We start from the raw sequence: 121,896 nt of genomic DNA on the forward strand, positions 1-121,896 counted from the left end.
AGGCCTGTGAAGGCTGTTTCGTCATGAGCTGGGGATCCGGCCGTAGATTTCTGCCTTTTAATAAGGCAGTTTTTTCTTACCACTGTAACTTTTGCTGCTTTGCTAAAGTGCTCATGATGGAAAGGCTGGATCTTTGTAACATAGCAATAAGTAAGGTCTTTTACCTGCTTTTTGTAACATAACAAAGAGTAAGGTCTTTTACCTGCTTTTTGTAAAGTGTCTTGAGATAACACTTGTTATGAGTTGACGCTATACAAATAAAAATTGATTGATTGATTGATTGATTGATTGATTGATTGATTGATTGATTGATTCTGCAAGCTTCCTGAAGCTTTTTTTGGCACAACTTTCAGTTGCATTCTGTGCTACATAAAATTTATTTTAAGAGAATATGCTCTCACTGTCCATCTTTCGCTGTAGGGTAAGAGAAAGAAGAGGGGTAGTGTTATCAGGTACAAGTTATCAGAAACTGAAGAAACTAGAAGAATCTCAAACTGTATTCCTGGTACGAGAAAGTCATTTGCGACGGTTCTTCACAAACCAGATGAGAAAAACATTTTCTATTAAGATGCTTTGTTGCAAATGTCCTCTAGAAAGTAATTTAATGGGTCTGTTTTGATGGGAAGCATTTGATGCGAAACCTGCTCTAGTACATTTTTAATAAAGACTCTGCACCATCTACTGGAACTCTGTTATTACAAAATATAACAATCCAATTTTCCCTTTAAAAAACCCATGTCCCTTTTCTTTTATACAGATGCAATGCAGGAAAGGTTTAATTAAAGGCTTTGACTCTAACCATTGAAAAAATTATTTACAGAGTTTTGTGTTTTATTACATATCAAGTAAGATGCAAAAGTATATTAAAGTCCCGCTGGTGAATGGAAATGTGTTAAAAGGTCTATAAACGGGTTGAGAGGGATGAACCACAATAAACATTCAACTTTTCCACTTACAAAATAGTTTGTCCTAGAATATGGTTGGTAAAAAGTGACCAAATATTAAAATAATAGTAATATGAAACACTGATGAGTAACATGTCAAAATCAATCTTGTGGATATATTGTGTTTATCTCTGCAGGTGTTCAGCGTAGCATTGAGCTGAGAAACTTTGCATATGTGCTCAAGTGCTGTGATAAGAGACTAAAGGCCCATCCTACTGACAAAAACACTGCTGGCAACTCTCTGAAGCTACGTGTATGTGTTTTGTGACAAGATCTCGCTCATCAACATGATAAGAGGAAATGATACAAGTTGATAAAAATTCAAATCAACGAGTCAGGTGACCAGTACAGAAAATCTAAATCTATTTTCTCTTTCTAATAGAGATGGGGGTTGTTCAAAAATGTCAATACTATTGGCCTTACATTGATACCAGTAACTTTTTATTCATCACACCTACCTAATTAAGACTGCTTAAAAAAATCAGACAAAGAACATGGAGAGGTTTTTTTTATTGACGATTCTTGAAATAAATCAAACTTGCACCCGTCTCATTTGATTTCAATGATACCACTATTACATGTTCTGAAAAAGATTTTCTGCACATTTTTTATTCAAGGTTTATTTGGAGGCTTTTTTGCCTTTATTCTATAAGAAAGTTGATAGAGTTGTAAACTGGGGAGAGAGGTCTGACTTGATCCCAGGGTGCCTGCTTGGAGGACTAATTGCCTTTGTACATGGGGCGCCATGATTAAGACCAAAATTAAATCATTTGATTTTATAGTCATGAAAATTGAGGGCTGATATCCAATCTGTGTTTATGTTAGCGTTGGCCCCATTGTTATTAGCAGAAGAAAAAACCCCTGATGTGGTCTGAGTCACTGTTATGATAATGCATTAGGAGGATTCACTTCAGGGTCTTTAGCGGTAGGCGTGGTTGGTAGGAGGAGAAGCAGGGTCAGTACTGATGACACACCTGAGGGGGGGTGTGGTGGCTCTGTCTCTGTAATCTTCATTAGCAGCACCTACCAAAAAATTGGTTTTCGAGACGAAGAGACGCCACAAAGAAGACGCGAGGACGCAGACACCTGAGAGACTGAATCTGAAGTAACGTTAATTTTTGTTTCAACACTTCACGGGTGCTTTTTACACATGAACTAAACTGATATGAAGGAGAGAGCTGGCGGAGGAGATCGTACCCCAAGTGGCTCCGCGGATCGGGCTGTCCGAGTGAACGACCTGAGTGAAACAGACCGTTTGTAGAGACTATGTTTGCCATGCATGCTTGGTGTGTCATTTGATGGGTGTGGCTTAGCGAAGTGATGAAAGCTATTATAGGAAAAAGGAGGAACAACATCCTGTGGGTTACTGCGACTTTATCTCAAACTGAACTGTTGCCAAGCAACTCAAAGATGTTCAGCCCTCTTGCTACTTTGTTTGTGTCCATGGTTACAGCAGATCAGCTACTTTGTATAATTTACATGTATTTGTATGATTTCATTCATCGTGCAACCAGGTAAAAAAGTGTTTTGTGTGAATCGGAGATACAGCTTTATATAACAGGAAAGCCTCTGTTTGCTGTTTTCAGTCTACAGTTTATCAGCACACATTGAATATCTTTATCTAATCAAATTACTTGGTTGTTACTAACTGTTGGGTAAACTGATAAAGTCACACTTAAATTTAGCTTACAGTTCTGTTTGCGTAACAACACAAACAACACACAGCAGAAGATAAATGAGAAGCCATGAAGCTTATTGAGAAGAAATGACGACCCCTTGCTGGGTCACAAAACCTTGGGGCTGCATCATCATCACTGGAGCAGGCTGTGTGGCAAAAACGGTTGTATTCTGCACATTGACAACAACAGGTTTTTTTTTACGATGTTTAAGCTCTCGATGCATTTGACACCAGGAGCAACATTCGCAGCAACTGGCAATTGCGATGTCCTTACAGATGGAACCCTGCAGGAAAAACAATGTGACAAAATATAAACCAGTGTAAATTCAATATTGCTTTACTGTTGCTCAACTTGTGCCATGAAAGTCTGATGACATCAGCTCTGCATGCATCATACCTTGATACCATATCTGCTTCGCATTGCAACCCTCATTGACAGACCTGCAGGAGGACACATAGGAATCCCACAGGCTGACAATATGGAGGGACTGCAGATGTCACATAATGGGAGACAAGTGTTCTCTCCAAATCTCCCTGAGACAGTGCAGGCAAGGCAAGGAAAGCACCAGAAACCATAGCAACCTGAAACGGAGCAATACAAACTCAATTATGCCGTTTTATACAATCAGAAATGACCTTTAATTGAAGAAAATCCAAATTTGGCTTATGTTATGAAAATTGATTCTTACAGGTGCTGACTTCCTCAAAGCAGTCCAAGAGACCAGTTTCCCACTCCACCAGGGGTTGTGTTGACATCTCTAACCACAGATAGTTTACAGTGAAACTGTGAACACAGGTTAAAGAAACATTTAAAGAAAGTTTCCGGGGACAATTCAGTCAGCACAACACAACATCTAAATTGTCTAGCAATCAAAGGATGTACAGTTTATAGTTTATTCAACACTTACTAGATAACAGTTGTTCATACATTTTTATTTATGTATCTATTTCTATTTTATTTGTTATTGCAAACTTTTATTCGTCATTGTACTGCTGCAACACTTGAATTTCCCCTCTAGAGACCAATAAAGGCGTATCTGATCTGATCTTAACATGAAATGTTGACAGGAAATGTTTATTTCCTTTATTGTAAGTGACAATGTTTAAACATAAACAATAATAATAATAAAAAATTATAACAAAAAAAAGGAAATGTTCTTTTCTATCTTGTATGTTTCCATTTTTTTTTACTTATCTTTTATTGAGTACACAGATAAAACATACAACTTCAGGAGATGCTTTTCAGTTACACTTGTCCATTTTCTCATGAAATCCTAACATGCCATTTTACCAAACAACTACACATCCATATTCATACATGTATACACGCACCCTTTCCTTCATACCTACATTAGATAGACATAAAATTACATACATGCATATAACCGCACATATGACAGCCTTCATGTATGTTTCCATTTAAAGCCACTCACAGGAATACTAATGAGTTTTTTATTTTCACTGCTGCTGAGGCTGTGTTATAAACGAAAAAAAAATATTTCATTTACGTCCACAGGAATCTCATCGGTCTTTATTTCACAAGTTAACTTTTTTGGCAATATCAGAAAAACGTTTTATTAAATGTTGGATTAAAAATCTTATTATAGAAGATAAAAGGTCTTACCTGAGTGAACCGTACACCTTGTTTAAACCTTGAAGCAAATGAAATTCAAGGGATGTGCCTCTGATATGGAGTGAGTCTTTTGCATGTTGCACAACCCGGATAAGTCATGTAAAACATTTAGAATAGCTCACAATAGAGTAGTGTGACGTATTTTGATTTCTACAAAAAAATACAGGCTTTATATGCGATTTTTTGATCCAGCAGATGTCGCCCTTGAGCACCAGCATGAAACCAAAACAACTAGCAGTGCATTGTTGTGATAGCATGCTAATGCTAGCAATCTTTATTATGCTCGTATCTTCACATTGTCATTCTTGACAATTAAATATCTGAAGTGCAGCAAAAGGACTCAGCAGTGTTCAATACTTGACTTTGTCTGAAATATTTACCTGTACTTTTTTTTTTTTTTTTTTTACATTATGCATTAAGTTTACCAAATCTGTCATTTGCTAGCCAATCATGTACATATCCCTTAAAGGCTTTATATGTGATTTTTTTCATCCAGCAGATGTCGCCGTTGAGCACCAGCATGAAACCAAAACAACAGCATTGAGATGAGATGAGATGAGATTCAACTTTATTGTCATTACACATATACAAGTATAGAGTAACGAAATGAGGTTTGGCATCTCACCAGAAGTGCAAATAAGCAGAAAGTGCAATAGTCTGTGCTATGTACAGTAATTCTGTGCTATGTACAGTAATTGAGTGCAAGAGTCTGTGCTATGTACAGTAATTCTGTGCTATGTACAGTAATTACAAAATTTACAGATGTAGACAAAAAAGTGAATTATTAGGTAAATCTGGATGGCTGGATTAATGGGATGCAATAAATATAAATAAATGCTATAAATAAGTAATGCTACAAAATAAGTGTATTTTTAGGATTATAATGTACAGATTAAGGTGCAGTGAGCATGCTATACTAATAATATACAGATTAAGATGCAGTGAGCATGTTATACTAATAATATACAGATTAAGGTGCAGTGAGCATGTTATACTAATAATGTACAGATTAAGGTGCAGTGAGCATGCTATACTAATAATATACAGATTAAGATGCAGTGAGCATGCTATACTAATAATATACAGATTAAGATGCAGTGAGCATGCTATACTAGTTTACAGATAATATAAAGAATATGGACATAATATGAACATACTATAATACAATAATACAGATGGATGAGAGATGTGTGTGTGTGACCAGGAGGAGTGGTGGGGGGATGATGGGTGTGAGGTGATATGCAGGGGAAAGGGGGGTCAGCAGGGGGCGGAGAGAGAGAGGGAGAGAGAGAGAGAGAGACAGAGTTCAGAGTTCGGGGGGTAGAGTTCAGTAGAGAAACAGCTCTGGGGAAAAAGCTGTTCCTCAGTCTGCTGGTTCTGGTCCGGAGGCTTCTGAAGCGCCTGCCGGAGGGCAGGAGGGTAAACAGTCTGTGGGCAGGGTGGGAGGAGTCTTTAAGGATGCCATGAGCTCGCCGCAGACAGCGTTTCCTTTGGACATCCTCAATGGCAGGAAGTGGACACCTTGTGATGCGCTGGGCGGTTTTTACCACCCGCTGTAGCGCCTTACGGTCTGCGACAGAGCAGTTTCCGTACCAGACTGAGACACTGCTGGTCAGGATGCTCTCGATCACACAGTGGTAGAAGTTCATCAGTACAGCTGAAGACAGGTGGTGTCTCTTCAGTGTCCTCAGGAAAAAGAGGCGTTGATGAGCCTTCTTAACCAGACTGGAGGTGTTAGTGGACCAGGAGATGTCCTCTGTGATGTGGGTCCCCAGGAACTTGAAGCTGGAGACACGTTCAACAGCCATCCCGTTGATGGGAATGGGGTTGTGCGTGCTTCCTCTTTCTCTCCTGAAGTCCACGATGATCTCCTTCGTCTTACTGGTGTTGAGGAGCAGGTTGTTGTCAGCACACCAGGCGGCCAGATGCTGTACCTCCTCCCTGTAGGCCGTGTCATCGTTGTTGCTGATGAGGCCAATCACCGCTGTATCGTCCGCAAACTTGATGATGGTGTTGGATCCATGTACAGGTCTGCAGTCGTGGGTGAAGAGGGAGTAGAGGAATGGGCTCAGCACACAGCCCTGTGGTACGCCTGTGTTGAGTGTGATGGTGGTGGAGCAGGTGTGTCCTGACCTAACATACTGGGGTCTGTTGGTCAGAAAGTCCATTATCCAGTGACGGAGGGAGGTGTTGAAGCCCAGGTCTCCGGGATGTGTTTAACTTGGAGGGGATGACAGAGTTGAATGCTGAGCTAAAATCAACAAACAGCATTTGTTTAAGTGTGAAAAATCACATATAAAGCCTTTAATTGACCATATTAGGTTGATTTCAGGTTGAAATTACAGTCACGGTGAGCTAAGGAGTGGATGAACGCTAACATTAGCATTTAATAGTTTACAGGGTTTTTTTTGTTGATATTTTAAAGGTAGAGTCAGTAGCATTTTTTGTTGCAGCTTGTACACACAACATTCAAACTGGGCCCCTCCTCCTGGGCTCATCGCCCTCAGAAGCATACACCTACTGTTTGCCGTAGTCTGTATGGTAACTGCTTGTACCTACACTTCAAGCTTGCACAAGCAAACCACCATTGTTCAACACCTTCCTGTCCCAACAGAAAGCAGGTCAACTCTGTGTCCAAGGTTCACCCTAGCTATGCAACGAGCTTTACCCTCTTGCATTTCACCAGATGATGTTGCTGAAATGTTGCTGAATGAAGAGGCAGGAACACAATTTTACCAACAAATAATTTTTTGCAAATGGATTTCTTAGTGTGGAAGTCAAAGGGTTAAAAGAGTCTCTGTTGTTATTTTCCGCTAGACTAGCAATTAAAAGGTATAATTGGAAAGGACTTGTTCGTGTGTAATACATGTGTACTTTAATATGTTTTCATCGAGAATTTGTCGCCATCTTCTGTCACTTCTTGTTACTACAAAGTATAACTCGGGCCAACATGCTGGACAGGACTTCATTTCCCTTTCTTTTAACAGTAGGCAGACATCAGCTACATGATCTAAGGGTTAGGTACAATACACCAAAGACGTTATTAGGAATCCAAAATTATGCAATACTGGTAACTGACTGTAACTGTAAAAGGAAAATTATTGATTTAATATTGAGTCTTAATTAATTTTGATAGCAGTGCACTTTTTCCAAAGATGTAAAAGAAGCAGATTTTTATATCCAATACAGTGTTTATTGATTTAACCCTCACCCACACACAGGCAACAACAAGTATTTGTATAATAAAAACTATGAAGGCACATAATATCAAACTGCAACAAGTTTAACTCCAGGATTTCTAGGCCATTGGATTGACATAAATTAATTTGATTTTGAAATCTTTCCAAGATTCATGAAGAAACATGATGATTCCTGAGTATGAAATCATTTATTGTCTTGATTATTATTGTCGTTAAAGAAAGGGGAAGTAGCTAATCACGTGACCCAACTGTAATGAAAATAGCTTTAAAGAACCCAGTCTGTCCTGATTCCAAGGCAATCAACATCTTTGTAATTCCTTCACAGGTCAGAGCAGACCAAAGAAGGTCACAAAGCTCAGTATGAATTCAAGACGATTTCAGGATGACCCATGAAACCAGCAGGGGGAGGGTTTCCAGGAGCCATCATCACTGGTTGAGGCTGCACATTGACGATGACAGTCTGGTTGTTTTTACGGTATTTCAGCTCACGATGCATCTGGCACCAGGTGCACCACACACAGACACAGGAGGTGGCGATGTCGTTACAGAGACTTCCCTGTGCAGAACCAAGTGTATGGATTACGATCACTTTACGGTATTTCTCAGGTATCATATCATTTCACTAAATTGATTAAATTAGGGTTTTAAAATGATGTCAGTCATATGTCAGAATCACATTTTTGTATGACTTCAAGAAGAGTATCTTCTAACTTCAAATATAAAATCTCTTGAATCAGATAACATTTTTGTAGAGTCACTTTACTTTTCTGCCAACTTGCATTTTGCATAATCATGATAAACAGCACCTTGTGTAAGTTTTAAACCTACACTTGAATATTTCCTGTATCTTGTGCAAAGTTGATATTATTTGGCTTGATTGTTATGGACCAACACAAAAAAAGTTTTAAGTCAAAAATGGTTTAGAAACAACAATATAAAAAAATCTTGGAGAGCCTTTATGTCAATGTGCATCATTGTTGTTACATCATGTTTTACCTTGATACCATATGCGTGTCTTATGCCGACCCTCAGAGACAGGAGAGCAGGAGGCACACACAGAGGTACCCCAATGGCTGATGTTATAGCTGGACTGCAGATGTCACATAACGGGAGACAACGGCTCTCTCCAAAGTTGCTTGAAACCGTGCAGGCCAGGCAAGGACAGCAAAAGAAACCATAGCAGCCTGAAAAATAGAAAGTGTGAAGATGTACTAGAGTGGTGATGAATCATTAAAGTCTTTATATGTGATTTTTCACACTTAAATATAATATAAATCAAGTATATCCTCTGAAAATAACTCTGTGAGTCATGACTGTCTACAATGGGTGTAACACCCGAGTCCCATTGTCTGTGATGCTTTCAGAGTTTTCAGATCAACAAATCACATATAGCCTTTAAAAAGTGGCTTTATTTGGACTTAACAGGCAAATGCAGCGTTACACCCAAAATACTGATATGAATAAAAGTTGTGGTGCGGAGTCTTACATGAGCTTACGTCCTCACAACAGTCAAAGAGACCAGTTTTCCACTCTGTCTGGGGGCGTGTGTTTGACATGTTCATTTCAAATGCTTTCCACAGACACAAAACTTAACCTGTTAACAAAAAGATAAGAGATTAAAGCAGGACAAACCTTAGATAACATGCATTTAAGAATTAATTTTAACAACAGAGATGATGATCTGGATTAGATTTTGAACAATGAACAATATGTTATCCGCAGATATCAAATCACAGATCAATCACAGATATGAAAATATGTTTCCACATCTTTCTTATAACTTTTTTTTCATAGAATATCAAATGCAAAAAAAATGTGTTGATGTGATTTGGTATTAATGAGATATTGTATATATGTATAAAAAGATCGAACATTCTTTAATGAAAGTATTTGTGTCAGAGAGCGATCGACTAAGTGTCTTGACGATCAAGCTTTTGTGTTTGGAAATTCCATTTACAAGCCATCGAATCAACTCATGCTGATGAAGCAGCAGGAGCAATTTGGGTTGATAGACTTCTGCTTCTACCACAGAGCCACAGCCACCCCAAATCCTATGGCCTATGTTTTCTGTAATGTGTTAAAAAAGGAGTCTGTAGGCTCTGTAGCCAGAATGAGCAGCAGCAATGCCTACTCAACTTTTCACACCTTCTGTTTTTGTAAACATCTTTATAGACACACTTTCTGTTATATCAGAGAAATCTCTTAAAAATAACAGCCATCATGGCAAAAATGTCAGTCAATTATCTTTAATCTGTTGCCACTGCAAATACAGACGTCAACAACAGTGGAAGACGCTGCAGCGACAGACAAAACTGTCAACCCTTGTTACCTGGTGAGTGACCCAATTGGCCTTTAAAGGCCATTGACAACATTAGAACCACCATGATGTTAAAAAAAAAAAAAAACATACATTCCTGTAAGATTGCAACTATTTGAATGTTGTAGAAACTTTTCAATTTGTTTTAAAATGCAAAAATTGAAGTGTAGTCTTCAGAATTACCAATGGTAGTATGACCTGATAGATACTTGAACATAACCAACAATTTCATTCTTTTTGCCAGCATCATTTTTCTGTATTTTTTCAAAGCAAATCTTAAAATCTTACCTGACTAAAGTGTAAAGCCTTGTTGTCACCTTGGAAAGCTGTGAGAGACTATTGAATGTAGGAGGAGTGGCATGACATGAGTGTTAAGTGAGTAAGAAAAAAACAATGCTGCAGAACCTGAACCAAACGAGGTGGACACAACGGTCAACATTGAGGGTAGTGTTACCAGCGAAACACATATAAAAGTGACATTCTTTTGCTGGAGAGAGCTGTCTCCTCCCGTCCCCTCCTCTCTGGAGCCGTCACACACGGCGAAGCTTCAGTGTTTAGCCAGCTCTGCATCGGTCTTGAAACCATTCTGCGTTCTATGTTTATTTGAAAAATGCAGAGGCGTTTTAGGTCAGGTAGAATCAGTTATATCAGAACCAGTTTGCTTGCCTGCTTCCTTCGCTGCAACACCTTGTTTGTTTTCCATTTGCCAGGCAAAACCGAGGGGTGTCTAAAACGGATGTTTTGGTGTGCCTTAAAACCGCCTACATTCTCTGGTTAAAACAAAAACAAACCATTCCAGACCGCAATCGAACCTTAGGAGGAGGCGTACTGCCTGCTGCATTGTTGTCAGAGAAGCCAGTGTTGCAGCCAGAAACTCAGGCGAACGCTGAAAGGTCGTTTCACTTGTCTTCACTTTATTGAAGTTTTAACAAAGACTCAGTACCTTCATTCACTCTGCCTATGAGTCTCTGCTGAATCATAACTAAAACTTTCCTGCTAACTCTGGAGCATCGCAACAACAACAACTCTTCTTCTTCGAACCCCTGCATGTCACTGTTTCTCACTCACAGACTCCACCTAGTGGTGTAGATTATGCAGCGCATTTAATTAATAACATGTCAACATGAACTGCTTGAATAATGTTGCAGTTCAGAAAAATACATTAACATTCGCAACTTTGAAGATGAATTCAAAAACGTTATAAACTAAAGAATTTCAAAATGACAAGTACAACAAAAATTAGTCTGTGGGGTCCCCGATAACCAAACAACAATCAAGGTTCTTAATTGACCTGTCACACCAGCACTCTTTTATTGTATAAATAAAATGAATACCAACAGTAGTTTCGGTGCTACCTGTTTGACAGCTATGAATTTCCACATTGGCACAGTTCATTGTAACCTGCATGGGGAAAGGCAAGACATCAAACATACTGAAGACAGCAACTTTCACGTCAAGCCAAATGACCTCTGGTGATGAATATGTACAAGCTGCATTGACATTTACATACTCCTGTCAGCACAGTCATCCTTCAGATTGTGCTGAAGATCAACAAGGTTGTCCTAAAAGTCCTAAAAGGTTGTGACGTTTTGTTAAATGTAAATAAAAACTGAATATGATGATTTGCGAAACATAGACCCCCCTAGGGAATGAAACAGCACGCTATCATCAGACCCTCTGCTTTTTGTACTTGCTATCATATCTCCCAGTGAAATGTGAGAATCAAACACTTTGCCATGATTACACATTTTTAAAACTCTCCAAGAGTTCTGGGTGTAAATACGGTGTCAATGATGGCTACAGAAACCAGGACTAAAATAACATTCCCCCCTCCCTCATTTGTAATTGTCACAGTAAAATGTTAATAACTGTTTCAGTATTTTGTGTTTTACAACATGAAGAGTGATCCCTTTCACTCTGCTGCACTAAGAGTCAGGGAGGAGTCAACCCGGGATTCCAGTTGAATAGTCGAGATTCTTAACTAAGTGACGAGTTAGCGTCAGTGAGTGAGTTAGTGCTAAGAACTGGTTTGACTCCCTAAACGCTAAGCTAATGTGCTTTAGTATTCTCTTTCTCGTCTCCTGTAGTATAGTATGAGATCACTAGACCAAACACTGTGTGATTCTCATCTCATTTTTACCAAGTGCAATTAATATGTTAATCCAAATAGGTATTTGTTGCTCTTTTTGCACTTGAATTGCACATTTGCACACCTCCACTTTGCACTTTAAAGGGGGTCATATTATGCTTTTTCTGGTTTTATATGCTCTTTAGTGTGTTTTCCAAGTGTCCTGTGCATGTTTAGGCACATCTATGTACAAAATTTCGAAGTCCGCAGAAACACGGCTTCTCCTACGTCCTCCTGTTAGCTGTAGCATTAGCTGCATGTAACGCTCGGTTCTAGCCCCTCTCGATAAAAATTTGCCAGTGTGACGTCTTGTCAGTGTGAGATCACTGATCTAAGCCCATTGGCTCGTTGTGGCAAGCCCAGCAGCTCATGTTGCACGCAAGTTAACTTCTGTAGCACGCCCACGATATGCTGTAGCCTGCGGTAGCACAGTAGTGCTAAGGTGCTGAGCGACTGACCAATTACGGCAGAGCTGACAGGCCGACCAATCAGATCAGACTTGGCACACGTGGGGACTCTGAACGTGGGCACTTCAGAGCCTTAGAGAGAGAGTCAGAAGAGAGCCGGTGCATGGAGCGGCAGTTCATCAAAACAGACACTTTTTTATAACTTTAGTTATTGTGAACATACTTTAGTACATAGATTAAATATATGAACCCCAAAATGGGCAGAATATGACCTCTTTAATAACTTGAATTTTCATTCTGGTACGGGCTCTTGACTGATTTTATTGCGCTGTTTTTATTTGGTTTTATATTTTGCTGTGTTGTCTGATTTTTTTTTATCTGTTTTGGTTTATGTTTTATGTTGGTGTTGTCTTTGTGTTTCTTGTCTTCAGTGTGTTCCTGTTACAAACGCAAATTTCCTCTTTTGGGACAATAAAAAAATCTGAATCTGAATTCTCTTAGCACCTTGGTCCTAATCCTCATGAATTCTTATCACATTTCTTGCCGTAAAAGCACCATTACTGATAGTTTCACAGAAAGGAGCATTTGATGAACAAGTGCCACTGATTGTGGCTTTGAGAATAAGTGTCATCTCCATAGATAATTCACACCATGACGTTTATCTTTTTGGATTGTTTTATTCAAACTTGAACAGATAAACTCTCACAATCTGCTCCACAACAGTCCAAAATGTTCTCAACGTTTTTTGAAGCTCTACTGAAGGAGAGCAGACTCTCACCCCCTCCCTTCCCCCACCCCCCCCCCCTCCCCCTCCCCCATAAAGACATTTCCCTTTTTTTTGCATCATGATTATTATACTGGTGAAGTGAAGAGCTCTTAAATCCAAAGTCTCTACAGGTGGGTGTTTCGGTGGGTTGAGATCTGGCTACTGCCAAGGCTGAAGTTTACACACACACACACACACACACACACACACACACACACACACACACACACACACACACACACACACAGACACACACACACACACACACACACAACTATTTAATCACTGAATTGCCTCAACTCAATTATTCAAACATTACATCCAAGCTGTCACACGGCCACTTAAAGGCTCTTGAAGGCAGTTTAAAGCATGAAATGTCTCACTTAAAGTGGAATAAAGTCTGTGTTGGAAATTACTTATTTCAGGGTATCCTGGCATCGGCCCTTTTATGATAATATCTGTCTCTCCATAGTGTAATCTGTTCTGCACATGTTAAATTTACAAATTATCCCTGCACTCAAGTTCACTTCATTTGTCTGTCTACTCACTGTTATATTGAATATTTTCTACTGATAACATGTCTACACTCCTGCACTTTAACTTATGTATCACTGATTGCACAGCTCCCTATGTCAATACTGTTCATTTACAACATTTACATCTACATCCAGCAAAGTATGTTGTATTTAATCTTTTCATATTTAAGACTAGAAGTAATGCTTAGTTAAATCCTGGTTGTATATATTCCCATTCTTAGTTTTGATATTTTTTAGTGCTTATTTACTTTGTATTTAATATTATATTGTGTTTATTTGCTAATATTGTGTGTTTGGATAACCTGCTGCTGTAACGCCACAATTTCCCAGTTTGGGATCAATAAAGTAATTCTATTCTATTCTATTCTATTCTGATAACTTCCACTTTCTCTTTTCAGCTGGACATTTCCCTTAAAGGCTTTATATGTGATTTGTTGATCCAACAGATGTCGCCCTTGAGCACCAGCATGAAACCAAAACAGCTCGTGCTGCATTGTTGTGTTAGCATGCTAATGCTAGCGATCTTTATTATGCTGGTATCTTCACACTGCATGTAAATTTACCTGAAATGAGCGTGATCTAGAAACACAGTTAAGCAGTGAGTACAGTATGTTATTCTTCTTTTCTCTAGTTCCTCAATTAAACAACTTTTATACACGAGGGGAGGAGTCAGCCGGCCGTCCTGGCGATGTAAACAAAGTGAAGATAGGACTCTGAAAACTCTGAAAACATCACAGACAGTGGGACTCGGGTGTTACACCCATTGTAGACAGTCATGACTCACAGAGTTATTTTCAGAGGATATACTTGATTTATATTATATTTAAGTGTGAAAAATCACATATAAAGCCTTTAATAAATATTTCCGTGTCTCCTTCTTTCTCCCCTGCAGGCTCACTTGCGCTCTGTAGACATAAAGATCTTACAGCAGTTGCTTGCGCACCATGAAGGCATCGAGGCCGTGAAATGGCTGATGGAAGAGCGTGGTGGTAATAAGTGGTGGTTATCATTTTTATTGTAGAATGTTACACTGTCAATATCCATCATAAAGAAAAGCTGAAAGGATATTTAAGTTTGTTCATTAACACTGTAACTGCAGGTTACTATGAAGATCCAATCCTTCCAAAAGATGTGTCAAAAACATCAAAACACACAGAGCTGCAGTAAAGAAAGCTTCAGCTCAGTATAATGTATCTGTAACTTTGCTGATAAATAACTAACTCTGCTCTGGTTTCGTCATGTACCTGTTTCCTGTAAAAGTCTTATTTAGCTTTATGCAATTGTAAAAGATCTGGATATTGGTCTCTTCTTTTTAACCAGCTGTTTGGGCACCACCGTGTCCAGCAGCCTCCTCACCAGGCTCAGTCTGCCCGTCCTGATCAGAGCCCGCGACAACTCCGTAACCTCGTCCGTGTGAGTCCTGTACAGGCACCTCAGCTCGGCCTTCACCACGTCCGCGGGGTACCTCTCCTCCGCTTTCTGCACGCACAGCTCCAGCTGTGTGGTGGCGAGGGTGGGGTCCGGGCCTCCTTGCATGAACAGGGCGAGGAGGGCCTGCAGGAGGCAGCGCAGGGCCGTGGTGTCCTTGCTCCCGGGTCTGTCCAGCTCCATGGCCTGCTTGAAGCAGTCTGCGGCGTTCTGCTCCTCGCCCTTCAGCAGGAGGCAGCGTCCTCGGAGCAAGTGGAGGTCCGGCAGGCTGTCGCTCAGCTCAAACTGGAGAGCGTGAGACAGACTCACCAGAGCACAGTTCACCGCCCCTTCATCCACCAAAAGACTCTCCTGGAGGGCGTCTACACCCATGTAGTAATACACCTATAGGAAAAAGAAATCAATCTTTATAGCTAGTCCCTGTAGAACATCTGTCTGTACTGCTCATTATTAGAGGTTTGTGTGTTTACCTGTGCCATCTGCAGGTGAGTCCGCAGACATGGACGCACATTCAGGACCTTGTCCAGGTCTTTCCTGGCTTCAGTTAGCTTCTGTCGGTCTGGGATACCACCATGGCCCTGTTTGGCAATCTCCAGATCTCTGATGTAGAGCATCATATTGATCTAAAATGATAATAATAATAACTTTATTTAGATAACACCTTTTAAAAACACAGGTTTACAAAGTGCTTTGACAAACAGCAAAAACAAGAACAAACTAAACCAAACACAGAAGAACATAAACAACAGCAAGAACATAACAAATGCAAAATACTAAAAATAATTAAATACAATTCAACAGAAAAGAACCCAAAGTGCACAATACCCAACAGACATATAGAACCCGACCATCACAAGAACCATCATAAGAACCATCATAAGAACCATCACAAGAACCATCATAAGAACCATCAAAAGAACCATCATAAGAACCATCACAAGAACCATCATAAGAACCATCACAAGAACCATCATAAGAACCATCACAAGAACCATCACAAGAACCATCACAAGAACCATCATAAGAACCATCATAAGAACCATCACAAGAACCATCACAAGAACCATCACAAGAACCATCATAACAACCATCACAAGAACCATCACAAGAACCATCATAAGAACCATCACAAGAACCATCATAAGAACCATCATAAGAACCATCATAAGAACGCAGGCAACACAAGAACCCAACAACACGAGCTGAGACCAAGAGGAACCAAAGATGTAAGAAACTAAAAGAGATAAAAGCAAATAAAAAGATAACAGCAATAAGAAGGTAAGAGCAGAAAAAGAAATAGAAACAAGTGAATAAATTATATTAAAAAAACAATAATATTAATAAAAATAAAAAGTATATATAGATATAAAACATAAATAGACAAAGTAAGTTAAAACATAAGAGGAGTTAAGATAAGAGCATAAATAAAAGGACAGTAAGAAGTAAAAGAAGATACAAATAGTAAAACCAGTAAGAAAAGAGATTAAGAAGACGACATCACATAAAAGAAAGTCTGTAAAAGTACATTTTAAGAAGGGATTTAAAAGAATTGAGGGAATCTGCGAGTCTCCTCAGGGAGGTCGTTCCAAAATAAAAACCTTCATAAGTATTTCTATTGAACGCCATTTATTTAAGTGAGAGATATGTGCAAAATATGTGAGTTCTTGCATCTTTAAACCATTGTCAATGCATGGATATTTTCAAATCAAAGGATTCCACATGATAATTGAGACCATTTTTGTCCAGCTTTGTCTTTGCATTGTCTTGATCTTTTTTTCGGCTGCGGTACCTTTGCTCGTGTGCAGTAGGCCTGCCAGTTGAGCTCTGGGTCTGGGAGCACGTTCAAGGCCATGTTGCAGATCCCTGTGGACATCTCATGTTTGCCCAGCAGAAAGAAGACCTTTGCCAGAAGGTTCAGAGTGAATGCATCATCACTGGCCAGTTTTATGGCCTGAGGACACAAGACAGTCACATGAAATGTTATTTAAAGATTTTTCTAAAGTAATGTCAGTTGATCTGCTAAAGAAATGTGCCTGGCTGCCAGAAGCCATCAAGACAAATGACACAAGGCTACAGGTTTTGGGATAAGAACGTTTTTCAGTTTTTAGACATTTAGACCTGAAGCTGTACTTCTATAGAGTCGGATATAGCCGGGCTTTCTTTCTTTAACCGTCCCAATTTAGAGTCGTCCAATACAAGGAGGCGTTTAATGCATCATTTGACTCTCTCTGACAAGGGAACAGTTACAAACCTTTTTACAACAAAGTGAAATCCAAAAATCTTAAATTAACTTCCTTCTGAGCAGGTTAGATATACAGCAGAAGTTTCCATGGACTCTAGGCTCAACATACCCTGCTAACTCATGAATCATTCTCTGTAGTATACCCTTCAGGTCCAGGGTAGATAACTGCGTTATGTTTAAAACTTGATATGTAGACGTGTGGGTTAACTCACAGTTCCATAGCAGGACAGAGGATCAGAGGCGGAGAAGCCACAGTCGTGTATAGCCATGGGAACAGTGCTGAACTCTTCCTTCCTCTCCAGCATGAGGCCAACATAACACCAGGCGAGAGCTGAGCAGAGACGTCAGAATCCAAACTTTAAAACAGTTTCTACCCAATGGCCTTTTCTTCAGATTACACATGGAGAGTTGTCACTCTTATTTCACATTTTTGATTTCATACTAAAACAAAGGTTTTGTACAGTTTTAAGCACTTTAAATCAAATACTTTTAGCATGAGCACTGTACCTGCAACAAGATGTCTCTATGGGTGAACAACCAAGGAGATAAATCCAAAAGGTAACATACCGTGTTGACCCTTGTTTTGTGTTTTCTCAGATTCTAGGGATTCTTTCAGGAGTTTCAGGCCCTTATTGTAGTGAGAGAGTCTGGAGTACTCAGAGTCGTCTTCGGTCTTTACGATGTCGTCAAGTCTGCAGTGAGAAAATGGGATTTTCAGGTCATTTTCATGTAACACTTAAATCCTGGCTCAAAGCAAGTCAGAGCTGTACCCACTTTTCATTAGTATCTTAAAACTTTATTTCAAACTAGTTTACAGCATTTGTATTGTTGTATATGTACTTAAATGTATCCTCATAAAGTGTTATGGGGTTTTATGTAACCGAATGTTGTACATTTTGATCTGTTTGTTTACACAAAGGCCCAACTGGGAACACGAGTTGGAAATTAGCAATAGCTATAAACTCTTTATGCAGCACATCAGTTTCATGCTTTGTATTGAAAATATGTTAAATTGCATTGTCCCTATTAAAGGCTTTATATGTGATTTTTTGATCCAGCAGATGTCGCCCTTGAGCACCAGCATGAAACCAAAACAACTCGCGCTGCATTGTTGTGTTAGCATGCTAATGCTAGCGATCTTTATTATGCTGGTATCTTCACACTGCATGTAAATTTACCTGAAATGAGCGTGATCTAGAAACACAGTTAAGCAGTGAGTACAGTATGTTATTCTTCTTTTCTCTAGTCCCTCAATTAAACAACTTTTATACACGAGGGGAGGAGTCAGCCGGCCGTCCCGGCGATGTAAACAAAGTGAAGATAGGACTCTGAAAACTCTGAAAGCATCACAGACAGTGGGACTCGGGTGTTACACCCATTGTAGACAGTCATGACTCACAGAGTTATTTTCAGAGGATATACTTGATTTCTACATTTAAGTGTGAATAATCACATAGAAAGCCTTTAAAATAAACAAATTCTAATTCAACTTCACTGGTGTAGAGGTAAAGTTTGTATTGCACTTTTTTGTACCTGATGTAGATGGTCGCCATTTTAAAATACCAGCTTTGTTTTTCCTCTATTGGTATCTGAAAAAAAATATATATATTATTTATGAGTAGCCATTTATGTGGAATACAATGAAGTTTACTGGCTGGAATAGTCTGTTATCTCTTTATGTTAATGTACAGCATCATTGTTTGATTGCCACCCATAAACACAACGTTGCACTTGTTTGGAATAAAAACGAGCAACATGGAGTTTGTGATCTTACCAGATTCCCTCCATAGTACAGCGCTCTGTTGTAGAGTGTCAACGCCGCCGTCAGCCTCTCCCTCAGGTCTTCCTCGCTGTCCAGCTCCACATCGTAGGGGTACACGTAGGCCTGTTCAGCGAGGCATCGAGCAGCCAGGACCCGCGCCTCCTCCTGAGAGGCCTCTCCTGCATCTAATCCCATGAGGTGGGACACTTTCTCCACGCACTCCGCGGCATCCAGCTCTCTCTTCAGCTTGTCGTACACGTAGCCCAGGTTGGCCCAGGCGTTGAGGTTACCGGGGTCTTCTTTACAAATGCTTCTGAAAAGGCCAACAGACATTGACAATGTTTTTTTTTCTGAGATTTATTCTTGGGCTTTTGGAGTCAGAAACAAGGGCGAGAGAGAGAGAGAGAGAGAGAGAGAGAGAGAGAGGATGAAGAGAGGGAGAGAGAGAGAGAGAGGATGAAGAGATGGAGAGAGAGAGAGAGAGAGAGGATGAAGAGATGGAGAGAGGATGAAGAGATGGAGAGAGAGAGATGGAGAGAGGATGAAGAGATGGAGAGAGAGAGAGAGACAGAGAGGATGAAGAGAGGGAGAGAGAGAGAGATGGAGAGAGGATGCAGAGATGGAGAGAGAGAGGATGAAGAGATGGAGGGAGAGAGAGAGAGAGACAGAGAGAGAGAGAGGATGAAGAGATGGAGAGAGAGAGAGGATGAAGAGATGGAGAGAGAGAGAGAGAGAGAGAGAGAGAGGATGAAGAGATGGAGAGAGAGAGAGAGAGAGAGAGAGAGAGAGAAAATTGTGAAGAGTCAAACTTGCATTGCCTGCTTCAAAGACCTCTGTACATGAGGTGCATGAACTGACTGCTGGACAAACTGGCCTCCACTCAGAAAGAGATTTTTTTTCTTTTACTTAGAAATGAAATCAATTAGATGTTTTTAAGTTGTTCATGGTCTCAAGAGGAGGATGAATCCTTCTTGTTTTTAGTGATTGCTATCCCCTGACTTTTCCTTAAATGCCACAATCAGGTCGATATTTTAAGCTTTCGTTCAGTTTAATGTTAATCTAATGCTATCTTCAGGTCAAGATCCTGATGTCAAGTGTTTCGTTTAATTAACCTTAGCAAAATAGTGAGATTAGATCAACCTGAGCTGCCCTATTTATTCAGAATGAATTAGCGAATAGCTAATGCTAATACTTTCTAACATGCCAATCTGAAATGGTCAACATGGTGAGCGTTATATGCTAAAACATTATCATGTAGCAACGTCATTGATTGCATGTTAGCATATGGGCATTAGCATTTAGCTCATAGCACTGCTGTGTCTAACAAATCTCACAGATCTGCTAGAATTGATTATTTTTGTTATTTCACCATAGCATTCAGTGAAAAACACATATCACTATTATAAATAGTAAAACTTTCATAGCAGCAAAAAACAAATAATGAGATGCTTAGTTTGAAAGATGATGGAACTAAGATATTTCAAATATTTAGATTACATTATAATTGTTGTATCATATGTACTTTATGAGCATTTATACAATAAAAACAGTTGAGTTGATCAAAATAAGTATTACTTACAATCTTTAACAAAAGTTGATTGTAACCATTGATCCTAGGGTATTAAAGGTACAATAATTACAAAAATAAAAAGACTATTTAATAAAAAATGTAACTTATAATAAATGTAAACTGGTAGAAGATATTCATGTGCTCGTCTCACTGGAGCAACACATAATTATGTTCACTTGATATGATGATATGTTTATATTCATAATTGTTTCTTTGAGCCAGTCAAGCCACTTGTTACCAAGCTAGAATATGTTAATCATGTTTGTTATGCAGAATCATGCATTTAAAATTATTCTTAATTAATGCCTTTGCATTTAAGGTTTTTACTTTCAATGATGTTCATAATAATTGCTCAAAGGTCATTTTTATATTTTCAGCTGGCTGAACAGTTAATGTGGTCACACAGCTAAAGCAAGACAACCTGTGTGGTGTTCCCTCTTCAAGATCTCTTCTAAAATCAGCAATCACCTTCTTCTTAAAACGGCTCCTCTTGCTCGCTGGACTCTTATCTCAAGAGTGAAACCTCACCTGAATATTTCCTCTGCCGATTCCAGCTGTTCCAGGTGAAAGGCCAGCAAACCCAACAGATTTCTGACGGCGTACTGAAGACACCCGGCCTCGGCCTCCAGCTCTCCTCGCAGGCTCTCCTGTTTCAGGTAAGTGTCCCTGAGTCTCAGCTTCAACGGCCCGGCGGGATCACAGTTCAGGTTGAGCTCCAGGTGGAAGTGTCCAGGGATATAGTCCAAGTTCTCAATCAGAGACTCGATGTCCTCTGTGCTGTCTCCCTCCATGATCAACCTCCTCCCCCTGATAGAAAAAAAAGAAACTTTATCTGCAAAAAAAAAAATCTGCTTGTAGTTATATTTTTGTCTTCATTTCTTTCTTCCTGCTGAGCCGACAGTTGAATCTGTTGTGAAATAATTTAACCACCCACTTGTGTCCTCACGTTGCAGACAGGTTGAGCAGGTTAGACCTGGGAGTGGCTAGGGAGTGGATTTGCATCGAAGGGGGACATGGTGTATCGATATGGATGAATATTTCCAACGTTTTTTCTCATGAAGAATAATTATCAAATCTGATTATTGTGCATAAATTGATAGCCTTCATCAATATAAACTTTGTTTTTCTGAAGAAAGGCGACTGCATTGCTTCAAAGTTATCTTGGTCTGGCCTTTTCTCTTTAGCACAAGTACCAGCTGACATTTCTTGAAGTCCATTTTGACAGGATGCTAATATTCATGTCTTGAGTTGAGTAAAAATAGTTTAAAGCTTTGTTTTTGTCCCTGCCTGAATCAGCTCTAACAGAAGAATGTGAACCATCAGGATCAGTTTGACGGACACTCTGAAGTGGACCAAATGAAAAAAAAATGTTTTCTACTTCATGTTACTTCTTTAAAAGGAACAAATATTCAATTTCAGAATTCAAAAAAATGTAGGAAAATAGAAAAACATGTTTAGCATGATGCACTCTTGGTGTGTAAATAGCTTGAGGTGAAATGCAGATAGTCTGCAAAGAGAGCAACAAAAGCAAACTTTGACTTTGTATGCTAATGATACTGCAAGCACAAGAGAAGCATTTTTTTGTGTTTCTGATTACGTTATCATACAAATCCATTTTCTTCCAGCTGAGAAAAAACTTGCCCAATGATAAACCAGACAGGGTGGAACAAAAAGAAGAGGGTGTTTAGTGTTGTAAGTGGATTATAAAATGCAATATTTCAAAAGGCCCACATCAAACAGTTTCCAACAAGAGCAAGCTTTCAAAATACAACATGAAAAATGCATGAAGCCTCAGTTCAAAGAGACCTTTAGGAGAGATATTTTTAAAAGAGATCAGCTGACAAGTCTGAGTCCACATTCATCTAAATCAACTTTGAAGAAGTCCAATAGGACTGCGCTTAACATCACACCAATGTAAGGCAAACGTTCAAGGATGCAACAATGAAAACTGGTTTCTTAATAGTATAAACACAGTTGTCAGTCATAATATCATACACCTCGTTACACACATGCAGGTAATGAAACCAATCAGTGGAGGAAACATGCTTTCTAAGGGCAGTTTTAAAGTCTTTCTACGTGATGTTTCACACTTAAATATAATATAAATCAAGTATATCCTCTGAAAATAACTCTGTGAGTCATGACTGTCTACAATGGGTGTAACACCCGAGTCCCACTGTCTGTGATGTTTTCAGAGTTTTCAGAGTCCTATCTTCAGTTTGTTTACATCGCCAGGACGGCCGGCTGACTCCTCCCCTCGTGTATAAAAGTTGTTTAATTGAGGGACTAGCCAGTTTTCTCCACTAGAAGGCAGCCTAGGGAGTAATCAGCCATGCATGAGCTACTAGGGATGCAAAAAGGGCCACATTTGTCTTGTTTTATTCATACAGAAATGGCCCCAAAGATCCCCCTGAAGACATTAAGAAGTCAAAACAGTAACAGTAAGTTATGACTCAGTTCAGAGGAGAACATCACCTTGTAAACTTTGCAGGAGAGAAGAGTGAGTCCTGCAGGAAAAAGCAAAGAGTGGGCAGGAAAAGAGCCCAGCTGGCAGCAGTGAACCCACATCTCACAGATCTCTCAGCGGGTCAGCGAGAGGGCATGCGCTCACAAACATCACACTTTTTAAAAATGTGGCTAGAAACTGCATCACCTGAAGCGAACATGCAAAAACCCACACACACAAATGCCTCGGTGAGCAGTGCTAAACCACCTCAGCTGCCTCTGATACACACGAGATAGACCTACACTCAGAGTGTGTTTCGTAATGTGTGTTCAGCTACAAAATTTGCCTCCTCGTGGGCAGCTTTTTCAATTTCTAACCATGATGTGGGTGTACAGAAAATTCTCTGCTCTCTCTCGAAAACTGTTGCCATGGCGGCGATGCTGGATGGCAAGTTGATTGCGTGGTAACACAATGATTACAGATGTTTGTTTGGATGACTCTGCAGCCTCGAAGCTAAAATACAGAATTTCAGAAGCATTTTGATCATTCAGATGATAGGTTTTTCATCTCAGCCACCAAATGTCAACAACAAAAGGTTTTACGGGGAAGACGGTGACCTCTAATAATCCCTGTGGCCTTTACAGCCCCCCCTGTAAAGCAGGATTAGGATAAGTGTCCCACATTATGAAAATGGTCCTTTTTTGCTTCAAGCTAACCCCTTTTTGACCTATTTCAACATAGCGGGGTCCGTCTTCATTTCTGGTTGGATGAGAGCAAAGATGGCCCACCTGGCAGCATCAAAGATGTCTGAAATGTTTCTCCACAGAAATGTTACATTTACATTGACAGGCGCATGGCTGGGAAATATCAGGGCCCCTCACAAGATGTGACACTGAACACAAAAGATCATAGGATCACAGTAAAGCTCATTAATCCAGACTTTATACCTTCCTATCTACTCTCGCTCGGCTTAACTCGCCTCAGTTGTTAATGCCTTTTGTTAAATGTTCAATATCTGGTTGTAAAAGTGGCTCAAAGCGTTATTAAAAAGAGGATTTAATGATTATTATTAAACTGTGAGGTCGAGAACTGAAGGGAAAGAAGCCTCTCTCTGGCTCAGTGGCTCTCATGCCTTACCGAAAAAAAGGTGAGACCTCCCTAATCCACTTCAGATCCTGAATCATGCTTTCAACAAATTGGTATTTAATGCTGATGTCCATCCCCCTTTTTTTTTGGTTACACACCCCCCTCTTTATCCTTTACTCCACTGAGACACACTTGTGCATTTGATTAGTGCTCACACTGGACCTTTCTAAGCCACTTCATCACCGGTGACTACGACTGTCTTTTCATTCTTAGTCAGCTTCTCTCGGAGTGAGTGCTCGCATGAAAAGCAACTCTTCAGCTCTGCAGAGTCTCTCTCTCTGACTGCAGATTACACTCATCAATGTCTCTTTGTTCAGTCTCTGCGTGTAATTAACATATTATGTTAAGTGCACAACATTTTCTGGAAGTCTTAACAGAGCACATTTTAAAAATCACGACTAACTGTATGGGTTATTAATCATTTAAAAAACATTGGGTCTACATCATCTTGGGTTAAAAAAAAGACCTTCTTACAGGGCTGCAAGTGTTTGTTATTCCATTATCCACTTATCAGCCAAATACTTTTATTATCAATTAACCCTTTAGTGTCAAAAAATGATAAAAGAAATCATCACAACTATCCAGAGCCCTATGTCATGTCTTCAATTATCTTAATTTGTCCAACAAAATGTTTGCTCTTTATTCACTTTTAATCGGCTCTAGCTTGCAGTTGAGAGACGATGACTCTACCAACTTAGCCGCCTGAAGACAGACTTTAAAATACTTTTACGAGAGACAACTTTTTATTCAATATTAAATAAATACAGAAATAAATAAATATGCTCTGAAATAAATACATGAATGAATACATTTTCCTACGAAATTAATTAATATGGCTATGAAATAAACCCTGAAATAAATAAATGAGGCAATGAATATATAATTACATTAATTATTTAATATAATTAAAAACAAATAGGCTATATAAATGACTCAATATAGTCAATAAATGATTAAAAATGGTTCTATTTTGAAAGGAGTAGGCCTACATTTATTTATTTCCAGGGACTTTTAATTGTATTATTATATATGTATGTATTTAATAATAATAATCCCTCTAATCCCTCCATTCCCCCTCAAACCCCCATACAGGACTACCTCACTGGACTGTAAAATACAATATAACGTGCAATATATTTATCTGTATAGTAATTTTACTCATAGTTTTTCTTTTTATATCTATTTATATCTGCACCTTATTTTTATTTTTATATGTAAATACATGCTGCTGTTTTTATCCTGCACTACAACGAGCCAAATGCAATGAAATTTCGTTCTTATCTGCACTGTAAAGTACAAGTTTGAATGACAATAAAGAAAGTCTAAGTCTAAGTCTATTTATTTATTTCATAGGCATATTTATTTAATATTGGAAAAAAATATTTAAAAAATGTATTTAATATTGGAAAAAGAACTTCAAAATGTATTCTGCTAAGGCTTAAACAATTACCTAGTTTAATTATTATAAAATAAAAATAAATTTCTTGTAGTCTGCAATACTAAACCCATGGTGTTCCTGTCGGTTTATTTTATTTTGAAAGTCTTACCGGAAGCTGTATGACTTTACTGTATTGTACTTCACGGTCTGAGGTCTCCTCTCTCACTCTGCGGCTGCTGCTGCTCGCTGTCATCATGCAGGTGGAATCTGCGCAATGTAGCTCCGTGTAGAGATCACCGAGCAGACACAGCAGCCTTCCCCGGCCTGCAGCGACCACACGGCGGACACTGGACTCTGGACACCAGGCTGTGAGCTGCGGGGGAAAAGCCACGCCAATTAAAAAATATATATATTTTTTAAACAGTTTTGAGTTGGTTTTAGATTTCAAAACAGATGTCAATCCAGCTAGAAACAAAACAATAATGTAACATTATCCTGCTGGAGGAACAACACGTTGTTGTGTTGATGCTGTCAGATTTGTTTTGCTCTCTCAGCTGAAGTCACAGAGGATGCTACACCAGCCTATAGGAAGTCACAGTTCACAACAAACAAGGAGGACGTAATCGTGTGTCCTGCGGATTTTTTTTTTTTCAAGGAATATACAATCAAAGCGCGATGGATGAAGGCACGGCCACAGAGACCATCCCGGATCTGAAAGACATAGAGGTGAAAATTGGCCGGAAGACCCCCGAGGGTTTGCTCAGGTGGATGCGGGAGGAGGCGTCCACTCTCCGGGGAGAAGCCAAGCTGACCGCCGCGCATGAAACCAGTAAGGAGACGGGGAAGAAGAGTCTGGATGAAAAGATCAGGAAACTGAAGATGGAGATGGTAAGAGTGCGTTTTGTCGCCCTGCATGAATGAATCCCTAATCCTTCAAAACAAGAGTAATCAGTGGGAGAGATTCTCTGAACAGAATGCAACACAATCTGTCATGCTGACCACTTGTGCTCCTTTAAATATTCAATTATTTAGTCTATCAGATCACTTTTTAAACTCTTCTGGTTAAATGTATGCACACAGCTCGACATTATGATACATTACTCCAGGATATATATTATTTAACAACACACAATATGAAATAAAATAAAACATAGGCTAGTTATTGGCTGTTTTAAGATGTATGTAGGCTAGTTTCACAAAATTGTTGAACCTCTAAGAAAGATATAGAGATAGATCAAATGTATTTAATTCAACATCTACATTAACCATGACCAGCAAGTGTAAGTGAAGAAAAATAAGAATATTATCAATATTTAAGCCTATCCAAAGTTGTACTTTGTGGCGCCATGTTTTTTTCTTTATTTGAATAGTTTAGAGTATTTCCTATGGTTAGTTCAGTCCATTCAACAAATACCCCTCTTTGTTTTTTGTTTACAAGAACCCTGCCTCCTCCAAACTGTAGAGGTTTGTAACAACAATAATGAAACACCCCACAGTTTGTTTGTTTCCCTCTCTGGGATCATTGATGTCATACATTCTCTCTGGTTGTGACATATACACAGCTCACTGCAGAAATCCCCAAAACAAGAGAGTCTAAAAACACATTATCAGACAGTTCGCGGGTTAAGAAATGTTTGGGTGTGTTGGTGCAGATGTATGGAGGCTGTAGTCCTTCAGGCGGGCGTCCCGGGTTCGAATCCGACCTGTGGCTCATTTCCGACTCTATCCACTGTCCTATCTCTCCGATTAAGGCACAAAAAGAACAAAAAATAAATCTAAATGAATGAGTCACTCATGATTATAGAAGCATGGGCAGTTTAAGCAAACTAACAACATTAAGCAGCTGCTCCTGCTCCAGCTTCTTGCCTCTTCAAAATGATGTTTTCTTTTTCTGGCCACTGTTGCCAAATGTTGCAAAGTGCTCGATCATTGTTGATTTAAGTTGGGTCTCTATAAATAATATAACAGGGTACGTTCTGGACCTGCTCTTTTTTTTTTAAACTATCCTGAGACACGTTTAGTTATGGTGTGGAACTACATGACTAAAGAATGAACTGATTGCTTCATATCACTTCTGCAAAGAATTTTCTTCGACAAACCGCTTTCCCACTAAAGCTCGGCTCACTCTGCAGGATCATCGGGCTGATTTGAGCTCCGATTCTTCCCGACAATCGCAGCGTCGCTCCCGACTCGAGGCTGCTCGGACCGATTCTCTGCTCAGATTATCTCGTAGAGTGAGCGGTCCAAAAATCCAATCTTAACGTCCCCGATTTATTTCAAACATGTTTGATATTTAGAATTTAAAATCCTGACGATTACGTCATGACAGGGTCCGGCAGAAGTTGTGTGTGACTACAACATAATCATGAGAGACAAGGGAGGACTGTAGTCATGGCGACCAGCGGCAGGACGCAACCCGGAGTTTTTTTGTTTTTTTTTTACTTTTCAGTACAGATCATCAGAGCAGCACTTTTCTGAAACTTGTCTCCATATATCTACGATTGTATCACCTTTTCTATATCCTACAACAACTTCCACTTCCTTCTCTTTCACCACCCGTCGTCCTTTGAAGTTTTAAAATGAAACTTTATTAACAATTGTCAACGCTCTGTCCCGATTTCACTCGTACAGTGTGAGCACGTCGATCTCAAGGTCTGGTCGGCCGTCGTAAACGATTCAGTCGTACAGTGTGAGCTGACATGACACCCCGACTTTTATACAATCGGGGAAAAATGGCACAGTGTGAGCCAGACTTTACACTTTGCATGTATGTTAGAGTCTCTGAAACCTCAAATCCACACTAGACTTCTAATCTTTTTTCATTTGTTGCCTTAAAAAATGGTTAGTAATCATATAAAATGTAAATCTAATTTAATTGTTATTCATATTTCTGTAAACTTCTTGTTATTGGGTTTTCACTATGGGTGTGGGTTTCCATTATGAAGATGTTTAATGTGTTTTGCGACCCAACAAGGTCAGCAGCTATCTGGCAGTTTACAACCAGCATTAGCCTCGTCCACCTGTGACTGTTATAACCCCGGGTGTGGCTGCAGAAGTTTAGTTTGGACTGCTGTTTATCTATTTTCAGAGGCCTGTTGGTGGCTGTAGTTTAACTCCAGAGTGATGCTGCGTTCCATTTGATCTCAGAAGCCTGAAATTCTGAGTTTCCGGTCTGATACGTCATCAGGAACGCCCCCTGAAGTCAGAATTCTGACCTCAGTAGCCCGAGGTCAGATTCCAATACGGCTGCTGCGTGCATCGCTGTCACCGTTGAGTTTATTAGCAGCTTAGTCGTCTTTTTGTGTAATTAAATCAACCACACCGATGGTAACGTGCAAGATATTTAAAAAAAAGATGGCTTAGTAAATTAAATACCAGGTTAAATATTTTCTCCTATTTTTTAAAAAATTTTAACTGAAAGAATGTTATTGGAAAAAGTGCTGCAATAATGTGCAGACATGTCTAATCTCCTTAGTGTGAGGTTGACCAAAGTATCCGGTTTGCATTCAGAAAACGATCAGAGAGTTTCTCTACATGTGGAGAGCAGAGGGCCAGACTGATTCCCTTTAACAGCTTTAATCAGGTCTGCTGCAAAGAAAGGAGGACTGAGAGTGAAGTGATGAAGAGCCACTTCCTAACCAGAGGGAGACTGTCTCTATGTGTGTGTGTGTGTGTGTGTGTGTGTGTGTGTGTGTGTGTGTGTGTGTGTGTGTGTGTGTGTGTGTGTGTTTTCCATTCATCTGTGAGAGTGGGAGGCTGTAATGGGAGTGCAGAAGAAGAGCTCTGAGCACTGCACTCTCATCAGAAATCTGCTTAGTAAGATGTGCAGTTACACATGTTTGCTCAGTAAAAAGGAAAGGCTCACATGTACAATTGCACACACACACACACACACACACACACACACACACATACACACACACACACACACACACACATTTCATCTGACAGCGTCTTTGAATCTTTTTTCTTATTATTGGATTCTTAGTATTTTTGAGGCTCTTTATCCACACACACTTCATTTGAAGGAAAGGTCTGATATCTGCTTCTTTTATCACTTGTTCTGTGTATTTTCTTGTCTGTGTGTATTTGTGTTGCACAGTCATCTGTTAATCTTCTGTGTCTGTAACTGCACAGCATGGTGATGGTGAGCGATAGCATCTGTCTACTGTAAGATCTATGGTGTGTGTGTGTGTCATGTTGACACTGTGTCACCAGCAACAGTAATGAAATGTGGATCTGCTTCTTGTTAACTGTCAGGAAAAACAGGATGTCAGTCTGCATCTCTTTACAGTATAGGTTAAACTGAAACAAAAAAAACACAGCCTGTAAGTCTGACGTTCATTTAACACACATAAAACAGAATCATCTGTCCCAATGACACTGCTATACAATGTTTTTCCTTTTGCATATAGTTTAACCCTCAGGCATCAGTTTAATTTATTAACCTCTTAAGTCACTAAGGACAAAAATGTCCACTTCCAAAAAACTACTATAAAAATAAAACAGATTGATATTTATTTCTGCATAAATCTCTTAAACAACTTCAGCCCTGCTCAAAACTACCAAACATTCAATCATTTTCAGGAATTTAACCCTTTAAATGCCAGTTTGATTACTTGATGTCACTGTTGTTATTTATGAAAAAAAACCCACAAAAATTAGTTATTTTCCATGAAACAAATATTTGGTGGCTGGGGGATTTTATTAAAATCAGTCTTGGATATGTCAAAGATTATCCAAAATATTGACTTTGATGCATTGTTAGTTTTTGTGTAGCATCAGATTTAAAATGTAGTTCCCTGTTTGGACATTGGAGGGTGAAAATGTCCACTTTACAAAAACTGCTATAAAAATAGAACAGATTCATATTTCTTTCTACTTTTTTTTGCATAAATCTCTTAAACAACTCCAGCCCTGCTCAAATCAAAATGTTGAGTAATTATCAGGAATTTAACCCTTTAAATGCCAGCTTGATTACATGATTCTGGCATTTAAAGGGTTAAATTCCTGATAATTACTCAATATTTGATATTTTTTATGCATGAGGGTTAAGTGAAAGTCTGGAGGTTTTTTAACATTAGCCATGCCTTGAAGCAAATAATGCCTTTTCTTTTGGGCATTTGGTGATAGGAAAAACGTTTTTCACAATGGTTCAAATCTATTTCATTAAATAAGCAGCTGATGGTAAAGCCGGGAGTTAGGGGAAGTTATTTCTTGGGGTATGCTTTTGTCCATGTCTTTTTGAGTTTTTCCCTGGCGCTCCGGTTCCCCTTCGTCCACCTCTGGGCTGACCGGTGACATTGCAAAGTCAGCTTTTGAGGGCAGAGCTGAGCAGGGATTCAAAATCTTCTCCGTTTAATCTCAGTGATCGATCACTGTCTGTCCTCACAGTCAGTGCAGGAGTGTGTCTAACTGAATCATTGCCAAATGACTTAGGCTGCATATTCAGTAATTGTGTTTTTGTTTTTACAGCATACATGATGTAAAGAGGGTGTAGTTGAATATGGGTATACTGAGCACAAAGTAAATGTGGTTTTGGTTGAGCATTTATATGTTGGTCCAGTCTTGTGCTTCAAGTGACTTTTGCAATAATTAACCAAAGCCTTAATCTTTACCAAATGCTGAAGTGGGAACTACAAAATACAATGAATAATGCTGAAGAGCCTACAAGCACACATTGAAGGAAATAGATTTAATCCAGAGGGTGATACGGTTCTTAATGAACGTATTGTTGTTTCAAATATTGAAGACATTTCTTGGAAAAAGGATTGTTTCTTTTTTTAGCACTTTAAATTTCCCCTTTGGTCTCATTTGGATGCATTTAAATTTCATAACACCTGAAGAATAGGATTATTTATTTCCACTGCTGGAAAACATTAACAATATGAGCATGACATTTTTTCTTCATTATAATATGTTGTCACTTATGTGTTAAAACTACTGTCCAAAGAATAGATGGACAAATAGAGATCCCCCTTCTTTTTTTTTTTTACCCCTAATTGGTGCCAAGTTGAAAGCTGGAAATTGAATCGGTTTTTTTTGTTTTGAATTTGCAATTGCAGGTCGTCTTTATATATAATGCAAAAACTGTTTCATTTGGTCTTACTTGCACTGTGCAGTAAAATCCAAAATAAGAATACAAAAATACAGCTTCAGAGGGAAGAAAAATAGATGCAACAATGCTTTGATTAGCCAGATACAAAAAAGATAGAGAGACTACAAAGAGGGCTGATATTGAAGCGAGCATTCAAAGGAGAACAGAGACAGATGGAGCTGTTGGAGGTTCATGGAGAGACATGGGCGACCTTCTGCTGTGTATCCAGTCTGTAGGGCCTCTGCAAGGACGCCGTATGTTTGCACAGGGCCAGAGCTCGATGGGAAGGTGAAACGACAGACAGTGACACCAGGGGACATGAGGGAGGGAGAGAGAAAGAGAGAGAGAGAGAGAGGGAGAGAGAGTTCGCAGATAAACAGGGGGTTTATTTAGCTGCTGCAGGAGAGATTGAGTGTGTGTTTGAGCTGTCCCTGCTGGCAGTGATTCAGCAGTCTGTTCAGTTGCTGTGTGACATTGAGAGGCAGTTTTTACCACATGGGAGACGAGTCTGTCTGCGTCACCAAGCACGCGCCAGCTGAGCAGAAAACATCACAATGTACTGTATCTGTGAAGTATTGTGTCAGTTTGTCAGCATTTGATTGGAAATGCAGAGACAAGATGATTCTGCTGCTTAATTTAGCAGGTCCTTATAGATCCTCTGTACCATCTAAACTTTAAGAAAGATTCTAAATGTAGGCTATCAAATGCTAGATTTTCCTGTTGCAGTCATTTAAGGCCATGATAGTTGAGTTAAGTGCCCCAACAAAGACAGCTGGGGAAAGATGCAAGAGTGGTCAGCCATGATTGGTTTCAAACAAGCTAATGGTATTATTGTTGTAGAGCTAAACTTCAATGACTAATGATTAACGCATAAGTATTGTGTTATGTTTTATGTTCAAAATGGGGTGTGATCGCAAAGTAATCTTTCATAGAATTTGTATAAATTTGCAAGCAAAAACAGAAGAAGTGCTTTTGAATCTGGTAATCTCTCCATCCTCTCTCTTCCACTGATCAGGGATTGGGTGTTGGTGGTAGCGTTCAGAGCAAAGTATTCCAGAAGTCCTTCCCAGCTATATGTTTCTGTTCCTCTGAGAGTAATCTTGAGGTGTTCCTATGACAAACTTAGGTATAAATGCCTAAATGAGTTCAGTGTCAACCCAAGTTGGACATGCTGAAAAAGAATTCCAAATTAGGCTGCCCTGGAGACTTCCTAAATAGATTTCCAAATTACCTTAACTGGCTCCTTCTGATGTGCATGAGCAACACTTGAATCCAGGCTCCCTCTGGATATCTGAGCTGCTTGGCCTCTATCTACAGCTGAGCCTGGCCAACCTCAGGAGGAAACCTTCTTACTGTTGCATGAGCATGGACATGGGTTGATTAGTAGATTTAGAAGTAAACCCAAGCTCCCTCTTCACCACGAAAGGTTGAACACATTGCAGCTAACAATGCACCAATTGGACAGCACATCTCTTTCTCCAATTAGAATTTGTTATTTATTTGCAATTTATTTTCATGGTTTTAATTGGAATGCAGATCAATAACAGTGCATGTTTAAAAACCAACAATTACTTTAGAGTTTTTAACTAAAATTAGTAAGAAATGTGCAACAAATGTAACCCAAGCTGCCTGGATCAAACAGAGATTTTAGGTCCAAACATTCAATCCAAAACACCAAGAATGAGTTTTGCTTTGCCAAAAGTTTGGCATGAATAATGTTCCAGAAAAAATGTCCCAGAAAAACATATTCAACAGAAAACTAAATATAGTAAACTTTCCAACAATGAGCTCTTGTTTTTCCAGTTTGAAGCTGTCTAAGGTACTGCCTGTGGTTGGGAGTTGTGGCACGTTCTCTGTCTTGCTTGTCTCTTCTGCAATCAAAGAAGTAGAAATAGGTCAGTCAGAATCAGGGGTTTAAAACACCCTCAGTTTAATTCCCAGATTTAGAGGAGCTCACTGAAGTGTTGTCTGGATTCAGCGCAATACTTTTCTTAAATCCCAGCTACACTCAAACACACAGAAAATGACAACGACTCATGTTTCTTTCTATGGCCATTTTTTAAAATTACAGTAATAAATTGTTTGCTTTATGGAATTCCAAAACAAAGTGGTTAAAGACGCAGAGAAAGATAGAGAAAACTTTTTTAAGCAGATGATCCACTGTTATATATTCCATCTCATCTGATTTGGTTACTGATAAACAGATTGATTTGTGAGACTTAAATGTGTTTTTTATTTTGTTTTATTTACATTAATAACATTACATTGGTATGCTATGTAAAAATAGAAAGGCTGCTATAGATAAGGAAGTGATTTACTGTATGTAGGAAAATCCTGAACCAAGCAAATACTAACTAAGCCAGAAGGTTTGCTTTACATAAAGCATGATATTAAGGCTGTATATTGTTTGCAGTGCATGCACAAGCTGTACTAAACCAAATATAACAGGCAGAAAATTAGATTTCCAGGATCCTATGGATCAGCCAGGAGTTGCTTGGCGTCAAGCCTGAGCAGCAAAAAATCTGTTTGGCTGTGTACTAACGGCACAAAAATGAGTCAAACATGATTGATGGTGTTTCGGTTCCCAAGGCTTCAGAGTCCACTTCCTGCCCTCATACTGAAGGATGACAGATAAAAACCTTTGACCCTTTAAATTTGGATGCTCTCTATTGCAAGTATTCTAAAAGCTGTTATCGGAAGAAAAGGCAATAGTGGAGATGAAAGAAAGATAGCAGACACATAATGCATTTGGTGTGCATGCCAAGTGTTGGCACAAGGATTAGCATTCTTAATTCAATGCCAAAAACTATGAAGCACAATTTGCATTTCGATTTGATGATGATTTGTAACATGCACTAGCTTTACGCCAGGATACATTTTTGCAGTATCTGCATTATCTACTACTTATCAGTCAGTCAAATATTTGTCAATTATTTCATTAATGATATGGTTACTGAAAAGTCCAGGGAGAATTCTTCAAGCTGCATATTACTTCCGACTAATACCCAAAACATGTGACATTTTGTTATATCAGTGTATCTAGTTAAACTAATTTAATTTCCAGAAGTATTTAAGTTCATTTATATTTCTAAGATATTTAGTAAAAGAAAACAGTTATACATAGTAAATACTGTGTGTTTTATCTACCTTTTAAGATTAAGACACTGGCCCTTTAAGGGAGGCTCAGTGAAGAAGACAGAGAGGTGTGTGTTGGCTGAAAAATGAAGCTTGTCTAAAGCTGTGGGCATTTCTTTAATAAAAGTTGCTAAAAGTGAAGATTGACAAAGTTCTGACAGGTTTATTTCAAGGGTGCAACATACAGTGAGGACAAGACCAAATGGTTAAAGCGTTTGATGGTCTCTTTGCCCATCAATTGCTTTGATGGGCTTCACCACCACTCTTAAACAAACATTGGTCGAGGTCACTGAGACTAGGTCCTTACTGTATACAGTCTATGAGGGAGATGTACAGAACAGCTAAGTTTTCCTTGTCAGTAAAAAAAAGTATTTTTCATATTTATTCCCCCAGTTAAAATAAAAGTAAGAGACCTGAGTACTGTAACGTGATAAAGACTTCAGCTCATAAACATGATGTCAAAATATCTGTTTCTACAGGAGGCCTGTTGCTTTGTTTCTTTAAAAGAGAACATGAAGACAAATACAGCCTTTCCACAAAATCCATAAAACACTGAGGTGTGAGAGGTACCATGACTTTAGTGGATCTAATCTTGTCAGAGGGGCCCAGCTCAGCAGCAGAGCGAGCACAGAGCGGTGAAACGCTCAGCTTCGTTAGCATTGTGCCACCTCAGCGCTGACAGGCATGGAGCTACTTTTACTGTCACCCTCATTAGTTCACCCAGTCCTCTGCCAGCCAGAAACCTCAAAACCTCAAACCTGAACCCCACCCCACATGTCTGACTGTGCTCTAGGATGTCAGTGGGTTTACAGCCAAATGAAAGTTGTGGTTGTTGGATCTTGGGTTTCCTCCTCTTTGTCTGGTTTTGCCTTCCTGTTACCCCATGATGTGTGCATTCATGTATGTTCCATGTACAGTAGACATGGATAAATGAGATGTATTAGCAGATATGAGAAGTCTATACATTAGATTTTGTATCTCTCTTTACAGCATACTTTGTGACTAAAGACCATTTTCTTGTAAACAAGTTCTGTAATTTTGTCAAAAGGTGAGGTGTAAAGGCTTTATGTGTTTTTTTTGATCCAGCAGATGTCGCCCTTGAGCACCAGCATGAAACCAAAACAACTCGCGCTGCATTGTTGTGTTAGCATGCTAAGTAGCTCGTAGCTTCACACTGCATGTAAATTTACCTGAAATGAGCGTGATCTAGAAACACAGTTAAGCAGTGAGTACAGTATGTTATTCTTCTTTTCTCTAGTCCCTCAATTAAACAACTTTTATACACGAGGGGAGGAGTCAGCCGGCCGTCCCGGCGATGTAAACAAAGTGAAGATATGACTCTGAAAACTCTGAAAACATCACAGACAGTGGGACTCGGGTGTTACACCCATTGTAGACAGTCATGACTCACAGAGTTATTTTCAGAGGACATACTTGATTTCTACATTTAAGTGTGAAAAATCACATAGAAAGCCTTCAAGGATCATCTCTAAAAAGATACAGCAGATGGAAGTTCAAGCGTGGACTGTCAGGGTGAAGTCTGAAAAAGAAAATGTTTTTTAAAACCTTGTGATGACCTACTTTGGTCCATGTGTCCCAAGTGTTGCTTATGTTGAAGTTTGCCAAGGGTTGGGGTTAGGAATGAAGTTGTCAGGGTTTAGATTTCTGGTTATTTTTAATTCATGCAAATTAATCAAAGTCACAGAAACAACCCATTTAAACAATACAGCTAGGGCAATCAGGCTGAGTGACAGTGTTACGGTTATTTACTGTAGGCCAATATAAGCTGTGATGACAACTGAAAAATTCAACATGGATTTTGTGTTTGGCAGAAAATAACAGGAACAAACCCATATTTAAACAGAGATTCTGCATAGATAGTTACAAACCAGATATTGATCAGAGTCAGATAGTGGGAAGTGGAGAGTGGGCAATGACATGCGGGAAAATAGCCTCGGGCAGGATTTGAACCCGGGCCGCCCTCTTCATGGACTATGATACTGAATAGGATATGGCTAGATTTATAGATTTAAGCTTTTTCACCCTACAACCAGCAGTGCTCGTTGTCTTTAATGGTGGAGTGTTTAAGCAAAGGTCAGCCTCCAGCACTGGATAGAGATGATGGGAGAGTGTATTACTTTCTAGTGTTTTCTTTCAGACTGAAGAATTCCACATCTGGAGAAACTGTTTTTCTTTTCTGTAGGTGTTTTAAGCAGCATCGATGCTCAAAACAGAAAACCTTTATAAACTAAATCTATAAGGACGCATCTCTCCACTGGAGAGGTTAATATTATGCAGGACCAAGAGATAAATGACCTGGCAGATGGATGGAATCAATATGTTCCTCCCCAATGCTTTATTGACAGAACCTGAAGTGTTGTGTGGACCTTATAGGAAATAACAAAGGTATATGAAGTCTCAATGAGGTCAGAGACCAAAGGTCTTTGTCCCTTAATATTCCTTCACTTCTACCTAACACTGGTATTACTGGTAACAGCTGTCACCCCTACCACAGTCTATTGTTTTTATATAAAAGTTAAGCTTTAGAACATTGTTTATGATTTTATTTGAACGGGGCATGTTTTGAATAATCTCTGATCTCCAGCTGCTCACCTGAACGCACCACACAGAGTCCACCAGAAAAAGACTGAAATATGTTGATCAGTGGACTGATAGTTCCCTGATCTTATACTTGGACTTTAAGTTATTTTATATGTGGTATAAACTTGTGTTAATCAGTGTAGTGATACAACAGAAAACTCAAAGTACTTGGTCTTTTTCGATTCTCTGATTTTTTTGAAATTTTCAAAATCCAATCCATTTTGTTATAAAACACAATGCATTCAACTCTATTGAAACCCAATGATGCAACACTAAGTACATACACTCAGCTGCTAGCTTTAAGGATATTTTCATTAAGTATTTCCAATAAATGTATCTGACGGCAATACTTACAAGTTAATTTACAGATTTAGGTTTTACTGAGAACATAAAAGGACCTTATTATATTATGAATTTTTTTGACTTACGCCAGTACCAATCAGTCAATAATGCAACAGCCTTAATAATATAAGGGTGCACTTTATACTTTTTTCTACATTTTTGAATTCAGGACATCAGTTCTTCAAAAAGAAAATGTTAATGATCGCTGGTTATCGAGGCATTATTAAGTACAAATCTGAATAAAGCAAAGAAAGACAAGTAAAGTTAATTTAATAAAGCTCTGTTAACAGATTTGTACTGTTTAATATTTGTTTAAAAAAAGGCTTTAATTTAGTTTCTTAGTTCTATTCATTTTTCTATAATAGTCACCATAAACACATTTTTCATGTTGTTAACTTTTATAACAAATACTGTGCTTCCCACGTGTGTAAAACTTGTATGTTTCCAATGTGTATTTCTGATTTAACAACAGATTTCATATGATATGCAAAAAATATAAAGTTGTTTGCCTAATTGTGCTTGAAACCAGAAAGAGGCCTTAATTATGTGGGAACAAAAGACAGACATATAAAAAAGTTTATGAGAAATAAAAAAATTAAAAAAACTGCTGTGGCCTTCAGAGAGACAGAAATACTGACAGAGAGCACGGTGACAGACGGACAGAAAAAGTAATAAAGAAAGAAATGATTGGTGTGGAGGTGAAAAGAGATACTAAAGGACTTAAATCTTAAGCTTAGAGAGAAGCTGGGTTATCTGCTAAGGAGAGTGGCCGAGCTTTGAATGTGGGTGCCATATATCACCTCCTGGCCCCAGCACCTCACCGCAGACCTCTGCTAATGTATTCTGGGGAGGAATTTTCCATGGCCGCAGCCTTCTTTTTTCCTTTTATTCATCATTTAGCTTTACCCACATACACACACATATTACTTTAGAGTTACAAGTGGCTGTTACTTCTGAATAAGCATGACTATCTGTATATGACATCATTGATACAATTTTGATTACAGTTTCCCTTGGTTGTATTTTCAGATTTTACACTGTGCTAAATTCAATCATTCTTGTCTTGTCAAGTCCATTTAGTTATTTCCCTGTTTTGAACATCTTAATTCACTCTTAACATCAACTCTCCACCTTTGTTTTCCCTATCAGCAGTTTGTTCCTCTTTCTCGATCCTTTTATTTCCATCTCTTAGCCGTCTACCTTCATCATCACCTTACTTGTTTCCACACTGGAGGCAGTGTATTCTTAACCTGCCAGCATTTGTTATACTTTACTTCCAATTATGGTAATCTGCAAAGGCTTAGTAACAATATGATGGTGGAGCCAAAGCTGGATGCTTAAAATAAATATCTGAAGAGTCCTGGTTGTTCTCTTGGTTCACAGTTTGTGTGGCGGTCACATATTGTGTTTTTCTGTTTTAAAAACTGCAAACTATCAGAATATGAACAAAATGAAAAATAAACAATATATGATAATCATAATAATGATTAACCATTAAGTTGGATCATTTTTGCAGAGTTGTATCAGCCTCCAGTACTGTTTAAGATGTGGTATTGGGCGAGTTTGCTTGTGAATACATTTCTAAAAGTTTAGAAGCTCCCATAAAAAAAAATCGACTACTTTCAGTTACTTAGCCCGCTGTAGTGATTCAAACAACAACATCCCAGTGCAATTAAGAAGGAAGAAATCGATCTGACTATCTCTACTTCCTTGTCTCTTAAAGGCTTTATATGTGATTTTTTGATCCAGCAGATGTCGCCCTTGAGCACCAGCATGAAACCAAAACAACTCGCGCTGCATTGTTGTGTTAGCATGCTAATGCTAGCGATCTTTATTATGCTGGTATCTTCACACTGCATGTAAATTTACCTGAAATGAGCGTGATCTAGAAACACAGTTAAGCAGTGAGTACAGTATGTTATTCTTCTTTTCTCTAGTCCCTCAATTAAACAACTTTTATACACGAGGGGAGGAGTCAGCTGGCTGTCCTGGCGATGTAAACAAACTGAAGATAGGACTCTGAAAACTCTGAAAGCATCACAAACAGTGGGACTCGGGTGTTACACCCATTGTAGACAGTCATGACTCACAGAGTTATTTTCAGAGGATATACTTGATTCCTATTATATTTAAGTGTGAAAAATCACATAGAAAGACTTTAATGAATATTTCCGTATCTCCTTCTTTCTCCCCTGCAGGCTCACTTGCGCTCTGTAGACGTGAAGATCTTGCAGCAGTTGCTTGCGGTCCATGAAGGCATCGAAGCTGTGAAATGGCTTATGGAAGAGCGTAGCACCCTGACGAGCCGTTGCAGCAGCCTCACCAGCAGTCAGTACAGCCTAGGCGAGGGCCCCGACACCTCCTGGAGGGGCTCCTGGAGCAGCCTGCAGGACCCCAACGACAAACTAGACAACATCTCCATTGGCAGCTACCTGGATACCCTGGCGGACGACATGGATGAGTACTGCCCCTCCAGCTCAGAGTCGGTCATCTGCTCGACCACACCGCTGGTCTCAGAGGCTAACGTTGGGGGCCGCACAGGGGCCACGGTCACAACAGCTGGGGTAGTCGGTAGGTCCGGCACTGGGGCTGGAAATGGGACTCGGTCTACTGAAGGTGGAACTGTAGTTGAAAATGGGATGGAGGTGAATGGTGGAATAGGGACTGGTGTTCCCAATGCCATCAGTGGGAATGGAACGGTTAAACCACCAATCGGCTCTTTCCAAGCCAAGTCGGAAGGCCCCAAGCAAGACACTCCAGTGTGGACCAAGGCTGCAGAGACCAGCAAAGGGAGCCCTGTTTCTAAGGGCAACACCCAGACACAAGGCGTTAAGGTCAATGGCGTCCTGGAGAAACCAACCATGCAAACTGGCAACCCGACCCGCCCCAGCCTCAAGGAGAAACTGGGAACCAATCCAAGTCCCAAACTCAAACCGTACAAAAACGGAAAGATCGACTTGGATACTTGCAAAATGAATGGCAAAATGCATCTGGAGTACGACGCACACTGGCGCTGGGTGCAGTCGCAAGAAGACGTTACATTTTTGTGAAAAAGGATAATAACAGAGGGGAGAGCTGGAGCCACTATTCAACAGCCTCTCCTTATAATCAAACACCAGAGCGCTGAAGTAGAGATGAAGAACAAACTGCTGTTTTGAAATGCACATAGTGAGGCTTTCTGTAATGAACCACACTGGGTTTGAAATGCGTTTTTTTTGTCACCTTGTTCCCTCCTGTGACTGCACTAACTCTATGAAACATTGATGTCAGTATTTTAAGGTGGATGCACATAACAGGATTTTGACCATATCAAGCCAAACAGGGCTGCCTCTAACAAAGCTAGGAAAATGTCTTTCAAAAATCCTGTCATACTTTTTCTCAGGGCCTTTTTTTGGCATCTCCTGATTTTCCTTCTTATTCTTTCATACCTTTTCTTTTCTTTCCTTTTCTACAGCACAGTGAGATGATCTGACAGAGAGCTGAAGCATGATTTTGGACTGCTTGACACATTAAATAAATAATATGTAAATTACTAGATTTGAGTTATAATTTGACCTTTTCGTCCAGACACTAATTTCCAAAAAACAAAAAATCCTCAACACACAATAAAACCATGGCACAGTGAAGATGTTTGACTCCCCCCCTGAAGAGTACTGCTCTTGGATCTCCTCAGATATCTCTACAATCATCACCACATTTGACTGAACTACTAACAGCACTGATTGGTCTAAATGTGGCCATTTTCTATCTTGAAGTTAGTGGAAATCCAAAGTATCCCCCATCAACCCGATTTGATTAAGCCACAAGCTAAATGTATTGTATGAACCCTTTTACCTAGACAAATTAATCAAACGTTTATGGTGTTGACAGTATTACCGTGCTTAAAAAAGTATATTTAAAATAAGCAAAGCAATATTACTGACAAGTTCCTTTCACAAGTCCTCAAATACCCATGCTTTGTCACACCCATTTGACGTACATGATACCCTTTTAGCATCTGCTTCCCTTTCAGAGCAAAAGCCTTTCAAAAAGAGGGTTTACATTGTGGAACTTACTGACATTTAATGGGTAAAAAAATCTTCAAAAAAAGACAATAACATGGGGTATCATCAATATCACTGTAACTCTGGTGTTCTGGGTAAGTCCGTAATTTACTACCAACCCAACAACCCCAATGTTGTCGCCCTTTATGATATTTTATCTGACTTCCCATGTGCTGGATGGCCCTCAAATATTTTTAAGCGTGTCATTTTTGCCAAGTCGTTCCTAGGGGTCAGCCCTAAGTTCCCACATTTCTAAGAATTTTCTCAAAATTAGGCCCTATGTTCCCACAGGGTAGGGTTAGGGTAACTTACTGTCTCCCTAACCCTCAGTTAGGGTTAGGGTAACTGATACAAATTTATGAAAAAGGAAATGTGGGAACATAGGGCTGTGGGAACATAGGCACACTCCCGGTTTATATTGGAGTCAGTTAAAAGGCTGGGTCGCTCATTCAGATGCTAAAGAGTTCTTTGTACATCGGTGTAAGAATCCAATGGTATTGTTTTTTTGAGGTTTTCCAATGTGAACACACCTGTAGTTAAAGATCATTTTGTGAAATTTTGTGGGCATGAAAAAAAGTAGAGGATGTGAAAAAAAAAAAACAATGTCATGAGATCAGTAAAAGTTTGCTTATTGAGAATTAATGTAACCACTGTTAGCATTTGTGTCTTTGTAAAAGCTAAAAACCTTCTGTGCTTAACCAAACCTTTGCAACATTGTATATTCACTGAATTACAATACAGCTAGTCTGTGAATCAGGTACTATCGTTGACTGGTTGTAGGCAAATACTGAATATGGTTGATTTAAAAAAAAAAAACGATTATTGGTAAGTTGTTCGTTTTGATGAAAAGATGTCGTGCCTGGTTGATGTAAACCTTAACTACATATGCCTGAACGTTTTTTTCCCCTGAAATGATTGCACTGTTGATAGGATAATCTGAGTTTTCAAGGTGATTTTATTGGTGGTATTTTTTTGGCTCTTACTGGCGTCTGCTTGCGTGTACAAACGGCTTGACCAACAGTCTGTGTGCTCTTGCCATGTGAGTGTTGACTTTAAATGTGTTATATTGGCTGACTGGTTGGGTGACTATTGCATGCCTTGTGCTGAGAGCTTTATTGGTATGAGAAAGTGTAAATGACAAAATGCAATCAGAGAAGAAAAGCAATACTTCTTGAATCCTCTCTGGCTCACGTGAACAGCCCCTGCTCAGCAAATCAAATCAAATAATATTTTCTGTTCTTCGGCATTTTCCAAGACTACTGACAGGGAGGGTATGTGTGTGTGTTTGTGTATGTATGGGTGTGTGCTTGTTCCACTGTGTATGCTAGGTACACATGCGATCTACCTGCCTGAGCACAGCTCGCCTGGCAGGTTTGGATAAGAAAAGATGAGTCTCAAAGGTTTTAAAAGTGTTTTCAGCTCATTCATCACAGTGTTACTCCGTCTCTAACCAGCCTGTTAGACATGTTAATGTTTCAACACTCTGGGTCAAAGGAAGGGAACACATTACATAATCAGTATTACTTTGCTGAAGTCACTCCTCTCTCCTGACCTTTTTGAAAAAAGGTCGATTTGATCCATCTATATTTGTCTCTCAAAGCCTTCCAAGGCTCAAAATCTAACATGCTGTCTTCAAGTACTGTCCTTTTAGTTCTGGAAATAATGTGCCACATACATGAATTTTGACACAGCATCCAAAGCAATAAACAATATGTACAGTAGCAATGAGTTCAAGATTCAAACCCCTGGACTTAGTTGAAGATCTTGAATGAAGTCCAGTTGACCTTTGGATCAAGCTTCGATTTACCATGACTGAGAACCTACACAGACAAACCGTTTAGATCCTAGAAGAACTCGTCCTATTTTTCACAAATGTCATAAATCGTACATCTTTTATTTGACATCTTGCTAAACCCAAACTCAAGCTCATTTTGCCATACCTGTCATGCATTTTGTTCTGTCATGGCAGATATCTGCAGCTTATAACGGCAAAGAGACAGATTTAAAACTCAAAATCCGTACCCATGTTTTCCAAAAATGAATTCTTGATTTCAGGCAGAGGTACCAGAGCCGACAACAGCTGACATCACTACATGGAAAAAGAGTAATCTGCATGTTAGGTTTGGAAAATCATTAGTTAGGGACATCTCCAATCAATTGACTTGTTAGGTCTCACAGTAAAGAAATTCTATCTTTATAGGCAACTACAATGAGATGTTAAACTCAACATCTCCATTTTGTTTGAGTCACTGAAGCGTTACCTCTCTTCCCACTGCCGTTGTTTTCATCCTCTTTTTCCATCACCACACTGGTTGGATGGAAATGTTCCTTCTTTGCCAACAGACACATCATGCACACACAATGCCCTCTCATTGAAGACAGCACCATAAAGCTTGCACTATACAGAAATAAAGACTGCAGGCCAGTCCTGGAGACAGGCAAGGAAAATTCGGCCTCTAATTCTTGGTCCAGTTGGAATATTTTTTTAAAATCAGTCTCATCGTCCCACAGTACAGCCCGCTGGGATATGATGAAGTTTTTTTTAGTTGAAGTCTATGTGAAGTCATTTGAAACCTTCCTTTTTTTTGACATATGTGTTGGCTTTAAAGCAACATTACATGCCAAAGAGACCGTCTGCTCTGCTGCTCTGCTGGTTTGTGGTTTTCTTTTCCAAATTTGCAGAGACATATGGAAAAAAAAAGGCCTACATTTTAGTGCAGGGAACAAACCTGTAAAACACATTACATCCAGCTATAGTGTGCCTCCCTGAAGTTAAACTGTAGCTTAATGCTGTAATGAGTTTTCACTGCTGCACATACAGTTTAAGATTGGAAATATAAACATTGTTTTCAACCGCTAACTGGCAGAGATTTAACGAGTGCTGAAAGTCAAGGTGCCAGGAGAAATCGTTTGTGGTCTCTGTTTTTTGAAAAAAGTGGTTTTAACTGGTGTGTGCAAGGATAAGAATGGACGAGTTACAGACTGGAAAGCTTGTAGAAAATACCCGAAAAGCCTCTTCTCACTTTGTGGATTTTATTTGAGACGGGTATCGATGTTGACACAAACCCTGAAAATCCTCCTGTTCTCTTCTTTTATGAGGTCCAGGAGTTATCAGATGCCCAGTGCATGATGTGATGTGTTTGGCTTTCGCTTCAGGTGCCAGGAACCCTCCCGGCTATACTGGGCACAAGACAAACAAGCACGATTACATAGATGAGTGGATATTATCCACAAGGTTGTCATGACGATGACACCCCGGCTGGTTTTCAGCTCTAGTGGCTACACACAGAACAACGTTTAGAGCAGTGCTTGCAGCTGTAAAAGCAGCACTGTTTGAATGAGATGAAAAAGATGAGATGAGGCGACTGGTTGCTACATTTGAACAGAATCAGAATAATGAACATTGGAATTTTTTGGGACTTTTACACCATACATAATGCATTTGACCTGTTTCAAATGAGGCACACTTAACACATGCTTTTCAGTTGGAGACTGAACATAGACACACACTTTTACTAATGTAATACATTTTTTTTAAAAGTTCAAAGACATCGACTATCATCAGTGTTGATGTCCAAGCTTTCAGTGTTTAATTTGAGATGTTCATTATGATCCTAACTATGTTCAGAGTTAAAGGGATGCTTCACCCGTTGAAACATGAATCTGTATTGACATTGGGTCATAAATGTAGAAATGTGAAATACATTTTGAAGTTGGTGCCTTCTTGGCCGAGAAAAGGCAGAAAGTGTCTTTTTGGCTCATGTGGAGAGCACCGACACTACCAGTCCGCCCCAGCTCGAGCCGGCCCCGGCTCCTCGTCCTCACTGCCACCGACAGGCAGGCCTCATGTCTCGGTTGCTGAGTGGGCAGCGGCTGGCGGCGGCCAGCAATATAGCCGTGACATGGTTGCTGCCGACAGGCCGGTCTTGTGTCGCGGCAGCCCCGTCAGCCAGCGACGGCCCCCGGCGGCTAGAGGCGGCCAGCGACGGCCCCGGTGGCCGGCGGCCGCAGCAGCCAAAACACAAGACCGGCCTGTCGGCAGCAGCCGTCTCGCCGCTATATTTATATTTTTTCGCCATTATCATCTTTCTCCATAGAGCCTGTTAGCAGAGCTTCCAAGAAATATGGCGGACGTTAAGTTTCGATTCTGGGAGTAAGTTCTCACCCACTGATATGAGGAACTAGCGTTGTAGTTTCACCCCGCTAACCGCAACAGCTTCCAGTGATGCTATATGACGATATTTGCGTCACTGGAAGCTCCTTTTCAGACTCAGAAATACAAAGATTTCCCATCTCAGGGGAAAATGAGGGCGGGATGCACGACCATTCAAAAATACTACCAGGTTTCTAATGATACAAAGCTTAATGCTAATGGGTGAAGTATCCCTTTAAGTCTTTAAGGGCACTTTTTCAAAATGTCATTAGTGTACAGCTCAGCCTCCTTCTCTATGAGCCTTCTTCTCAAGTTCTGGTCATCCAAAAAATACAGAAAGACTGCTTGAGTCTCCATGGAGGCAGAATAGAGGGATAAACAGTGAGCGGAGCAGCACAGCATGCAACTAAGAGGAAGCTTCCACCCCCGGTGCCCTGCTGTTTTCTTCCTTCCTCTTTCTACATATACACAAACACACACAAGCACAATTCATCCCGGGGACTGAAGCGGGTCTCTAGGGTACCTGACAGCTCCTCAAAGAGAGCCATTAAGCTTTTCCTCTCCTTGAATCTTATTTATACTTTATCCCTTTTGTTACCGTCCCAAAATGCTCAAAGAAATGGACGTTGAATTGAAATGAACCCCACTGAGCGCACGCTGGGCTCTGAACATGGGTCCAGAATTTAACTAAAGGCAACACAAAGCTGCGAGAACTGAAAGATGAAAACCACCACCTGCAGTTCACTGGATCAGTTAAATCTATACATCTTGCTTGAGTGAGTGGAATTGTTTATATTTCCATGCTACTGTACGATGCATTATAGTTATTTTGTTATGCAATGTGTCCAGAGAAAAATGTTATTTTTTCTTCGTAAAGTGGAAAAATGTTCCAAGTAATAACTGATTCTGTGAACTAATGTGGAGAAATATATTATGCAGTATGTAAATTATACAAGCTTATCCAATGATTAAAGATATTTTAAATGTTCATGCTTGTGTATTTTATTCCCTCATCAACTAGGAAAGTAAGAATAATGTTGTTTCTGAAGACATCAGCAGTTTGACCTCTTGATCTTTTGGAAAAAAGTCTGACTCTTGCATTTTAAATATTTCCCTTGAGACACGGATAGAAGACATTCAAACCCATCAGCTGCTGTTTTTCTCCCCCTGACCTCTTCATGTAAATGACTGAGTGCTTTCAGTGAATCTTATGTAGATTTTTTAATCAATACTTGGCCCAGCTCTCCTTCCCACATAGGTTTTGCAATGCTGATCCAATAGCACTCACAGCAACTCAATGATCATTTCCCCCCAAAACAAACAACAAAGACAGCAGCTTGTACACTGTGTGAAGATGTCGAGTTGGGAGTCAGAAAAACAGAATTGGAGGCATATCACCTATACAAATTAATTCAATCTGCATGTACAGTTTATCTAAGCAATAGCAATGATGCTTCTTGGATGATGTTGATTATCCTCGGTTGTCTTGCTCGTTAACATTAAACATATTAAATATATCTTTGGGTGTGGGTAAATAAAAGCATGTGGACAACTTATTGCGTCTCATACTTTTAATGTCCGTCCATGAAATATCCAGACTGCACAACAACACCTTACTTGTCTTAAAGCAATATCACTCCTCCAACCGTAACCATGGGTAACCTTCTACAATTTCACTTTTATCCAAAGCGATGTACATCAGAGAGTAAGTCCAACACAAGCAAGGATCTAGAAAAAAGGGAACAATGTCAGTAAGAGCAAACGATCAGCTTTGAGTCTGATTGGACACACAGGTGCTGACAGGAAGTGACCAGAGGCAAAGCACAACATTGAGGGCAGTTCTTGAGAGCTCTAATCAGTATAGAAACCATCTTATAAGTCGTCTTTATCAAACAAAAACCATCGTCATTACCATCATCATCATCATCAATAATATGGAGACCATCATCATTAAGTTAGTAGGTATTCATGAAAGAGCTGGGTCTTTAGTTTTTTCTTAAAGGTGCAGAGAACCTTAAAGGCAAAGTGCATCATATCAAACAGATACTCTTGTGAAGTACAAATTGTAAATATAAATGAAACAAGCATTAAATCAAATAATGTATATTATCTCAACCCTGATAAAAAATAAAGATCTATAAAATAAAACTTCACAAAAATAAATCTAATCTCCATCTTACAATAGATTCCACTGTAAAGATAAGGATGTGGAAATGAATGGGCGGCAGGCAAGAGAATGTGCTAAAAAATCTCCCAATGATGTTTTACTTTTGCCAGTGATAACCAACATATACTATACAAATTCTGTTGATGACTTTACAGACTGACTTGGTACATATTTTGGACAAAAACACAGTGATGATGAATTTATCTCTTAATTTATGCATTCACACTTGCAATGGGTCATCACACCTCTTGGTTTGGCAAGCTCACACCTTCCTATGGGTCACAAATCAAAAGTGTTAAGTCCTATGGTGGTGTTTGATTCTAAAGCGCTGCTTAGATCCGACGACATAATCCTCTTGTGTGAAGTCATTGTTACTCATGTCCCCCAGCCGTCTTGTTAGAGCTCAGAAGTATTAATGTTTATGTGCTTTAATGGGGACAGATAGTGACAGCTTTGTGTAATCCAACAACAACACTACCCCCTTTGTCTGTTTGCCTTTGTATTCTCAGTGTGCTGTGTCCAAAGAGGGTCTAAAACATCAAGTCATCAGATTAACAGATTGAGGTGACTGTGGAGGGATGTGCGGATGAGACGGTGGTGTTGCTGGTAAGAGGACATGTGTGATAATGCCTCTGGGGGTGGAGTTGGGGGTGCATGGTGAAAGCCAGGACACAGCTGTTCCAGCTAAAATGTGGCTTGGTGAAGAGTGGAAGGTTGTAGAGCCAAACTAAAGACACAGAAATGTATGGCTTTTAAAAGGCCTCTGAATGTGCGGCACTTTGCACCGTGCTTTACTCAGCAGGTCAACTTTGTTAAAGAGGTCATATTCTGCCCTTTTTGGGGTTCATATATTTAATCTATGTACCTACTAAAGTATGTTCACAATAACTAAAGTTATAAAAAAGTGTCTGTTTTCATGAACTGCCGCTCCATGCACCGGCTCTCTTCTGATTCTCTCTCTAAGGCTCTGAAGCGCCCACGTTCAGAGTCCCCACGTGTGCCAAGTCTGATCTGATTGGTCGGCCTGTCGGCTCTGCCGTAATTGGTCAGTCGCTCAGCACGGTTCTCGGAAATGTCCCGCCCCTTTTACCATATTGGGAATGCAGCCACTTTGGCTCCGAGGGGAGCATAAACATTAGCACCTTAGCACTACTGTGCTACCGCAGGCTGCCGCATATCGTGGGCGTGCTGCAGAAGTTAACGGGCCTGCAACATGAGCTGCTGGGCTTGCCACAACGAGCCAATGGGCTTAGATCAGTGATATCACACTGACAAGATGTCACACTGGCAATTTTTTTTCGAGGGGGGCTAGAACAGAGCGTTACATGCAGCTAATGCTACAGCTAACAGGGGGACGTAGGAGAAGCTGCGTTTACGCAGACTTTTAATTTTTGCACATAGATGTGCCTAAACATGCACAGGACACTTGGAAAACACACTAAAGAGCATATAAAACCAGAAAAAGCATAATATGACCCCTTTAAACTGGTTTGCAGAGTGTGGCTAACGTTAGCAGTGCTAGCATCACCAGCCTCCGATCCTCCTTGAAGTTAAATGTCCACATGTCTGTGCTGAATGTAGATACCATTGCTCCAGTTGAATGGGGACATACCAGTTAACTTGTGCTGCTCCTACAAGATGCCACCTTTACATCCAGAAAGTAGAGCGAGGAGAGCAGGCACATTCACTGGATCTACAGCCCTGGCTAGTCGTGGATGGCATCTTAGACACAACATTTAACAAGCAATAAGGGCCAGCTTTAATCAACATTTTGAATGATTAGTTTAACCGATTACATTGGGCTGGTGCCAACTAACATGTGTGCAGACGTTTACTTGTTTAGTTGTCTCAATGCCCACATCCCAATTCTAGACTCAGGGTCAATGATGTACCATCTCAATGTATTCTTCAGATTTAAATGCTTTAATAAATGCTTGAAGTTACACACAATTTAAATAACCCCATTTCTTATGTAGTTCCACTGATGCTTTCCCGATCCTCTAGTGAAGTTTTAAGCTCTGCTGACAATGTGCAGTTCTATTCAGATAATGTACTGTTGTGTATTAAAGCTGGTGTCAATGTCAGCCATTGATTTTTTACTGTTCAGGAGACAGTGGTTTTGTCTGGTAATGCACAGCTCAGCTAACTGAAGCAGACTAAGTGTTGGCGGCTGGTGCGGAAGTCTGTATCAGCAGAGACTTTTGTTTACAACCAACAACCACAAGAAGCAGTCAGACCTGCTGATGCTGAGTACACTGTATAGCCTTGCATTTTAACATGCAGTTCATCAACTGATTATTTAAATGCCACTGCTTCAACCTGCACTCTATTCAAGGCCTGACAGGCTGCTTTTATTTCCACTTGAGTGTTTTTTCCACAGTGGGTGGTAAGTGTATGGAGGGCACACAAACAATGTGGGCAGGTTTTAAAAGCACAGTGAAACAGTGGGGAGGGAGGAAGGTTTCCTGCTTACAAGACAGGGTGGAGGACCCAGGAGAGAGACACAACACTGGAAGGTGATGGAAAAAACAAACAAAAAAATTGATATTTGGAAAACATGCCTAGTGGTTTAATGCTAAGAATAATATTTGAAAATTGATACCGGTCTTGTGTGTGGAAAAATAAGTAATTTAAAACCAGTGCTCTACTATGTGCAATACAAGGAGTTAGTTTTGAACAATCACTTGTTTCTATTTCTTTTCCTGCTCTTACCTTCTTATTGCTGTTATCTTTTTATTTGCTTTTATCTCTTTTAGTTTCTTACATCTTTTTAAATCTTTGGTTCCTCTTGGTCTCAGCTCGTGTTGTTGGGTTCTTGTGTTGCCTGGGTTCTTATGATGGTTCTTATGATGGTTCTTATGATGGTTCTTTTGATGGTCGGGTTCTATATGTCTGTTGAGGTATCGTGCACTATGGGTTACTACAGGTAACTGCAGGTATCGTGCACTATGGGTTCTTTTCTGTTGAATTGTATTTAATTATTTTTAGTATTTTACATTTGTTATGTTCTTGCTGTTGTTTATGTTCTTCTGTGTTTGGTTTAGTTTGCTTTGTTCTTTTTCTCTTTTTGTTTGTTTGTCAAAGCACTTTGTAAACCTGTGTTTTTAAAAGATGCTATATAAATAAAGTTATTATTATTATTATTATAAGTGCTCAAGTCTAAGTCAAGTCATACGTACTAAAAATCAAGACTCGACTCAGACCTGGGTCAGAGGCCTTGACTCAAGTACACCACTTTGAATAATTTGAATCCCAGTGCAGCTACTGTTAAACATGTTTGTGCTTCTCAGTTCTTCTTCTGTCAGCTGTCCAATCAGGTTAAAGATAATGGTTATAATGAGCCATACAGACTCCAGCTTCACAGTACCACTAATCTCCTCGAGTACCCCTCCATGCAACTTTTCAGAATAGTTTCAGTCTCCCAAAAGTGGAGAGGAAAACACCACAGACCCTCCTCCCTTCAGCCTCAGTGTGGTGTGAGAGGAAACCACGGATCAGGACCATCTTTCTTTCCCTCAGGGAAGATTTGTGGCTTAGCGTCACTATTTCTCAGACAAAGTCAAGACTTTCAGGAATGAGTTTGGAAAAGCTCTTCATAAATTATTCTGATATGTCTTGTTGTATTCTTTGGAAAAGTTGACCTGTTGCACAATGAGTAGCTTCTAGTTTGACATTTCTTGGTTCAGTGGAGTATGAGCTCACTAAGCTGAACTTTATTGAAGCAGATAAAATTCAATATGATGTGGATTCTGTGATCCAGGAGTCTCAGATTTGAGCTTTCTCATGCCCTCTGACAGAAGGCAGTGCCATGAGTAAACATGAAGTCATGTCTTTATACTGTAACCAGGATATGACGACTGCATCACTGTATGGAGTTAAATAAAGCAACACTGATTACGTCTAAGGAATTGGCCTTCTCAGTGGATTTTAAGTTAATGGGTTTTCCACATTTATTGAAAACTGAGTTAACTGAGTAAAGCTGCAATATCAAGAATGAACCACAACCCCTTGGAATCCAACGTAAAACCTCTCAGTCAGGTAAACCTTCATTGAATACAGAGTATTTTTCTTGCTTTTCTTATTTAGAAATCAGAAGTGTAAAGAGGAAACGTTCAACCACTCCAAGCTTTTTCATTATGTTCCATTTGAAACCATTAACCTGCATTTATTCCATACAGGGTCAACACATTTTTACAAGGGCTGTCAAACAATAATATTTCAATAGTTAATCAGGATTCATCAATTTTTTAATCGCATGTTTGAAATTCCATTATTTCCCGTTGAAAAATAAAAGTTGTTAGGCTTTAATTTGAATTTTTGTACTGCCGTAGGCTTAGAGTACTGGAGTGTTTGAATTCAACTGTGCTTTTATTTTGAAATAAAGTAAGGACCTTCTTGTAGATCGAAGGTTACAACATTAACTTATCTAAAGAGAACTGGTTACAGATCAAACATTGAAGTCAAACAGCTATAAGGAAAGGTAACACAGTGAAATGTTGGATGTCGTAAGGTGGATATCACTTTGGACTCGTCAGCTGAGCGGTCTTATTGTTTTTTTTAAAGTGAAATGAGACGTTCAAAAAAGCAGCAGTGTGGTTCTTTTCCATTACTTTCACTACAGGGATGATTCTTATCCATGGTGCGCCTCAAGGAACAAAATAGCATACGATTAATTGTGATAATAAAAAAGTATGCATGGTAACCCTTTTTTTATTCTACAATTCTACAATTCACTTAGCAGACGATTTTTATCCAAAGCGACGTACATCAGAGAGTAAGTACAACACAAGCAAGGATCTAGAAAAAAGAGAACAATGTCAGTAAGAAGATAAGATTAAGATTTACTTTTATTGATCCCGCAAGGGGAAATTCTGTTTTTACACTCTGTAAGTCATGCAACACACACATAGGCTGAAATACACACACATGCACAAACAGTCCCTACAGACTGAGCTACTGCCGCCGCAGTAAGAGCAAACGATCAGCTTTGAGTCTGATTGGACACACAGGTGCTGACAGGAAGTGACCAGAGGCAAAGCACAACATTGAGGGCAGTTCTTGAGAGCTCTAATCAGTATAGAAACCATCGTTATCAAACAAAAACCATCGTCAATACCATCATCATCATCAATAATATGGAGACCATCATCATTAAGTTAGTAGGTATTCATGAAAGAGCTGGGTCTTTAGCTTTTTCTTAAAGGTGCAGAGGGACTCTGCAGATCCAGTGGAGTTTGGAAGTTCATTCCACCACCGGGGGGCGACAGAGGAGAAGAGTCTAGTCAGAGACTTAGGACCCTGTTGTGAAGGTTGGATCAGACGCCTTTCATTAGTTTTTTATGTGTGAACTCTGCATTAGCACCTTTTTTGGGGCCACTTGAGGGGAGCAGAAACAACTTTTTTAACACAACAATCTCATCCTCCCTCTCACAATAACAACAACTCCTGTTTGTCAGGGAATGTTTCCAGACATTGGAATGTTCTTCACCGTCCCACGAGCCGGCTGCTACTGTCGAGAGTGTTTTTTACTCCAGAGGTCCCGGGATCCTCTATGGGACGCTGAGGAAAATGAACAAAGGGGCAGAACTGGGCCTTGGTGTTCCCACCGAGTGACGTAACCAGACGTGGGTCTGGGTCAGAAGAGGCCAGGCTTTTTGGGAATAGTTGTAGGAGTTTCCAATAGCTGCTCGAAGATTTTGTGGTTAAGTGTAACACATAACACGGCTGGGGATAAGGACATCTGTTTTGTGTTAGCGTTACTGGGTATGCATGTGTTGTTGGTTTCTCAGCAGGATCTGAGGCCTTTTGGATTTCACTGTAAGCAGATGATGTGCAGAGCAGATTTCACTTGTGTTAGATCCCTCCGCAGCAAACTGATAGACAAGATAAGGCCAATTAAAATAACAGACCTACAGGGGGATCAAGGTCAGATGTGATGCTGACACTCCGACCGAGTGCTAAATTGCGTTCCTCTATGAAGTCTGACTGGAGTATTGATCGTGTAATCCTAGCCCACGTTGTGAAGCCTCCTTATAGATACACCCTTATCCCATCTCGTTGATCAATGATACTTTGAGGTCTGCATGTCGTCGGATCAAACAGGCATGCTTGATGTATAGAGGAGGCTTAGAGAAAAGTTCAGACTTTTTCTGAGCTGCACTTTCCTCAGTAGTTGACATATTCATTTTTATATTATTTCAGCTCTGGTATAAGAAAATGCGCCTTGATCAATCTTTTATAATCTGAGATTCCAGTACATTTTTATTGATGTAGAAAGTAGAGACAAGAAAACATATTTATATTTTCATTTCATTGTACAGTGTTCCCCTTTTTTTTGTATTATATCTTTGCTTTAATACAGTGTATAGCTTCTGTACAGTTTATTTTAATTCACTTAGCTGTTACTACAACTTATTTATTTTTTTATCTTATTTGTACTTTTCCACTCTTTTTTTTTCTTATCATGCTATTCTATTTTATATATAATTTTAACTTTTTTTTGTAGAAGCTGACTCAGGGAGAAATGCATAGCAATTCCAATGTACCTGTACCGTCCTGTACCTGTGCACATGGCAATAAACATCTATTCTAGTCTATGCTATTCATACTCATCAAACTAACACTGACCGATAAAAACACAGAACACTATGATACAGAAGTTAACATGTATATCGTCATAGTAACTTATGAAGCTGTGCATGTTCATTTCTGTATGATAAGATGCTCTTATCCATTGTTTTTGGGTCATTAAAATGTAACATGGTGTTTTGATAGTTACATGCAGGATAAAATCCTAACATGGGTATCTTCAGCACCAGAATGCCCCAAAAGTTTCTCGTTAAAATATCAGTATGGTTACATCAACAAACGTTTGTTGTTCTCATCATTACACTCCTCAATGAAATCTGTGCTGTCAAAAGGTAGTGTTTACAAGCCGACCTACACAGGTGTTTTTTTTTAATCTGTCCATTCCTACAATGAGGATTCACAGGGACTTAAAAGCTTGATGTTCCAGCATTTTTTTTTCATAAAGAGAGGCCACTTTATTTTGTGAAAGAAATATTTTCCCACATTTTTTTTTGGGAGAAAGTTCCCGCCACAATAAAAGTATCTGACTTGAGCGCGCATACAGGACTTCATGTTGTTGAGGGGGTTAAAATATCGTGACTATACAGTGATAATGCTGTAACATGGTTGTATGGGTCTCTGGAGAACAGGGATAGAGCTTTCCAGTAATGCATTAGAGGAGGTCAACACACCATAAAGAGATGATTTACTTTACTGCTGACACAGCTCAGAGAACTGTCTCTCACATGCACATTTTTAGCCATGTGCACGTGCACACAAAAACACATGCAAAGACTATTTTGCAAAGAGCTGCACTTAGCTGTTCTCCACTCTGTCCTCTGTCATACCTACTCAAATGAACTGTAAACATACCAAAATAATTGTCTAAAACTGATGTACAAAGAGAAAATAGGCTATCAACCCCTTGGATTAAAGTCCACTTTGGTAGCGCTCAGATCAAAGGAATATTACAGAGAGGGGGGAGGGGGGGTGGGTTTGAAAGTAGGGGAACAATGCACAGAAGCCTGGGGTGTTGCCTTGCCACATGCCTGTTGTGGACCTCATACCAATTAAGCCTTAATTGAGTGTCAGAGTGAAAGGGGGCCATTCGGCTCAGCCTCTTTCACCCTGTTAGCCAGAGACAAGCATGCTTTGTGACACACACACATACGAACTGATCCAGAGGCATTTCATCCATCCGACCCCAATTCTGAAAAAGCCCGCCCCCAGGTCTCTTTCAAATCCTCATGTGCGCATCTCACGTTTTCTCCCACAAACAAGTGAACAAATGGAGTTTTCCATGCAAATGATTGGGTTAATGGTCTTTGGTTTGTGCCCTATAAATATATGGGGTAATTTGCTGTTTTCCCCTCCTGCACAGAAGGACAATAATGACTCACAATCGACCGGACAAGCTCTTGGACTTCAATACAAACAACACAGAAGTTTGTTGGATACCGTTGAGTTTGGCTGACCCAATTGTTGTGACTACGATCAACAAGAGACAACAATGGAGAAAGGTTGTGAGAGCTAATATCATGGTCTTTGGTTAACTGCAAGGGGAGGGGGAGGGGGGGGGGGGTCTATAAGTGCATTCACATGGTCTTCAGATGGTCCTGTTTGCTGATTTCTGAGTGTGTGCATAGGCTTTAAGTCCTGAGGCGTAAACAACATGGACACTACAACGCGTGCTGTGATACTTCAGGAACTTAAATTTTTAAAATTAGAGTTAAAATTTGTGGAATTTCTAACGAGAGACTTCACTTCCTCAGTGCTTTTTTTTTTTCATTCCACTGGTTTGAAATGAGCTCTTCCATTAAATGCCAAGGGTCAGCCATAATTGAATAACAATGTAAATAGTTACGATTGTTTGGTTACTTGTAATCACATCCAATCAGAGCTGAGGGCACAGAAAGAATACCTACATCTTGAGAATTTCAATTTTTTTCTCATAAACTGCAATAACTTAACCAATAAGCAGGTGGGCTTTTTTGGGACCTTGGCCCTTTTAACTGCTTACTTGCAACACTTAGACACTGAAAAACTGCCGGCCAAACATGTTTTACACTTAGCTCAACCTTTCTGGTAGACAGAACCATTGTGTTACATCATTATGTCTATATATATATTATATAGGTTGTATATATTCTCATCTTAGTTTTGATATTTTTAGTGCTTATTCACTTTGTATTTTATATTATATTGTGTTTATTTGCTCATATTGTGTGTTTGGACAACCTGCTGCTGTACCGCCACAATTTCCCAGTTTGGGATCAATAAAGTAATTCTATTCTATTCTATTCTATTCAATTCTAGCTATTCTATTCTATTCTATTATGTGATGGAAAGTGACACTTTTCGAAATAGATTTTCAAAGATGTTTTTTAATTCTTGCCGTCTTCATTGCAACAAAGTATTTCCTATCATGAAAAAAAAGTCATGAAAGTACTACAGTACTGAGCAGCTCATACAATATGTTGCAGTCATGTTTAAAATACACACAAACCACGTTAATGGTTGTATTGCAGTGTCTCACTTTCACCATAAAAACGTACATCTATTCATGCAGACTTCATAAGAAGACTCTCTCTCTAACATGAAATACTTCTTGCCTGAGATAAGAGATGACGAGCATTACACAGCTTGTATGTTTACTGATCAGTCTGAGAACAACATGCATGTCTCTCCAAATCCTCTCAGATGCCTCTGGCACAGAATGGGCCCCATGTGAGGGTCTCAGGGGTCAGCTCAGCTTCTGCACGTGTGCTCTCTGACCCCCCCGCACACTCCCTCGCTCTGTTTGCACGACACTGTTACACCTGCTTTTGCTCTTCTATTTTTATACACATTTTTCATCCTCCACGTAGACTCTTTATTTGTCTCGCCTTCTCCTCCTGATGACATCAACTTCTCTGAGTTGCAGTTGAGCTAAGATTACAGATTACAAGCATGAGAGAGAGAGGCTTTACATTCCCAGAGAGCCCAAATCTATCCGACTTGTGCCGTGAAGCCTGGAAACCAAGCCAAGGTTCTTCTTCTTTCTTTCAAGGTTTTTCTAAAAATGGGAGCACAGCCAACGCAGTATGCACATGTAGCTCCAAACCAGCAAAGGCAGATTTCCTTTTGCTTCTTTGCAGCCGATGAGTTCTCTAGTGGACTTGCTGCATTCTGACCTTTTCCCCAGATGTTAGGTTCCTTCAAAGCTAACGTGGATAAACAGCAGTAGCAAAGCCCCTCACGATTTGCCGCACAGATTAATGCTGGGCGATCAATGAAGGATTTACAATGTCAAGCTGTTAAATCTGTCTCCTGATTCCCATCAACGGGGTAACAGTAACACACATACCAGACTTTAGGTCTGTTCAGCGATGGATGAGATTTCACTCTATGGCGTCACAACTAAGCATCAGTTGGTTATGAGGTTTTCATGTTTCTCCAATTAAAGTCTTTATTTTTCACACTTAAATATAATATAAATCAAGTATATCCTCTGAAAATAACTCTGTGAGTCATGACTGTCTACAATGGGTGTAACACCCGAGTCCCACTGTCTGTGATGTTTTCAGAGTTTTCAGAGTCCTATCTTCACTTTGTTTACATCGCCCGGACGGCCGGCTGACTCCTCCCCTCGTGTATAAAAGTTGTTTAATTGAGGGACTAGAGAAAAGAAGAATAACATACTGTACTCACTGCTTAACTGTGTTTCTAGATCACGCTCATTTCAGGTAAATTTACATGCAGTGTGACGATACCAGCATAATAAAGATCGCTAGCATTAGCATGCTAACACAACAATGCAGCGCGAGTTGTTTTAGTTTCATGCTGGTGCTCAAGGGCGACATCTGCTGGATCAAAAAATCCCATATAAAGCCTTTAATTAGTAGGTTCCAGTGATTTCCGAACAGCTGCTTTGGTGTTAACTAATTCATTGATTCTCACATTCTTTTTTTGGGGAAGTAGAGATGATTAAGTTGAGTTCAATAAAAGTTCTAACTCAATTTTTAAGGTGGATGTTTCTCAACCAGAACTAATTAAATAAGCACATTGCACTTTTTCATCGACAAAAGCAGCAGCATAATAAATGTGAAAAAAAATGTACTAATTGAAAACAAGGTTTTGTGCTTATCAAAAGATATACAACGATGTATTGTAGCTGCAGCACTACAGGTATTTTCCTTTGAAGCTGATGATTTTTATCTTTAATCTTTCACACAAGAGTAAAACTGTTTGTCTGCATTTCTTTTTTCTCTCCTCTCCACCTCCTGTTTTCTCCTTTTTCCACCTACCCACCTCCACAAAGCCAGACGTGATTCAATCGTTTCCAGATGATAACAACATCTAGCTCAGAGATAAATCAGTGAGGACATGAGTTTGTTTTTGTGGATCAGTTTTATTACCAGATTGATATTTCCTGAGAGATGAAGAAGCTTTCTGTGGAAACATTTGTGCTGCCATTTTTAGATGGATGGACCTTGGCAGAAATGAGGATGAGGAACAGAGGATGGATGAGCAGGAGAGGACAAGAAAATGGTAAATGGACTTGAGCTTGTTTAGCGCTTTCCTGGTCTTCTGACTGCTCAAAGCGCTTTTACACTGCAGGACACACCTACAACATTCACACCCATTCACACACTGACAGAGGTTCTTATGTAAAGTGACCATCAGAAGTAACTACTCTCATTCATACACATTCATATGCTGCTGCGGTCAAGTCTTTCCCGTAGACTGTAATTAATGGACGAAGCCTGAGTGACGTCAGCCATCTGTTACAGCACGGGGGTCTGGAGTCTCATCAGCAGCAGCCGCCATGATGGAAATCCTGTCTCAGCCTAACTTTCTGTTAACCTGATGAGAGGCTTAGAGCCGAAGCTGAGGTGGGTTTTAAAGGCTTTATATGCGATTTTTTCATTCAGCAGATGTCGCCCTTGAGCACCAGCATGAAACCAAAACAACTCGCGCTGCATTGTTGTGTTAGCATGCTAATGCTAGCGATCTTTATTATGCTGGTATCTTCACACTGCATGTAAATTTACCTGAAATGAGCGTGATCTAGAAACACAGTTAAGCAGTGAGTACAGTATGTTATTCTTCTTTTCTCTAGTCCCTCAATTAAACAACTTTTATACACGAGGGGAGGAGTCAGCCGGCCGTCCCAACGATGTAAACAAACTGAAGATAGGACTCTGAAAACTCTGAAAACAACACAGACAGTGGGACTCGGGTGTTACACCCATTGTAGACAGTCATGACTCACAGAGTTATTTTCAGAGGATAAACTTGATTTCTACATTTAAGTGTGAAAAATCACATAGAAAGACTTTAATTTGATCTTATTATTGAGCTGTCAGTCAACCTTTTCCCACTAATGAACAAAAGCTCAATCTTAAGAGGTAGATGATACATTTCGTAGATACTTACTGTTTTTATCACGACTTACTGCCTCAAGTGTTTTCAAAGACATAATAAGCTTAGAAAGCTATGACTGGTTTTCTATAAGACTTAGTTAGTCACAGTTAAAGAAACGTATTTCTTTAATGCAGTATATCTTTCTCTCTCTTTTTCAAATGAAGCTCAATCTGTCCTCGGGGATGCTAATTTGTCACAGCTGAGAGATCAGCACAGCACCAAAGAACTTTCACATGTGCAGCATTTCCCCCAGGAAGGTCGTTTTATCTCACGACCCCATGTGCTAAGCTGCTGGTGTTCTGACCGGGAAGCAGGTACTAAGATCTGCTGCCGGTGGGGGGGGGGCTTCTTGGGGAATCTGGGTCACTAGACTAGACATAACATCCTCACTGGATGCTTGGTTGTGATTCAGGAGCTTTTTTGATCATGAGTAGGAGGTAATTTTGTCCTTGACTAAATTTGAAACACTTGTGTCTTAATGGCTTTCAGGTTGAGATCCTTTAAGTCCTGATCACTTCACAGAAGATTAACCTCGAAGCAAAGTTCAGATATTATAATCCTGAGCTGAAACCATAAACATAACTGCTTCCCCTCTGTGTGATCTTTCCATCTCACTTTTTACCATTTCTAAGCCAAGCTTGGCATCAGGCCTCTGCGGCGTCATCCAGCAGCGCTCAGCACCATCATGTCCTTCTATGGAGAATAGAAGAGACCGGCGCAGAGGGCCTTTAAGGATACAGCTTCTGACAGCACCGACAGAAGTGACCTACAGAGCTCAAAAAGTGGCACTTTTCTGTCCCCTTGTGGCTGCAAGATGTACTGCACACAGATCATTCTTTCAAGTTTTTATCTTTTTTTTAAGAGTCATGCAAAAGTTTTGGAAATGTACATTTTTGATTATACCACATGTAGTGTAGTGAGGCTGCTTCTTTAAAGCAAGTTGTTGTTGTTTTTTTTACATTTCAACTTAAGTAACAAATGATTCTCTGTGTTTTTACCTTATACAGACACCTTGGTAATTTGCTACTGCATTAAGGAGAAAAGTAAATATTAGTGTAAAGTTACATTTCGATATAAAACCATCCACATTAATGGTTTGATAGCACAAATGAGCTATAACATCACAATGTTGTAATACTTTTGTATACTGTCCTTGTGATGACTTCAAATTATTTAGTATTCCATGTTTAAAATGAAATTGCATATGACTAATATATTCTTGTAGAAAAAACTGAAATGATTTGGGCAGGGAAAAAAGTTTAACATGAGTTTAAGAGACGATAAAAGAGATATAAGACTGGCCTTATATCCATCTCATGTATGAGGTTTAGTTTAAATTAAAGGGACAGTGACCTCTAGTGTCATCTAAGTGTTAGGTTTTTTTTACCCTACAGTTACATAACTCAACATGAGTCAGTTAAATTACCCTTCTCATAAAGACAGATACAAGACAAAATTACAACCTGGAACCAAATTTGAAAAGGACTAAGGGCCTGACTAAAGTGCATTTAAGAGTTTACCCAAGAGGACCTGGTAGACCTACTTGATGTAATTTTGATGTAATAGCTTTTTGCAGCCACAGGGTGGCAGAAAAGTACAGCAGAACAGGACACAAGGAATATTTTTCTTAAATTTTTCTCTAATTGATTTGTATTCTAAACATTAGAAAACCTCTTTCATCATGACATTTTGAAACGCCTTTTACAAATGTTTGTATTCTTTAAAAAGGAAAGGAAGAAACTCTCAGCCATGGCAAGAGAAGTACACTTCAGCAGAAATTCTTGTTAATAAAATTGAATCAAAAAAACTAAAAACTGCAAAATAATGAAATCTGAAAAGCTACAAAAATTAAATAATAGTCAGTAGGCGTAATGTCGTATTTGATAAACTGTTAATTCCAATGACTGATTATTTTCTGTTCACTTTTTGATTCACAAACTGTTGAGTTTGAGTAATTCAACCATGTGTCCAAAAGAGGTTTTTATATCTTAATGGCCTATACATTATTCAGTAAGACCTCTGAGTCTTAGATATACATACATGGGTTTCTTCACGGTGAAATAAAGCTGTAGTCTTAAATAGTCTGAATAGAAGAAGTAATTCAAGAGAAGAAGAAGAAATGAAGAACCAAAAACCTTGTTGAAGAATAATAAATATTGAATAACAAGTTGTGCATGCAGATAGCTATAGAACTAGCTCTATCAATAAATGGCTTACTGGAAAAGTTAGATAACTAGGAGTAATTTAATGCGCTTTTAATGAGTTGTCTGAGAGGATTCTCTGAATGTTTGGCATTCACCTGTGTAGGAGCAAGAGCCAGTCTGTGACAAATAAAAACCATTACCAGGTCTGGATCAGGATTGCATATTTTAGTTCTGCCTGTCCTGTGGCTTTTTATAATAAGATTTCTTAGGAAAACAAGGCTCTATTACTGTAACAAGGGCTTGACATTAAAATGCATGACGTCATTTACACCAAAAACTCCACTAATTGAGGATAACTGCCAATAAACAAAACAAAGAAAAAGGGGACAGCTGCTCACAATCACCAAAGACTTCAGCTTGGCAATGGTAGAGTTAAACGCTTGATGGTTAAAGGCTTTATATGTGATTTTTTGATCCAGCAGATATCGCCCTTGAGCACCAGCATGAAACCAAAACAAGTCGCGCTGCATTGTTTGTGTTAGCATGCTAATGCTAGCGATCTTTATTATGCTGGTATCTTCACACTGCATGTAAATTTACCTGAAATGAGCGTGATCTAGAAACACAGTTAAGCAGTGAGTACAGTATGTTATTCTTCTTTTCTCTAGTCCCTCAATTAAACAACTTTTATACGTGAGGGGAGGAGTCAGCCGGCCGTCCGGGCGATGTAAACAAACTGAAGATAGGACTCTGAAAACTCTGAAAACATCACAGACAGTGGGACTCGGGTGTTACACCCATTGTAGACAGTCATGACTCACAGAGTTATTTTCAGAGGATAGACTTGATTAATATTATATTTAAGTGTGAAAAATCATATAAAGCCTTTAAGCAGATTTTATCTAGCATCATTATGGAAACAACAATAGGCACAGCTCATGTTGCTACAGCTAACTTTGGCCCCAGTAATAAAGCACATGCTAGCTTAGTTAGCTTAGTAGTAGTAGGCTAAGTGGCTTACTTCAGCTCACAATGCTACCTTACCCTTTACCTTCTGTGAATGCTACTTTTTTAGAAACCTTACAACAAACAGGTCAACCTCATCTCTTACGCCAATGACAGTACCACAAGTTTGTAAAATTTCAAGATTTGTTAAATATAACCTACTTTTAAGTACAACGGAGAATTAGAGGCATGTTAAATCTTTTAAATTTTTTTATTTCGAGATTAAATTCGTAAATTTACGAGAATAAAGTCGTTAATTTACAAGATTAAACTGGGAAATTTACGAGTTTATTGTCGTAAATTTCCGACTTCAATCTCATAAATGTTTTATATAATGTAATATAATGTCATTTTGCAGGTTTAATAATCAAGTTTGTCCTTTTAATGGATCCTTTCAGGGAGTTTTCAACTGTCTTTTGTGTGTGAAACTCAGAAAGTGAACCTCAAATGACACTCCCTATTAGAAACTTGTCTCAGGTAAGCAGGTCAGGACACCGCTTAAAAAAAAAATGTTTTAAAGTCAGTTCTCTTTGACCTGTCAGGGATGTCAGCACAGCGAGGAGGTTCCTGGTTTGAATCCCCGTCTGAGAGGAGCCTCTCTGCGAGGGAGTTTACATCTTCTTCCTGTGCATGCACACGTGCATTCTGTGTGAATGTGAGTGTGGCTCATCATCATCAACCTTTATTTAAGTTCTCGGAGAGATCATTGAGGGGCGACCCCCATTTACAATGATGCCGAGAAAACAACGAGAAATGAGATAAAGCTACAACAGAAAATAAAATAAATAAAAGAGCAATAAGAACAATAAAATATATACACTAAAATAATTTAAAAGCTTGAAATTAATACAGTGATAAGTCAGTAATTAAAATCAAATAAATCAGTTACAGTCAGGTATTTCGGGCGGTTCAAAAGTGTCCATAAGGGATAAAAGTGCTCAAGTTCAGGTCCTGTTGTAAAATATTCCAGGAGGCTGTATGTCTCTGTATGTCAGCTCTGTGATTGGCTGGTGAAGAGTCGCCTCTCGCCCAAAGACAGCTGGGATCAGCTCCAGATCCCCCCGTGACCCCGAATGAGAAAAAAGCAGTTAAGATAATGGATGGATGATATCTACTACACAAACCAGACACTTTGACAATAGACACTTTATTTTCAACATGAAAAATAGATAGAAGATCTTACAGTAACATTCATAAACTCAAACTTCTTCTGTTGTTTTTCAAATATACATTCTTTTGTCTTTTATGTACAAACAGACAGCAGCTCTGTAAATGGCACGACACAGAGAAAACAGATCACCCACTGTAACAGAGTCTTAAAACACATTACAGCACAAAGTACAAAATGACTTTCTTTGGGTTGGCGGCAGGCAGGTTAGTTCATGCAGATGTTGCGCAAGCTTCCCCCACACATAAATGCAATTTACTCTGCGTCAAAAATATTACCTTCAGTTTACTCACAGATTGCGTCTGTTTTCATCATTAACTGGTTTAGTCACAGCATCATCTTTGAAGTGACATCCAGGGGTTTTGCCTTCACTTCACAGTTTAATGTGCTTTGAGAAAAACCGCACATTATGAGCTTCTTCCTCCCTGGCTTTTTTTGTGCGCTTATTTATTCTCTTTGAACCTCTTTTCATGTGCTGAAATGATGCAGCAGATATAACCGATAACTTGTTTTCTAGATCATGATGGCAGTGAGTGAATAGAGAATCAGACAGCATTACCACATTCATGAATCTAAGATGTTTCCACCTTTTAAAAGCTGTTAGTATGAGATGTTTGAAGTCACAAGAATACCTCCTTTGCTGCTTTCCTTCCGGACGATCAAATCTCTGCTTTGTACAGGTCACCTGCTGACTCTCACCCTGAGCAGTGATTACACATTTTTCCACTGGCCTGACCTTCATTGTGAATGTGTGAGTGCAATGTTCTCAGATGCAGAGGGGCAGTGTGGCACAGTAGAATCTGGACTTTAAAAGCCCCCCTGAAGAAATAAGTTAACGCCTTTCAAATGAGGCTTGTGCTCTCCTGATGTCTCTCACACAGAACACAATAGCAGCTTTGATGAATGGCAAATTGCAACCGCACGTAAGTTAAGATATTTTTTTTTTTTTTGAAATCTTGATCTCCAGCCGCTTCAAGTCTGAATGGACATATGCAAATCGGCATCGCTGAATCACGTCACAAAAGCATTTCAACGTGCACATTTTTCATTTGAAAGCAGTCTGTTTGAGAATCGCAGCAGCGGGGGATTTGCCGTCTTGCGTTTGAGCCGCGAGTTGCCTCGTGCTCTGGACAGTTCTGAACTGAGGCAGGTACAGCGGAGAGTAGACGCATGTTGGCGGCGGCAGAAGCTGACCGAGCTCGCTCGAGTCCTCCGAGCCTAGAAGAGGGTGTGACTCGACGGAGCAGTCCTCTCTGTTCAAAACAACATTTTTAAGCAGCTCATTTTTTGTCCCTTCCTCTCTCTGCTCATCGTCGTCGTCCTCGCTCTCCTCGTCCTCTCCTCGATAGTCCATCCCTAAATAGAACAAGTCCTTCTGCTCTCTCGTCCCCCCCTCTCCTTCGTCCTCCTGCTCTGACGTTTCAGAAAGCTCCTCCACAGAGTTGTATGAGCAGGAGCGGCGCGGGTCGTCCAGCTCCCACAGACCGCCGGGGAACGACCCGGAAATGTCCGAGTTGTTGGCAGAGAAGTTGCCCTCGTCGCTGGAGCTGCTGCCGCTGCCGTCCTTGTAGTGGAGACGATCCTGCTTGTGATCTGAGAGCAGCACGGTGGCGTATATGACTGAAGACTGGGCAGAGATGTCAGCACTACCTGGGGGATCGTCTGTTAGCTGTAGCTGATCTGTTCTTGGGTTGGAACCGGTTAGATCATCGATATTAAGAACAAAGGAAGGCGCTCCATTTAACACTAAGTCGCTCTTCTTAGTTTGGGCTTGTTTGTCCGCTGAAGGGGACGTGGTAGTGACTGCATCAGGAGTGAGGGACACACGAGGAGCTTGGACTAAAGCTGTGGTCAGAGCTGAGAGATCAACGTTGTCTAAAATGACCACTTTGGAAATGTTCTCCGATGGCAGGAGCAGCGGCCAGGCTGGGAGACCCTCTGGATGCTGGAACAGTCGGTCAAAGGTGTCAATCTAGAAAGAGAAGCAGAAATACAAGACACAGTATTAATACTAGTGGAATAAACGGCTAATACATACAGAACATATGAGCAACAGGAGATTATAATAAAAACTAAAAGGCCACTTGCCGAAAGCTTGAACTTTTTGACCTCTTCAAGCCTTTCACTCTAAATGCAGCTTGATAGTTGGTGAAGTTGTGCCGTAAAGCCTTACTCAAGATCAATATCATCTCTCATGTCTCTCATCCAGGTCTACACTCCCTCCCCCCCACTACGCTCTGCCAATGAAAGGCGTCTGATCCAACCTTCACAACAGGGTCCTAAGTCTCTGACTAGACTCTTCTCCTCTGTCGCCCCCCGGTGGTGGAATGAACTTCCAAACCTCCATTGGATCTGCAGAGTCCCTCTGCACCTTTAAGAAAAAGCTGAAGACCCAGCTCTTTCATGAATACCTACTAACTTACTACCTACTAACAAAGCTGATCGTTTGCTCTTACTCACATCGTTCCCTTTTTTCTAGATCCTTCCTTGTGTTGTTCTTACTCTCTGATGTACGTCGCTTTGGATAAAAGCGTCTGCTAAGTGAATTGTAGAATTGTAGAATTGTAACCCATGCGGTAAGGGCTGATTAGCTTACAAAAGCTTCCCTGTGTTAGTCAGGGTAGCATTTGACTTTCTAAAGATCAGTGAGTTCCCCCAGTTTACTGTCATTAAACTAAGCTATCTGTCTAGATGTTTCAAAGACTGATTTTCATCTTCTCATCCGAGCTGCAAACTCTGGTGTTGAAAAAGTGCAAAAATTAAGGCTGGCTCATGAAGTTCAGAGATCCACATCAAATGTCAATTTTGACAGTAGACCTTTACATGCTGACAGCCTGGTAAAGGTTTTGGTCAGAATTGTTCTTTTCTTTGTTTGTACCGATGTTAGGGGGGAGAGAGTTTTTTTGTTCTCCATATTTTGATGCAAATGAGGAGTTGACTTCATTCCAACTCTTGAGATGAGGTTAAAAGTTTTTTGGGTTTTTTTTTTTTTGGGGGGGGGGGGGGGGGGGGGGGGGGGCAGTGGATAGAGTAGGAATTCAGGAGAGAGAATGACGTGGGAAGGAGCCGCAGGTTGTCGACTTGAACCCGGGCCGTCCGCTAGGCCATTTGCACCTCAAGAGATAGCAGGTTTTTTTGTTTTTAACTGGTAGGATTTTTTCCCTCCCAGATCTAATATAATGTCCAAAATGTAAGATATTTATCATGCATGCTGTCACACGCAAGAGCAGTCAGTGTGTTGTGTTTGGATACATGCTGCTGAAGTTTCACAATATTTCTTACCTTCTTGAGGTCTAGTCCTTTGGCCCAGGAGCATTTGTTGGGGTTGGGCACATCCTTCCACACAAACTTTTTCATTCTGCAGAGAAACACAGCAGATGTTTAGGCTTCATTACTCCTTCTTAAGACTTTTTTTCCTGCCTCACTCGTCTCACCTTCCAATCAGATGTCATCAAATGTAATTACACCTTTGTGACCCTTTAAATGTCGTTCTCCTGATTGCACACGGTGAGTGTCGCTGCCCCCTTGATTAAACTCAGCCCCACATCCACCCCACCATTAATCATTTTCTTACAGGTGTCATCAAACTCTTTCACCACAAGAGGTTTGATATGAGGATTTTCTGGGTGCAGCAAATTCTGTGGCTGAACGTTTAATCTTTGTTTTTTTGGAAATGAAATCATTTCAGTCCTTTTTTTTAACAAAGCAGGAGCTCTTACTGGTTTTGGGAGAGGACCAGGGTGACAAACAGGACGATGGAAAGGAAGGAGACAATCATGAGCATCATGTAGGCTGCGGGGTCTCCTCTGGTAGCTGATGGGAGAAAAAAACAACGTAGTTATAATTTATAAAAAGATTAAATACTGTTGTTTTTTTTTCACTTTGTAACACTGCTGTGATACTGTCACAATAAAGAAACTTACCTGTAGTGTACACTGGCTCTCCTTCTCCATCAGCAAACACAGGGTACATGTAGAAACCACACTCCTCAGAGTCAAAGAAATCACCTGAGGGGATACATAAAACCACGTTACCCTTTAAGTTCAAATCAAAATAATGAATAGCAAACAAACAGAGAAGACATCATGTTACCTTTCAGGTAAACGGGGCGTTCTGTGTAAGGCAGTCTGGCCCATGTTTCTCCACTTAGGCCTTTGTGATGATCAGAGTCCTTCTGGCCCTGAGGAGACCACTGGACCACCATGAACAGAGGCGCAGAGCTGTTGTCCAACAGAGTCCATGACAGAGACACATAGGTGCTGTTGAGGACCAGCACGCTGAATGAGCGCACACATCGGCCTACGGGACAGAGAGGGGCAAGAATACCCTGTTAGAAAGTGACCAGAGGTGGCAGTAGTACACACATTTTTCACATTTCACATTTTTCACAGGCACTTTTCATTAAAATGACTGTTGGGCCTCAGTTTTGTTGTTTTATTTTGGTTATATTTCCCTGATTTCAGGGTGGTGCCCCCGAGTTGATTAAACATAGTTAAATGTTATTGTTATTTATATGAATAATAATTAAATATAATTATTAAAGAATGTAACCAAAGTTGACTAGATAAAACCCCAACATTACTATACTGATATTTAAATAAACAAATGAAATGTGTTCTTATTATAAAAGTACAAAGTAAACAGATGAAGTACACAAGTATATGTCCTGCTTGTTTTGATGCCTCAGATCATAATGTTGTGACAACTCAACTTAAGTTATTCAAGCCTCAAATCAAAGAAAAGAACAGACAAACCAAAAATAACTAACACTAGTTTTCTCCAATATGAAAAGCCCCCGAAAGGAGGAATTTCTCTTCTCTGAGTTCCCTCTCTTGTCTGTCGTTTCTTTTACATTTATTTTCTGTCTGTCATGTATGGTCCATTTGTTATTGTCTCTCCTGTTTTGGTCTCAATGTTGGGAAAAGAGGACACAATGATGCATGTTAAAACAGTTGATTCCCCTCAAATGAATAAAAGCTAAAGCAACAAGCCTGTTTTGAAAATATAATAATATAATAATATATTATATATTATTCAGACTACCTACATCAGTATCTTCTTTTAAATCATTTTTAAAAACAAATTTTTATCCTAAGGCTTTCTTATAATCCTTGTTTCATCCATGATGTTTTATTTGTTTTACTGTTAACTTTAGCCAATCTTTGTCTCGGTTGTTTCTCTTTTCTCTGTTCATTGGATGATTGCTGCACTGTTGTTTTATTTTTCATGCTTTTTTAAAAGGATTTTTGTGTATTTGACTGTTGGGATTTTTCTTTTTTCTGTAAAGCACTTTGTGATGTTGGTTTTTATAAGTGATTTATAAATAAACTTTATTATTATCATCATTATTATTATTATTATTATTATTATTATTATTATTATTATTCTGAGCTGAAAGATGCTAAAAGGCTCTGAACCACAGAAATGAACTGTGCAGTCAGATGGCAATCATGTGTGAGTGTTTCCCAATCAGTGAACCTTTGTTAAAAGACATTTTGACTCAAAAAAAGGACCACAGTAACTAAAGGCCCCCTCTCTGGACTTTGATCTGATTCTGGGTACGGTTAAAAGACCTGAGGGTCCGGGTTGGGTTGTAGTCTGAGCAGGCCAGAAATGTACGGAGGAGCTGAACCATTGAGTGCTTTAGGGACTAAAAGTAGGATTTTGAAGGTGATTCTGTGTTGTACGGGGAGCCAATGGAGAGTTTTGAGGACTGGAGTGATATGATCAAATTTTCTCGTACGGGTCAGAACTCTGGCTGCTGAATTTTGAATAAGTTGAAGTTTTGTTGCAGATTGTTTGGATAATCCGGCATTTAGAGCGTTGCCATAATCTAACCTAGTTGTGATGAAAGCATGGACTAATTTCTCGGCGTCAGTTTGGGAAATGAAGGATCAGAGTTTTGATATGTTCTTTAAATGGTAAAATGATGTTCTGGTAAGGTTGGAGATATGATTGTCAAAGCTAAGGTCAGAATCCAAAATAATGCCAAGATTTCTGGCCTGCTCGCTGTATTTCATGGACATGGATTTGATAAAGAGACAGGTTAAAGAGAAAAAAAAAGAAAACAATGAATATGAGTCAAGAAACAGAGAAATGCAGATTCTGACTGAAAGTTCACTGAATGGTTTGCTCATTATGATGTAGATGGTACGCTTTTTACATCAGTTCAGCTAATTCATCCAGCTGCTAATAACACTGAGAACTAGATTTCTTAGAATACTTGTGTCTGAAAACATCTTAATAAAAGGAACCATTTTGTTTCTGCCGGTGAGTAATTTCATGGAAATATTCTCCCTAAATCATAAGTAAAAAAGAGACAAACAAAACAACTGCCCGTCAAAACATGCATCTCAGTGTGTCACACAGAGAACCTTTAATCATTGAAACTGGTGACCTCTGCTGCTAATGCTTTTACTGCAGTGGAGCTAATGGTAGCAGTGCCTCGATCAGAGCATTAATGGGCTCTTCAGAGGTATGTTTTAGGGGTAGATGGACGGCTGTTTATGTCCCCGATGTTGGCTCACAGTTTTCCATTTTCTTTTTACGTCATTGTAGAAGTAAACTAACAATATTGGAAGTAATAACAGTAAAAACAGATTTGAGAAACTTCACAAGGCTGTTTCTTCAGTCTGATGTGGGATTTATAGGGCCGATAACGATAAGGATATTAGGAAGATAAACAAAGTGTCACACTGATATAGCGGCCGATATCTTTCTTTCCAGTCTTGGACTTGTAGAGATATCATTTCTTCTTTGATTCCTTAAAATGAAGTTATCTAAGACTTGTGGAAAAGATAAGGACAGTATAAAGAAGACAAGATGGTCATTTAACTGGAAAGTAACTGAGCATGTACGTGCATCACAGCTTGACACACTGGAGAGTGATGATGCTTAAACAACTGACGGGAGTTTAACAATCACAAGCTACCTCATGCTCAGTTTTTGCACAGTTTAAATTTTGTATTTGCACTCTATTGCCTTCAAAATTGCCTTATTTCTTTGTATATTTTGTATATTTGTATATATTATTATTCTTTTTATTATCATTATTATTTTTATTTGGCTATGTTTGATTTGAATATTTTATTGTTGGCATTCATTGTGGGCGGCAAAGAAAGAATTTCATTGTACAGGGAAACATGTTTCCTACTGTGCACATGACAATAAACATTTTGAATCTTGAATCTTATTATGCTTGTTGTAAGCCATAAAGCGCCCTCTGCTGGTGACAGCTAGAAAGAGAACAGCTAGTGTGAAACAATGAGACTCAAATTAACTGATTTTTTACTGGTGAACAAATCTACTAATATCTACCGTTAGTCACTTGTTATGCTAATATCAGCCGATGTTATCAGCTGGAAACTTCAGCTTACTTTGTGTTTTTCAGCAAGTCAAAAGCCCGAAATAAGCACTTTCTATTGCCTTGTTGCTGAAATGTGCTGTATAAATCTATTTGACTTGAGCCGTAAGTGTTAGCAGCACTGATCATTCATCAGACTGACCGTAACTTCTTTTCTTTGGAGACCATTTTTTTTCACACTGCAACAAAACCCCTCTGATCTCAGCTACAGCTTCCATGTCTGCCTTTACTGGAACATTAGAGCGTGTTAGAGACCTGAAGAAACTCTCTGCTACTTCAGTCTTTAAATATGAGTCTGTTTGAGTTGCTCTTGTTGCTCTGATGTATATTTTATAGTTTGAGATGTGAGTTTGTAATTTGCACAGATATTTTAAAAGGCACATATTTCTGTGTTATATCTGTGACATACATATTTTTAAACTGCCTATCTTAGAAAAAAAATGTAAAATTAATTTGGTTTTCCTGTTGAAGTAGGTTAGAAGGCAAGGAAACAAATACCTTACTTGGCTAACATATTGTCTGAGGTTCAGCTAAAGGTAATCTGCTTATCATCTATTTTCTAAACACTGATTAGCCATTTAGTCAATAAAAAGTACAAAAAAAGTGAAAATCTGAATAAAAATTTTGCAAAACCAAATCTTTAACAAAAACAACAAAATAACATTTTTTTATCCTCAGGAACTAAAAGGTATGTGTAAGAGGATATAGAAATATTATCCTTCCTAATAGGTCAGAAGAAACACTGACGTTTGGGCTGTCTCTCCAGCGTCATGTTGAAGTTGTTTGTGGAGCTCCCCAGACTGTTGTAGGCCTCCACAGTCACAGTCTGAAGCGACTGGTCCCACTCAAAGCTGAAGGAAGACGCCACATCCACCTGCTCCCTCGTCATATAGCCGCTCGAGGTCTGGTGCTGGACTATGAATCCATCCACGCAGTAAGAGTGTCCTGATATCTGGAGAGGCTGAGGGTGGAAAAAAAGCAGAAAAGCCCACATTTTCATTTAACCATCAGGCATCAGTTTAATTTACTACCCTCTTAAGTCACTAAGGACAAAAATGTCTACTTCTATATCTATGTCTATAAATTCTCTAATTCTCTAATATTCTTTGATATTTTTGAGCAGGGCTGGAGTTGTTTAAGAGATTTATGCAAAAAAGAAAAACATATGAATCTGTTTCTATTTTTAAAGCAGTTTTTGTAAATTAGACATTTTCGCCCTCCAAAGTCCAAACAGGGAACTACATTTTAAATCTGATGCTACACAAAAACTAACAATGCATCAAAGTTAATATTTTGACATATCCAAGACTGATTAAAAAAAAATCCCCCAGCCACCAAATATTTGTTTTATGGAAAATAACTAATTTTTGTGTTTTTTTCTTAAATAACAACAGTGACATCAAGTAATCAAACTGGCATTTAAAGGGTTAAATTCCTAAAAATGATTGAATGTTTGGTAGTTTTGAGCAGGGCTGAAGTTGTTTAAGAGATTTATGCAGAAAAAAGTAGAAAAAAACATCAATCTGTTTTATTTTTATATCAGTTTTTTGTAAGTGGATATTTTAGTCCTTAGTGACTTAAGAGGTTAGTAAACATGTTTCTCAGTGTTCTATTGATCTATTAAAATTAAATGTGCATTCAAAAATGTATCAAGAGAGAGTCTTTCTTATAAAAAATGGTGCCATATGAACTAACAGACAAAATGATGGCCAGATGAAGAGGAAACATTTGACCAAATGGACAAAAATGTCCATAATGATGCATGAGGGTAAATGCCCTTATAAATGCTGATTAGAAGCCTTAAACAGATATGACTTAAGTTTGTTTACCTTAAATAGCAGAGTGACATTAGTCTGGTTTCTGTACGGATCATCTTGAAGGATCCTCCAGAAATCAGGGCCATGCTCCGGAGCTGAGAGAGACATGTGAGATGTGATTTTAAAAAAAAAGGCAACTTCAGAAAATGAACTCTTTCAAGGTTACCTAAAAAGGTTGGTGTTATTTTTTAAAAATGTTATTAAAGAGTGAAATGGATGATGTTTTTCTGTACCTCTGCTGTTTTGAGGTGTGGAGTAGACCGGCTCGCTCCACTTGCTCCAGTATCCAGTACCACTGGTGTGCATGCAGCGTACCTCTACCACATACACCCAGCACATGTCAGCCACGGTGACCTCCGCCTGTGGTACCCGCACAGGATCCTGGACCTGCAGGAAAGACAGACTCCTTGGTTACTCTGCTCACATTCAAGATAAAGAAAAAACTCAAGTATTGAAGGAATTGTTGGAGCTGATGGAGGACCCATCTGTTTCATCCATCTACCAAAAATGATGTCCACATCTCTCCAAGTGAATGTTGGAACGAGGAAGTTATTGATAGCATGTAAACAACTTTTTTAAAATATTTTCTTTTCATTCTGAATGCAGCGCTGTGGTCTCATTTCAGCTCCTAACTGATCATGTCAACCCGACCAGTGGAGTTAATGTCAGAGCAGACTCATGAGACCTTTACCAGCTGAGTCCTGGGTAGATAAACATCTCTCTTATTGGTAGAACAAACATGAAGATTCATTTAGAAAATACAGCACCGTAAACAGATTTTTCTGCGAATTTGACACACCGTATCACTACTTCATGACTCCTCACGTTGCTGAATATAACATGAATGCTGTATAGCGATATTATCATGAATTTGGGCCACGTATGTTATCAAATGTCATGTCAGTCATGTAGCTTATAAGAATAAAAACAGGGTAATAAAGAGAAATTAAAAGTGCTCTGTGTTGAACATTATTTTTATGAAAGCCAGTGTTTGAAAAAACAAAAGCTCACCCTCCACTCCGGCTGGGCTCTCACAGGAAAAGGTGAGTGGTACCGAAACTGACACTGGACCCCCTCGCTTGGCAGGAACGGCGGCTCCCATGTGACCGCCAGGACCCGGCTGCTCTGACTCACTGCCTTCACATGAGTGGGCGCGTGCGGTTTCACTGCGAGGGGGAAAAAAATCATGAAAAGTGTAAGAATGTTTCAAGTGACAAAAGGGAGACTGAGTCTGCACAGCAAAAGAATTTAAAAAGTTGTTCTTTTTGTGAGACTGTTTCATGTTTAGAAAATTGGATATGATTTTATGTAAAGGAAAAATAAAACGGATTAATATGTATGTGATAATGTATTGTTATAATGTGATAATATGATATATTCCTCTTCAATAACGATTCCAAAACGGCGTCATTTTTTTCAAAGATCTTTTCAAAGATAGAACCTTTTGCTATAAAGTTTGATTTAATTTGCAGCAGAAAAAACTGCTGTTTGATTCATTAAATAGATATTCCTGATTATCAGTGGGACTTAAATATACATACGATTTTTGCACAAAAAATTATTATTTATTTTTTTATTTAATTTATTATTTTTTTCTCTCCTTTTTTTCGTGTGTGACTGTGATTATTTGTACAAGAAAAATATTCTTTAAAATATTTTCATCCCTTCATTTCTCTTTCCTCTACATTCTTGTTTCCGTTCACTTTGTTGAAGGTTTCTTATTGTTTGTCTGCTTTTTCTTTTGTTGTGTTTTAGTCAGCGTTCCCTGTCGTCATCTTCATGTCATTTAAATTCTAACATTTTAAAATGACAATAAATTAACAATGACTGAATAAATAAAACATTGCAACTGATTTGATTTTAGAAACTCATTAAGGCTCTTAAAGCATGATGTCATGATAAATTCTTCTAAGGATTATGGTCAATGTTAAACTTTCTTTTCTTTTTTGTTATTTTCTTTTCTTTTTTGTAAATTTTTTTCATTTAATCCTTTTGTACTTCTTTTCTATTTATTTATTTATTTTTTCCATTTAATCCTTTTGTACTTCCTTTTTTATTTTTTATTTTTTATTTTTTTTAATTTAATCCTTTTCTACTTCTTTTTTATTATTATTTTTTTTATTTCTTTAACAGTATGCTTAACCTGACTATCTATATGCTTGTAAAAAGGAGGCACAAAGCTCGCTCTGGATGCTGCCTCTGTTAAATGCATTTTGAATTTGCATACTGTGCATATATTTCTATGTATTGTTTCCTTTTCACCACTGGGTGTTAAAAATATGAAAAAAATGTTGCAAATATGTGGAAGTACAATGATCAGAAAAGTTAATGTATTGCAATAAAAGTGTATACTGTATATAAAAAAAAAAAGAAAATAGATAAACTTTTTTGTTCCTTGCAGTCGTGATGCGTTGCCCTCATGATTCTGCCGTACTCACCGTGATCTATGGGGGACAGGTAGACAGGTTTAGACCTGACGGGGCCCAGTCTGGACGGGACCTCCAGCCACAGCTTGTAGCAGTTCATCCTCAGAGGCTGGATGGTGCACGTCTTCTGCCTGAATCTGACATGCAGGCAAGAAGGTCCCAGCTCCCCCACCGTCTCACCCGCTCGCTCTTTCTCTTCCATCACATCGCAGGGGAGGTCGGCCCACCTGCCAGGAACACATTTCATATGCAATGAAAAATAATTCAACGTTCATGGTCAAATTCAACTGAACAGATGTACTCTATTAGAGAATCTTATTTTACATGTTGATGTCTAACTTTGTTGTTGCTTTATTACTACACTCCACCTAAAGTTTGTCCCACTACATGTGTCTGAACTCTTAACTTAAGAGTTAACTTTCAGATTCAAATGTTTCTTCCAGACAAAAACCATGTATGTCCAAATAAAAGGATGATAAGCTAAATTTAACTGAAGTCTTCAGTACAGAATACTGTGTGATATTTTTCAAAAGTACTTTAAATAACCACAGAAGTGATTTACTCGCCTACTACGACGGAGGATTAGGGCCACGTTAAAGAAAAAAAAAAAAGTAAATCTACGAGATTAATGTAGTAAATTTACGACTTTATTCTCGTAAATTTACGAGAATAAAGTATATAAAGTATAAAGTATTAATCTCGTAAATTGACGAGTTCGAGACCAGCCTGCAGAAAATGATGAAAGTAGAACTCTTAAAAGTATTTTCCTCTGCAGACAACTTCCTCCAAGTCAGTGTGGCTCTTTCTTCAGTTTCTTGCAGTATCTTTTCAGGGTGCTGATATTTTAAGACAATGTGAAGATGATGATGTGCCAAAAGCATGTGTAGTTTCATATCTGCATAAGCAACACAACTATTTTTATCTGTTATCGGTCTGCCTTGTTGAAATGTCTCATGTGCAGAGCCAGTTTGTGTCCTGTTCATCATTTTACAGATAAACAAAGTCTTGCAAGTTGAAGTGAAAACTTCTCTTGAACTGTTTTTACCGACTACACAAGGAAGTAGCCTATTTCCTTATTAGTGAAACCTTTAGGACAAGATGCTCCATGTTTGTCATTTGAGAACAGGATGCTGCTGCTCTTCTGATATAGACTAAAATATCGACTTTATTCTTTTATTCTTTAAAAACTTTAAGACTTCTACTTTCAGCATTTTCGCGCAGGCTGGTCTCGAACTCGTTAATTTACGAGATTAAAGCCGTAAATTTACGAAATTAAACTCGTAAATTTATGACTTTATTCTCGTAAATTTATGACTTATACAAAATTATTTTATTTTTTGTGGTGGTGTTTTTTTTTGTATCGTGCCCTTGCTGGCTTAATTTACATTCAGGTTGTTTTTTGTAAATCAAACTTTATTGAATACGACTTTAAGGTACAACTATTTGTTTATACTCAGTACAGGGCTGGGAAATCACATCCTCCTGTCACCACTGAACTCTTCATCCCACAGTCTCACAGAAAGAGCATCATTTAGAGCCCTTAGGGTGATCTGTCAGTGAGACAGCCCTAAGCTCTAACAGGCTTATTTGTTACAGAAACATTGTTATGACATCTTGTGTTGCTTGGAAAAAATATTCATCATCGAATAAGAGTTAAGCTGAGTCTGTGAGTGTGGAGATTAGGAGGTATATGTTGACTTGCAGTTTCATGCTCAGACTAACTTCCTAGTGTTGTTTACATGACTTTATCCAGGGTGTGTCTGTCTGGTCCTTTGTGTTCAGTAACTTCCCGGTTTTCTGCACAGTTAGTCCAAAAACAATGCCACAGCGTATACAAACATCTGATTACACTAATATTTAGAGTAAAAAGTTTATTTACCTGGATCTGAATATGGGGTTTGTCCACTGTGTGTTCTCCCAGCTACAGTCCATGGCGTTGATGTCACCGTTGGTTACACAGGTTATATCAATGGAAGCTCCTGAAACACAAAGGTAGAAACAAACAAAGAACCATACCATCAAAATAACAAACTTCACCTGAGGTAGCCTCTGTGTAGCGGCACTATTTTTACATCTTTGTTCACGGCAGCGGAAAAAAACAACAATAAAGGGAGAGGGACTTCTGAAACTCAGAGGTGAAATGCTGACTCTTAAACTGAACAGAAATGAAGTCCTTGTTATGTTGCATATAAAACGTTACTATCGTATTATGTTCAGTGTATTGGTTATTTGTGCATGCAAACAAAAAAAACTGAATTCTCAAACAAAATGCCCTATGGGGGGAAAAAAGAAAGTGGGTTTGTATGATGGACCCAAAACAGATGTTCTTTTCATCTCTCAAATCTTGAGAGAACAACGGGGACTTCTCGTTATCACAGGAGAGTAGAGTAAAAAAAAAAATGCATGGCTGCATGTCCACTTAGGGCTTCCATATAAATAAAAATACAAATCAAGCAGTTAATTAATTTTTGGATTGCGTCAATTCATAACAGCTGTTATCTCGGGAAACTTTAGAGAAAGAAACAGGTCCAGACCGAACTCTTTGTTATTTTAAAATGAATACAAATTAAAAACAAATAAATTAAAGAATAACTGTTAAATGAATCTAATCATGCTAAACAATATAAATAGATCCATCATTAAGCTTTTCCATTATTTCCACACTCAGCTCACCCTCTACATAGATCTGGCTGTACGGGATGTTCCACTCCTGAGTACACTGCAGCAGGTCGTACAGGCGAGTCTCAGAAGGACGCACTGTGATCTGGCTGACCTGGTTTGAGAAAGAAAAAGGTCAGGATCTCTTAGAATACGTTTCTAAAGATACACAGGGAAGTCATTTAACTTCGGGTCCAAGAGAGATAAACAAAGCAGAGGGAGGGTGTGTTTGGTTACCCAGCGGTTGACCGGATGGTACTGGCTGTGGTGAAGCTGCTGCTGGAAGTTGAGGACCCACACGGCCATGCTGGCGTTGATGTCGTGGTCGTTGAACACGCAGTACACCGTCACGTTCTCCCCCGGCTTGGCCAACACTTTCTCCGGGATGTAGCTCACCCCTGTACACATGAAGACACAGATCAGGTTTCTGTCAGGTAAAAAGTTTGTTATCGTATTGCTGACAGTGAGTAATAAAAAAATAAATTACAGTTCTTACAAGATGTTTGCACATAATAAAATATATACTTTCATTTTATAACGAAATATAAATATCATGTTTAATTTGAAAGAGCTTTTCTTCTTATAACCATGTGCTATGTATATTATGTTTTGATCCAGCAGATGTCGCCCTTGAGCACCAGCATGAAACCAAAACAACTCGCGCTGCATTGTTGTGTTAGCATGCTAATGCTAGTGATCTTTATGATGCTCGTATCTTCACACTGCATGTAAATTTACCTGAAATGAGCGTGATCTAGAAACACAGTTAAGCAGTGAGTACAGTATGTTATTCTTCTTTTCTCTAGTCCCTCAATTAAACAACTTTTATAAACGAGGGGAGGAGTCAGCCGGCCGTCTCGACGATGTAAACAAACAGAAGATAGGACTCTGAAAACTCTGAAAACATCACAGACAGTGGGACTCGGGTGTTACACCCATTGTAGACAGTCATGACTCACAGAGTTATTTTCAGAGGATATACTTGATTTCTACATTTAAGTGTGAAAAATCACATATAAAGCCTTTAAATGAAAATAAAAAATACTTAAAATAGGGTATTTTGTTGTTATAATGTGAAACACAATACAACCAGGTTATTGTTAAAACAAGAAAATATTATTGTTTTTTTAACATGACAGGTTTGTATGTCCTGCTGCAGTCAGACTGTTTCACTAAGCCTGCTCCCAGGAGATATAACATCATATAAATATCATTCACATAATTCACTCCAACCTCTCGTGCTATAGTATCATATTACAATAACCTCTGATGCTTATGTGCAATAATAAACGGAACTTATTTGGTGCAAAAACAACTTTATGTGCATGATAGTCGAACTTTTCAATGATTTTTGTTGACGCATGATCTGAAGGGCGTGTGAGGGTGTGAGGAGGACTATGATCCAAACACCTCCACAGACGCAGCCAGCCAACAAAACAAAAGGAATGTGACTCACACACACGCAGGTGAGCAGAGCAACAAAAGGAAAGCCTCAAATTAATCAGACAAGATGTTTCATGCATCATGGTTGTTCACAGTATTTATATACAGCTGATATGCATTAAGAAACTTTCTGAGAGTCATGACTTTAGTTGACCTTGATCTGTCACGTTATTTACTTTTGTGGCAGTGTTTCTGTCGGCAACAGAAAAGTTATTGTTGCTTGTGTTGATGAGATGACTCAGAGTCTTTAAACTTTTATCCTCATCATCATGACGCACTGACATGACAGCTTTTTGGACCAGGATCAACGACAGAAGATGAGCAACACATGCACGGGTACACAAACTAGAAAACAGCGACCAGCAGACAGTTTCAAATATAACTCTTTTCAATAACGTGGCGGATGCAGACGGTCCCTTGCAAACCTTGTACTCAGGTTTATTCATGCCGGATATCCACAAACTTTTTCTCTGCAGTATTTGATGAACTTAAAAAAAGGATTCAAACGTAGTGATCGATCCAAAACCCCTTTCTAACATGTTTCAGCCTCACTTAACAAGGAGCTTTAAGCTGAATCTGTCCACGTCATAGATTTTAGATTCCTGCTTCATTTAAGTATTTTGAATTAGAAACACAATCATCTCGTCTTTTAATCAGTCGATTGAGGTTATTGTTAAACTTGAAAACATTCTTTAAGGATAGTTTAAAAAACATTTTGACCATTTTTATATCTTAAAGACACTCCTGATATCATGTCCGGCATCAGGTCAGCTGATTTTTACCTCTGGTTGCATTTCCCCTCTTATTTGTTCTGTTTTTATCACCCCAGTTCTTGCCTCCTTACACTGGCTGCCAGTCAAGCTGAGGATTGATTTTAAAATACTTCTGACTGTGTTTAAGGCATTAAATGGACTTGACCCCGCCTACCTCTCAGAACTCCTGTGTCCATAATCAGCCGGTGAGAGATCTTCAGTCATCAGCACAAAACCTTTCTGTCACTGCCTAGATCGAGGACAAGTTGCAATGGGGCTTTTTCTATTGCAGGACCAAAACTGTGGAACTCTTTGCCCCCAGACATCCGTCTCTCTCCCATAATTGGTGTTTTTAAAACTCGCCTTTAGACATATTTTAACTCAATTGCCTTTAATGTTCAGTAACCCATCAAGCACAAAAACCCATAGCTCTGTTAGTCTTGTGTTACACTGGAATTAACTGTCACTTGTTCTCTTCTTTTTTTATTGTTGTTGTTCTTGTCTGTTACTTTCTAATGCTTTGTTTCTGCGATGTTCAGCACTTTGGATCAACTATGTTGTGTTTAAAGTTAAAGTTGTGCTTCTGCCTGTCTTTGTTTTAGCACATTTATAATTGATTCTGTTGAAAATATGTGAAAACATAGAAAAATCCAATAAGAGCAGTTTGCTGTCATGACAACATAAAGCCCTTTCACTGATGTAATACTCTTTAATAAGAATCCCTCAGGCTGAAGCAAACATTTAATGAGCAGTCTGATGTTACAGCGAACACACTAAGACTGAAAGAAGACATGAACAAAATGATAGCCTCTTGTGTTAAAAGGATAATTAAGAGATGGCAACACATGACTCAATACAGACTTTCAACATTTTTAAGCTACTGTTATAAAATCTACTCGTGATTTGATGGTGCACGTTCAGCTCTTTGCATTTCAATCAGTCCGTTGTGTCACATTGTGAGATTTGTAGCTGGACACTAACTTGCATAACGACCTCTGAATCCACGGCTAATGGCACGGACCGTATTGAAATGAGCTCTTCATTAACAGTTTGAGCTAATGAGGTCTACTGGTTTTAATGGTTTAGCATGGACGTTCATCATCCTGAGAGTTGATTGAGGTCCTTGGTGAATCCTCATCTGCAGGACCACTCAGAGAAACTGGCCGCTGAATTGCAGCCATCAGGAAAGGTTCGAAATGTTACCCAGCCGGTTCATTGTAAAATGGTGAAATTATGTATTTACACTCCCTGATTTTAGACTTTGAAAGTTGGAAATAAAAATGCATCCCAGTCTCTGGATTTGTGAGTGGTTCTGGTTTATCTAAGTTCAATATGGTCAAAATGATGAATCAAATAAATCAGCCATGCTAGCTCTTTAAATAATGTGTTCATTGGCTTAGTTTAAAATGTTTATGTTAATATTTGCTACAAAGGGGCGCTGGTGGTGCAGTGGTTAGTGCACGCGCCCCATGTACGGAGGCTGTTGTCTCAAGCAGCAGCCCGGGTTCACCTCCCATCTGTGGCTTCTTTCCTGCATGTCATTCCCCACTCTCTCTCTCTCCCAGATTTCCGACTCTATCCACTGTCCTATCTCTCCATTAAAGGCATAAAAAGCCCCAAAAAAAAAAAAAATATATATATATATATATTTTTTTTTTTTTTTTTTTTTTTTTTGCTGCAAAAATAAGCTCTAAAAATAAAATTCAAATAAAGACAAGAGAATGGTTGTTTGTTTTTTTCAGGTACAGTATGTGGTCATAAAACCGAGAAGTGGGAGTGAAGTAAAACTTTGATGTGATGTTTTTATGTTGAGTAAATACCAGCTGGTCAGTAAAGACATCACAACTGATCCTTTGTTGACGGCGACTGTCTGAAACAATCAACCAGCGTACCTTACCTTTTCTAAAGCCACGCTTGCATGAGATGTCAATTATTTTGTGCTAAATAAAAATAATAAGGGGATCGTCTTACTGTCCAGGTAGATGTGGTGAGGTTCACTCCAGTCGCTCCACAGAGGAGGCGTGACCAGGCCGGAGCAACGAACCTGGACGGTGTAATTCAGTCTGGGCTTCAGGTCCAAAGACAACCGGGGTTCTCCAGGTGCTGACAACACCTAGATACAGGAGAGAGAGAGAGAGAGAGAGAGAGAGAGAGAGAGAGAGAGAAGAGAGAGAGAGAGAGAGGAAAGAGAAAGAGAGAGAGGGAGAAAGAGAGAGAGGGAGGAAAGAGAAAGAGAGAGAGGGAGAAAGAGAGAGAGGGAGAGAGAGAGCGAGAGAGAGAGAGAAGAGAGAGAAAAGAGAAAGAGAGAGAGGGAGAAAGAGAGAGAGGGAGAGAGAGGGAGAAAGAGAGAGAGGGAAGAGAAAGAGAGAAAGAGAGGGAGAGAAAGAGAAAAAAAGAGAGAGAGAGGGAGAGAGAGAGAGAGAGAGAGAGAGAAAGAGAGAGAGAGTCAACATTCACTCAAACACGAGCTAGGAGAGTTGGGTGTGTTTGCACATGAGAACGATGACCTCATCACATCCATCATCACAACCTGATTGTGGTTGCTGGTTCGTGTCTCATTAAGAGTAACTGTTTCCAAAACTCAGCCAGAAGTGAACAGAGTGTCTAGACACCTGCTACTTTCTCACATGTCAAATCCACACTCTGCAGCTAACAGAGGTAGGCCATTTGCTAGGCTGGTTTTAACAAAATCTGTTTTAACAAAATAAAATCTATAAAAGAAAAAAAAAAAATCATTCTGCTTATGAACTAAAAGCTGCACTGGAGAGACCTGAAAGTCATTCACACTGCTGAGATTATTTTTTATTATTTGTTCATAGTTGAAATATTATTTTTTATCCTGCTTTTCCACACTTTGATTTTACTTTGAAAGTCTCTGTTTGCAGTTTGCACAACATATTACTTTGCATGTCAGTCCATGCTTAAACAGGAATCCGTTCTCTAATCCTCTTTAAAAAGTTTATTTTGAAAGTTTCTCCTGAGTCGAGTTAAGGGTCTAAAGATAATCCTTCAATTGATGAAGTGTCTTGAGGCAAAACCATATTTTATTCATGTGTCCATAGGAGTCTTTAACAATAAGTCCAAAGTCTGGCCCCTGGATGAATCATGGAGCTTCTGATCCACTGCTGAACACTGAGTGTACTGTTGAATGTTAAGTACAATGTATGAGGCTGTAAAAACTGACTGAGAACATGTCACGCTAAATAAACACAAAGTCTCTACAGTGGAAATGATTGCTTAGTAAAAAGCAGCACTGCAAAGAAGGGCAAATAATGTTTTTCTTCTCCTACTGATGCAGGATGATTAGTAATCTGGAGCAGACTTAGTGATGGTGACAATTAGTCAACTGATCGCATATCCTTAGTTATTAAAGTCTTTAAATGTGATTATTCACACTTAAATATAATATAAATCAAGATTATCCTCTGAAAATAACTCTGTGAGTCATGACTGTCTACAATGAGTGTAACACCCGAGTCCCACTGTCTGTGATGTTTTCAGAGTTTTCAGAGTCCTATCTTCACTTTGTTTACATCGCCCGGACGGCCGGCTGACTCCTCCCCTCGTGTATAAAAGTTGTTTAATTGAGGGACTAGAGAAAAGAAGAATAACATACTGTACTCACTGCTTAACTGTGTTTCTAGATCACGCTCATTTCAGGTAAATTTACATGCAGTGTGAAGATACCAGCATAATAAAGATCGCTAGCATTAGCATGCTAACACAACAATGCAGCGCGAGTTGTTTTGGTTTCATGCTGGTGCTCAAGGGCGACATCTGCTGGATCAAAAAAATCGCATATAAAGCCTTTCATGGTAGAAGTAACTATCTAGATTAATTGACAGCCAATAATAACAACATGCAGGTTGCTAGGTTGTCAAAAAAAAAAGCACATAACGAGCTACCCGCTAACCTTATTGTTATTGTTTAGATCACATGACTCACAGAGAAAGATGATGTTTACCTGCCAGGCCGGGTGATGGCTGTTGGAGGAGTATCTGACCTCGTATCTCAGCGGGCCGGAGACGAGGTCTGACGGGTCTTCCCAGTGTAAAATGAGCTCCGCCTCAATGGTCTGGATGTGTGACAGGTTGACTGGAGGACTTGGTCTCACTGTGGGGGGATAAAGGGACCGTCTCAAACACAGGTGAACACACATATGAAGCACAATCAGTATACATCGGACAGATGATCTGCATTTACAAAGCCACTTGAATCCTTCTTTAATATCAAGTGACATTTAATTAAAGCTTACTAAATCCTGTGGATTATTACACAACAGGTAGAGTATCACATTTGCCTTTTTTGATGATAAAATTACAATATGAGCAAGTGAGCCCCTTTCTGAGTATTTATATCTGAGGTGTTCATTTGCTGTCTCTAAGAGAACATGATGACATAACAGCACTGTACATCTGAAGGTGACAGATACTGTAATTACTCCTCTTTTCAGACAATGGAGATCAATACTGTCCTAACCCTTATGCTAGGATTATCCATATTAGAAACATAAATCTGACGCATCTTGAGCTCAGCGTTGATGAAAAATATTGAGAGAAGATGATTTCATTTGTCTTGAAAATGTTCTTTCCCTTTTGGTCTTTACATAGATATATATTAAATATGATGCCGGCACATAAATGTCAATAATTGAACAAATGAACGATCAGTGCAGTCAGTGCAAAGGGTTTCATACTGAGCCCGAGTGATGATTTCCGGTTGCTTTCAGAGATGTAAATCAACAATAAGATTAACTGTTATTTAATGAGGTGAAGCGCAGATAAGTGCATCAATCAATTGTGACAATTACACAAAGAGATAATTGTGTCTCGCACAGCCTGGAGGCTAACTCTGATGCCTGCTGGGGAGAGAAGAGATTACTCAACATTATGAGTAACAGCTCAAATATTTATTTTCCACGCTCCCATCGGGGGAACAGACAGGCTTCTTGTTCTCACCTGAAGGACTAATTTGAACATGTTACCCAAAGGAGATGCACAAACTGATGACCTTGTTATATGATCATATTATAACAAATGACTGTTACTAAAAGTAGCATCCAACTGAGCTGCTGTAAAGCTGCTGCTGTAGCATTCTGTCCTCAAAAGACAGAATCCAGCAACTACAGAAGCAGTGAATAGAGGACAAAAAGGGAGGTTAAAGTTTGCAAGTAAGGTTTTAGTGCTCGTATTTTATGTCTTTGGAGGCTTTCAGTTTGGTGAATATGCGGACAAAGTAACATCTCATCTCATCTTGTGCATCCATTTTCGATCGTGATAAAACTAGGATCAACTTTAGAGATGATTTTGAAAAATAGAGAATGTTTAGAACGCAAAAAGGTTTCAAGAACGATGCAGAGCTGGCTAAACACTGAAGCTTCCGTATCCACGATTGATGGAAATGAGCTACTTAGCTAAATCTGGTACAAAGCATCTCTTCTCTTTTGAGACTAATGGTTTTTTTGTACATTCAGATTAAAGATGCACAAGCAGAGAGTTTTCACCATTCAGCAGTGCTTTATGTTACATACTAATGTGTTGAATAATGATTTGATTTGTTTATTCCAAACATGTAATATATATGGAAGCCCATTTCCGCCAGTAAAAAAAAAAAAAAAATGTAAATTTGGCATAATTTTGACTTTTTATCTCAGAATTTTGACTTTTTATCTCATTATTATGACTTTATTATCTCATAATTTCGAAAAATCTCAACAAAGTCAAGTTTTCATTTTAATTTTTTTAACTGGCGGAAATGGGCTTCCATAAATATAAGACAAAGCTGAACATAAAAAGAAAAAAACAGACAGAAAATAAATAATAATTACAAACAGTGGAAAGTATAATTCAGAAAAAAAACAAAAAAATGTGGAAGCTCTGCTAGTTTAAATTACATGTCCCCCACCCCATCTTCATCTATTCAACTAGCTTGTATTATATTTGTAAATTATGACTATGATATAATATAATATAATATAATATAATATATAAATGTATCATGAAATGCATACCACATTCAAATTGACGGGTTAAGGTGTTGTTCATTAATACTAAGGTTTCCTGAACCACCACAGACACTGGTCTACTGGAATACCCCAGTGGGTCATTTACACAAACTCCTCAGTTTCTGTCCTGCTTGGTCAGTTTTTCTTAAAGGTTTAGTTGAACCATGAAAAGTCTCTGTCACTGTGGATGTCTCACACACACACACACACACACACACACACACACACACACACACACACACACACACACACACACACACACACACACACACACACACACACACACAGGACAAGGTCACAGCCCAGCAGCTCTCCACTATTCCAGTCATGTTCGCCGATCACAACAGAATGAAAACCCTCGCCCTTATCCGTCCAGATTCATCTAGTTCAAAGTGGAAGTCGTGAAATACGTAGGTGTTTTAAAGCTTGAGGAGACCTACATCATTTCAGCACACGGCTGGATTTATATTTAGGGCTCAAATGTCGGGAACCGAGTGACTTTGAAAACCAAAGTGAATTCTGGGAACTTGCTTCTTTGATGTCTTACTGTAATGCACTTAAAAGTGTATGTAAGTAACAGATAAGTGAGGTCACACTTAAAACACATGAAACACCACCAAGTGTGATAATTGTGTTAACATTTTAAAGTCTTTGGAATAACTACTGAGAAATCTTTCTGTCAGTACCAGTATGTAACAGAAGATAGAACAATAATTCAGGAGAGGAGAGGGGAGAGGAGAGGAGAGGAGAGGAGAGGAGAGGAGAGGAGAGAAGGGGAGAGGAGGGCAGAGGAGAGGAGAGGGGAGAGGAGAGGAGAGGAGAGGAGAGGAGAGGAGAGGAGAGGAGAGGAGAAGGTCACTTTGAATTAAACACAATTCTATCACCTGTGCCTCTTTCAAAGTTGATTCCTCATCCTCTTACTATTACCAGAGGGTGAAGAACATGTCTGTTTTTTTAAAGTTTATTAATTGTTTTGACTATTTATGGCCGTTATTTTTGTAAATTTACTTAAATTGTACATTACAGATTTAAAGAGTGGAAACATTTATCAGACTGACTAAAACAAAGAATGAGACAAAAGGAAAAACTTACCAGGTCGAGGGGGAATCCTGAGAAGGACTGGCGGGACTACGGTGTCGGAGATGCTGACGGTTACCATGGTGACGAAGCTTGTTGCGGCGTCGAGAGGGAGCGAACAAGTGAAGGAATCCTCGGACGTACAGAATACAGGATTATAAGAGGTGGACTCTTCTTCGTCTGACCTGGAAATGGTTTGCGAGAAATTCTTCAGTCAACCTGTTGTTTAAAGTTATGTATGTTTATACTGTAAGGTCCAATAAACAGCAAAAAGGGGGAACAACATGTTAGAAGTACTGGTGTTGTTTACATAAATTATGACATTTATTGATGTCACAGTTAATCCCTGTGCCTTACTTTAGAAACTTTAGAAACTTTAGAAACTTTAGAAATGAAATTAGAATTCATTTTAGTTTTTTGTTGTTGTTGTTTTTCTCCTGTTCTGTTGGTCCTTTTGAGCCTGTGATATAATGTTGAAAATGAAAATAAAACGACCCTGATCAAAAAAAAGAAATTAAATTTGATTTTACTTTATTAACTCACCTTTACTAGTTCGTCTTTCCCGCACAGATAATGTTCACACAAATGTACGTTTAAAAAAAATATATGTCGGAGCTCAATCTTCACTTTATGGAACTTTTTGTTCGTCATTATTCACATAAGAAGTGAAGACCTCGAGCACATTGCAAAGTGGAAACTTAGCATTTCTTTTCAATTACATGACACCTGGACAGATCATCTGATGAAACATTCTGCTACATGAAGCTCCTTAACAGCTGAACTTAAAAGGAAAACAATTATCTGATTGTATTTACTATTCATTTATTGAACAACTCTTTAAAAACTGTCCAGTGTTTGGCATGTCTTATCGAGTAAATGTATCAGATCAATGGTGAACTGGTCTCTTTATTCTCACTACAGTAACAGCCTGGAGCCAGAGTGCTATCATGCAGCTTCCCATCTGCTGATCAAAGTTAATAACAAATACTCAACCCCCCCACTGAGCAGCCGGGAAGGGGTCAGAACAAAACACACAAACACAAACACACACAAGGATTCATTTGCACACACAGGGATAACAGTACAAGGAATAAACAGTAAAAAATAAAAAGGGCCAGCTTTATACTCACAACAGACGCTGTAAGCTAACCGCTATGGGACCCAGACCCACAGTGGTTAAGGTCGGAGTGTGAGACTGAAGGTCACAAGTTAGATTTTCCCAGTTGTCAATTCTGCACAGTACGTCCAAACAGGCGCCTGGGGAGAAATTACATTTGCATGTTAGATGGATGTTTAGTACCTCATGACACTGACCTCCTAATGAGGCCTTCTGAGAAAACAAGGGCGCTACATTTGCCATAGCAACCACCTCAATTTAGCCTGTTAGTGCGTAAGCATTATATTAGTAGGGCTGCACCAAGCAGCAACCTCTGGTGCTGAAAAATAGAGCCAATGGTGAAGTGCAAAAAACTGCAGTTCCTCGAGTGTCCACTTGAGTCCCATACAGCCCATATTAAAAATGACATCCTGACAGCAGAAACTATTACTATTCTTTTTATTTATTTAGTCTTTTTAAAAGACACTGTTTGGGGTCATTCTCCTCCACTTGACAGGACAGTGGACAGAGCAGGAAATCAGAAAGAAGAGGTGGTGTATGACCCAACCGCCGGGCCCTCAGCAGTTTACTTACCACATGCTGGTCACTACACAAATGAACATGAAAATGAATAAAATTAAAATAAATAAACACAAGGGACCTTGGAGTTGAATCACATTTCTAACTGGCCTCTTAAAGAAGTCGGGAGGCCTTTAGCTTCTCTGATTAATCATCATTGTTTGGCCCTTAAGCTGAAAAGTCTTCACTAATCACCATTGATTCTGGTGCGTCACAGCGCCTTCAAGATCAATGCAAAAAAACAAATCCTCCTCACCGCCCTCATGTTGTCTCCACGTCCGCCTTCACCTCCACACTGACAATATCATGAGCGTGTTTTTTTTTTTAAATTATGACTCACTTGAACTGGCCTTTGTTTGTTTTGGTACTTTCTGTTCTAGGTAAGACAACAGAGACGCTGAATGAGATGCTGAATGATTTCCTACACAGAGGAGGTGAGAAACAGATGGTTGGATTCTGTTGTGCTTGCTGATAAAAAAAGAGGGATCCCTGGGAGCCAGACCATCTTGTGAATTGATCACAGCACATCAGCACAAGAAGCCCGGAGGGATGGCAGCATCAAAGTCATTAAAGTGTAATGAGCCTGCCGGGCTGATCTTTGGGGGCATCTCTATCAGTGACTCTGACGAGCAGGAGTCACATCATACTGCTCCCCTGTTACTGCCAGTTCTTAGGATGACACGTGTACCTCTTGAATGTTATCTGGCAAATAGTCCCACAACTGCTCAAGTTCCTTACAGAACTCATTTTCTTAAAGAAGTCGAGCGTGGAATATCGCGAAACTATCAGCAATAATGCTCTCAAAATATCCTTCTACTACCTTCTAGCACTTTGATTACCAGTCACCCAAAAGAAATAAGAATTCTTGGTTACTGACACAAGCTTACAGATACTAAAGATCAATTAAACAGTCATCTTCATTTCATTTTATATTCACCTTTCGACTTCAGTAGCTGATTTAGGGACATTAATGTGGCTGATAAGCTATAGTGTGTTTTGTTCTAGTTATTATAAATATTAATATTATAATTATTATAAAAGGCTTTATAATAATTAAAGGCGATTTTTCACACTGAAATATAATATAAATCAAGTATATTCTCTGAAAATAACTCTGAGTCATGACTGTCTACAATGGGTGTAACACCCGAGTCCCACTGTCTGTGATGTTTTCAGAGTTTTCAGAGTCCTATCTTCACTTTGTTTACATCGCCAGGACAGCTGGCCAGCAGATATGTGTAAAAACAAGTGTTATTAAAACTCTTACCGGCAGAGGTCCCATGAGGGTGGGATCCAGTTGTGGAGCTCCTGAAGCTGCAGCGGGGATCATGTGGGAGGTTTGATTCAGAGCGGTTTGACCCCCGTGACTCTGTGTCCTCTCCCTCCACATTGAGGCGGCCTACAGGTGAGTCACAGCACAGCTCATCCTGCCATGGGAGGTCCAAGACATCTGAGCGGAGAGGGGAGACTTCCTTGGACTCTGAACACTGAACACCTGCGCAAAGACAAACAAGCAAGGTTAACGCCAGGTTGGAAACATGGACGAGAAAAAAAAAGAAGCTACAATCTGCACAAATACAACTGGGCAGTGGTTTGCTTTGAAGAATGAATTTCAGTTTCAGTCCCAATAAACATATTGTAAGAGCTAGAGCATGATTATACTGCAGGGTTGATATAGCCTCGGTTTAAGTGACAATCATTTTGACATTTATCTCTGTTTAGTTTTTACTTAAATCTTTTGCAGCATCATTCCTTTCAGTTATTATGGACGTTTTGTTTTTCTTTATTTTAAGCAAGACTCTGTTTGTTTCTCACATTGAGAGCCAGAGTAAGAGTCTTGAGAGTTCAAGCAAGATGTACAACTGATTCAGCCAGGTGAAAGTCACAATCGAGTATATGATGTAATACTCGTCATGTCAAAGGAGAGAGAGGTGTTTTTTTATTTTTGTGGAAATCACCACAGGAGCTGCACAAGGGAAATCTGTCGGTTGTTGCACGATGTATATTATGGAATCTAGTGTCAACACAGGTATAAGGCTGCTGTGTGCCCGGAGATTAAGTAGACTTACACATCGTGACCAGTATTACTTTTTCAGAATCTGAGTGCTGCTAAAATAGAAATGTCACGTACAAGCTGAGGTGAACTTTATACTCCTACTTTAAATGAATGAAAAGGCTCTTTTTTCTGGATTTAATGGAGTGTCGTTCAAGTCTTGGAGTGACATTTTGACACTTGTTAACATTAATATATCCACAATTGCATCTTCTAACTCTGACAGTTTTAGCTGTAATAATATTTTTTAGAATCTATCTGCCAGAGGACCAAAAAGCTCACAAAATCTACATTTTTTAGAGTAAAGTTCATGTTACAGCAGTTGTGTTGGACTGTGGGACTCACTGTGGGACAGCAGGAAAATATGCATCAGGACTGTCAACATCACAGACCAAGCCCTGCAGGGAAATGGAGAGAAAGGGGGGCGAGTGATGGAGAGAGGGGAAAGTGAGAAGGAAAACATGAGATTGCAGCTGTGTAAAGATGAAAAAACCTTACAGACAGGAAACGTGAGAAGGATAAAAAATACACAAAAGAATTGAGAGTGACACAGAAATCAAGGAAAGTCGAAGTTGGCAAATACTTAAATCTTAAATTATGGACAATTTTAGTTGGTGCAACTGCAAAAACTTTCAAGTGGGGACATGTATGAAGTTTGTTACTCATGATTGTATGTTTATTGAGCAAACTAAACTAAATACAATGAGGCTGACTGTGCAGAGAACAATTTTAAATACTAGTATAAAAGATTCATATAGAGCCTTTAACTGAAGAATAATATGTGCCTTTAAAAAGCTGAAGTGCAGGATTCATGTATTTATTCACTACAACTTTGGTGTCAGCTTCACCTCTTATCACACTTCCATCTTTTAACTTGTTTTCACCGCTGTTACATTAACCCACTGTCTTCTACTTCTGCTCCTTCTTCTTCTTCTTCTTCTTCTTCTTCTTCTTCTTCTATCCTGCTGTCAACTTCGTCTTTGGCCAATTCACCTCTGTTCACCTAACCCTCATTTCATGTCATGAGTGCCATCACAAGGAGTCACAAAGTATGCACACGGTGTACTGCTTTGGCAATATTTTCTCACACCCCTTCATATACATAATTATCCTATTTATTCACTTATTTTAAAGTTTTCCTCTTTTTTAATGTCTGGGTGATCAAGTATAATCAAAATGTAGTGCACTCTTAAAGGATATAATAAATACCATGAGGAAAGAAGTGGAGAACTGTGATTCATACTCGGGTGTTTTAGTGGCTCCTCATCATGAATTTGTCGGAAACAGGAGCGAGTTCTGCAAGCTAGGCATGATGCAACCGTCCATTAATGACATTAAAGGCTGAATGACTTTCTCCTGCTGTGATGACAAAAGAACTGGTGTGATGAGACATCAGTGGGAGGTGAAGCAGTGGAAGAGACTTTTGTATTTCACACAGTAACACAGTGACACAGTGGAGGAACTGGTGAACCGTTTTCTTTCTTCTTCTGTTAATGACTCATGTGGTAGAAAGTTGTGACACATGACGGGTCAGCAGTTCACATAAAACCACAACTTGTAACGTCTACTTTTGTTCAGGCACCTGCCTTGTTCATCCTCCTTGCCCATACCCATCTGTAAAACCAGCTCCATTACACTTCTCTATACTAAAGATGATTCTGATTCTGAGCGTTTTCAAATGAAATACTTTGAAGTGCCAGAGTTGTGCTCATATAGAAGAAACTGTTCCATCTCGTCTGAACGTCTTGCTGACGATTTGTGGTCACTAGTGAGACAGTACAAGTTGAGAGTGTGTGCACCATCAATCTTTCTTGATCGGCGCCTTGAGTCCAATATCTGATATGTAAAGTACGTCTCTGACACGATACTGATTTTAGATCGGATCTGTCCCATCTACTTCATTGTTATTTGACTCTGTTAGCCACACTAAAGTGGACCTTGGTATTACATCTTTTTTTGAAAGATACATCATGATCCCAGAATGCTCTCTGTTTAGATTTAGTCTCTTTTTCCATTTATAGGTTCGGTCAAGTTTGCAATTGCACCAATACTTCATTGTGGCTGTAGCTGGACGTTTCAAGTCATTCATCAATTACTTTTTTACTCTCAGTTCCAACTTCTTCTTTGCTTTTGCACTAACTCGTTTCCACTCAAAGATGGTTCGTAAGTGTCAAAAACATTAGAGAAAACTTAAATAGGCTTTAGAAATATTCTTTGTGGACTTGTTTCCCCTCCAAAGAAAACAGATATTCAAAACCTACATTTCTCCCAGCAATATCTTTACTTTCCTTTAACCTTCAGTTTGAGGATAGGTGTCCCAGAGTTATAGTCAGACGTGTGAAGGAAATAGGATGACCTTCCTGTGTTGGCATCCCACTTGTAAAATCCATGAAATATAAAACTTCACTTCAAGCTATTTGAAAGTAAACTAAGTCCAGACACTCCTGCAGAACTCAGTTACTCAGGCAGACAATGAAAATGCCTCTGAAATAAAGTTAATGTGAAAGTCAATAATTCATGTCATAAATTCTTTGAAATGTTTCACACTGAAGCCCAGAATTTAAAGCTGCTTGGGAAACTTTTTCCACCTGCAAATCACTGAAACCTTATTGGCTGTGCTGTTATCACATGATGCTTCCATTATTCAACTTTAACAATGAGTTATTTTCTCATTAAATCGTGTCCCTGAAATCCTCTTAAACTCTGAAAAAGTTTTAAAGCTGAACAGAACAGAACTTTCACAGTTAAATGTTTGTCAAACAGTTTTTAAGGCTGTTTTATTGGATTTTTAAGAATTCATCTAATCGCAAATTTGCTCACGACGACAAAGTAACAAATCCTACAAATTGGGGCGGCAGTAGCTCAGTCTGTAGGGACTTGGGTTGAGAACCGGAGGGGCGCCGGCTCAAGTCCCAGTGCGGACCAAAGTTGGTCTGGTAGCTGGAGAGGTGCCTGAGCACTGCGGAGGTGCCCCTGAGCAAGGCACCAAACCTCCCCCCTCCCCACCACCAGCCCAGGAGCGCCCACTGTGGGCCGCCCTGTCACTCTGGCTTCTCTCCATGAATGCATGTCCATAGGATCCTGTTCCTGCATGTGTGTGTTCATGACTTACAGAGTGTAAAAACTGAAATTTCCCCTCGCAGGATCAATAAAGTAAATCTTAATCTTAAATCTCTTCTAACGCATTCTTTGAGATCAGACGATGTGAAATGCCTTTTCTATCTCCACGGCCAATTTCAGACAAGTGTTATGAAGAGGGACAACATCCTTCATCTGTTTGAAGCAGATATTACCAGACTGAGAGCAACCTAAACATCCATCTGCAACTATGTAATGATGCTTAGAAGGTTATTAGTCGACATGCTGCAGTACTTACATCTTAGTGGTCATTGTGTGTGCATGGCCCGGTTGGATTTGGCAGGGATGAATCTCACTGAGGAAGACAGAGAGAGAGAGAGAGAGAGAAGCTTTTAAGAGGTTATTAAGCACGAGGATTTGAAGCAGCTCACAGCAGGTAGACAAGGACCTGTGTCGTGATGGGAATAAAGAAAAGTTACTTTACATTAAGAACCAGTGCTGTTTCAATTCTTGGAAAAGGCCGAACAAGAAGGACAGAGAAGGTCATTATTTCAACAAAATCAGCTCAGGAATGATCAGAAAAGAACTATTTCAGAGGCAGATCAGCATCCTCTCCACTGATTCAAAAAGCAATCTTTATTTACTTAATGATTTTTTTGTCTTTTGTGGGCACAAATTGAGACTCAGAAATGTGTTGATGTCAGAAAGATTTGTAGTGAATAGTGAATTGTCCTGATTTTGTTATATTGTCTACATACTGTACGTCCTGTTTTGCTCTATTTTTATGTTTTCAATGTTCGTATGTCATTTTCAATCGGGTAAATTTTATTTGTGATAGTAAATATTCTTACTTTGTTATTTTTACTGTATTTTATTTTAACTTTGTTTAATCTCTTAAAAGTCTTTGTATGTGATTTTTCACACTTAAATATAATAGAAACCAAGTATATCCTCTGAAAATAACTCTGTGAGTCATGACTGTCTACAATGGGTGTAACACCCGAGTCCCACTGTCTGTGATGTTTTCAGAGTTTTCAGAGTCCTATCTTCAGTTTGTTTACATCGCCAGGACGGCCGGCTGACTCCTCCCCTCGAGTATAAAAGTTGTTTAATTGAGGGACTAGAGAAAAGAAGAATAACATACTGCAGTGCCAGTTGTTTTGGTTTCATGCTGGTGCTCAAGGGCGACATCTGCTGGATCAAAAAATCACATATAAAGCCTTTAAGGTGAGGTTTTGAGATAATTCCTCATGGGTTTCTTCCTCACCTGCACATGTGTTTTATTTTTTTATTTGTTTAATTTTTTCTGTTTGAATCTTCTTTCAAAAAATGTGGAAATAAACTAAACTAAACTAAAACTCCAACTCCTGTTCATTCATGAGATAAGCAATTTCTCCTTAGCATATGGAAGTGTTCATGCAGTGAAACCACTTCTTCATTTCCTCTGGAGGTCATCAACATGTCAGAAACATTTCCTCACTGTTTTCATACAAAGCAGCTATGTTTTATTATCTTTGCCCCCCACACTCTAAAATCCAACCTGTTGTTCATTTCTTGACATTTTTTGTCTGACAGTTTCCTCTTGTTATGAATTCATGTGTTGTGCTTTTGTTTTTGACGGACACATCTCTTCATTATAAAGCTCTCTGCTGCTTGGTTTGAAGCAGAGAGGCAATAAATGAATACAGTGATTGTGTAGCTCTCCACAAGCTGGTGAGCACATCTATTAATTTAATGATAAGGTAGATTAGATGAAAAATATGCAGAGGAAAACAAGCTGGAGAGGGTGAGACGGTGTCCATGCCAGGAACACTGTGTTTAAATCAATCTGTAAATATCTCCCCAATGTTGTCAACATTTAGAAGAATCTGTAATAATCTGTTTAGTGTGTTTATCTGCATAAGATCCACTGGAAACAAACACACACTGCTCCACATGTGATAACCTTGATTATTTATTTCAGGATGCAAAGCAGGCAGGAAATACTTTCATGTATTCAAACACATCTGTTCCCATGCACAGCAAACAGCTGTCAACACCTTTAGAAAATAACAACAAAGCTCCTACGACAAGTACCGACCTGTCATGTAGTCTTTGTGTTATCACTTATACTGACAAGCAGAAATGTTTCCTTTAAAGTCTTTGTATGTGATTTTTCACACTTAAATATAATATCAAGTATCTCCTCTGAAAATAACTCTGTGAGTCATGACTGTCTACAATGGGTGTAACACCCGAGTCCCACTGTCTGTGATGTTTTCAGAGTTTTCAGAGTCCTAGCTTCACTTTGTTTACATCGCCCGGACGGCCGGCTGACTCCTCCCCTCGTGTATAAAAGTTGTTTAATTGAGGGACTAGAGAAAAGAAGAATAACATACTGTACTCACTGCTTAACTGTGTTTCTAGATCACGCTCATTTCAGGTAAATTTACATGCAGTGTGAAGATACCAGCATAATAAAGATCGCTAGCATTAGCATGCTAACACAACAATGCAGCGCGAGTTGTTTTGGTTTCATGCTGGTGCTCAAGGGCGACATCTGCTGGATCAAAAAAATCACATATAAACCCTTTTAAACTTGAACACATTCATGGACAGCAGCACTGTGTTTGGCTGAACAGTGGATTTTATTGTGGTGTTTTCAAAGTGTTTCCGCTTCCTGCTTAGTGCTGTGGGACATATTTGTTTTTTTACTTGTCATTTCTGTCCATCAGTATTTATATTTCTGGTGTTGTCTTTAATGTTTCTGATGTGTTTGATGCCTGCTGCTGATTAAATATTCTTTGGGAAAGTAATGAAGTTGAAGTAAATCATGTGAGTCCATATTGAGGACGCTGCTGTGGTGGATCACTGCAAGACTCACAGTATTTTGTGAATGTTGATCTTTTTACGAAAGATGAAACACTTTCTTCAGTTTGAGCTTTAAACTGACGGGTATTTTATGTCATCTGACTTTTAAAAATAAATCAATATAACTACAATTCTACAATTCACTTAGCAGACGCTTTTATCCAAAGCGACGTACATCAGAGAGTAAGAACAACACAAGCAAGGATCTAGAAAAAAGGGAACAATGTGAGTAAGAGCAAACGATCAGCTTTGAGTCTGATTGGACACACAGGTGCTGACAGGAAGTGACCAGAGGCAAAGCACAACATTGAGGGCAGTTCTTGAGAGCTCTAATCAGTATAGAAACCATCTTATAAGTCGTCGTTATCAAACAAAAACCATCGTCATTACCATCATCATCATCAATAATATGGAGACCATCATCATTAAGTTAGTAGGTATTCATGAAAGAGCTGGGTCTTTAGCTTTTTCTTAAAGGTGCAGAGGGACTCTGCAGATCGACTAATGAAAAAAAAAAATCACTGGGCTGCTATTGTCGCTCACTTATTCCTTGAAACTGTTCATACTTGTTAAGAGTGGATTGGAAAGTTTATATTCCACATTCTCAGACATGACAACTTTTTATACAAGTTTACAAGTTTTGTTTCAAGGAAATCAATGAAGAACCCTTGATGGCAGAAATGTCAATCCCTGCCTCGGGCTGGAGTAAAAGATCAAGACAATTACTATTTGTATGTCAGACAGCCAAATGCACAAAAAAACATCTGGTCTCACCCCAACCCAATCCAAGGCTTCGATAACGATGAGACTGAGCAACATGGACGACATCTCCTTTGATCATTCATACCATCACATCAACATCTTTGATGGGGTAAGACATGTTCTGATAAGTCTCTTGTGAAACTATTCATGGAGAACAAGATATTTCCTCTGAATTTAATCTCTTACAAATCAACCTGCATTTCACGCTGATGCCAAAAATACATTTGTGAGAATCATCCCAGCATGCAAATGTATAATCCATTCAGATGCCTTAATAAGATAACTGTCACAGTATAAACCATCAACCCACAGATTTTAGGATCATAACGAGCCTAGCAAGCGTCATTTTAAATCTCATTGTCAAAGACTTTACCAGTAAACACAGATACATCACCTTTAATGTGTGACTCTTTTATGCATGTTGTATTCTGATAAGAGGGGTCGGCTCAGGATTCTTCATCAGATTCAGCCTTACATGTAATCTAGCTTTGAGTTACCACAGAGTGAAATGTATGAATAATCATCAAACAGCATGTTTTATACTGAGCTAGCTCTACACTGAAGTTTCACTGAGCATACATATAGATAGGCTATTGGTCACTAGTTTATTCAACAAATTGTGAATGAGGAGCCAATGCATGCTGATGATGTTCAGAAAAAGGCATGCAGTGAAGGACAACAACAAGATGTCATGTCTGGGATGTCTGCAGGGAATTGGGATGGGAACCAAAGGGTTGCCAGTTTAAATCCCTGGGCAGACCAAAATATAGAAGTTGGTCTAGTAGCTGGAGAGGTGCCAGGTCACTTCCTGAGTGCTGCCGACAAACCCCCCAACAGCTGACGCGTTCCCTGTGAAGCAGCCCCATCTCTCCACTGATGCATGCCCACAGGTCCGGTTTGTGCATGTGTGTATTTTGGGACTATGTGTGTGTGAGAAGCATGTCTCTCAGTAACAGAGTGTAAAACCAGAATTTCCCGCCTCAGGGATTCATAAAGTATTAAAAAAAAAAAAAAAAACTATGATCCTGACGTATTACTAGAAAACTGGTCGTTAAGTAATGAAGCTTGATAATGTGGAACGGAGAAACAGGAACAACAAGCATCTTTAAACTAAATATTAAACAAGTATTAAAATCAAAAATGTGTTTTTCTGCTGATTCTTTTTTATAAAAGGTCTAGATAAACCATCTGGTTGGATCAAGAAGTTGCTTATATTCACACAACAAAATTTCCTGGAGCCCAAAGTGCGATTTTCCAGTTTACTTATTATATCTACCAGATCAAACCCAATGACTCACAATGAAGAAGCTTGATTTATTTTGATGCTTTTTCAAATGCTTTGAAGTGTTGAACAACCACAAATCTAAAAATCAGAATATTTGGTGATTCGTTTTCTTCTGGTCGATTACTCACTGCAGCTCTTAACTTCAGTGCAATCATCAAGACCACAGCATAGAAATATGATGTCATAGACTGAAAACAATAGTCTATTTCCTGCCTTGAAAACATCTAAATATATGAAAAACAAAGTACTCATCGTGATATGATGGGATGTATCATTTCAGAATAATGTGGGAGCTGTTTTCTGATTATTATTATTATTATTGTGTGTAATGTACAGTAGAGAGTAAATAAAGGAATTACAGATATTTTATGTTTTTGTAAGTTATGTTTTTAACATTTGCATGAATGATATAAATGTCAACATAAACTTAAAACAAATCTTTGTAAATCAAATGTAGAGCAATATATGTAAAAAGCATTACATGAGAATACTAAAGAAAACTACAATTATGTCAAAATGCTGTTGAAGTTTCTTACCTGAGAAAAAGGTAGTTTGTTAAATCCAACCACTGCAGCATCATTCACTGCCACATTCACCAGCAGGTTACAAATATGTTTTTTTTTTTTTTGTTAATTCTTATGCTATAAAACAGAGCAGTAGTTCTGACAGGTGGACTGTTAAAACCTCTGATGCTCTCTCAGCTTCACAGCACACACACGTGGAGAAAAAAAAAAAGTGTGTCTGCAATGTAGGCTAAGCTTCTGCTTCCTCTTCCATCTTCTTTGGAAAACGGTCACGCCAACAAAAACAAACATGTGAAACTATTTTTCCACACGTTAGGGAAGCTCTGCCCCATCTTTCTCCGCCAACTATTCATCCAAGGTCTGACTCACTGCCTGCCTGCCTCAAGCTGCAGCCGTCTGCGAGGAGGCGCGCCGGGGCTTGTCTCCCCCCCCTCCACCCCCCCTCCCCACAGAAGAGCCAGCAGGAGGCTGATCCTGACAATTTATCTCTCTCTCTCTCTCTCTCTCTCTCTCTCAGGATTAATATTGCACCATAAACACGAAAAATAAAAATAAACAGAAAGATAAACTCATTGTATTTTCTCATTTTGCATGATTTTCAAAATAAAAGCCTACTTGAGAATGCAACACCATGTAGGCTACAGCACTTTTAAGATATCTCTCTCTCTTATCTATGGTGGAAAACATGAAAAGCTGTCAGTTTGACACACAGGTGGGTGAGTAATTCCCCACTTCAGTGTGAAACACTGTTGGTCACGTTGACCGAGAGGTTAAAATAGCAGCGACACCAAAAACATCCAGTGGTCGATAAAAGACGTTAAAGTTGTTGTTGAAGGCAAATCCTAATAATGAGAAATGATAATATTAAGAGAATCTTCTTACATCTCTCTTGGGGTATTTTCCTCTGCTTTCGTGTCCAGGTTTCTCCTTGAGTCCGGATCAGGAGTTTTTTGTTCAGGTTAAGTTGAAATCCAGAATCCAGAGTGCGCATCTGTCAGAGTTCAGTGTCCATGTTTCAGTTGTTGTTTAATTTAACAAACAAACACACTCTCTCTCTCACACTCACACACACACACACACACACACACCGCTGCTGTTTCATCAAGACTATCCGAGCCCCTCCAGCTGGTGTACAGGAGGAGACTGAAGACTGGAGCAGGAGGGAGAGGCGCACACATACAGCGCCGAGCCCACTGTGATGCGTTCAGGTGCTGCTCCGGAAAACTGACACTTCAGGTGTCAAGAGCATTTAGCCTACTACTTTAAACAGGCTTATCCTTATTTGGGGTTTAACAATGACGATAATTGCAGAAGGGAGATGCGATTGAGAAAAAATACGCCGTAGCCTACTTTACTTTAGTAATTTACACTTTACGTCAGCAACCATTTCCCATGTTTCTAGGCTTATGTTATGCCCCAATACAGTGAGGCTACTTGAAACTATCAGTTAGGCTACTTTAGGTTTGTGTTACTTTAAATATCCAGATAGTTTGGCTATTAAAATCAAATATGTATGAATAAATCAAATATGAATAAAACAGGTAAATAAATGTATAGCCTAGAATAGGGGTGGGCAACTGGCGGCCCAGGGGCCACATGCGGTCCCCATCAACCCTCAACGTGGCCCTCAGGTTAATTTTTACACATCAATTAATTGGAAAACATGACAAAATCTGCCATGAAATCATGAAAACCAGAAATATGTCCACAATAATATTCGATCACTGGTATATGTCGAGTTAAATTTGAGACATAATTGACCGTAATTGTTTTTGTATTCTACAATTTGGCCCCCTGGTGGTGAGAATTAAATGAATGTGACCCTTGCTGTGACCAAAGTTGCACCATCCCTGGCCTGGGCCCAAAGAAATCTGGTTTACCTTTATGAACCTAAACACAGCATTGTTACGTGATGAGGTCATAATGAGCCGTTGTTACAGGATTACTGTCTACCTGTTAATTGGTGAATTCGAATAGTTTGAAGTCTGACTTACCTTAAATGGGGGAAGTGGATGATTGGTTGATACAATCACAGGTGGCTAGCTCCAGCATGAGGCATGCTAACAAGGTGGATAGGCTACATTACAGATGGAGATTGGAGAACTACGTGGAGAATGAAAAAGGAGGACTGTCAGACTGACCTGCATTCAATCTGTAAGTAAATGGCACAAGTCTGTTTCTGTTTTAAACTTGGGCTAATGTTAACTACAGCTAGCAGGCAGCTGCCAGCTAGCTCACGTTGTATTTTTGCGTTTTCCATTGTTGTGGTTGATGAAGCTACATGACTCTGTACTTTTACTAAAACATATTTAACATACTAACACTAATTTAAGAAAAGAAATCAAAGCAATATTCCAACCTGTTTCTTATCAGAAGTTATTTGTGATTCATGACATTGAGAGAGGAGAAGCAAAGTGGAATGGGTGAATGTATTAAGTGTTTTTGTATGCTAGTTTAAGTCCCAAGTCTTAGTTGTGTGTCGGCTATAAAGCATCTTGTCTTGGCCAAAACTGTTGCAAAATATGTTGACGAGTAAAGTCCCTCTCGACTTGTTTTTCTCAAGAAGCTTTTCCCCCCCAAAATAAGTTTGCAGCTGAACACATCTGTATCTCTCATTCTGCTGTTTGTGAGGTGTGAGTTACTGGAGGATAGATAACCTGAAGTGGCATGGTACATACAGGTGATGCTGTTATACAGGTAAATGTTTTATTTTTCATTGTCATATTCAGTGACTGTAAACTTGATTTACTTTCAGAGCATCACATTGAAAGTTGGCTGTTTTTAGTAATTCCTTAAGTGGACTGTTTGCAGCATAAAGGACAAACAAACTCTCCCAAAGGACTCAAGACTTCCTCTGAATATGCTGCTGCTGAACCCACTCCTTCCAGTGGAATTACATGAGAACCCCCTCACAGGTATTCTAATATTTCTAAGTTAGTCAATAGTGCACAGTAAACATAATGGACAAACACACCTTCAAATAAAACTTTCTACGGCTTTCAGGCTTTTTAAAAATTCTTCTTAATAGCCCCCTGTTTCAGCCCTTGGAAAAAGTCTCCATCCAGATGTGGAATCCTTGGCCCCGACATTAAGTCAACATGTTTTTCCAAATGCAAGCATACAGTTCAGTCAATGAGCCGTTATTTGAGACGGAAAGTATGTCTGTGTCACTTTATGAACTATGAAGGGAACTCCTCAAAGAAGTGTGAATAGTGAATGATGTTGGTGTTCTGGTGATGCAGCCTGGTGTTTGTCATATTTACATTACGGAGCCAGGTTAACCAAAACTTTAGAAAAGAATCTGTTAGTATGACGCTTCCTGGTGTCTCCAATGTGTCCTCCACATTATATCTTTACATGCCCCATAGTGTGGCAGTGGAGATTCATTTGTTGTATTTTAAAATAGTTCTCTTTAAATCTGGAAAACTACAGTTCAAGTATTTTAACGTCCTTACTCTGTTATATTGGAGGAAACAGCCACTATTTGAAAAGTCACCACAAAACAACAACTGCAACAAGTGGCCAGCATGAGCTCAAAAGCTGAATGGCAAAGGAACGTTGAGGAAATGCTGCACAATAGTTGGACGTAAAAGCCAGTACTGTATAATGTTAATGTTGACTTTGAGGAAGGTCCATGCTGTGAGTCCATTAAAACTGCTGAATTGAGCGTGTGCTCCTGAAGTTTTCCTTCATGCTGTGATTTATCTGTCTCTTTTCTGATATGCACCGGCTGAAGTGCATATTCCCCTTCTTTATAACATTAACATCAAGATTCAGTAATTTTCACTCACATTCTCATGTTTTTATTCAATTTAGAGCTTAGAGCTTCGTCTTTGGAAAAAATCACAACAGCATCCAAAATCGATGTAATATTTAGAACAGAATTCAATTATGCACAGGAGGCTACGGCCAAGGTTAGGTACGGAGCAGGGAAAGCCTGATTAAGCCAATAAATTTTCTCTCCGGGTGCAGAAGTGCAGATTCTAGTCTGAGTGATATACTGCCTGCAGTCACTATCAAACTTCATGACGTAGAAAAGGATGCGTCATTGTGTGCTTGCATACATTCGTCTATGCAAAGGAGGAGTCTCATTTACAAAATTGGCTTTCCTTGATCTGCGTCATGATGGTGGCACATCGCTTCGATTTCACAGCTCGCTGATCTTTATAGAGATAGATTTTCACTGTCAAAGTCAGCAGCCTGGTGTTGCCCATGACAAGCTGCAGTGACTGCTGGGGAGCATCTGGTTTCACACTCATCCAAAATCCCTCCAGAGCATCAGCGTCAGCAAAGACAGCAGAAAGAAAATAGGGATGATCATTTTCTGCTTTCACATTTTTGTGTTGTTTATGCCAAGTTCAATTACAGTTTTTTTCAGTTTTCTTATAAATGCAACATACAGTAGTCCCAGCTGCTTCCTGTAAACCGGTAAGTAATCAAGAAGGCACTGATTGGTCATCCATTTATGTTTAATAAATCATGTTCCCGAAATATAAAAAAGATGTGCCGGACAGCAGAAACCACATCTTAAAGAAACTATTTGATCGGCTCTGTTTCTGATATTGGAAAAACAAGCAGTCTTGTTCCAGTGCATCACTCAATGTCATACTTTGGATGCTGGAGGAAGACTTAGACACACTAACAGGCTGCCAAAGCGAATATTTATGAGGTTATTTCTGGAAACTACGATCTCTAATGCACCTTTTTCCACCTTCCTGTCTTTTATTCCTGCCCTCTGAAAATTCTTCCCATTCCCTATCAAGCAGGGCATTAAAGTGATAGATGTCTATGAAATGTTCAGCTTACAATGAATGAGGTGTATATACATTTAGATCAAAATGTTTGTCTTCACTGATCAGTCTGCAGTGTGGAGAGAGCGTGAGCAGGGGGAAACAAAGCCCCGCCCACTGTATGCATTCACAATGAGGAGATGACATCATTCCCTTCAGTGACATCACCCCAAGCCGAAGCAGTAATGACATCATCCTTAACATTTGACATCCTCATGTTATGATGTTCAAGTGGTTTAAAAAAATAATACACATGAAGAAAAAAATCGGATTATTTTACTCAAATGAATATTTTTAAGAGCCCCTGTGCTGGAAATATTTGTTTTCTATTTTGTATAGTAAAAGATTTGATTTTATAACGAGCTGCAGTTATTAATTCTGAATTCACAATGTATCTAAACTAGATGTGTTGCTATATATTTGACTGCATTAAGGACTGCATTTTTTGCACACAGCCTTACTATCAACATAATTACTGAAAATATTAGAAAATTTACCTGTTTTGTTCATTTTCTCTGGTTCTTATATCTCTCCCTACATTTGACAATTATCTTCTATTAAGCTCTTAAAGATCTGTCCACCAGCTATAATGTAGGAGCCTTATTGCCCATCACGTTAAATGTATGGATGCACGTAATCCTTTTTGTTCATTGGATCTGGGAGGGGGAGGGGCTTGTGGATTTAATTGGGCTTAGTTTAGACTAGTAGAGAGTGGAGCCACACAGTCTTTTGACCTCTCTCCTCACCTCTCTCTTTTTGTATAGTTTGGACTAACCTGTATCTGTTTTTTGTTTATTTTTGTTTAAGTAAACATTTAAACTTTGATCATTTTGTCCTGTGGATTTAATGGATGAAAATTACATAAGAGAGGAGTTTTGGGAGCGTCAAGCTACGGCTTCATTCAGTGGATACCTACATATATGTTAAAAATACATTTGTATTGAGGTTCAATTTTATATATATATATATTTAACCAGGAGAACCTCACTGAGAATAAGAATGTCATTTACAAGAGTGTCCTGGCCAAGAGGGGCAGCAGCACAACAAAAAGTTAGAGACATAAAACACACAGTTTAACATGTCCTGAGTCACAGAGCAGAAAGTCATCAGTCAAAGCAGCTACAACCTGAAGCATCTTCCCCCAACACCTTCAGTCTACTTTTGAAATGATTTAAAGAATCCAGACACAGATCATCCTGCAGGAGATTTCAGGCCGCCGGAGCAGCGTACCTGAAATTCCTTTTTGAATTGAATAGATAACAAGTTTTGTTACGGAGTTGCAGAGATGAAGACCGTGGCTTCCAGCACTTTTCACAATACACTTTTCAAATACTCCTACACCAAGAAGCTTTTAGAGCAACATGACATCAGCTCTGTGTTATTATTCCCCTGTCATCATTGCTTATGAGGTGATCTGACAGTAGAGCTTCAGTATCATCTCTGCAGTATGACTTCACCTGACATTATGAGCTGACAAACAGCCTGCTGTGTGTGAGTGCCGCACCTCACACAGGGAAGCCTTTCATCAATAATTGATTTGATTCTGCACTTGAGGAAAAAAAAAAAAAAAAAACATTGCAGGGGATGACATACCAAGAGGATGATGTCATGCTTGCAGGCTGGATGGGATGATGTCATGAGGGCGACGTAATCTCTTGTTCTATATGCAGACAGGATTGAGGATTCCCCTGCTGCCCCCCTGCTTCACATGCAAATTGAATCTCTTTGAGCACTGAAGGATGCAGTATTGCTGTTTTCCATATTCAACTGTGAATATCATTTCGTTCTCCCATTTTTGTGAAGGAAGGAAATAATATCTGTGGAAAAGCTATTGTTTTGGAGCATGCCCCTCAGGAGTCTTGAGCTTTGCAGGTCTTATGCTTGTGTTGTGTGAAGTTGCAAAGTGCATACAATACGGAACATTTAACACATTCAGAAATGTACTTAATATTTATAAATATCATCTACGCCCATCCTATTTTTTTTTAGCTTAAACCTGCAGCTCCTTAGCTTAGCATAAATAATAAAGACAGGGGAACCAGCCGGACTGTTTTTGTCCAACTGTTAAAAAATGAATCCGACTGTTGGAAACCAATAAGTGTGTTTTCTAAAATATTCTGATTTCATCAAAACTGTTTTCTTGATTTTGCAAAGTCCTTTTTTGGATGAGCAAGAAACTAGAAGTAAACCATTACAAGCAGATTTATCTGATTATAAAAAAAAAAGGTGATGTCATTCATCATCTCCAGAGAGAAGTCGATATGAACTGAGCAGTCTGCTGATGTCTGAAACTCAAACTAGGTCATCCTCCCAGCACTCCCTTTTCCTCTGAGAGGACTTCTTACAACGAGCCAGTTGAAGTAAAAGGCCTGAGTGTGCATGCAGAGCTAGTTGAGCAGTGATCATGTAGTGGCTAGTTTGACTTCCAGCTGGGGGGAGGATCAAAGTTTGTCACTATTTATTCCAGTATTTATAAGAAAAGCTAAAATTGAAGTAAAAAATTGTCTTTACCTCACTCTCCTTTATCATCTATGAACCCTAACACTCTTAAAGTTGCACACATGGGACACTGACAAATAAAAATGTAGCTTTTCAATATTGTGTGTGAGCGTGTATGGCGTGCAGAGACCTTGACATCTGCCTGTCATTTCCTAATTTGCCGTGTTTTGGTCGTTACTGGGTGTCAACTTTTGGATAGTGGGTGTGGATCCCTCAGCCAATCGCAGCTAGCAGAGTGAGTGAGGTCAGGACTCTGTAAAAAATGTGGCAACCAGGTGCAAGACTGTAAGCACACAAACAAGTTATCACCGTCATAGAGCGGCCATCTTTGAAAGTAGTGTTTACAGACCTGCGTTTTAAAAAAGCTCCACTCATTCTGCCTTTCACTAAGCAGCCGTGTGTGCTGACAAAACTTTTCATTTCCAGCATGATGTCTTTTCCAGAGCACGGCTCATACATGTCTCCTCGAAAGCTACGGCCTGCTAAAATAAAAGCCGATCCTGCATTTCTGGACAGTTCTGGTAACTGTGTAGGCAAATTCTGAAGGCTGAATCAGACAGTCAACAACACGATGTGCTCATCATGTGTGCTGTGAAAAAAAGACTTGCGAAAGAACTGGACACAGCTCCACCTACTGGCCACTCGCCCATGTGCTACAGTTCTACAATTATATAATAATAGACGCTTTTATCCAAAGTGACGAGCTTCAGAGTACAACACAAGCAAAGATCTAGAGAGGAGGAAACAACATCAGTAAGAGCAAACAAACTGTTTTAAGTCTGATTGGACAATTTTTTGCAGGATTATTTTTTACAGTCTCATTTGACAATTCTGATTAAATATTGCATTAAAGGTCCCATATTCTTCTTCTTCTGGTTTTATCTGCTCTTTAGTGTGTTTTCCAAGTGTCCTGTGCATGTTTAGGCACATCTATGTGCAAAAATTCAAAGTCCACGGAAACACGGCTTCTCCTACGTCCTCCTGTTAGCTGTAGCATTAGCCGCATGTAACGCTCGGTTCTAGCCCCCCTCGATAAAAATTTGTCAGTGTGACGTCATTGTCAGTGTGATGTCACTGATCTAAGCCCATTGGCTCATTGTGGCAAGACCTGCAGCTCATGTTGAAATTTCCGAGACTCGTGCTGAGCAATTGACCAATAACGGCAGAGCGGATCGGCCGACCAATCAGAGCAGACTTGGCCCACGTGGGGTCTAACAGTGTGGGCTCAACAGAGTGTAGCTGACGGACTCAGAGCGCAGAGGGAGCAAGGAGGAGCAGTTCATGAAAACAGATACTTTTTTCAGACTTTATCTATTGTGAACGTACAAAAGTAGGAACATAGATTAAATATAAGAACCTCAAAAAGGGCAGAATATGGACTCTTTAAACAGATTGATTTGAATTTGACTTGTGACCAAAAAGGGAGACCTGATAGAGAGGTACTTTTCCTCTGGCTGTTTACTGAATTAAGAGAATTTCCAGTGGCAGAGCTGCACGAGACACGGCATCTGCCAAATGTCAAAATCTTGTGGGAGAAGAAACAGACGGACCAAGTGTCTGAGAAGCATCGGAAAAAAACAGAGTGATTCAAACTTTATATGGTGAAGAACAATGAAACATTGTGTTCACATTTAATGACATTAAGGAGGTTTTTTTTTTCTTATGGCAAGCAGGAAAACCTGTTAATGGCGTGGCACGTTTTCTTTGGTGTTAAATCACCTTAAAGGCTTTATATGTGATTTTTTTGATCCAGCAGATGTCGCCCTTGAGCACCAGCATGAAACCAAAACAACTCGCGCTGCATTGTTGTGTTAGCATGCTAATGCTAGCGATCTTTATTATGCTGGTATCTTCACACTGCATGTAAATTGACCTGAAATGAGCGTGATCTAGAAACACAGTTAAGCAGTGAGTACAGTATGTTATTCTTCTTTTCTCTAGTCCCTCAATTAAACAACTTTTATACACGAGGGGAGGAGTCAGCCGGCCGTCCGGGCGATGTAAACAAACTGAAGATAGGACTCTGAAAACTCTGAAAACATCACAGACAGTGGGACTCGGGTGTTACACCCATTGTAGACAGTCATGACTCACAGAGTTATTTTCAGAGGATATACTTGATTTCTATTATATTTAAGTGTGAAAAATCACACATTAAGCCTTTAAAGTGAGTCCTTCTTGTTTTATGTTCCATTAACATGAGATCTTTCTATCTGGAGCCTTTTCTCTGGATGTTGGACACAATGCTGTTGGAGAAGCCCATGATGGAGAAACCAATGATTTACTCTAAAGAATGCCTTTATTTTTGCATTCTGCCTAAGCTGCGTTTTCTGGAAGTATATGAGAGCCAATGGATTGATCGATGTCCAATTATCCCCCCCCCAAAAAACAACAAATATCAAGTAAATTATTCAGCTAAAATACCCCCTTTAGAAACTGCATACAGGTGCTTGTCAAAAAAAGATATAAATTGCAGAAAAAAGGGAAAGGTCTGCACATTGTTCAGCACCCAATGAGCAACTTTATTAAAGGGTAACGTTTCGATCCTATGAGAAAATGAAACATTAGCCTAAAAGCTAAGCTAGCGAGTTGACTTAAGATTTCATTTGGAATTCAAACCCCAGACAACAGATTTCAAAACCAACAAAGAAAACAATTGTTACAAACCTACTGTACTGTTTTCTTTTCCTTCTTTGGTCCCTCCTCTCGAGCAGGTTTTCTTTGTCTGTTGCAACACAGCTGAAGCTAAATTCAGGTCATGTTCACACTTATTACACATTAAACCCACCCAATAGTGTTGTGTTGAGTTGTGTTTGAGTGTTGTGTCAAATGTTTGTATCTTTGTTTCCTGTCTTAATTGTTGTGCCGCAAACGGAGCCGCTGTGACGCAAGGCAAATTTCAGACGATGTCTGACAATAAAGTATTATCTATCTATCTATCTATCTATCTATCTATCTATCAATATGACCACTTTGTGTGTGTGATGTCACACAGGGGTTAATGAGATCGCCACAGCTAATCGGTCTTATTAGTCACAATGCTCATCTGCTGGCACAAAAACAGGACTGAAAACAAAAGGAGCGTGTTTATTTGGGGTTTGTGGGAGCAGCAGAACAACACTCATTCGTTCCAGATGTGAGTCGACAACATCTGGTTGTGACCCCAGCAGGGATTGAAGATAGCGGTTTGTGGGGTATCGCTGAGCATCAGAGACCGAAGAGCCTGAGGCGTGAGATGAGCATTTCTTACTCATCCTGTGGTCCTTCCTTTCTCTCTTTCTGCTTCCCTTTGACATGATCACACGTCAGCACATTCACTGCCACAGTGTGTGCACAGTGATGTGATGAAAATGGCAGAGCTCAGCTCATTTTCTGCGCTGATTTCAGCACATCATGACAATGTGAAGGAGTCATTCATAAAACCATTAACAGTCTCTCCCATGGGACACAATCTCCACCTTGTTTTCGATACATGCACACACACAAAAACACTCACACACTCAACCGATATGTCATTTATTCCAATCCAAGTTGGTATATTCTCTCACTTTCTTTTCTTTAGAGAGCAGTGGTATCATAAGGGAGTACCCCTCTCTTCTTTCCATCTTCCCAGGGAACAAAAAACAAATGAGAGAAAACGCCCGAAAGAGAGAAAATGTTGAGGTGTCCCAATGCCAAGTCTGTGCGTCATCAGATTTTATTATCTAGAACCTAACTAGCCATCTCCTCCGCAGCCTGCACAACAGCTAGAGGGGGTCGAGGATAGTACATCGTCATCTGGGGTCGGAATGGAGATTGTGTTCATCTTACTTTTATGACTGCGTTGAAACCAATCAGGGTTTGAGAAGAAACAGAGAAATGTGTACAAAGCTGCTTTAAAAGAACCATCCTCCATTCAAAAGGGGAAAATGTTTCCCAAAAACCATTCCAGTAATCATTACCTTCAATGTTGCACGGATTTTTGTGAAGTGATGTGATTAAAAGGCCAAATTATGAATTTCACATGCAGGTGAAGCATCCGACGAGAATGTTGAGTTGTACCCAAGAGGCAACACAAAAAGCAAAAGCAATTTTATCCATGAAGCACATTTCATTACAGCTCAGCTCAATGTGCTTTACATTGAAGGTTCATAAAAAAAGCTCTGACAGGTTTCACCACTGAACATATTAACATCTCCTCTTACTGGGGCTTCCACTTTATTAAAAACAACAAAATGAAACAAGTACTTTTTAAAGATGAATTTAACAAGCAGTGTTCCAAATTTGACATAGATTATGCCTGTAGTACAGTGGTTCCTAAAGTGGGGGTCAGGTCCCCTTGGGGGGGGGGGGGTCGCAATATTCCTTTCAAAAACATATCAAAAAATGTAAAATAGCATATCTTATCCATTATTGTGAAAATAGAAACAAAAACATTACACAAAACACACAAGATTAATTGTGTTCTGCTTCTAGCGTTTCTGTTTCTATCATTTCTGTTCGGGCTGTTGAGTTCTTTTGTGCTGTTCTAATGCCACTATTTGGATCGGCCTCATAGCGTGCCGAGCTGTGCGCAAAATTAAATGTAACCTCCTCCAGGGACGATGGGGGTCCCCAGTTATTAGCACCAGAGTGGGGGTGCTGTAATTCCCACTTACGGTGCGTTCCATTTGGTCTTGGAAGTTGGTAAATTCTGAGTTTCCGTTCTGATTCGTCATTAGGAACGCCACCCTGATGTTGGAATTCCGACTTGGAAAGTCTGAGAACCTTCAGAGCTGAAATCCAACATGGCTGCTACATGCATCAACAGTAACTTTCAAGCTAACATGAAACTGTTTATTAGCATATAAATCCTCTTTTAGTCTAAATAAATTAATCACACCGATAGCATTGTGCAACTTCTATCTGTGGACATGTTGTCGTGTATTTTCATGTGCAAACGATTACTTAGTGTGTTGTTATTGCCAGTTATTAGATCACAACACAAAGAGGCTACTCCTGGAGGAGGCCATGTTGAACTGGAACACGTTAACCCGGGTGTAGGAGCCAATTTAGTGTGTGTGTATTCATGCATTGTATTTTAATGGGTTTGCTTTATATGTTTGTTTATTTACTTAATTTGGACACTAGGTGGTGTTAATTGATCATTTGGGTTACAATTGAACAGGAAACTGGTGCATAGGTGGTGGGAGCATATACGGTTCTAACAACTCACCATGTCATCATCACCGCTTGTCTCCGCTTCATATGTGACAATAAACCGGAACATCAAAAAGTTATTAAATTTTGGACAAATTTTTTACGCGTCAAGAACTTTCCACACTCCTATGCAAGTGACTAAAAGCAAGATATGAAATTTGAACATTTGATAGTCACTACACCGGGTGTGATGTCATTCCAAGCTCCGAGGTCTGAGGTAAATCGAACGCACCATAATCACCACCAAATATATTTAAAACATTTTTTTTAAGGTGGGCTACATTACATTAATACATACATTAATTGAACCATTTTCTGAAATGATTTTAATCAACTAAGTTTCATGACGGAGAGGATTATTAAAAAGAGCAGAAGGATGCAGAGAAACAGGAGTTTGGTTTCTCATCCATCCACTGGGAGCCTCATATTTCTTCATCATCTCCCTCCACCAGGGACCACCTACTCGTATATGTTGCATGAGTCGATGTTTTCAAAGTTGCCGACTAACTCTGCAGCAGTCTGCGTCACTCAAACAACAGGCAATGACATCCAGAAGGTTCTATCTTGGAGTTATACCTGTTTTCTTGCTCTCTGCAGAGCGTCAGTTTCGCACCCTGAGCTATTCAAATCCTCTTAATCTTTTCACACTGACGCACGGAGGTCCTGAAACCTCACAGGGGAATGTCATTTCAGTACTGTTTTCTAAATTAAAATGTGCATCTGGCTGAGGCCATAGAGTAGCCTTTTTTTTTCAGTGAAATGTCTCCCCAGCATTCATGACGCATAGAAATGTGTAAGAGTGGTTTATAACATACTGAATCATTTAAAGCTACTCTGAGGAACTTTTCTGTTTGTCTTTTTGACACCTGTGAGCCAGGCGCTACATCTTTAGCTCGTACTGTAGATGCTGCATATAAGGGCTGTCAAACATTACAATTTAAACTGAAATTAATTGCTAAATTTCAGTGGTTAATCGCAATTAATTGCATCTTTTATTGATTGTCTGAAATTCCATATTTTTGCATTCAGAATGTTTTTTTTTTTTTTTAATAGAATTAATAATAATAATTAATAGAATAGAATAGAATGACTTTATTGATCCCAAACTGGTAAATTGTGGTGTTACAGCAGCAGGTTATCAGAGCAAATAAAACAATATAAGAATAGATACAAAATAAATAAGCACTTAAAATATAAAAAATAAGAATAAGAAGAGATTTATACATTAAAGATTTAACTTAACATTCTTACTGGTTAAAAATGAAAATTAAATACAGCATTTATTCAGGCTTGTCAACTGAATGTAAAAATACTTGCTGGAGGTAAGAGATGTAAGTTTGTAAAAACAGTGATGACAGTGGTAAATATGTAATAACAATATAGAGGGTTCTCCAGAGCTGTGCAATCAAAGATATACATGTTAAAGAGCAGTGCAGTGTTAACTTTTGTATACTTCCTGTTTGAATAAATAACCTGCTCTGATTTCAAAATAAAATCGGGAACATCTGGTAGATAGGAGGTTCAGGGAATGATCAGCGAAAGGGAAATTTAAAGTGAAATGTGTTGATGTCACATGGTGGATTATTACTTTTGACTTTTGGCTTTTTTTTAAGTGAGCCATTAAGAGGCGCAGAAGAGTCCTTGGTTTCCATCACTGTGACTGCAGGGAGATGCTTACGTACGGTGCAACGGAAGGGACAAAGTAGCATACAATTGAAAAAAATGTAAACCATAATTTCTGACCTTAACCACACGACGATTAATGCGATAATGCTGACAGCGGCTTAAAAAATTGTTTTTTTTTCATGAAAAAATCATCCTGCTGTCTTGTAACATTCATAACTATCATGTGCTGTGATTCCTCTCCATCTAAAATGTCAACAAATTTGGCAGCGTGCTGTTTATCTCAGAGGTTATAGATGTGAAAATGAGTCTATATTGCTGCAGATGGTCTAACTTGTTGTGTAGATCACAAAGAGGCCTGTGCTCTTCTTCTGTCTGTTTCAGAAGCTGTTGACGAACCATAAAAAAAAAAAAAATATGATTTTGTTTTCTGTCCAACTTAGGCACATTCTTCATGAGATTACTGAATAAAAAACTCACTAAAAGTTGTCAAAAAGAGGGGACTGCAAGATGACAATGTTAACAAGTATGTCATACAGCTACACTTATGTTGCATTGTGATTATTATAATTTTATGCTCCTGAAGTTGACTTGTTTCTCCCGTCATGTTTCTCAGCTTCTTATTAATGCAGCCTGACCTTTACACTGCTCAAACAACGACTGAAGGGCAGTCGTGTGTGTGTGTGTGTGTGTGTGTGTGTGTGTGTGTGTGTGTAAGCAAGTGTCTCCATGCTCCTTTATCAAACAGATCCCCACCCGAAGCTAAACACAGCATATAACCAGACTAACTGGAAAGTGAGGGTGAACTAGTGAGAGTGCTTTAATGCAGAGGAAAAATAAAGAGGCAAACAATACAGAGGACAGAGATAATGACAGGAAATGGAAAAAATTGGAGAGGAAGAAAAACCAAAACCAAAATGGAGAATTTAATTTCACGGGAAGTCAGTAATGTAGATATTATCCAAAAAGTAAATAATAAGTCATGTTAAGGGAAACTTTTGCACTGCTGTACTGGAGAAAGCATTATTATCATTAACCCCCCCAAAAAAACACAAAACTTTGTCAACAACAAGTTCAGGGAGTTGAAGTGGACATTAGCACAGAAACACAAGACTCACTCACACACAGTCACTTTGCGGGTCGACGAGGCCACAGTCATTTCAGTAACATCATTAAACCTTCACCCCAAGGTTGCTGTGGCATTAAATTCAATCTGTTGTCTGGGGTAAAGTGCAAATCGGCAACCTTGAATAGCAATAAGCAGGTATAGAGAATGGACAGGTGGACCTATGTATATGTATATATGTATGTATATAACAAAGTGAAGATACGACTCTGAAAACATCCCAGACAGTGGGACTCGGGTGTTACAGCCATTGTATTAAGCCTTTAACATTTCCTGTCTAAAGTATATAAATAGTGTTTTTAAACAGAGAATTTGCCCTTTAAAAAACACCTCTTGTACATTTCCAGATTCTATATGTTAAATGCCCTCCTAAGTGGCTAAACCTCACAGATTCCTAGAAAAAATACTCAGGAACACCCTTAGTGTCCTTAACGACATCTGCAGTCCTGCCTCAGGTGTGTACATGAAGATCAAGTGGATTAGCACAGCATTCAGATTCAGTTACACTTTTTAGCTCCTGTGCAGCCTTAAAGCTGAGCAAACAGAAAACTTACAAAAGCTCCTTTTCACCATGGAGATCTCAGAGCATGGCTGTTAGCTCCGACACAGATGGAGAGACCTGATTCTTCACCTCGCAAAGATCTAGCCCTGGACTTGTCGATCGAAGTCAGTCTGGCCAGCTTTTGCCCCAGGCTTGTTTTCAATGTGTCTGTAACCAAAGCACCCAATCCCATAATAAAGCGTGAAAATGAGGGCTGATTCAAGGTCGCGGAAAAATAGCCTGGAAGCTTCTGTGAGGAGTTTGTAAGTGGCAATAAAACACACTAAAATTAATAATGATAGTTTTAAATGACCAACAAAAGCAAAAAAAGCCCATCAGTGATAAGAATGACTATTTCTTTAATGGTATTTGTTATTCACAGAACCAGTGCCGGAGGGTAGGTGACAGACGATGAGTTCTGCAGAAACAGCCTTTGTTTACTATTACCACAGCAAACATTCACAGTGAGTGATATATATTTGACCTTTAAAAAAGCATAGATGATATTCTCAGTCAGAAAACACAACTTGCACATGCACAGGATGAGTCGAGTGATAAAACGTACCGCCTTGTCCAAAGGGGGGCGCCAAAATTAAAACAAACTAAAAGTTCCTTATGGGATATTCAAGCATAAAACTGAAATATATTGGAGCTACATTTTCTATTTTAACAAAAGTGATCTTCAAGTGGTTGCACTCCTGTATTGGTGCAACAGTAAAGTTGAATTGTTTTTAAATGACAGAATATTTAGGGAGTTAAATTTGGTCTAGGTCAGATATTGAAGGAGTTTCAGTAACAGCTCCTGGATGATTTTCAAAGCAATAACCTTTATTCTGTTTTTTTGTGAGAAAGATCCACAGCTACTGCATGTCTGTGCATTAGAGACATTTTTGACATGTTGGGAAATGTACCTGCTTTCCTCGCTCTGAATATCTGTCCTTTAAATTCAACACAGCAAACAGTTAGCTAAATTTGCAAGGTTAACAGAAGTTCCCAAATTACAAAAACAAATGTCGTTTCAACTGTGTTGTGGTGATCACAGATCACATGGGTTGAATCAGATCACTTTAATAGAATACTCCACAGCTAGCTATGACTCAAACTGTCCATCTTGACTTCAAATCTAAATGTATCTCTATGAATCTTAATGTTTCACATCTTCAATTTACTTTGCAAGAATTTCAATAATAATAAAATAAGTAGTTACATAAACCAGAACTCTCTTTATATTATTTACAAAGTGCTTTTATACATTAAAGTATTTATACACACTGGAATATTAATGCTGTATAACCTGTTTCTGCATGAAAGTCTGCAACAAACTCTTGTTAAGAATGTATTTTAAAAGACCAAATATCTTCCTGTTGGTTCAGCAAATCTCTCTAAATGCTGCCTTCTTTCCGCACAGGGAGTTAGCAGCAGTACATTTATGTTACAACATGATGCGATACACTTCCTGTATCTCCGCGGATCATTTGCGGCCCCAAACCCTGGGGGGGATTATCAGATCTGTGATCCCTTTCACCACAGATCAACCATCCATGCTTCCACTCATAATGCTAAGCTAGGCTAAACAACGATCCTCCGACGTCTTATTAAGACACATATTTGCTGCTGCAACTTAACACATATCAGATGTGTTAAAATAAATACTTCAAACCAAACAGACTCAGTTAGAAGCTTCAGTAGCTAAGAGGTAAACAAACAGTGACTAAAACATCTCATAGAAACTCATACAGGCTCATTTTAAAAGTGCATTTGAGACTAACCAGCCTCAGAATAATAAAACTAAAAACACTAAACACTTTACATTTTAATGATTGAGAAAAAGATCCTTTTAGTATTTTCTTAGTATCTTCTTATTTTCTTTAAACATGTCCCTTCATAAAACAGCTGATTACTTGAACATATAATCCTTGATTATTTATTCATCATTATTTATATTTTGTTTTTTTCAACGGGGTAGAAAATAAAATGTTTATCTGAAAAGATGAACTTTGTAAAGATTTGCCTTTAATTAAAAAAACTTGGAGATTAAAATCCTCTCACACACGAGAGATGCGTTGTTACAAAAAAGTAACTAAGTAACTTTTACTTAAAGTACATTTTAAATAAGTTACTTTTTATTTTTACTTGAGTACATTTTTAAACTGGTACTTTTACTTGTACTTAAGTAAAATCTTATTAAAGTAACAGTACTTTTACTTGAGTAGAATATATTAGTACTCTTTACCTCTGCATATTTATGTTTAATTCTATGTGACAAACTCTGGTGGATGTTGTAAATGTGTGATTTGTGATTTAGTATAAAGAGCAAGAGAGTCGGAAGAAGCCAGGGAGGATAGATGAGTCGAAAACAAACAAGATATTCCCCCAGGAGACATGTGCTTGTGTCTCATATGAAAGCCATCACTCAGCGTTCACTGACATGACTAACCTACGAACTACTTAGTGAAACATGTCCTGATACAAGATGTTTACTTTACACACAGAACACATTCCCAAAATGTATAACCTTTACGTTTACATTTTTTTTAAAGCTTTTGAAGTTGAAACAATTTTTTTAGCAAGAAAAAAAGATTCACCCTTCACACATTTATTTTTTATCTTTTGCTGCGACCACCTTTGATTTGTGACTGCAGCAAAAGATACAAGACTTTTCATGCTCCTGCAGTGGTTCCTCTTTTCTTTTTTTTTACCGCCCCTTTGAAATATGAGGTGAAAAAAATATGGAGTTAGAGGAATAACTTTAAGACAGAAAGCAGCATATGGACGATATGGAAAATAAGACAAAAGGAAACAGTGAGGTAGGTAGGGAGACGTGTCGTTTCATTGTCAGGGAGGAATCAAGAAATGGAGAGCCAAGAAGAACAAAACTATTTCTCTACACAAACAGCGACAACTCCAGTGACTCAGTGTTAAAACAAAAAGCAAATCAAACAGTGTTTTAATTTGTCCAGTCAGGTGTGAATCATCGTGTAGGCTGCCATTCATGTCACAGCTTTTTGTTCCATGTCTCTTTAGATGTTATTAAGAAAAAATGACTCACCAGCTGCCTGACACCAGCAGATAATATCCACAAGTTCAGCATGATAAATAAAGTTTTCCTTCCACCTGCTGCCCTTGAGTGTTTGTAGTCGCAGACTTGTGAGTGAGATGTGGAAACCCCAACGGACTGAGTACTTAATGTGTGGCAGTGAGTCTCCGGGTGTTAGAGGCTATTTCTGCTGCACGGTGTCAGAATACACCACCAATCATGCAGGACACTGCACAAAGGCCAGGATGTGCATGCGTGTGTTTACTTTCCTGAGTATCTACAAGTGTGTGTGTGTGTGTGTGTGTGTGCGCACACTGTAAAAGTAGCTGGAGGATTAGACTTTATAGAGATGAAGGCCATCTCTATTTTGATGTGCATAGACAAAGACTATATGTGTGTGTATTTTTCAGCTGTGTACAGGGAGGGAATTCACAGAGGCTTAGAGAACATTTGAGAGCTGAGTGACAAGCCTCCCTTCTGTCAGCAGTCGCATCAAAATATTCCCGGCTATTAGAGGTTCACAGAAGGGTTTTCTGTGTGTTTGAGTTGGTGCAGAATGATATTTGATCCCGTAATTTCTCTGACGCACTCTTGCCAGAGCAATGCCCCCCCCCTTCCCCTTCCCCCTGACCCTTCCCCCTGACCACACTGATCAGAGCAGGCCAAACAGACTTAGAGGGATACAACTTTGCTTTGCTCCCTTTGCCAAGGAGGTTATGTTTGTGGTGTTGCTCGTGTGTCAACGCATTCAAGAGGAATATTATGGGAATAAATACAGGCTCGATTTTCAAGGGAAATTTGTGGAAGTGTGTGCCGTATGTGTCAGGGAAGAACCCATCACATTGGGTGACTACATCAGACTCACAACCAAGTAGAAATGTACTCCTTATGCACATTTTCTTTCAGTGCAGATGGAATATAAAACTGTATAATTCACCATGATTGAGGTCGTACCACTCCGAGCCGTATGAGTGGGATAGAATAAAGACTTTTTAACTTTATATATCTGTTGGAGTCTGCTTTTGAAAAGGTAAATCAAATTTTGCTTTTAATTATGGACGAGCATGATGGTTGTTCCCTATGTCCCATGTCCTGAGCGTTCTGTCCACTGGTCATCCGTAGCATGAGCTGGCTACGGGATATTTCAGGCTAAGATCTCATATAATGAACATAATTGTAACCTCCTCGAGAGTCCATGTCTGTTGTTTATATATGACCCCCCCCCCCACAGCTGGTATAGTTGCACTAGAGGTATCCTCGTCTTTGCCCAGCATACAGTAGCATTTTAGCGTCTTTAAGCTAGTTGTTTTGGTTTCTGGAAGGCAATCTTAAATTTTGTTATTTATCCATCAGTCCATTTTTTATTTATTTAGAAAGAAATACAAGCAAAAGTTATCTCATGACCCTTTAGATCCAAACCCGTAAACTCTTTGTCTTGTTATTTTAAGAGCCCTAAAATGAATCCACCAATGAGAAAGCTCTTGAGGAAACAGGCAGAAGCAGATTTATTGGTGAGCATTCATTAGTCCTGCAGCATGGCCCAGTTCTCTCATCATTTTTGTTTCTTTGAGCAGTTCAATTTAAAAAAAGCTTCAAAAAACAAACAAGACGTCTAGACTTCATGCACCGCAGCTCCAAACAACATTGAGGCACAGTTAGCGGCATGCAGGTACACATACTGCAAAACAGCAAGATGTTTTCCTCACTCTGTTTGTGGTGAGCAATAACAGAGATAAGAGAAGTGAGAACCCAACAACAGCTCTTGACCTGAAAGTTATTATAACAGAGCCATGGTTTGGTTTCCATCACAGCTGTGGTTAGATTTAGCCCTTGCTTGTAAAAGTGGCCGAGCCAAAGGGAGAAGCTGCTATTTTTATACTACCAGTAAGCTCCCAAAACTCTGTCGACCACAGGAGAGAGAAAGTTCACCTGCTTGGCACCTGCACAGGCTTGAAAACATTATAAAAGTTTGAACTCTGATATGTATGAGTGTACGGCCAAAGACACCTCAGAGAAACCAGTAAATGATGCAACAACATTTCTTTACAGATTACAAAAACCAAGCATGATCCACCAGTTAATTAACTCTTTATTCACCCTGTAGAAGCTGATTATACAAAAAGCTTTGACTGTTCACTTGGCACACAATTATGGGAAAAAATGAAGAATAACACACGTTCTTAGACGTGCAGGCAATTCTTCCAGGACGGTTTTATAACCCAAGGATATTTCGACATCTGGAGGGGAGAACCTAGGGATTGAGTGTTGGTCTTATTTCAAGTCTTTCCTTGAAATAAGACTGGTTGGCAAAAGTAACTTTGACCTCAAGAGTTTATCAATACAATATGTCCATCCAACATTCCTCACCATATTTCCATTATTAAGTTTGGGGAGGTGCTCCTTGCCAGTTGTTTCTTGTCTTCTGTGTAGGAAGAAAATTCCAATGAAAGCATTGAACATTAATCTAATGATCTTTTTTTTGTTACCTGTGTGAAATCTCCCCACCCAGGAAGCAAGTAGCTGTGTCTTGGCATGCAGGTTAGGAATTCCTCTTTATGTAAAGGATCTCAAGCATACCAACGTGGCTTTAATAACTCGTATTGCATCACGTAGTACAGGTAGAAAAATGTTCCTGTCTTTCATGTTGCTGCACGTATAAAAGGAGAGTGTAATTTTAAACTGCAGAGGAAGTCTATTTAATTGTGCTGAAATACATACTGAGTGGTGTAAGTGTAAAGCAGCTTTATACCTATTCTTTAATGAAGCATCATAATGAAACTGTTCATCTTCAGCAGTTTTATAGGAACATAAAACACATCTATGATTTTTACAATGCCCCTTTAAACTCGATTCCTTTGGTTGATCAACAACCAACCCAAGCACTCAATCCGTGATCCATTCATGACATTGAGAACCTACCAACAGA

At 39.2% G+C, this 121,896-nt stretch overlaps 4 protein-coding genes across 7 annotated transcripts; 1 reads left to right on the forward strand and 3 right to left on the reverse strand.

The window, feature by feature from the left end:
* Nucleotides 1-1,443: 1,443 nt before the first annotated feature.
* LOC136179485 (placenta-specific gene 8 protein-like) lies at nucleotides 1,444-4,269 on the reverse strand. Its single transcript, XM_065956334.1, has 4 exons — nucleotides 4,247-4,269; nucleotides 3,312-3,406; nucleotides 3,020-3,204; nucleotides 1,444-2,906 (listed from the first exon to the last, which is right to left on the reverse strand). Exons 2-4 carry the CDS (start codon nucleotides 3,376-3,378, stop codon nucleotides 2,697-2,699), a joined length of 462 nt encoding a protein of 153 aa, XP_065812406.1. The 5' UTR covers nucleotides 3,379-3,406; nucleotides 4,247-4,269; the 3' UTR covers nucleotides 1,444-2,696.
* An 8,987-nt stretch (nucleotides 4,270-13,256) lies between these two features.
* Nucleotides 13,257-25,939, reverse strand: ttc22 (tetratricopeptide repeat domain 22). 2 transcript variants are annotated; one of them, XM_065955595.1, is made up of 9 exons: nucleotides 25,808-25,939; nucleotides 21,140-21,418; nucleotides 19,054-19,354; nucleotides 18,813-18,868; nucleotides 17,847-17,971; nucleotides 17,492-17,610; nucleotides 16,827-16,988; nucleotides 15,508-15,660; nucleotides 13,257-15,421 (listed from the first exon to the last, which is right to left on the reverse strand). In XM_065955595.1, exons 2-9 carry the CDS (start codon nucleotides 21,400-21,402, stop codon nucleotides 14,882-14,884), a joined length of 1,719 nt encoding a protein of 572 aa, XP_065811667.1. In that variant the 5' UTR covers nucleotides 21,403-21,418; nucleotides 25,808-25,939; the 3' UTR covers nucleotides 13,257-14,881. The 2 variants fall into 2 exon arrangements, with proteins under 2 accessions (XP_065811667.1, XP_020508396.1); XM_020652740.2 differs by having other exon boundaries at nucleotides 25,751-25,887.
* Nucleotides 25,940-26,256: 317 nt separating this feature from the next.
* lurap1 (leucine rich adaptor protein 1) lies at nucleotides 26,257-46,940 on the forward strand. The gene is made up of 2 exons (XM_065955596.1): nucleotides 26,257-26,469; nucleotides 39,955-46,940. The coding sequence occupies exons 1-2, from the start codon at nucleotides 26,257-26,259 to the stop codon at nucleotides 40,804-40,806; spliced, it is 1,065 nt and encodes a 354-aa protein (XP_065811668.1). The 3' UTR covers nucleotides 40,807-46,940.
* A 17,432-nt stretch (nucleotides 46,941-64,372) lies between these two features.
* Nucleotides 64,373-119,131, reverse strand: lepr (leptin receptor). 3 transcript variants are annotated; one of them, XM_065955600.1, is made up of 21 exons: nucleotides 118,983-119,131; nucleotides 95,054-95,110; nucleotides 92,023-92,075; nucleotides 90,892-91,119; nucleotides 89,080-89,206; nucleotides 87,965-88,134; nucleotides 84,833-84,981; nucleotides 82,840-82,981; nucleotides 78,911-79,071; nucleotides 78,689-78,788; nucleotides 77,895-77,994; nucleotides 76,028-76,242; nucleotides 74,601-74,755; nucleotides 73,823-73,976; nucleotides 73,602-73,684; nucleotides 72,520-72,733; nucleotides 68,502-68,708; nucleotides 68,333-68,416; nucleotides 68,129-68,222; nucleotides 67,692-67,767; nucleotides 64,373-66,381 (listed from the first exon to the last, which is right to left on the reverse strand). In XM_065955600.1, exons 2-21 carry the CDS (start codon nucleotides 95,065-95,067, stop codon nucleotides 65,455-65,457), a joined length of 3,453 nt encoding a protein of 1,150 aa, XP_065811672.1. In that variant the 5' UTR covers nucleotides 95,068-95,110; nucleotides 118,983-119,131; the 3' UTR covers nucleotides 64,373-65,454. The 3 variants fall into 3 exon arrangements, with proteins under 3 accessions (XP_065811672.1, XP_065811671.1, XP_065811670.1); XM_065955599.1 differs by lacking the exon at nucleotides 118,983-119,131 and adding an exon at nucleotides 101,059-101,324; XM_065955598.1 differs by lacking the exon at nucleotides 118,983-119,131 and adding an exon at nucleotides 100,189-100,558.
* Nucleotides 119,132-121,896: the final 2,765 nt, after the last annotated feature.

Source organism: Labrus bergylta, chromosome 6, assembly GCF_963930695.1.
Source record: "Labrus bergylta chromosome 6, fLabBer1.1, whole genome shotgun sequence".
In the NCBI taxonomy this organism is placed as follows: Eukaryota; Metazoa; Chordata; class Actinopteri; order Labriformes; family Labridae; genus Labrus; species Labrus bergylta.

Bases quoted from the DNA above. Each gene is read 5' to 3' on its own strand.
- ttc22 (XM_065955595.1), bottom strand. From the start codon at position 21,402: ATGGAGGGAGACAGCACAGAGGACATCGAGTCTCTGATTGAGAACTTG. The intron at 17,611-17,846 runs GTATGTTACCTT...GTCTCTGCTCAG, and splicing joins ACAAAACAAGGGTCAACACG to CTCTCGCCTGGTGTTATGTT. The intron at 15,661-16,826 runs GTACCGCAGCCG...TTATCATTTTAG, and splicing joins CCTACTGCACACGAGCAAAG to ATCAATATGATGCTCTACAT.
- LOC136179485 (XM_065956334.1), bottom strand. From the start codon at position 3,378: ATGTCAACACAACCCCTGGTGGAGTGGGAAACTGGTCTCTTGGACTGC. The intron at 3,205-3,311 runs GTAAGAATCAAT...GCTCCGTTTCAG, and splicing joins CTTTGAGGAAGTCAGCACCT to GTTGCTATGGTTTCTGGTGC. The intron at 2,907-3,019 runs GTATGATGCATG...TTTTTCCTGCAG, and splicing joins GAAGCAGATATGGTATCAAG to GGTTCCATCTGTAAGGACAT.
- lepr (XM_065955598.1), bottom strand. From the start codon at position 100,232: ATGATGCTGCAGTGGTTGGATTTAACAAACTACCTTTTTCTCAG. The intron at 92,076-95,053 runs GTAAGTACTGCA...ATTTCCCTGCAG, and splicing joins CACACAATGACCACTAAGAT to GGCTTGGTCTGTGATGTTGA. The intron at 78,789-78,910 runs GTAACCAAACAC...TTCTCAAACCAG, and splicing joins ACCATCCGGTCAACCGCTGG to GTCAGCCAGATCACAGTGCG.
- lurap1 (XM_065955596.1), top strand. From the start codon at position 26,257: ATGGATGAAGGCACGGCCACAGAGACCATCCCGGATCTGAAAGACATA. The intron at 26,470-39,954 runs GTAAGAGTGCGT...TCTCCCCTGCAG, and splicing joins GGAAACTGAAGATGGAGATG to GCTCACTTGCGCTCTGTAGA.